The 126,330-nt window shown below is 46.0% G+C and overlaps 4 protein-coding genes, 1 long non-coding RNA gene and 4 pseudogenes across 18 annotated transcripts; 3 read left to right on the top strand and 6 right to left on the bottom strand.

Annotated features, from left to right (window-relative positions):
* Nucleotides 1–30,780: 30,780 nt before the first annotated feature.
* LOC100192732 (Retrotransposon protein Ty1-copia subclass) lies at nt 30,781–47,424 on the top strand. Of its 3 annotated transcripts, none has more exons than XM_035967675.1 (6): nt 30,781–31,250; nt 33,751–33,836; nt 33,930–34,235; nt 34,357–34,440; nt 46,457–46,521; nt 46,669–47,424. In XM_035967675.1, exons 1-6 carry the CDS (start codon nt 30,942–30,944, stop codon nt 47,010–47,012), a joined length of 1,194 nt encoding a protein of 397 aa, XP_035823568.1. In that variant the 5' UTR covers nt 30,781–30,941; the 3' UTR covers nt 47,013–47,424. The 3 variants fall into 3 exon arrangements, with proteins under 3 accessions (XP_035823568.1, XP_008681059.1, NP_001131404.1); XM_008682837.4 differs by having other exon boundaries at nt 46,457–46,599; nt 46,747–47,424; NM_001137932.1 differs by having other exon boundaries at nt 30,873–31,250; nt 46,457–47,365.
* A 746-nt stretch (nt 47,425–48,170) lies between these two features.
* On the bottom strand, nt 48,171–51,969 carry LOC124188260 (protein kinase pseudogene; annotated as a pseudogene). The gene is made up of 2 exons (NR_174707.1): nt 48,858–51,969; nt 48,171–48,735 (listed from the first exon to the last, which is right to left on the bottom strand). The product of NR_174707.1 is annotated as a protein kinase pseudogene (transcript).
* LOC124188261 (uncharacterized) lies at nt 48,183–61,252 on the bottom strand (annotated as a pseudogene). The gene is made up of 10 exons (NR_174708.1): nt 61,026–61,252; nt 60,508–60,622; nt 59,972–60,284; nt 59,771–59,883; nt 59,592–59,667; nt 59,435–59,463; nt 58,920–58,992; nt 58,616–58,705; nt 58,270–58,456; nt 48,183–48,735 (listed from the first exon to the last, which is right to left on the bottom strand). The product of NR_174708.1 is annotated as an uncharacterized protein (transcript).
* LOC100272378 (DUF4477 protein pseudogene) lies at nt 58,039–61,356 on the bottom strand (annotated as a pseudogene). The gene is made up of 9 exons (NR_174706.1): nt 61,026–61,356; nt 60,508–60,622; nt 59,972–60,284; nt 59,771–59,883; nt 59,592–59,667; nt 59,435–59,463; nt 58,920–58,992; nt 58,616–58,705; nt 58,039–58,456 (listed from the first exon to the last, which is right to left on the bottom strand). The product of NR_174706.1 is annotated as a DUF4477 protein pseudogene (transcript).
* Nucleotides 61,357–62,163: 807 nt separating this feature from the next.
* On the bottom strand, nt 62,164–70,113 carry LOC103627666 (25S rRNA (cytosine-C(5))-methyltransferase nop2). Of its 2 annotated transcripts, XR_553756.4 has the most exons (18): nt 69,642–70,112; nt 69,258–69,418; nt 69,100–69,163; nt 68,791–68,924; nt 68,519–68,602; nt 68,252–68,326; nt 68,103–68,174; nt 67,960–68,033; nt 67,695–67,747; nt 67,467–67,576; nt 67,100–67,168; nt 66,947–67,021; nt 64,262–64,354; nt 64,114–64,193; nt 63,940–64,039; nt 62,971–63,449; nt 62,742–62,885; nt 62,164–62,658 (listed from the first exon to the last, which is right to left on the bottom strand). XR_553756.4 is itself a non-coding variant. In XM_008647959.2 (17 exons), exons 1-17 carry the CDS (start codon nt 70,024–70,026, stop codon nt 62,846–62,848), a joined length of 2,148 nt encoding a protein of 715 aa, XP_008646181.1. In that variant the 5' UTR covers nt 70,027–70,113; the 3' UTR covers nt 62,168–62,845. The 2 variants fall into 2 exon arrangements, 1 of the variants encoding a protein (XP_008646181.1); XM_008647959.2 differs by having other exon boundaries at nt 62,168–62,885; nt 69,642–70,113.
* A 985-nt stretch (nt 70,114–71,098) lies between these two features.
* Nucleotides 71,099–72,252, top strand: LOC100274839 (porin protein superfamily pseudogene; annotated as a pseudogene). The gene has a single exon (NR_148506.1). The product of NR_148506.1 is annotated as a porin protein superfamily pseudogene (transcript).
* Nucleotides 72,253–74,976: 2,724 nt separating this feature from the next.
* Nucleotides 74,977–79,513, bottom strand: LOC100191213 (Nucleotide/sugar transporter family protein). 3 transcript variants are annotated; one of them, NR_152417.1, is made up of 7 exons: nt 79,156–79,513; nt 77,289–77,440; nt 76,978–77,186; nt 76,796–76,884; nt 76,390–76,556; nt 76,135–76,305; nt 74,977–75,543 (listed from the first exon to the last, which is right to left on the bottom strand). NR_152417.1 is itself a non-coding variant. In XM_008682725.4 (7 exons), the coding sequence occupies exons 2-7, from the start codon at nt 77,397–77,399 to the stop codon at nt 75,261–75,263; spliced, it is 1,035 nt and encodes a 344-aa protein (XP_008680947.1). In that variant the 5' UTR covers nt 77,400–77,440; nt 78,562–79,128; the 3' UTR covers nt 74,988–75,260. The 3 variants fall into 3 exon arrangements, 2 of the variants coding, with proteins under 2 accessions (XP_008680947.1, NP_001345361.1); XM_008682725.4 differs by lacking the exon at nt 79,156–79,513 and adding an exon at nt 78,562–79,128 and having other exon boundaries at nt 74,988–75,543; nt 76,796–76,889; NM_001358432.1 differs by having other exon boundaries at nt 75,126–75,543; nt 76,796–76,889.
* A 2,143-nt stretch (nt 79,514–81,656) lies between these two features.
* Nucleotides 81,657–86,580, bottom strand: LOC100304421 (uncharacterized). 4 transcript variants are annotated; one of them, XM_008645686.3, is made up of 5 exons: nt 86,209–86,580; nt 84,140–84,834; nt 83,413–83,610; nt 82,631–82,935; nt 81,657–82,465 (listed from the first exon to the last, which is right to left on the bottom strand). In XM_008645686.3, exons 2-5 carry the CDS (start codon nt 84,725–84,727, stop codon nt 82,336–82,338), a joined length of 1,221 nt encoding a protein of 406 aa, XP_008643908.1. In that variant the 5' UTR covers nt 84,728–84,834; nt 86,209–86,580; the 3' UTR covers nt 81,657–82,335. The 4 variants fall into 4 exon arrangements, with proteins under 4 accessions (XP_008643908.1, XP_035824018.1, XP_008643907.1 ...); XM_035968125.1 differs by lacking the exon at nt 86,209–86,580 and adding an exon at nt 85,133–85,341; XM_008645685.4 differs by lacking the exon at nt 86,209–86,580 and adding an exon at nt 85,133–85,327 and having other exon boundaries at nt 82,631–82,938.
* Nucleotides 86,581–87,408: 828 nt separating this feature from the next.
* LOC103627665 (uncharacterized) lies at nt 87,409–88,901 on the top strand. 2 transcript variants are annotated; one of them, XR_002262081.1, is made up of 4 exons: nt 87,409–87,539; nt 88,031–88,107; nt 88,239–88,271; nt 88,356–88,901. It is a non-coding gene; the product is annotated as an uncharacterized lncRNA (long non-coding RNA). The 2 variants fall into 2 exon arrangements; XR_002262080.1 differs by lacking the exon at nt 87,409–87,539 and adding an exon at nt 87,546–87,924.
* The last annotated feature ends 37,429 nt before the right edge of the window (nt 88,902–126,330 follow it).

Raw genomic sequence — 126,330 nt, 5'->3', positions numbered from 1 at the left:
GGAGTTTCCCGAAGCTGGCGAGTTCTTGAGGCCGACCTCCCTTGGCGCACCGGACACTGTCCGGTGTACACCGGACAGTCCAGTGAATTATAGCCGAGTCGCCTCTGGAAATTCCCGAAGGTGGCGAGTTCGAGTCTGAGTCCCCCTGGTGCACCGGACATGTCCGGTGGCACACCGGACAGTCCGGTGCGCCAGACTAGGGGTGCCTCCGGTTGCCCCTTTGCTCTTTTGTTGAATCCAAGACTTGGTCTTTTTATTGGCTGAGTGTGAACCTTTTACACCTGTATAATCTATACACTTGGGCAAACTAGTTAGTCCAATTGTTTGTGTTGGACAATTCAACCACCGAAATTAATTAGGGACTAGGTGTAAGCCTAATTCCCTTTCAATCTCCCCCTTTTTGGTGATTGATGCCAACACAAACCAAAGCAAATATAGAAGTGCATAATTGAACTAGTTTGCATAATGTAAGTGTAAAGGTTGCTTGGAATTGAGCCAATATAAATACTTACAAGATATGCATGGATTGTTTCTTTCTTATATAACATTTTGGACCACGTTTGCACCACATGTTTTGTTTTTGCAAACTCTTTTGTAAATCCTTTTCAAAGTTCTTTTGCAAATAGTCGAAGGTAAATGAATAAGATTTTGCAAAGCATTTTCAAGATTTGAAATTTTCTCCCCCTGTTTCAAATGCTTTTCCTTTGACTAAAACAAAACTCCCCCTAAATGAGATCCACCTCTTAGTGTTCAAGAGGGTTTTGATATACAATTTTTGAAATACTACCTCACCCCCTTTTGAACATAATAGGATACCAATTGAAAATATTCAACACTAAATTTTTGAAATTGGGTGGTGGTGCGGTCCTTTTGCTTTGGGCTCATTTCTCCCCCTTTTTGGCATGAATCGCCAAAAACGGAATCATTAGAGCCCGCGAAGTGCTTTCTTCCCCTTTGGTCATAAATAAATGAGTTAAGATTATACCAAAGACGAAGTCCGGTCCTTTTGCTTTGGGCTCTTACTTTCTCCCCCAAAGACAAAGTCCTTTTGCTTTTGAATTCTCCCCCTAAAGAAGGAGAGATGCTTGGAGTGACGGTGAAGTATGAGTTACGGAGTGGAAGCCTTTGTCTTCGCCGAAGACTCCAATTCCTTTTCAATATACCTATGACTTGGTTTGAAATAGAATTGAAAACACATTAGTCATAGCATATAAAAGAGATATGATCAAAGGTATATAAATGAGCTATGTGTGCAATTTAGCAAAAGAAATTGCGCGAATCAAGAATATTGAGTTCATGCCTAAGTTTGGTAAAAGTTTGTTCATCAAGAGGTTTGGTAAAGATATCAGCTAATTGATCTTTAGTGTTAATGTAAGAAATCTCGATATCTCCCTTTTGTTGGTGATCCCTAAGAAAGTGATACCGAATGGCTATGTGTTTAGTGCGGCTATGCTCGACGGGATTGTCGGCCATTTTGATTGCACTCTCATTATCACATAGCAAAGGGACCTTGGTTAATTTGTAACCGTAGTCCCGCAGGGTTTGCCTCATCCAAAGCAATTGCGCGCAACAGTGGCCTGCGGCAATATACTCGGCTTCGGCGGTGGAAAGAGCAACCGAATTTTGCTTCTTTGAAGCCCAAGACACCAAGGATCTTCCCAAGAACTGGCAAGTCCCCGATGTGCTCTTCCTATTGATTTTGCACCCCGCCCAATCGGCATCCGAATAGCCAATCAAATCAAATGTGGATCCCCGAGGGTACCAAAGGCCAAACTTAGGAGTATAAGCCAAATATCTCAAGATTCGCTTTACGGCCGTAAGGTGGGATTCCTTAGGGTCGGATTGGAATCTTGCACACATGCAAACGGAGAGCATAATGTCCGGTCGAGATGCACATAAATAGAGTAAAGAACCTATCATCGACCGGTATACCTTTTGATCCACGGACTTACCTCCCGTGTCAAGGTCGAGATGCCCATTAGTTCCCATGGGTGTCTTGATGGGCTTGGCATCCTTCATCCCAAACTTGGTTAGAATGTCTTGAGTGTACTTCGTTTGGCTGATGAAGGTGCCCTCTTGGAGTTGTTTGACTTGGAATCCTAGAAAATACTTCAATTCCCCCATCATTGACATCTCGAATTTCTGTGTCATGATCCTACTAAACTCTTCACATGTAGACTCGTTAGTAGACCCAAATATAATATCATCAACATAAATTTGGCATACAAACAAGTCATTTTCAAGAGTTTTAGTAAAGAGTGTAGGATCGGCCTTTCCGACTTTGAATCCATTTGCAATAAGGAAATCTCTAAGGCATTCATACCATGCTCTTGGAGCTTGCTTTAGCCCATAAAGCGCCTTAGAGAGCTTATAGACATGGTCAGGATACTCACTGTCTTCAAAGCCGGGAGGTTGCTCAACATAGACCTCTTCCTTGATTGGTCCATTGAGGAAGGCACTTTTCACGTCCATTTGATAAAGCTTAAAGCCATGGTAAGTAGCATAGGCCAATAATATACGAATTAACTCAAGCCTAGCTACGGGTGCATAGGTTTCACCGAAATCCAAACCTTCGACTTGGGAGTATCCTTTCGCCACAAGTCGAGCTTTGTTCCTTGTCACCACACCATGCTCATCTTGCTTGTTGCGGAAGACCCATTTGGTTCCTACAACATTTTGGTTAGGACGTGGAACTAAATGCCATACCTCATTTCTAGTGAAGTTGTTGAGCTCTTCTTGCATCGCCACCACCCAATCCGAATCTTGTAGTGCTTCCTCTACCCTGTGTGGCTCAATAGAGGAAACAAACGAGTAATGTTCACAAAAATGTGCAACCCGAGATCTGGTAGTTACCCCCTTATGAATATCGCCGAGGATGGTGTCGACGGGGTGATCTCGTTGGATTGCTTGGTGGACTCTTGGGTGTGGCGGCCTTGGTTCCTCATCCTCCTTGTCTTCATCATTTGCATCTCCCCCTTGATCAATGCCATCATCCTGAGGTGGCTCATTTGCTTGATCTTTTACTTCATTATCTTGAGCTTCATCCTCATTTTGAGTCGGTGGAGATGCTTGCATGGAGGAGGATGGTTGATCTTGTGCATTTGGAGGCTCTTCGGATTCCTTAGGACACACATCCCCAATGGACATGTTCCTTAGCGCGATGCATGGAGCCTCTTCAATACCTATCTCATCAAGATCAACTTGCTCTACTTGAGAGCCGTTAGTTTCATCAAACACAACGTCACATGAGACTTCAACTAGTCCAGTGGACTTGTTAAAGACCCTATATGCCCTTGTGTTTGAGTCATAACCAAGTAAAAAGCCTTCTACAGTCTTAGGAGCAAATTTAGATTTTCTACCTCTTTTAACAAGAATAAAACATTTGCTACCAAAGACTCTAAAATATGAAATGTTGGGCCTTTTACCGGTTAGGAGTTCGTATGATGTCTTCTTGAGGATTCGGTGTAGATACAATCGGTTGATGGCGTAGCAAGCGGTGTTGACCGCCTCGGCCCAAAACCGATCCGAAGTCTTGTATTCATCAAGCATGGTTCTTGCCATGTCCAATAGAGTTCGATTCTTCCTCTCTACTACACCATTTTGCTGTGGCGTGTAGGGAGAAGAGAACTCATGCTTGATGCCCTCCTCCTCAAGAAAGCCTTCAATTTGAGAGTTCTTGAACTCCGTTCCGTTGTCGCTTCTTATTCTCTTGATCCTTAAGCCGAACTCATTTTGAGCTCGTCTCAAGAATCCCTTTAGGGTCTCTTGGGTTTGAGATTTTTCCTGTAAAAAGAATACCCAAGTGAAGCGAGAATAATCATCCACAATAACTAGACAGTACTTACTCCCGCCGATGCTTATGTAAGCGATCGGGCCGAATAGATCCATGTGTAGGAGCTCCAGTGGCCTGTCGGTTGTCATTATGTTCTTATGCGGATGATGGGCGCCAACTTGCTTTCCTGCCTGGCATGCGCTACAAATCCTGTCTTTCTCAAAATGAACATTTGTTAATCCTAAAATGTGTTCTCCCTTTAGAAGCTTGTGAAGATTCTTCATCCCAACATGGGCTAGTCGGCGGTGCCAGAGCCAACCCATGTTAGTCTTAGCAATTAAGCAAGTGTCGAGTTCAGCTTTATCAAAATCTACCAAGTATAGCTGACCCTCTAACACTCCCTTAAATGCTATTGAATCATCACTTCTTCTAAAGACAGTGACACCAATATCAGTAAAAAGACAGTTGTAGCCCATTTGACATAATTGAGAAACAGAAAGCAAGTTATAATCTAGAGAATCTACAAGAAAAACATTGGAAATAGAATGGTCAGGAGATATAGCAATTTTACCAAGACCTTTGACCAAACCTTGATTTCCATCCCCGAATGTGATAGCTCGTTGGGGATCTTTGTTTTTCTCATAGGAGGAGAACATCCTTTTCTCCCCTGTCATGTGGTTTGTGCACCCGCTATCGAGTATCCAGCTTGAGCCCCCGGATGCATAAACCTACAAAACAATTTTAGTTCTTGACTTTAGGTACCCAAATGGTTTTGGGTCCTTTGGCATTAGACACAAGAACTTTGGGTACCCAAACACAAGTCTTGGAGCCCTTGTGCTTGCCCCCAACATATTTGGCAACTACCTTGCCGGATTTGTTAGTTAAAACATAGGATGCATCAAAAGTCTTAAATGAAATGTTATGTTCATTTGATGCACTAGGAGTTTTCTTAGGCAACTTAGCATGGGTTGGTTGCCTAGAACTAGATGTCTCACCCTTATACATAAAATCATGATTTGGGCCAGAGTGAGACTTCCTAGAATGAATTCTCCTAATTTTGCTCTCGGGATAACCGACAGGGTATAAAATGTAACCCTCGTTATCCTGAGGCATGGGAGCCTTGCCCTTAACAAAGTTGGACAATCTTTTAGGAGGGGCACTAATTTTGACATTGTCTCCCCTTTGGAAGCCAATGCCATCCTTAATGCCCGGGCGTCTCCCATTATAAAGCATGCTACGAGCAAATTTAAATTTCTCATTTTCTAAGTTGTGCTCGGCAATTTTAGCATCTAGTTTTGCTATATGATCATGAATAGCATTAACATCAACATCTCTACATCTAGTACAGATAGATACATGCTCAATAATAGATGTAGAGGGTTTGCAAGAATTAAGTTCAACAATCTTAGCATGAAGAATATCATTTTTATCTCTAAGATCGGAAATTGTAACTTTGCAAACATCTAGTTCTTTAGCCTTAGCAATTAAATTTTCATTTTCTACTCTAAGGCTAGCAAGAGAAATGTTTAATTCTTCAATCCTAGCAAGCAAATCATTATTATCTCTAGGATTGGGAATTGAAACATTACAAACATGTGAATCAACCTTAGCATTTAAACTAGCATTTTCATGTCTAAGGTTGTCAATCATCTCACGGCAAGTGCTTAGCTCACTAGATAATTTTTCACATTTCTCAATTTCTAGAGCATAAGCCTTTTTAACCTTAACATGTTTCTTGTTTTCTTTAATTAGACAATCCTCTTGGGAATCCAAAAGATCATCCTTTTCATGAATAGCACTGACTAATTCATTTAATTTTTCCTTTTGAGCTATGTTAAGGTTGGCAAAAAGGGAACGCAAACTATCCTCCTCATCACTAGCATTATCATCACTAGAAGATTCATATTTAGTGGAGGAGTTAGATTTAACCTTTTTCTTTTTGCCGTCCTTTGCCATGAGGCACTTGTGGCCGACGTTGGGGAAGAGAAGTCCCTTGGTGACGGCGATGTTGGCGGCGTCCTCGTCGTCGGAGGAGTCGCTTGAGCTTTCATCGAAATCCCATTCCCGACAAACATGGGCATCGCCGCCCTTCTTCTTGTAGTACCTTTTCTTCTCCTTTCTTCTCCCCTTCTTGTCGTCGCCTCGGTCACTGTCACTAGATATGGGACATTTAGCAATAAAATGACCGGGCTTACCACTGATAGTCGCCTAGAGGGGGGGGGTGAATAGGGCGAAACTGAAATTTACAAATATAAACACAACTACAAGCTGGGTTAGCGTTAGAAATATAAACGAGTCCGCGAGAGAGGGAGTAAAACAAATCTCAAGCAAATGAAGAGTGTGACACACGGATTTGTTTTACCGAGGTTCGGTTCTTGCAAACCTACTCCCCGTTGAGGAGGCCACAAAGGCCGGGTCTCTTTCAACCCTTCCCTCTCTCAAACGGTCCCTCGGACCGAGTGAGCTTCTTTTCTCAAATCAAAGTCGGGAACAAAACTTCCCCGCAAGGGCCACCACACAATTGGTGCATCTTGCCCCGATTACAATGGAGTTTTGATCACAAGAACAAGTGAGAAAGAAAAGAAGCAATCCAAGCGCAAGAGCTCAAAAGAACACGGCAAATCACTCTCACTAGTCGCTAGGGCTTTGTGTGGAATTGGAGAGGATTTGATCTCTTTGGTGTGTCTAGAATTGAATGCTAGAGCTCTTGTAGTAGTTGGGAAGTGGAAAACTTGGATGCAATGAATGGTGGGGTGGTTGGGGTATTTATAGCCCCAACCACCAAATGTGGCCGTTGGGAGTTCTGTCTGTTCGATGGCGCACCGGACAGTCCGGTGCACACCGGACAGTCCGGTGCCCCCTGCCACGTCATCACTGCCGTTGGATTCGACCGTTGAAGCTTCTGACTTGTGGGCCCGCCTGGGTGTCCGGTGCACACCGGACATCTACTGTTTCTTGTCCGGTGTGCCGGAGTGGGCGCGCCTGCCATCCGCGCGCGCAGAGCGCGCATTAAATGCGCGGCAGAGAGCCGTTGGCGCGGAGAAGACCGTTGCTCCGGAGTCGCACCGGACAGTCCGGTGCACACCGGACAGTCCGGTGAATTATAGCGGACTAGCCGTTGGAGTTTCCCGAAGCTGGCGAGTTCCTGAGGCCGACCACCTTTGGCGCACCGGACACTGTCCGGTGTACACCGGACAGTCCGGTGAATTATAGCGGAGTCGCCTCTGGAAATTCCCGAAGGTGGCGAGTTTGAGCTGGAGTCCTCTGGTGCACCGGACACTGTCCGGTGGCGCACCGGACACTGTCCGGTGTACACCGGACAGTCCGGTGCTCCCAGACCAGAGGGCCTTCGGTTCCCACTTTGCTCTTTTGTTGAATCCAAAACCTGGTCTTTTTATTGGCTGAGTGTGAACCTTTTACACCTGTGTAATCTATACACTTGGGCAAACTAGTTAGTCCAATTTGTTTGTGTTGGGCAATTCAACCACCAAAATTATATAGGAACTAGGTGTAAGCCTAATTCCCTTTCAATCTCCCCCTTTTTGGTGATTGATGCCAACACAAACCAAAGCAAATGTAGAAGTGCATAATTGAACTAGTTTGCATAATGTAAGTGTAAATGTTGCTTGGAATTTAGCCAATATAAATACTTACAAGATATGCATGGATTGTTTCTTTCTTATATAACATTTTGGACCACGCTTGCACCACGAGTTTTGTTTTTGCAAATTCTTTCGAAAATGTATTCTAAGTTCTTTTTGCAAATAGTCAAAGGTAAATGAATAAGAGTTTTGCAAAGCATTTTCAAGATTTGAAATTTTCTCCCCTTGTTTCAAATGCTTTTCCTTTGACTAAACAAAACTCCCCCTAAAAGAGATCCACCTCTTAGTGTTCAAGAGGATTTTGATATACTATTTTTGAAATACTACTTTCTCTTCCCTTTTTGAACACAATAAGATACCAATTGAAAATAAGATACTAATTGAAAAATATTCAACACTAAGTTTTTGAAATTGGTTGGTGGTGCGGTCCTTTTGCTTTGGGCTCATTTCTCCCCCTTTTTGGCATGAATCGCCAAAAATGGAACCATTAGAGCCCTCGAAGTGCTATCTTCCCCTTTGGTCATGAAGTAAATGAGTTAAGATTATACCAAAGACGAAGCACGGTCCTTTTGTTTGATGCTCATTTCTCCCCAAAGAATAGAGAATTGCTTGGAGTGATGGCGAAGTATGAGTTACGGAGTGGAAGCCTTTGTCTTCGCCGAAGACTCCAATTCCCTTTCAATATACCTATGACTTGGTTTGAAATAGACTTGAAAACACATTAGTCATAGCATATAAAAGAGACATGATCAAAGGTATATAAAAGAGCCATGTGTGCAATTTTAATCAAAAGAAGTTCCTAGAATCAAGAATATTGAGCTCATGCCTAAGTTTGTTAAAAGATTGTTCATCAAGGGGCTTGGTAAAGATATCGGCTAATTGATCTTTAGTGTTAATGTAAGAAATCTCGATATCTCCCTTTTGTTGGTGATCCCTAAGAAAATGATACCAGATGGCTATGTGTTTAGTGCGGCTATGTTCGACGGGATTGTCGGCCATTTTGATTGCACTCTCATTATCACATAGCAAGGGAACTTTGGTCAATTTGTAACCGTAGTCCCGCAGGGTTTGCCTCATCCAAAGCAATTGCGCGCAACAATGGCCTGCGGCAATGTACTCGGCTTCGGCGGTGGAAAGAGCGACCGAATTTTGCTTCTTTGAAGCCCAAGACACCAAGGATCTTCCCAAGAACTGGCAAGTCCCCGATGTGCTCTTCCTATTGATTTTGCACCCCGCCCAATCGGCATCCGAATAACCAATTAAATCAAATGTGGATCCCCTAGGATACCAAAGCCCAAACTTAGGAGTATAAGCCAAATATCTCAAGATTCGTTTTACGGTCGTAAGGTGAGCTTCCTTAGGGTCGGCTTGGAATCTTGCACACATGCATACGGAAAGCATAATATCCGGTCGAGATGCACATAAATAGAGTAAGGAACCTATCATCGACCGATATACCTTTTGATCCACGGACTTACCTCCCGTGTCGAGGTCGAGATGCCCATTAGTTCCCATGGGTGTCTTGATGGGCTTGGCATCCTTCATCCCAAACTTGCTTAGAATGTCTTGAGTATACTTCGTTTGGCTAATGAAGGTGCCCTCTTGGAGTTGCTTTACTTGGAATCCTAAGAAATACTTCAACTCCCCCATCATAGACATCTCGAATTTCTGTGTCATAATCCTACTAAATTCCTCACAAGTAGATTCGTTAGTAGACCCAAATATGATATCATCAACATAAATTTGGCATACAAACAAATCATTTTCAAGAGTTTTAGTGAATAGAGTAGGATCGGCTTTACCGACTTTGAAGCCATTTGCAATAAGAAAATCTCTAAGGCATTCATACCATGCTCTTGGGGCTTGCTTGAGCCCATAAAGCGCCTTAGAGAGCTTATAGACATGGTTAGGATACTCACTGTCTTCAAAGCCGGGAGGTTGCTCAACATAGACCTCTTCCTTGATCGGTCCATTGAGGAAGGCACTTTTCACGTCCATTTGATAAAGCTTAAAGCCATGGTAAGTAGCATAGGCTAATAATATGCGAATTGATTCAAGCCTAGCTACGGGTGCATAGGTTTCACCAAAATCCAAACCTTCGACTTGGGAGTATCCCTTGGCCACAAGTCGAGCTTTGTTCCTTGTCACCACACCATGCTCGTCTTGCTTGTTGCGGAAGACCCATTTGGTTCCTACAACATTTTGGTTAGGGCGTGGAACTAAATGCCATACCTCATTTCTCGTGAAGTTGTTGAGCTCCTCTTGCATCGCCACCACCCAATCCGAATCTTGAAGTGCTTCCTCTATCCTGTGTGGCTCAATAGAGGAAACAAACGAGTAATGTTCACAAAAATGTGCAACACGAGATCGAGTAGTTACCCCCTTATGAATGTCGCCGAGGATGGTGTCGACGGGGTGATCTCGTTGAATTGCTTGGTGGACTCTTGGGTGTGGCGGCCTTTGTTCCTCATCCACCTTGTCTTCCTCATTTGCATCTCCCCCTTGATCAATGCCATCATCTTGAGGTGGCTCATTGGCTTGATCTTCTACTTCATCAACTTGAGCTTCATCCTCATTTTGAGTCGGTGGAGATGCTTGCATGGAGGTGGATGGTTGATCTTGTGTATTTGGAGGCTCTTCGGATTCCTTAGGACACACATCCCCAATGGACATGTTCCTAAGCGCGATGCACGGAGCCTCTTCATCACCTATTTCATCAAGATCAACTTGCTCTACTTGAGAGCCGTTAGTTTCATCAAACACAACGTCACATGAGACTTCAACTAGTCCAGTGGACTTGTTAAAGACCCTATATGCCCTTGTGTTTGAGTCATATCCTAGTAAAAAGCCTTCTATAGTCTTAGGAGCAAATTTTGATTTTCTACCTCTTTTAACAAGAATAAAGCATTTGCTACCAAAGACTCTAAAATATGAAATGTTGGGCTTTTTACCGGTTAGGAGTTCATACGATGTCTTCTTGAGGATTCGGTGAAGATATAATCGGTTGATGGCGTAGCAAGCGGTGTTGACCGCCTCTGCCCAAAATCGATCCGAAGTCTTGTATTCATCAAGCATGGTTCTCGCCATGTCCAAAAGAGTTCTATTCTTCCTCTCCACTACACCATTTTGTTGAGGTGTGTAGGGAGAAGAAAACTCATGCTTGATGCCCTCTTCCTCAAGAAAACCTTCGATTTGAGAGTTCTTGAACTCCGTCCCGTTGTCGCTTCTTATTTTCTTGATCCTTAAGCCGAACTCATTTTGAGCTCGTCTCAAGAATCCCTTTAAGGTCTCTTGGGTTTGAGATTTTTCCTGTAAAAAGAATACCCAAGTGAAGCGAGAATAATCATCCACAATAACAAGACAGTACTTACTCCCGCCGATGCTTATGTAAGCGATCGGGCCGAATAGATCCATGTGCAGGAGCTCCAGTGGCCTGTCGGTCGTCATTATGTTCTTATGCGGATGATGAGTGCCAACTTGCTTTCCTGCTTGGCATGCGCTACAAATCCTGTCTTTCTCAAAATGAACATTTGTTAATCCTAAAATGTGTTCTCCCTTTAGAAGCTTGTGAAGATTCTTCATCCCAACATGGGCTAGTCGGCGGTGCCAGAGCCAACCCATGTTAGTTTTAGCAATTAAGCAAGTGTCAAGTTCAGCTCTATCAAAATCTACCAAGTATAGCTGACCCTCTAACACTCCCTTAAATGCTATTGAATCATCACTTCTTCTAAAGACAGTGACACCAATATCAGTAAAAAGACAGTTGTAGCCCATTTGACATAATTGGGAAACAGAAAGCAAGTTGTAATCTAAGGAATCAACAAGAAAAACATTGGAAATGGAATGGTCAGGAGATATAGCAACTTTACCCAAACCTTTGACCAAACCTTGATTTCCATCCCCGAATGTGATAGCTCTTTGGGGGTCTTGGTTTTTCTCATATGAGGAGAACATCTTTTTCTCCCCAGTCATGTGGTTTGTGCACCCGCTGTCGAGTATCCAACTTGAGCCCCCGGATGCATAAACCTACAAAACAATTTTAGTTCTTGACTTTAGGTACCCAAATGGTTTTGGGTCCTTTGGCATTAGACACAAGAACTTTGGGTACCCAAACACAAGTCTTGGAGCCCTTGTGCTTGCCCCCAACATACTTGGCAACTACCTTGCCGGATTTGTTAGTTAAAACATAAGATGCATCAAATGTTTTAAATGAAAGACTATGTTCATTTGATGCACTAGGAGTTTTCTTAGGCAACTTAGCACGGGTTGGTTGCCTAGAACTAGATGTCTCACCCTTATACATAAAAGCATGATTTGGGCCAGAGTGAGACTTCCTAGAATGAATTCTCCTAATTTTGTCCTCTGGATAACCGGCAGGGTATAAAATGTAACCCTCGTTATCCTGAGGCATGGGAGCCTTGCCCTTAACAAAATTTGACAATCTTTTAGGAGGGGCACTAATTTTGACATTGTCTCCCCTTTGGAAGCCAATGCCATCCTTAATGCCAGGGCGTCTCCCATTATAAAGCATGCTACGAGCAAATTTAAATTTCTCATTTTCTAAGTTGTGCTCGGCAATTTTAGCATCAAGTTTAGCTATATGATCATTTTGTTGCTTAATTAAGATCATGTGATCATGAATAGCATTAACATCAATATCTCTACATCTAGTACAAATAGATACATGCTCAACAATAGATGTAGAGGGTTTGCAAGATTTTAATTCTACAACCTTAGCATGCAACATATCATTTTTAGTTCTAAGGTCGGAAATTGTAACATTGCAAACGTCTAGTTCTTTAGCCTTAGTAATCAATTTTTCATTTTCTACTCTAAGGCTAGCAAGAGATATATTCAAATCATCAATCTTAGCAAGCAAATCAACATTATCATCTCTAAGATTGGGAATTGAAACATTACAAACATGAGAATCAACCTTAGCATTTAAACTAGCATTTTCATTCCTAAGGTTGTCAATAATCTCACGGCATGTGCTTAGCTCACTAGACAATTTTTCACATTTTTCTACTTCTAGAGCATAAGCCTTTTTAACCTTAACATGTTTCTTGTTTTCTTTAATTAGACAATCCTCTTGGAGTCCAAAAGGTCATCCTTTTCATGAATAGCACTAATCAATTCATTTAGTTTTTCTTTTTGCTCCATGTTAAGATTGGCAAAGAGAGTACGCAAATTATCCTCCTCATCACTAGTATTATCATCACTAGACGATTCATATTTAGTGGAGGAGTTGGATTTAACCTTCTTCTTTTTGCCGTCCTTTGCCATGAGGCACTTGTGGCCGACGTTGGGGAAGAGAAGTCCCTTGGTGACGGCGATGTTGGCGGCGTCCTCGTCGTCGGAGGAGTCGCTTGAGCTCTCGTCGGAGTCCCACTCGCGACAAACATGGGCATCGCCGCCCTTCTTCCTGTAGTACCTCTTCTTCTCCTTTCTTCTCCCCTTCTTGTCGTCGCCTCGGTCACTGTCACTAGATATAGGACATTTAGCAATAAAATGACCGGGCTTACCACACTTGTAGCAAACCTTCTTGGAGCGGGACTTGTAGTCCTTCCCCCTCCTTTGCTTGAGGATTTGGCGGAAGCTCTTGATGACGAGCGCCATTTCCTTATTGTCGAGCTTGGAGGCGTCTATTGGTTGTCTACTTGGTGTAGACTCCTCCTTCTTCTCCTCCGTTGCCTTGAATGCAACGGGTTGGGCTTCGGATGGGTCGCCAAGCTCGTTGATTTTCCTCGAGCCTTCTATCATGCACTCAAAACTTACAAAATGCCCGATAACTTCCTCGGGGGTCATTTTAGTATATCTAGGATTACCACGAATCAATTGAACTTGAGTGGGATTAAGAAAAATGAGAGATCTCAAAATAACATTTACCACTTCGTGGTCGTCCCACTTCTTGCTCCCGAGGTTGCGCACTTGGTTCACCAAAGTCTTGAGCCGGTTGTACATGTGTTGTGGCTCCTCTCCTTTGTGAAGCCGGAACCGACCGAGCTCCCCCTCGATCGTTTCCCGCTTGGTGATTTTGGTGAGCTCGTCTCCCTCGTGCGCGGTTTTGAGTACATCCCAAACCTCCTTGGCGTTCTTCAACCCTTGAACTTTGTTATATTCCTCTCTACTTAGTGAGGCGAGGAGTATTGTTGTGGCTTGTGAGTTGAAGTGCTCGATTTGGGCCACCTCATCCTCATCATAGTCTTGATCCCCTATTGACGGTACCTGCGCACCAAACTCAACAACATCCCATATACCTTTGTGGAGCGAGGTTAGATGAAATCGCATTAAATCGCTCCACCTAGCATAATCTTCACCATCAAAAGTTGGTGGTTTGCCTAATGGGACGGAAAGTAAAGGTGTATGCTTTGAAATGCGAGAGTAGCGTAGGGGGATCTTACTATACTTCTTGCGCTCTTGGCGCTTAGAAGTGACGGATGCCGCGTCGGAGCCGGAGGTGGATGGTGATGAAGTGTCGATCTCGTAGTAGACCACCTTCCTCATCCTCTTGTGCTTGTCACCGCTCCGATGCGGCTTGTGGGAAGAAGATTTTTCTTTCTTCTCTTTGTGATGAGAAGAAGATTTCTTCTCCTTCCCTTTGTTGGAGGAGATCTTCTTCTTCTCCTTCCTCTTGGTGCGGGACTCTTCCGATGAAGTGCTCCCTTGGCTTGTAGTGGGCTTTTCGCCGGTCTTCATCTCCTTCTTGGCGTGATCTCCCGACATCACTTCGAGCGGTTAGGCTCTAATGAAGCACCGGGCTCTGATACCAATTGATAGTCGCCTAGAGGGGGGGGGTGAATAGGGCGAAACTGAAATTTACAAATATAAACACAACTACAAGCTGGGTTAGCGTTAGAAATATAAACGAGTCCGCGAGAGAGGGAGTAAAACAAATCTCAAGCAAATGAAGAGTGTGACACACGGATTTGTTTTACCGAGGTTCGGTTCTTGCAAACCTACTCCCCGTTGAGGAGGCCACAAAGGCCGGGTCTCTTTCAACCCTTCCCTCTCTCAAACGGTCCCTCGGACCGAGTGAGCTTCTTTTCTCAAATCAAAGTCGGGAACAAAACTTCCCCGCAAGGGCCACCACACAATTGGTGCCTCTTGCCCCGATTACAATGGAGTTTTGATCACAAGAACAAGTGAGAAAGAAAAGAAGCAATCCAAGCGCAAGAGCTCAAAAGAACACGACAAATCACTCTCACTAGTCGCTAGGGCTTTGTGTGGAATTGGAGAGGATTTGATCTCTTTGGTGTGTCTAGAATTGAATGCTAGAGCTCTTGTAGTAGTTGGGAAGTGGAAAACTTGGATGCAATGAATGGTGGGGTGGTTGGGGTATTTATAGCCCCAACCACCAAATGTGGCCGTTGGGAGTTCTGTCTGTTCGATGGCGCACCGGACAGTCCGGTGCACACCGGACAGTCCGGTGCCCCCTGCCACGTCATCACTGCCGTTGGATTCGACCGTTGAAGCTTCTGACTTGTGGGCCCGCCTGGGTGTCCGGTGCACACCGGACATCTACTGTTTCTTGTCCGGTGTGCCGGAGTGGGCGCGCCTGCCATCCGCGCGCGCAGAGCGCGCATTAAATGCGCGGCAGAGAGCCGTTGGCGCGGAGAAGACCGTTGCTCCGGAGTCGCACCGGACAGTCCGGTGCACACCGGACAGTCCGGTGAATTATAGCGGACTAGCCGTTGGAGTTTCCCGAAGCTGGCGAGTTCCTGAGGCCGACCACCTTTGGCGCACCGGACACTGTCCGGTGTACACCGGACAGTCCGGTGAATTATAGCGGAGTCGCCTCTGGAAATTCCCGAAGGTGGCGAGTTTGAGCTGGAGTCCTCTGGTGCACCGGACACTGTCCGGTGGCGCACCGGACACTGTCCGGTGTACACCGGACAGTCCGGTGCTCCCAGACCAGAGGGCCTTCGGTTCCCACTTTGCTCTTTTGTTGAATCCAAAACCTGGTCTTTTTATTGGCTGAGTGTGAACCTTTTACACCTGTGTAATCTATACACTTGGGCAAACTAGTTAGTCCAATTTGTTTGTGTTGGGCAATTCAACCACCAAAATTATATAGGAACTAGGTGTAAGCCTAATTCCCTTTCAACCACACTTGTAGCAAACCTTCTTGGAGCGGGACTTGTAGTCTTTCCCCCTCCTTTGCTTGAGGATTTGGCGGAAGCTCTTGATGACGAGCGCCATTTCCTCATTGTCGAGTTTGGAGGCGTCGATTGGTTGTCTACTTGGTGTAGCCTCCTCCTTCTTTTCCTCCGTCGCCTTGAATGCGACGGGTTGAGCTTCGGATGTGGTGGGTTCGTCAAGCTCGTTGATCTTTCTTGAGCCTTCGATCATGCACTCAAAACTTACAAAATGCCCGATAACTTCCTCGGGGGTCATTTTAGTATATCTAGGATTACCACGAATTAATTGAACTTGAGTGGGGTTAAGGAAAATAAGAGATCTTAGAATAACCTTAACCACCTCGTGGTCGTCCCACTTTATGCTCCCGAGGTTGCGCACCTGGTTCACCAAGGTCTTGAGCCGGTTGTACATGTGTTGTGGCTCCTCTCCTTTGCGAAGCCGGAACCGACCGAGCTCCCCCTCGATCGTTTCCCGCTTGGTGATCTTGGTGAGCTCGTCTCCCTCGTGCGCGGTTTTGAGTACATCCCAAACCTCCTTGGCACTCTTCAACCCTTGTACTTTGTTATACTCCTCTCTACTTAGTGAGGCGAGGAGTATTGTTGTCGCTTGAGAGTTGAAGTGCTCGATTTGGGCCACCTCATCCTCATCATAATCCTTATCCCCTACAGACGGTACCTGTGCACCAAACTCAACAACATCCCATATACTTTTGTGGAGTGAGGTTAGATGAAATCGCATTAAATCACTCCACCTAGCATAATCTTCACCATCAAAAGTTGGTGGTTTGCCTAATGGGACGGAAAGTAAGGGTGCATGTTTAGAAATGCGAGGATAGTGTAGGGGGATCTTACTAAACTTCTTACGCTCTTGGCGTTTAGAAGTTACGGAGGGCGCGTCGGAGCCGGAGGTCGATGTTGATGAAGTGTCGGTCTCGTAGTAGACCACTTTCCTCATCCTCTTTTGTTTGTCCCCACTCCGATGCGGCTTGTGGGAAGAAGATTTTTCCTTCTTCTCTTTGTGGTGAGAAGAAGATTTCTTCTCCTTCCCTTTGTTGGAGGAGCTCTTCTTCTTCTCCCTCCGTTTGGTGCGGGACTCTTCCGATGAAGTGCTCCCGTTGCTTGTAGTGGGCTTTTCGCCGGTCTCCATCTCCTTCTTGGCGTGATCTCCCGACATCACTTCGAGCGGTTAGGCTCTAATGAAGCACCGGGCTCTGATACCAATTGAAAGTCGCCTAGAGGGGGGGTGAATAGGGCGAAACTGAAATTTACAAATATAAACACAACTACAAGCCGGGGTTAGCGTTAGTAATAAGAAACGAGTCCGCAAGAGAGGGCGCAAAACAAATCCCAAGCGAATAAGCAAGTGAGACACGGAGATTTGTTTTACCGAGGTTCGGTTCTTGCAAACCTACTCCCCGTTGAGGAGGCCACAAAGGCCGGGTCTCTTTCAACCCTTCCCTCTCTCAAACGATCCACGGATCGAGTGAGCTTTCTCTTCTCAATCACTTGGAACACAAAGTTCCCACAAGGACCACCACAAGATTGGTGTCTCTTGCCTCAATTACAAGTGAGTTTGTTCGCAATGAAATAATCAAGAGAGAAGAAAGCAATCCAAGCGCAAGAGCTCGAAAGAACACAAGCAAATCACTCTCTCTAATCACTATGGCGTTGTGTGGAGTTTGGAGAGGATTTGATCTCTTTGGTGTGTCTAGAATTGAATGCTAGAGCTCTTGTAGTAGTTGGGAAGTGGAAAACTTGGATGCGATGAATGGTGGGGTGGTTGGGGTATTTATAGCCCCAACCACCAAATGTGGCCGTTGGGAATTCTGTCTGTTTGATGGCGCACCGGACAGTCCGGTGCACACCGGACAGTCCGGTGCCCCCTGCCACGTCATCACTGCCGTTGGATTCGACCGTTGAAGCTTCTGACTTGTGGGCCTGCCTGGGTGTCCGGTGCACACCGGACATCTACTGTTCCTTGTCTGGTGTGCCGGAGTGGGCGTGCCTGCCATCTGCGCGCGCAGAGCGCGCATTAAATGCGCGGCAGAGAGCCGTTGGCGCGGAGAAGACCGTTGCTCCGGAGTCGCACCGGACAGTCCGGTGAATTATAGCGGACTAGTCGTTGGAGTTTCCCGAAGCTGGCGAGTTCTTGAGGCCGACCTCCCTTGGCGCACCGGACACTGTCCGGTGTACACCGGACAGTCCAGTGAATTATAGCCGAGTCGCCTCTGAAAATTCCCGAAGGTGGCGAGTTCGAGTCTGAGTCCCCCTGGTGCACCGGACATGTCCGGTGGCACACCGGACAGTCCGGTGCGCCAGACCAGGGGTGCCTCCGGTTGCCCCTTTGCTCTTTTGTTGAATCCAAGACTTGGTCTTTTTATTGGCTGAGTGTGAACCTTTTACACCTGTATAATCTATACACTTGGGCAAACTAGTTAGTCCAATTGTTTGTGTTGGACAATTCAACCACCGAAATTAATTAGGGACTAGGTGTAAGCCTAATTCCCTTTCAAAAAAAACTTAAGAAACTGATTCTCCTGTTTTGAGGTACATGGATAGGACAAACTGTTATAATCATATAAAAACATTTTTTTTGCATTGTTTCATTTAGCATTTAGTTTCTTTTGCAGCTTCTTTTGGTGTTGACAGATTGCTATTGTAGTTGCTATATTTGCATATATTCTCAACATAGATATTTTAGATGCGAGAACTTGAGTCTATTCTGACTCCACAAGCGTTCATTTAAGATGGAAACTTTCTTCCAAATCAATGTCTTGACACTAACAACATGAGGTTATATATGCATTTACTAATCGCTGTCTGACTGCCTTTACTAATCACTAATGCTAACTGCATTTACTAATCACTAATTCTAACTACTACTTTTTCTACATCTTGTGCTTGTAATTGCAATGATGGAGCATAAATTTTACTATCTTCGTACACATGGGTTTGTCTTTCTAGGTTTGTCCAATTGTCCTAAGTAAAACTTGCATCAGCCTACTCAGGCTGAGCGGATACAACCAATTTGGTTGCATGTGGGGGTGCTGCATCGCAGAGCCAAGCATCACAGGACTAACTGTTTGCAACAAAAAAAATACAGATGTCAACATGTGGTTACACATCTTGAACAGTGCCAGGTCACCCTGGATTTATTATAATTACTAGCTGTATGCCCGTACGTTGTTACGACGGCAACATATTATAATAAAATCCATTAATATGCAGAAACATTAATCATCATTCTACATATGTGCTCCCCAATGAACAAACGGATGTTAAGAAATAAAAAGGATGGGAAACAAAATCATCGACGAGCTAGTCATACAAGCGAGTAGCGCTTTTCCGGTCAGCATCCCACTTTTTTCTAATCAATATTCCACCTTGTAAAATTCAATTTGGTTTTACAAAAAAGTATATTCAAGAAACAATTGAGTGGGCTCATCATAAGTCGATGAAACACGATTTTTTGGTGGCATATAGACATATAGTCGAAGTAAAAGCAGAAAAATGTAGCATAATCGTAAACTTGAAAAAAAAATTCAATGCAAAAAGCATATGCATAAAGTCTTGTACCCGCGCGTTGCGACGGCATACGAATTATTTAATAAAATGTTAGTGTATAATAATTTAAAGTTACATACTTGAATATATCAACTCACCCCAGTGTTCCTTTCAGAAACCCTTTTCAGAACCTGATTATCGTCCCATAATTTTTGGAGCTCTAGCTCCCGCTGTACAGAATTCGCTCTCAACTCAAATGTTGTTTTCAGGAGATCCACAGTGTGCTTGTATTTTCCATCTTCTTGTTTTTCACCTAGCAAGAGCAAACAAGCCAAACTCAATTCTACTACTTTGTTCCTGACAATAAAACCAGGACTGATTGCCAGAGCCGAGTATCAAATATCAACAGACTGCTTCACTTTTTATCTTAAAAAAACAAATCAGATCAAAATTACGGGTATAACCAAGCAATGTTCTACTCTATACATGAAACTTCAGATATTCAGATTCTTTGAAATTGTTCAGACTTTAGACAAAAAAGTAACTCTAATATAGTAACTTCACACACCCATAGGTACATTGAAGCAGACAAGAAAAACATCAGAACAAAATTACTCTTCTTTTATAGTATAAGAACAGTTCCGTGCAACAAAACAAACACCAAAACCAATATGACATATGATGTTTATTATAACACTCTTATTGCTCAAATGGACAACAATATGAATATGCCGACAATGTACAAATGAACCTTAATTTAGGGGTGGCTACTTTCACAAACGATAGGGCAAGCTGTGCACATATACGACGGGCTGGATGTATCCGGAAACAATAGGAGAAGCCGAGCACCGGAGGAAGGTGACCATGTGACTTTACTGCACAGGGGTGGCTGTCTCAAGCATGGAGAGCTAGCTTTTTCACTATGGAGGCCATGTACTTGCCCTGGTGCTCTGCAAGGGCAAGTTCAGTCTCACTGGGTTGTCTGCTGCCATCGCCAGCAAATACCCTCGCGCTATAGGGGTTGCCTCCTCTGATACCATCCATGTCGAACATGCCTGAACCAAAGGTGTAGCCAATTGGGACGAAAAGCATTCCATGGTGAGCTAGCTGGGTGATGGTCGTCCAACTATAATAAATAAAGCATGGTCACTGATCAGGAATAGCTTAGGCATGGTGAAAACAGATACTTCAATTCAGCTACAGAGATTATATCGAGAAAAATTACAAGTTGCAAACAAGTAGGGAGAATAAAACCAAGGCATAAGGATTCCAATGCTTTTAGAATTTAGATTCTTACATGATCACTATTCTCAGCCTTGTACCAAAGAATTATGATTCTATAGGTATTATGTAACAACTTCGTACTAAAAGTAAGTGATGGTTATTATTTATGATTTAAGATTTGTGCATTTTCTTTGCATAGTTTTTCCTTAAGCAGGCTATAAAAGCAATTAACAAGGTATACTTTAGCTCATTCAAGTGAAGAAACTTAAAAGCATACAAACTGGAACAATGAGCATTTACCTACAAGCAAAAACATCCAAAATCCCTTGAGAGAACAAGGGATAATGTTTTCAGCAAGTAGTAGTTTTAGTTAGGCTTGGTTTGGAAGCAAGAATTTAAAAATTGGCAATTTTAATTTCTCACAGGAATTTCTCAACCATGCATCTGTTTTAGTTCGTCCTGATCTTAAAGATCTTGAATTTACTGCCCATGCTTAGGAATGTACCACACACTGCAGTTTGATCCTAACGAAAAACTGCATTTGCTTTACACAGCTAAGTGACTCATTTAATGGAAATAAGTTTCTCACTGGGATTTGACAGGAATGATCAATAGAAAGTGCAAAGCTTATGAACACATACAATGAAGAAGCAAACCTGAGCAGAATCAGATATTAGTAGCAAAACAGGATCACTGCTTGGTACAGTCTCCCATATATCACCCAAAGTTCAACTCTCTTTGGTGAATCCTGCTGCTTGGGCTTCATCAAAAGATTTAGAACCTTTCCGAAGACCAGTCTGAAATAAAAACAATAGAATCAGAGATGCAAAGGCTGCTTATTGCTTTAGTAACGTCGAGTCAACAATAAATGACGGAAAATATGATGGCCATTTGAAGTCATGATTTAGAACCGCCCTCCTGCCTATAACTCAGACGAACCGTCCTCCTAGCCCAAGTGCGGTTCGCGGCGGTCGCGCCTTGCGGTTGGCGGCGGGATGGCGGGCGGGGTTCACGGCGTACGGGTCGCGGCTTGCGGTTAGCGGCTGTCGGGGTTTGCGCGAATCGCTCGCGGGCGTGCGAGCGTTTGCGGCGAAGGTGGATTGGCGGGGGCAGTCTACACTGTCGTCTTAATAGTTAGTACAGATAACCTAGATTAGGGCATCACGAGGGATGTTGCTTATTGTAAGCTACTAAAAGAACTCAGAATACAAACACATAATATTAAGTATAAGAAAACACAATTACCATGCACATCAAGGCACTCATGCCATGGCTTGTCATATCTCACTCTTTGAATGCAGAGGAACCTCAAACAATATGGAGCAGCAAATACTCGTAGAAGGTTGAAAGAAGTTAAAAGTTGGTTAGAAGAGAAAATACACCAGCTAATTGCATAAGAGAAATCATTCCCAAGCATTAATTCTTTTAAAGACTGAACTACACTACATATAAGTGTTTGATTCTTTAAATCAAATATCTCATACTTGATTGTACGAATTTTACTTGTTACAGATATTATGACTGACCTAAAAATGTAATTAGTGATATAGCATATCATGTGTTTCCTGTATCTAAGAAAATGGCTCTCAACCAAAGAATTAAAAAACTTACTTATCAGGGCTCTCAATCCAAACATCTGGTCTCTCCTTTGAGTTATTTGTAACGTCATAAAATTTTGGTGGTTTATTGGGGTACTCATTTTTCTTGATTAAAAAATAGCACAATATGATAGGTTGAGAAGAGACTTTAGTTCCTTAAGTGTAATAAATAGGTTTTTAAGCTTCAAGGAAACATACTTAAACAAAATACTGAACCAATAAATATGAAACATAAGAATCAAAGTTGAATACCTGAAATAAGCCTTCAGTTTGGTCCATATTCTCCTTTGATTCTTTTGCCAGCAGCACTCCTTTGATCCTTTCACCAGCAGCACTCCTAGGTATGCCTTGAATATATCCACCATTACAGAAGGGTTGTAGAATTTTCAGAAACTACAAGCCAATTCTCATGTCACATTATCAGGGGCAGCAGTGCTTAAATGTCTTTGGTTGCCCAAGAGATGAATTTCAACCCTGTTAGAAGTTCAGTTCTCCTACTCCTCTAAGGTTTTGGTGTTGGATACACTAATGTCGCACCAGCTGAATTCACAAGAGAACAAAAAAACAATGAGATAATTAGGCATCATATCATGGGTATTACAATAGTAAGTATTAATCATCAATGGACAAAAATAGATAAGAGTCGATAGTCAGCTACGAGATTAACATTATAGGCTAACAAGAAGAAAATTGAATTATCTGAATGGTGATCAGATTATGTGAAGAACTAAATTTGTGAACTAAATATAAAACCCTCAAATTCCAAGAAACCCCCAAATTCCAAGAAAAAAGGATATTACAAACAACAACTATTCAAAAATCAACTGCAAAAATTCTCTAAACATCAGGGCTATGGAAAATAACATGCAACTTGCATTTCCTGTTGTCAGTTTGACACTATGCTCTAGTAGAAAAATGTATCATGCATATATACTTTTTTTTACTAATCCCTTTGCATACAAATTCAGAACTACAGAACCAAACCACAACTACGAGCTATTTTTTACTAATCCCTTCTCCAATTTAGACATCCAGAAGAGAGCTTGTTTTTGGTATGGCTTTAGAATAGAGACCAGGGTAGCGGAGGGGTTCGCGGCAGCGGGCGAGTGGGTCTGAGGGCGTGCGAGATGCGCGGCGGCGGATTTCGCGGCGGGCGACGGATTTCGCGGCGGGCGTGGGGTTGCGCGGGGGCTGGCAGGCGTGCGGCAGCGGGGGAGGGGGGCGTTGGGTAGCGGCGGGGGCGGTCTACACTAAGGGCTTAATAGTTGTAGAGAAGGGTTGCTAGGTAAGTATGATCTACCAGGATAATGTCTAGTTTTTCCCTCTGTATCATCCTTTCTATACCCAATATTGTACCGCAATAGGCCAGTAGGGTTCCCCTGTCAATTCCACCACTTAGTCGAAGGGTTTGCTCTGGGAAATGCTCTAACATATGCCAAGAGTCCCATTTTTTTCAAGAACGTGTCCGTTTGCACGTGTTTCATTAAGAGGAAAAAAGGCGACCATTACAAAGTGGCCAACTATATCGGAATAACAAGAGTAGCGTATGCCTAATACTTTGCTTGTACGTGGCAAGACACCATCCTGTGCGTTTGCCAGACTACATTTTGCAAACTTTACACGACGTCCCTTAGACCCAAGGCGCTCATCAATCTCAGAAGTGTTGCCAAGTCAGTGAACCCCTCTAGTGCACTACCTCGTCACAGATGGGTGCTGGCAACTGTCTGTGAACCAAACACCCTGCTGTTCCTCTCTTTCCACATGGTCCAGGACACCAGTAGGATGAGTGAGTCGAAGTCCTTGCACAGGTCACTTGGCAGCAGAGCACAAGCCTGTATCCACCACTCTGCCACTGATGGTGCACTTAATTCAAGCAAACCCTGAAGGCCGATAGGACAACAATCTAAACCAGACCTCCGTGGTGACCACACACTCCCGAAGAAGATCAAGGGTCCCATTGGTTGATGATGTTTTAAACAGCTCTCTCCTAGTAACTAAACTTTCCTGTTTGATTTATGACCATATATATTTGTCCTATGCTAGCTTATACTTGATTAGTTTAACTCTTTGAAGTAGACTTATATGTTCCTTTCCTTTGAACACTAAGGGCTTAATAGTTGTAGAACATAGTCCCGTTCAACTCCAATAAATTGTAAGAAGTGGTGTATTTTGCTGTGAAAGGTCTTTACCTGTTTCGTGCTACTTGTGGATGAACGCAGTTGCTCATCCTTGTCCTGTAAGCATTTCTGCAGATTGATTACTTCCTCTTCCATGCTCCTTGTTTTTGTCTCCGCAAGCTGCTAAATTTTTTCTTTGTCAGCACAAACCCCACCAACAACCCCGAAGGTACCAGTTACATACTAACCTTTCTAGTTTGAGATTCCCTTACAAACAGCTGCTCCTAGGAAGCAAGCTTGCTCCTCACACCCTTGAGGTCAGATGGCAATGACACCACGTTCCTCTTAAAGCTCAACTTCTTCTTTGTAAGATCCTTCAGCAACGGATCCAAATCTGACGACGAAGAAACTGATGATGATGGCACCACCTTCTCCGAGACAAATAGCAGACCACAAGACAACACGTTGAGGAAGCAAGGGAGGAGAATGGACTTGGCTTGACTCACGTCGGGTCATCGGTGTAGGTGCGACCGGACTTGGGTTGACTCATGTCGCGGCTCTGCCTTGGACTATGCGGTGCCGGTGGAGGCCACTGGCGAGGAGACAGCGAAGGCGACGGCAACCGTCTCCGGGTGTTGAGGAAGCAGTGGATCTGAGCCACGGAGGCCGCCTGCGAGGAGACGGGCAAGTGCGGCTGCGGCAGGAGGCGACGCGTGGGCGAGGGGCCCTTGGCCGCCATGCCAAGCAACCCCATCCCCTGGATCTGGGGAAGACGGCGTCCTAACTGGACGGCGTGTCCGCAATCCAACCTCCACCGCGACGAATCCACCCAGCGGCGAGTCTAGGCAGCGTGACTCCAGGTCTCCACGTGGTTCTCCCCTGCCCGAAGCAGAGCTCCAACCCGCTTGTCGCTGTTGCAAGGACCCGGACGAGTCAGCCGGACCTCCGTCGTCGTTGTCGCCTTCGGTGGATTCTTCTTCCAGAGGCCAGCAAGAACGGGTCGGTGTGGGTCCGCTGCGGGAATGGTCGATTGAGGGGGGGCGCCATATCAAGGGAAGAGAGAAGAACCCGACGTCGTAGCGGCGACCGAAGGGGAACCGATCGGGGGAGGAGGAGGGGGAGGGGGAGGGATCGCTATCGTAGGTGAGGGGGAGGGTAAGGGGCACCGCAAGCTCGCCGCATCTGCGGAATATCGGGCTCTTCTTCTTGTGCTTCGTGGAGTCCTCCGTGTCAACGTAGTGGCTCTCGTCGATGTGGTCGAACTCGTCGTCCAAGTCCTCCGTCGCCGCGTCCGCCACGGACTTGAGGTCGGCGATGTTGCTCAGCGACGCGAACGCCCGATCCCTGGGGTTCAGGTTCCCCATCCGCGCGGACCGCGAGAAGCCGGTCGCCAGCTTGCCCGGCTCGCCGATCGAGTACGTCCTCCGGCTGCTCGGCGTCCGTGGCTTGTCCGGCATCCACCGCTGCAACGCCGACCGCGGCGTTCCCTTCTTGCTGCTGCCATTCGGAAGGCGCTGTTCGAGGCCGTAGCCCGGCGCGGGGGCGGTCTTGGCGGACGTGGGGGTGCTGCACGCCGTCGTGGTGGCGGCGAGGAGGCTGTCGAGCTCCCTGAGGCTACCCTGCGCTGCGGCCTCGCTCGGAGGAGGGGTTGCGCGGCAGCTCGAGCGCCCTGCGACCCGCCGGCCTTCTGTCGATATCGTCGGTCTAGGTTGCGTCGGCGGCGAGATCGGAGCTAGGCAGTTAGGTGAGAGAGTAGGTGAGAGAGGGGGCGTGGGGAGGAGGGATGGCGGGTCATCGCCTTACGCCGCCGGATGTCGCGGGTCGCGGAGATGCGCGGCGGTGTAGCGGAGGGGTTCGCGGCAGCGGGCGAGTGGGTCTGAGGGCGTGCGAGATGCGCGGCGGCGGATTTCGCGGCGGGCGTGGGGTTGCGCGGGGGCTGGCAGGCGTGCGGCAGCGTGGGGGGGGGGCGTTGTGTAGCGGCGGGGGCGGTCTACACTTGGGTCTTAATAGTTGTAGAGATACAGTCCCGTGCGTAGTAGAAGGACAGGCCTGCACCTCGTGTAGGACTCCATGATTGAATTTCTGAGGTCAGTGGGGAGGAAATTTCAAGGTGGACGTTGAAAAAACTAAATAGCTAGTTTTTACTCTTTCTTAAAATAAAGAGGGTGGTCATACTGGTTTGGATAGCACGGAGCCAAGGGGACTTTGTGTCCATGTTTTGAGTGGCTTAATGCCCCTAACTCATTAGTGATCAATAATGTTAATGCTCTGTAGTGATTTGCTGGAGTGGCATTAGAAGTGTTTGCGAGCCGATGGTGCTTGTTACTCTTAGAGACAACCATCTCTTAGACGATTTGGTAAGGCTTACGGTCTCCATCGTGAATCCCGCGTGAAGATTATGCATGGCTCCTAAGAAGAATTTGTGGGGGACGATGTGCTTGCCTCATGGGATATCACAAAGAGCAACTCTAGTTGAGCGAGGTGTGAAGAACGCGAAGAACGCCAAATGGTTCGATCGGATTGAAGTGCTAGAGCTTTTGTATGAGCACTCCCTTTGGTGGTGAGTATTCCTTGTTCCTGTATTTACTTGTTCATATAATTTTGCTTGTGAGTATTTGTTCTTGTGTAACTATTTTACTCGTGTAGCAAAGAAGTTGCTCTCTTGTTAGCTTTGCTTGTGTAGCAAAGCAGTTGCGCGCGCGTTCATATCTGTCTTTCTAATCTTGACCTCCCATTTACGATCCAACGGCTGATATACTCGGCTACCCCTTTGCCGGTGTAGTTTATTTAAAGACCCCCTCGACTTTCCTGAAATTGGACCCGTCGTCCCTATGCATTTGATCCGGGTCCCTAGCATTTTGTAGAGGGGTCCTCGGACTTTAGTTTAATCAGAAAAGGGTGTTTAAAATATGGTTTTGAAACCCAAATCTTCCTAATTTCATAACTTTGCCATATGAACTCCAAATTGGGTGGTTCAAATTGCAAAATGTTCATAATGTTATTTTCTATTTGTTTAAATTGTATTTATTCATTGTCTCCATGTCTCAATTTTGTGCGGTAAAATAAAAGATGAAACCCTAGTGAATATTTATGTGCCTAAATTTGTAATCTACTGGGAAATGTTTAGTTAGGGAGCAATAGACCTTAGGCATAGTGATCTATCCCAGAACCTAGATTTCACCTGTGTGCCTGTACCTTTCTATTGAACCTGTGTTCACTCTGTTGCATATGGTTGGTGTACTGTTCTTTCGTTATTCCCCAAGTGTGTTGAATGAATGATTGCTTTGCGTAGACAACGAGCAGTCCGTGGTTTTCAAGTGTGTTGCAGGAGATTTCACTAAGCAGCAACCTGGTGAAGGCAAGTGTCCTCTAACACATTATGTCCTACTTACTTTATAATTCATTGTTCCGCATACCATGATCAAACTAAAGATTGACTAGTGTTTTTTCTATCCTTGGATATCCATTGAGAATTGGTTACAATGATTAGTATTATGCTACTGCTTTACTTTAAACAATGAACATGATGATAATATGTATGATACGATGATAATATCTTGATTATGATGATGAATTTGTGATACTTTAGGGGACTCAAACTGTTTCCCGAGTACCTCTCTGTAAGGACCTGTTCGTTGGATGACGACCTGGATAAAGAGTACAAGCATGAGATTGGTATGTGACGCCCTTAGATGATTAATTAGAGTAACTTGATGTGTAATTGGCTTCACCGTCGTGCCGTCAATGGGTCCGGGCACAGTACTTGCTCTGCCGAGACTGGGTGCTGAGGTTCTTTTGTGTCGCTTCTGTTAGCCACCCTTCCAGTGGTGAGAAGTACTGTGTTTATCAAACTAGAGAAATCTAACGGACGACTTTGACCTCTGGGGAATCTTTATAAAGGCTACATAGTGGATCCTTGGCCATTCACCTCGACACCTCGTTAGTGAAGATCGGGTCTGTACAACCCATCCTAGGAAGGGATCACGAGTCGTGAGTAAAGTGTGCAACCTTTACAGAGTGTTAGAAACTGGTATATCATTCGTGCTCACAGTTATGAGCAGCATTGGGAGCTCCTTTGATTAGAGTTACTCTGGATACCTTAATGATGATGATTATAACTATGGATTCTGGTATTTCCTCTTGGAGGAAGTACTTTTGGGTTAATAACTTGTGATTATTGCTAAAACTTGGCTTTCTACTAGTAATAAATACCTGACCAACTAAAAGCAACTGCTTTAAGCTTACCCCACATACAGCTAGTCCACTCTAGCCAAACAGGATATTTGCTGAGTACGTTGATGTGTACTCACCCTTACTTAAAAACACCAAAACCCAGGTTGTCCCCATTGCAACCAGTGCTCAGGAGAAGATGAAGACAACATGGAGAACTTTCAGAAGTTTCAGGACTTCGACGAGTTATAGAATAGTTTAGTGGCAAACCCCAGTCAGCTGCATATGATAGCCTTATCGTACTGCATTTCGTTCAACACTTTGATGATGATTTAACTTAATGACTATGTGGATGTTTTTGGACATCGTGATGTAATAAAGTACTTATTTCCGCTATTATTTTGATCAATGTGTGATGATGTTCAACTATGTAATCGATGTGCACGTGAATTTATGATCCTGACACGTACATGGTTCGCATTCAGTTTACCTTCTAAAATCGGATGTGACAGCAGCCCATAAGCAAGAGGCAAAACTCCACCCCGGTAGAATACTAGGCCTCATTGTAACGTCTACCCTTGGGCTATAAAGGGCAAGACAACCCCCATCCAAACTTAACCCCATGTCTCTACAACTTCACACAAGCACCCAACTGTAATACGTTCCAAGCAATACGATGATCAGCACTACACTGGACTGGTGTCTTAGCCTAGACTAGTATAACTGACTCGCCTCAGATCCACCCGCGAGCCCCTCGTAGCTCACCATTTAGAGTGAGTCTGTGCTAACATCCCTACCGGACACAAATCTTATTGTCCCTCGGTTCCCGAAAGGTCGAAACCATGACATTCCTAAAGCTAGCCCATTAGGATTTGTTTGGATACTCTAGTATTGACCCCAATCCACATGTGGGACTTAGGGGGTTGCACCCTCAACCATATAAACCACATTTGCCCATCCTCACCACACTAAGAATGAAAACGGTCGGTAATAGTCGGAAAAAACCTCTCACCGTTTTCACCAGCATAATTTTTTGTTCGATCGAAATCGATAAACGGAAACGTCGAAAACGGACCAGGACGATAAATTCCGGTATAACGAAAATGGATAAATCCGATCAAAATAGCTCGAAATTAATCAGGAAACAATAACGGTAATCGGAAAAGCTCAGAATAAACAAATCCTAACCACACAATTGGTCATACACTCATACATGTCCAATCATACATTTTAACACACAATACATAAGTTTTAAAACACAATTGTTCATTCACATCCACATACAAGTCTCAACCACACAAATACGTACACAATACATAGTCTTGACCACACATAAATGATCATACATGTTCACTGAAGTTTTAACCACACAATATATAAGTCTTAAACAAACGATACATAAACTATAAATCATGTAGCATGTCGTCTGGATCACTTGATATATCTTCTATGACATCTGAAGAAGTAGATATCGCATCTAAAACCTCCATGTCTATAGGAAGGGATGACACAGGCGTGGAAGCTAAAATGCAAATACAAGACAATGTTAATACAAGAAAAACTTCTATAGTTACAAATAAAAAGGTATTTTGTGCTGGACCGCTGGTCTCATAACAAATTAACAACACTACTAGTTTAGTGAATTGTCTGTGCTTTGTATTGGCTTTTTCATAGCATCAAGAAGTGGTATGTAGGCTACAGCTAGCACACGTATATGTATGAAGCAAATTAAAGCACCAAGAAGAGTAGCAAATATAACTGTTACCTTTGTTTGTTGCAGCTATCTAATCTTTGGTGCAAATTAACGCTCCCACCATCTCAGGATCAAGGTGACTACGGTATGGATCAATGACCCGCCCACCAGCACTAAAAGCAGACAATGAACCAACAGTTGACACTTGTATAGACATAACATCACGAGCCATCTGAGAAAGTATGGGATATTCTTCTTTTTTGTTCTTCCACCATGACAAAATATCAAACTCACTTTGCTTCATAAGTGGTTCTATCATATACTTATCCAAGTCATTACACTTACCGGTACTTGGGCAAAGATCATCATACAAGAAGGCATCAAGTTCAGCCTTGGAGACAACACCTCTAGGAGCAAGACCACTCATAGTACTCTTGCTTGAAGTTGATGTCGTAGGTATTGAGGTACATAGTACTCTTGCTTGAAGTTGATGTTATAGGTATTGAGGTAGCATAGTGTTGGAACATTTTTCTCAAAAGAGGCACAAACTCATCAACATAAATTTGGTATAAGTCACCATGGAACTTTCTCATATAGAACCCTATGAGCTTGTTCTTGTATCTAGGATCAAGAAATGAAGCCACAACAAGTGCACTATTGGACTTCTTCCAATATTTCTCAAACTTTTTACTCATAGCAAAGCCATTATCTTAATAGTCACATCATCAGAATATTTCCACCCGTCAAGAATGTCGTTTATGTCACAAAAATCTCTATAAAACAAGTTTGCTGCCAGATAGTAGTGTTGTAAGGTTATAAAATATCTCTAAGCATTGATTCATTGTTGTAGCCATGGTCCATTCATCGCCAGAAGGAAAAATCTTTTCATACCTTCGGCGATCTTTTAGACTTGAGCCTCACAATATATCATGGTAGTACAGTATATCATTTAGCATCATATAAGTTGAGTTCCATCTGTTGAAACATCTTTGCGCTGTTATATAGCTTCCCTCGCTTCTATCTTAACTCCCCAAGCAATTTCCATTTCCACCACAACCAGTCTCTTCCTCGCAGCTCGCACCAACCCGCCGCCGTCTACTTACTGCCACTCCGCCTCCTCATGGCCTCCCCTACGGCAGGTGATGCTCCCCTCGCGTCTCCTTCTCCGTCTCCAGCGGCTGACGCGACGGACGCAGCCCTTGCCGCCGCGGCCGCGGTGCCGGATCCAGACATATCTTTCGGGTTCCTGCGCCCGGAGCTCGGGAAGGAGAAGCTGGTCGGGACGGTGGGATTCCACGAGCGCCACGTGTTCCTCTGTTACAAGGGCCCGGAGGTGTGGCCGTCCCACGTTGAGGCCGCACACTCTGACCGACTCCCTCGCCTCCTCGCCGCCGCCATCAAGGCCCGCAAGCCCAATCTGAAGAAGACCGTGAGCATCCATATGTCCACCTCTGATATTTGTTCGGCTCCGAAATTAGCTGGTTCGGTATCGCGTTGTGGTTTTTGGTACGCTTTTTTTTGGGTTTTTTTCGTAGTTAATTTGCGGGAATTGCGAACTGGAAGCTGGTGATTTCGATTTTGGGCCTTTTTTACAGCAAGTACTCAACTAGCTCGAGGTATCACGTGATCTTGTATGGTTGGCTTGTCTGCATACGGGCGAGGTTAATTTACATGTGGGGTTTTACGATCGTTGTAGACAGAGTGCTTTGTTCTGTTCGGCTGTGATTATGGTTTTTGTTGCCGAACTCGCCACTAGAATCTAGGGGTGCTATTTTATGATTTGCGCCCGTTGTAACTACACCTTGTTCTCTGTGGCTGTTTATGAGGTCTTAGTTTGAACTGTGAAGATTTTGGCTGATACTACTTGATATTTTAGTAGTCTGTTGGATATCTGAACCTTGGTTTGGGGCTTGGACTTGACATAGGAAACACTTCGTACTATTGGACTCTGCGACTCTAGCGTAAGTTGCGGTTTGGCATTTATATTTTGAACTTATATGTTCTGGTTTTGTTTAACTATACATCTATTTGTCTGGAGCCCATCGTCATAATTTGGATTCTGCTTTTATTTTGTTTATCCATATTCCATGGTTCTATTCTGATGCTGAAGTTTAAGAGGTATACATAAACGAACTATATATGTCTCCTCTACTTGTTAGGGTTACGTTGATGTTATTCATGGTTCCATTCCAATCCCATCTGTTGATGTTATGGATCCTTAAGTCATGAATCATATTTTAGTAGCTTCGGTAGGACATCTGAATCATTCTTCGGGGATTTGCACATGGCTCAGGAATTCAGTGTGTACTATTGGGATCTGTGTAGCTTGTGTTCTGGTTTAGCTTTTATGCTTTGACTGTATATGTTCTGATTATTTTTAGGGTGTGTTTGGTTCAGCTTTCTGAACCAGATTCACTGTAAAAAATCTGGAGTCTCAACCAAATGGGTACAACAGCGGAATAGATTTATTTTCCAGATTCCTGTCATCCATGTCACAAGTTGTCATTCTCTTATAAAATCTATAGTTGACAGTTGTTTCAACCAAACAATTTTTAGTTTTTCTACAATCATCAACTCACAACAACTTTCTCACAGCTCACAGCTAGAATCAGATTTTCAGGATTCTATTGCTGAACGCCTGAACCAAACAAACCCTTAATCGGATAGAACCATGACACTCATGAATTTTTTTATTCTAAATTTAGTTGTTTATCTGAATCACTTACTTTTTGCTTGGCATCCATGATGCATTTCCAGTGGTCAAGTTTAAGAGACAGTTATATGAATATTATATGGTTTTGTTCCTTGTTTGGGTCCTTGACATGGTTATTTGCTAATGGTGCCACGAGTTGGTGTTAGTTTTGGTTAATGATTATTTGAAACTTGAGAAGTCATTTGCCCCATTTGATTTTTCCAATGTTACTTTAGGTTCTAGTCTCTGTTTTTTCCCTCAAGTGCCATCTAACTATCTAAGTAATAGCTTACAGTAGTTGGTTTAAATCCTTGCTCATTTTCTTTTGTGGGAATCATCGATATTCCTAATGTTCTTCGCATATACTGTTATGTGTATTTAGCTATGACTTGAATGGGTTTGACACATTGGTTAGCTCTAGGATCTACTTGTTCCTAATTGAATAATCTTAGTCAGGAACATAAAAATCATTGCCTCTATTATTTGTGAGTGTTGCCATTGATCATATGATTTACATTGTTGATGGTTTGGAGGAAATGCAAAAACATGTACTGCGTGTCTTTAGGTTTCTGGTCCCTTATTCAATGTATATGTTGAGCGAAAGTGCCTCTAGTGTAATGATTAAGGCTTCCGAGTAGCACCTCCAGGTCTCGGGTTCGATCCCCCTCGTGGACGAATTTCGGGCTTGGTTAAAAAATCCCGTCGTTGTGCCCTGCCCGCTCTCGGGGATCGATATCCTGCGCGCCACCTTCCGGTTGGGCCGTTGCAGAGTGGGCAGTGGACTCGACTCGTTAGTGATGGGAGGCAAGGGTTCAGGGGGTTTCTCGGCCGGGACCATGTTTCGGTCTATTCTTAATATAATAGCGGGAGGGCGGTCTTTCCCTCCCCGGCCGAGTTTTTTAATATAAGCACCAGGCTGATTTTTTTTTACCATTGTTGTGTCTCCCAAATAACAAATAAGCAATTAGTGCTTTCGTTATATAGGCTCCTTGAGAGGGTATTACCTATTGTTTTGAACTAGTCTATCATCTTTGGGATGCACGTTATTCTTGCACAATTGTAATTTTTGGGGTGATATTTTATATTATTAGAATGTTGCTTTGTTCACTCTGGTTTGTTGATGTTCTTTTCGAAAAGATATGCTTTCGAAAAAGATTGTAAGCTCGACAGTTTTTTTTTCTAATTCATTTTTCTTTACATACATATCCAATGCCTGCTATATTCTACCGTGTCACAGATCAAATTCACCATCTGTGAAGGAGAAGATGGCACTGAATCATCAAATGGAGATGTGTTGATCTTTCCAGATATGATCAGATACAAGTAAGTTGTGAGCGTCCTAAACTAATAAACATGTGGTTGTGAAGGATATTGACTGGCTGACCCATTTTAGTGTGTGACATAATATGTTTGCAGAGGGCTGACCCATTTTGACGTCGACAACTTTGTTGAAGAAGTGTTTGTGAAGGATATTGACTGGCTTCCTGGATCTCCTGAGCCTATAAGTGGTTCCTATGTTTTCGTTTGCTCCCATCAAAGAAGGGATATAAGGTGTGGTATTTGTGGACCTGCTTTGATTAAAAGGTTCAAGGAAGAGATAAATGGACTGGGACTTGATGGTCAGGTGGCTGTCAGTGCATGCTCACACGTGGGAGGTCATAAGTATGCAGGAAATGTCATCATTTTCAGTTCTGATGCCAAGGGAGAAGTGGTTGGTCATTGGTAAGGACTGTTAACATTAAATGTTCACTTTGTCTTGTGCAACTGTTTTTTTTTTACTTTTGCATATGCACACTATAGCCTTTTATAATCTAATTAGGGCTCAATACAATTGGAATTATAGGTATGGTTATGTTGTCCCCGACGATGTGCCTGTTTTGCTGCATAAACATATTGGACAAGGAGAAGTTGTGGACCGTCTATGGAGGTATCCTCCTTTTTGAACCCCTGTAGTCCTATCCGTACACCATGGGTTGAGAACTTAGAATTGTTTACTCATCATTTACATCTTATCATGATGTGAGTCATGAATGACTAGATGTCAATTCCAAGCAGATCATATTGCTCTTTCTTATCCTGCAAAGTACATGCTTATTTGAACATGTTTTACATATTCTATGACTAATCATACCAAAAAAAGTCTGCATAACGTTTTAGTCGAATTGCATTACTTAAAGTAGCACCGTTAATACATCCTTTTAACAATGCTTAAATTAGCTTCAATGGAGAATTGGAGACCATAATGTTCAAAACTATGTGCATTTCGTTAGTCTAATGTATAGTATGGGGGTCAAAGTCTTAATTTGATTTTTTTCTTGTGCATTAAAGTTGTTCAAAACAATGCACTATAAACATGCGTGAAACTATATTCTCGTGTAGTGCATTTTCTGTTCAGGCATGCTCATACACAGGAGATTTCCTATATCAACTCATTCATGTTTGAAACCCTTTTCAAATTATCCTCCCTTATTGGTGTGAGTTTATCCATAATCTCAGTGTTGGATTTGTCCGCAGTATGTCAAATCACTCACTTTGTATGTATTGACATGCTCACGAGGATAGCTGATCAAGAATGATATTTCATTAACGCTTCATTGGAATTCCCCAACTGCCTAATGTGGAATGTCGTAGCAAGTCTAGTTCCAGGTTGAATTTGATACTCATGTATATGTCCTTGTGCTTCTAGTTGCAACAACTTCAGAACTTAAAGAATGACCCTTACATGGCAAGTTGTTCAGTGTTCACATTTGCAGTTCTTTGTTGCAATAGTACAATGGTGTTTTCCGAATCTAATAATGCATGTGTCATGGGCTGAGTATCCCCGGACAGCAGGGCCTTGACTACGCAGTTCGTAGTCACGACCTGTCTTCTCCGGCGAGGTTTTGCCCCTCAGCCGCAGGCTCCTTGGTGATGTCGTCAACATCATCTTCCTCGATGCCCTCCAGGAGGAACAGCCGCTGGCAGACACGGTTGTGGCCCCGGGTGTACTTCTCGTCGCAGTTGTAGCAGAGGCCTTTGCGGCGCCGCTCCTCTTGCTCCGCCTGGGTGAGTCGCTTGATCTGGCAGCCCTCGACGGAGATCATCGCGGGTGCTGCTGCTCGGGGACCTGGCGGCGTCGACAGAGGCCGTGGCGGGCCCGGGATATCGGGGCGGCGTACTGCTCACGCGGCTGGAATTGCCTGGCCAGGCTCATGGTGGCTGCCAAGGACTGCGGGTTTTGGATGCGGACGCCGATGTCGAGCGGTGGCTGAAGGCCTCCGATGAAGAGTTGGACCCCCTGCGACTCCTCGAGTGTCCCGGCACGAGGTAGGAGCGCCTGGAACCGATCTTGATATCTGGCGACCGTGCCAGTGCGCCGACATGCCGCCAGTTAGGCGAACGAAGCAGAACGCAGCGGTGGCCTGAAAGGGAATTAGGCTTACACCTAGTCCCTAATTAATTTTGGTGGTTGAATCGCCCAACACAAACAATTGGCCTAACTAGTTTGCTTTAGATTATATGTTACACAGGTGCCAAAGGTTCATCTATAACTATACTAAATCGACTGTCCGGAATACCGTAGATTATTCCGGACAGGAGAAGCTTTTTGGAAAAACAGGCCAAGCGCGGACCGTCCGGGCCCTTGCGGCGGACCGTCCGCGACACGAGGATGTCACTCGGCCAGAACCAATGCAAAAATCCAAGTCTGTGCTATGGACTGTCCGGAGGAAAAGCAAAGACCGTCCGAGCCCTTGCGCGGACCGTCCGGCCTCTGGCACGGACCGTCCGGTAGGTGAGAAACCGAAAAACCCGAAGGTAACGGGTTCGGAGAAATGAATTATAGCGGCCTCGCGGACCGTCCGGACCAGGCGGGCGGACCGTCCGCGACTGGCTCTGTCTGACATCTGACGCCGCATTAAATGCAATATAGCCGTTGATATAGCCGTTACTGCTGACCGTTGCATTTTCAGCCGTTGATCTACAGGGGCGGACCGTCCGCACCAGGAGGGCGGACCGTCCGCGCTCAGCAGAATGGCCCAACGGCTAGGAAGTGGTTGGTGGCTATAAATACAACCCCAACCACCTCCATTCATATCATCCAAGCATTCCAACCTTCAACATTCAATACAAGAGCTAGCAATCCATTCCAAGACACATTCAAAGCCTCCATCTCTCCAAGTTTCACAATTGAGAAAAGAGATCATTAGTGATTAGTGGCTTGAGAGAGAAAGGGATCCGTGTGTTGTTTGTCGCTCTTGTCGCTTGGCTTTTTCAATCGTGCTTTCTTGATTCTTTCATTGCGATCAAATTCACTTGTAATTGAGGCAAGAGACACCAAACTTGTGGTGGTCCTTGTGGGAACTTTGTGTTCCAAGTGATTAAGAAGAGAAAGCTCACTCGGTCCGAGGGATCGTTTGAGAGAGGGAAGGGTTGAAAGAGACCCGGCCTTTGTGGCCTCCTCAACGGGGAGTAGGTTTGCAAGAACCGAACCTCGGTAAAACAAATCTCCGTGTCTCACTTGCTTATTGGCTTGGGATTTGTTTTGCGCCCTCTCTCGCGGACTCATTTCTTTATTACTAACGCTAACCCGGCTTGAAGTTGTGTTTATATTTGTAAATTTCAGTTTCGCCCTATTCACCCCCCCCTCTAGGCGACTTTCAATTGGTATCAGAGCCCGGTGCTTCATTAGAGCCTAACCGCTCGAAGTGATGTCGGGAGATCACGCCAAGAAGGAGATGGAGACCGGCGAAAAGCCCACTACAAGCTACGGGAGCACTTCATCGGAAGAGTCCCGCACCAAAAGGAGGGAGAAGAAGAAGAGCTCCTCCAACAAAGGGAAGGAGAAGAAATCTTCTTCTCATCACAAAGAGAAGAAAGGAAAATCTTCTTCCCACAAGCCGCATCGGAAAGGCGACAAGCACAAGAGGATGAGGAAGGTGGTCTACTACGAGACCGACACTTCATCAACATCGACCTCCGACTCCGATGCGCCCTCCGTCACTTCTAAGCGCCAAGAGCGCAAGAAGTATAGTAAGATCCCCCTACGCTACCCTCGCATTTCCAAACATACACCTTTACTTTCCGTCCCATTAGGCAAACCACCAACTTTTGATGGTGAAGATTACGCTAGGTGGAGCGATTTAATGCGATTTCATCTAATCTCGCTCCACAAAAGTATATGGGATATTGTTGAGTTTGGTGCACAGGTACCGTCGGTAGGGGATGAGAACTATGATGAGGATGAGGTGGCCCAAATCGAGCACTTCAACTCTCAAGCAACGACGATACTCCTCGCCTCTTTAAGCAAAGAGGAGTATAACAAAGTACAAGGGTTGAAGAGCGCCAAGGAGATTTGGGATGTACTCAAAACCGCGCACGAGGGAGACGAGCTCACCAAGATCACCAAGAGGGAAACGATCGAGGGGGAGCTCGGTCGGTTCCGGCTTCACAAAGGAGAAGAGCCGCAACACATGTACAACCGGCTCAAGACTTTGGTGAACCAAGTGCGTAACCTCGGGAGCAAGAAGTGGGATGACCACGAAGTGGTAAATGTTATTTTAAGATCTCTCATTTTTCTTAATCCCACTCAAGTTCAATTGATTCGTGGTAATCCTAGATATACTAAAATGACCCCCGAGGAAGTTATCGGGCATTTTGTAAGTTTTGAGTGCATGATAGAAGGCTCGAGGAAAATCAACGAGCTTGGCGACCCATCCGAAGCCCAACCCGTTGCATTCAAGGCAACGGAGGAGAAGAAGGAGGAGGCTACACCAAGTCGACAACCAATCGACGCCTCCAAGCTCGACAATGAGGAAATGGCGCTCGTCATCAAGAGCTTCCGCCAAATCCTCAAGCAAAGGAGGGGGAAAGACTACAAGTCCCGCTCCAAGAAGGTTTGCTACAAGTGTGGTAAGCCCGGTCATTTTATTGCTAAATGTCCTATATCTAGTGACAGTGACCGAGGCGACGACAAGAAGGGGAGAAGAAAGGAGAAGAAAAGGTACTACAAGAAGAAGGGCGGCGATGCCCATGTTTGTCGGGAATGGGATTCCGACGAAAGCTCTAGCGACTCCTCCGACGACGAGGACGCCGCCAACATCGCCGTCACCAAGGGACTCCTCTTCCCCAACGTCGGCCACAAGTGCCTCATGGCAAAGGACGGCAAAAAGAAGAAGGTTAAATCTAACTCCTCCACTAAATATGAATCTTCCAGTGATGATAATGCTAGTGATGAGGAGGATAATTTGCGTATTCTCTTTGCCAATCTTAACATGGAGCAAAAAGAAAAACTAAATGAATTGATTAGTGCTATTCATGAAAAGGATGATCTTTTGGACTCCCAAGAGGATTGTCTAATTAAAGAAAACAAGAAACATGTTAAGATTAAAAAGGCTTATGCTCTAGAAGTAGAAAAATGTGAAAAATTGTCTAGTGAGCTAAGCACATGCCGTGAGATGATTGACAACCTTAGAAATGAAAATGCTATTTTAAATGCTAAGGTTGATTCACATGTTTGTAATGTTTCAATTCCCAATCTTAGAGATGATAACATTGACTTGCTTGCTAAGATTGATGAATTGAATGCATCTCTTGCTAGCCTTAGATTAGAGAATGAAAATTTAATTGCTAAAGCTAAAGATTTTGATGTTTGCAATACTACCATTTCCGACCTTAGAACTAAGAATGAAATGTTGCATGCTAAGGTTGTAGAACTTAATTCTTGCAAACCATCTACATCTATTATTGAGCATGTATCTATTTGTACTAGATGTAGGAATGTTGATATTGATGCTATTCATGATCATATGGCTTTAATTAAACAACAAAATGATCATATAGCAAAACTAGATGCTAAAATTGCCGAGCATAACTTAGAAAATGAAAAATTTAAATTTGCTAGAAGTATGCTCTATAATGGGAGACGCCCTGGCATCAAGGATGGCATTGGCTTCCAAAGGGGAGACAATGTCAAACTTAATGCCCCTCCTAAAAATTTGTCTAACTTTGTTAAGGGCAAAGCTCCCATGCCTCAGGATAACGAGGGTTACATTTTGTACCCTGCCGGTTATCCTGAGAGCAAAATTAGGAGAATTCACTCTAGGAAGTCTCACTCTGGCCCCAATCATGCTTTCATGTATAAGGGTGAGACATCTAGTTCTAGGCAACCAACCCGTGCCAAGTTGCCTAAGAAGAAAATTCCTAATGCATCAAATGAACACAACATTTCATTTAAGACTTTTGATGCATCATATGTTTTGACTAACAAATCCGGCAAGGTCGTTGCCAAGATTGTTGGGGGCAAACACAAGGGCTCCAAAACTTGTGTTTGGGTACCCAAAGTTCTTGTTTCTAATGCCAAAGGACCCAAAACCGTTTGGGTACCTAAAGTCAAGAACTAAACTTGTTTTGTAGGTTTATGCATCCGGGGGCTCAAGTTGGATACTCGACAGCGGGTGCACAAACCACATGACAGGGGAGAAGAAGATGTTCTCCTCATATGAGAAAAACCAAGATCCCCAAAGAGCGATCACATTCGGGGATGGAAATCAAGGTTTGGTCAAAGGTTTGGGTAAAATTACTATATCTCCTGACCATTCTATTTCAAATGTTTTTCTTGTTGATTCTTTAGATTACAACTTGCTTTCTGTTTCTCAATTATGTCAAATGGGCTACAACTGTCTATTTACTGATATAGGTGTCACTGTCTTTAGAAGAAGTGATGATTCAATAGCATTTAAGGGAGTGTTAGAGGGTCAGCTATACTTGGTAGATTTTGATAGAGCTGAACTCGACACTTGCTTAATTGCTAAGACTAACATGGGTTGGCTCTGGCACCGCCGACTAGCCCATGTTGGAATGAAGAATCTTCATAAGCTTCTAAAGGGAGAGCACATTTTAGGACTAACCAATGTTCATTTTGAGAAAGACAGGATTTGTAGCGCATGCCAAGCAGGAAAGCAAGTTGGCTCTCATCATCCGCATAAGAACATAATGACGACCGACAGGCCGCTAGAGCTCCTGCACATGGATCTATTCGGCCCGATCGCTTACATAAGCATCGGCGGGAGTAAGTACTGTCTTGTTATTGTGGATGATTATTCTCGCTTCACTTGGGTGTTCTTTTTACAGGAAAAATCTCAAACCCAAGAGACCTTAAAGGGATTCCTGAGACGGGCTCAAAATGAGTTCGGCTTAAGGATCAAGAAAATAAGAAGCGACAACGGGACGGAGTTCAAGAACTCTGAAATTGAAGGCTTTCTTGAGGAGGAGGGCATCAAGCATGAGTTCTCTTCTCCCTACACACCTCAACAAAATGGTGTAGTGGAGAGGAAGAATAGAACTCTTTTGGACATGGCGAGAACCATGCTTGATGAATACAAGACTTCGGATCGGTTTTGGGCGGAGGCGGTCAACACCGCTTGCTACGCCATCAACCGGTTATATCTTCATCGAATCCTCAAGAAGACATCATATGAACTCCTAACCGGTAAAAAGCCCAACATTTCATACTTTAGAGTCTTTGGTAGCAAATGCTTTATACTTGTTAAAAGAGGTAGAAAATCTAAATTTGCTCCTAAGACTGTAGAAGGCTTTTTACTTGGTTATGACTCAAACACAAGGGCATATAGGGTCTTTAACAAGTCCACTGGACTAGTTGAAGTCTCATGTGACGTTGTGTTTGATGAGACTAATGGCTCTCAAATAGAGCAAGTTGATCTTGATGAGATAGGTGAAGAAGAGACTCCATGCATCGCGCTAAGGAACATGTCCATTGGGGATGTGTGTCCTAAGGAATCCGAAGAGCCTCCAATTGCACAAGATCAACCATCCTCCTCCACGCAAGCATCTCCACCAACTCAAAATGAGGATGAGACTCAAGTTGATGAAGGGCAAAATCAAGAAGATGAGCCACCTCAAGATGATGGCAATGATCAAGGGGGAGATGCAAATGATCAAGAAAAGGAGGATGAGGAAGAACCAAGGCCGCCACACCCAAGAGTCCACCAAGCAATCCAACGAGATCACCCCGTCGACACCATCCTCGGCGACATTCATAAGGGGGTAACCACCAGATCTCGTGTTGCTCATTTTTGTGAACATTACTCTTTTGTTTCCTCTATTGAGCCACACAGGGTAGAGGAAGCACTTCAAGATTCGGATTGGGTGGTGGCGATGCAAGAGGAGCTCAACAACTTCACGAGAAATGAGGTATGGCATTTAGTTCCACGTCCTAACCAAAATGTTGTAGGAACCAAATGGGTCTTCCGCAACAAGCAAGACGAGCATGGTGTGGTGACAAGGAACAAAGCTCGACTTGTGGCCAAGGGATACTCCCAAGTCGAAGGTTTGGATTTTGGTGAAACCTATGCACCCGTAGCTAGGCTTGAGTCAATTCGCATATTATTGGCCTATGCTACTTACCATGGCTTTAAGCTTTATCAAATGGACGTGAAAAGTGCCTTCCTCAATGGACCAATCAAGGAAGAGGTCTATGTTGAGCAACCTCCCGGCTTTGAAGACAGTGAGTACCCTAACCATGTCTATAAGCTCTCTAAGGCGCTTTATGGGCTCAAGCAAGCCCCAAGAGCATGGTATGAATGCCTTAGAGATTTCCTTATTGCTAATGGTTTCAAAGTCGGTAAAGCCGATCCTACACTCTTTACTAAAACTCTTGAAAATGACTTGTTTGTATGCCAAATTTATGTTGATGATATTATATTTGGGTCTACTAATGAGTCTACATGTGAAGAGTTTAGTAGGATCATGACACAGAAATTCGAGATGTCTATGATGGGGGAGTTGAAGTATTTTCTAGGATTCCAAGTCAAACAACTCCAAGAGGGCACCTTCATTAGCCAAACAAAGTACACTCAAGACATTCTAAACAAGTTTGGGATGAAGGATGCCAAGCCCATCAAGACACCCATGGGAACCAATGGGCATCTCGACCTCGACACGGGAGGTAAGTCCGTGGATCAAAAGGTATACCGGTCGATGATAGGTTCATTACTCTATTTATGTGCATCTCGACCGGACATTATGCTTTCCGTTTGCATGTGTGCAAGATTCCAATCCGACCCTAAGGAATCTCACCTTACGGCCGTAAAACGAATCTTGAGATATTTGGCTTATACTCCTAAGTTTGGGCTTTGGTACCCTCGGGGATCCACATTTGATTTGCTTGGTTATTCGGATGCCGATTGGGCGGGGTGCAAAATCAATAGGAAGAGCACATCGGGGACTTGCCAGTTCTTGGGAAGATCCTTGGTGTCTTGGGCTTCAAAGAAGCAAAATTCGGTCGCTCTTTCCACCGCCGAAGCTGAGTATATTGCGGCAGGTCACTGTTGCGCGCAATTGCTTTGGATGAGGCAAACCCTGCGGGACTACGGTTACAAATTAACCAAAGTCCCTTTGCTATGTGATAATGAGAGTGCAATCAAAATGGCCGACAATCCCGTCGAGCATAGCCGCACTAAGCACATAGCCATTCGGTATCATTTTCTTAGGGATCACCAACAAAAGGGGGATATCGAGATTTCTTACATTAACACTAAAGATCAATTAGCCGATATCTTTACCAAGCCACTTGATGAACAATCTTTTAATAAACTTAGGCATGAGCTAAATATTCTTGATTCTAGGAATTTCTTTTGTTAACTTGCACTCATAGCTCATTTGTATACCTTTGATCATATCTCTTTCCTATGCTATGACTAATGTGTTTTCAAGTCTATTTCAAACCAAGTCATAGGTGTATTGAAAGGGAATTGGAGTCTTCGGCAAAGACAAAGGCTTCCACTACGTAACTCATCCTTCGCCGTCGCTCCAAGCAACTCTCCGTTCTAAGGGGGAGAAAACATGAGCACCAAGGACTTCTTCTTTGGTATAATCTTAACTCATTTATTTATGACCAAAGAGGAAGATAGCACTTCAAGGGCTCTAATGACTCCGTTTTTGGCGATTCATGCCAAAGGGGGAGAGAGTAAGAGCCCAAAGCAAAAGGACCGCACCACCACCAATTTCAAAATCTCAAGTGTTGAATTTTCAATTGGTATCCTATTGTGTTCAAAAGGGGGAGAGTATTTCAAAATGATATATCAAAACCCTCTTGAACACTAAGAGGAGGATCTCATTAGGGGGAGTTTTGTTTAGTTAAAGGAAAAGCATTTGAAACAGGGGGAGAAAATTTCAAATCTTGAAAATGCTTCTCAAAATCTTATTCATTTGCCTTTGACTATTTGCAAAAGAACTTTGAAAAGTATTTACAAAAGAGTTTGCAAAAACAAAACATGTGGTGCAAGCGTGGTCCAAAATGTTATAAGTAAGAAACAATCCATGCATATCTTGTAAGTATTTATATTGGCTCAATTCCAAGCAACCTTTGCACGTACATTATGCAAACTAGTTCAATTATGCACTTCCATATTTGCTTTGGTTTGTGTTGGCATCAATCACCAAAAAGGGGGAGATTGAAAGGGAATTAGGCTTACACCTAGTCCCTAATTAATTTTGGTGGTTGAATCGCCCAACACAAACAATTGGCCTAACTAGTTTGCTTTAGATTATATGTTACACAGGTGCCAAAGGTTCATCTATAACTATACTAAATCGACTGTCCGGAATACCGTAGATTATTCCGGACAGGAGAAGCTTTTTGGAAAAACAGGCCAAGCGCGGACCGTCCGGGCCCTTGCGGCGGACCGTCCGCGACACGAGGATGTCACTCGGCCAGAACCAATGCAAAAATCCAAGTCTGTGCTATGGACTGTCCGGAGGAAAAGCAAAGACCGTCCGAGCCCTTGCGCGGACCGTCCGGCCTCTGGCACGGACCGTCCGGTAGGTGAGAAACCGAAAAACCCGAAGGTAACGGGTTCGGAGAAATGAATTATAGCGGCCTCGCGGACCGTCCGGACCAGGCGGGCGGACCGTCCGCGACTGGCTCTGTCTGACATCTGACGCCGCATTAAATGCAATATAGCCGTTGATATAGCCGTTACTGCTGACCGTTGCATTTTCAGCCGTTGATCTACAGGGGCGGACCGTCCGCACCAGGAGGGCGGACCGTCCGCGCTCAGCAGAATGGCCCAACGGCTAGGAAGTGGTTGGTGGCTATAAATACAACCCCAACCACCTCCATTCATATCATCCAAGCATTCCAACCTTCAACATTCAATACAAGAGCTAGCAATCCATTCCAAGACACATTCAAAGCCTCCATCTCTCCAAGTTTCACAATTGAGAAAAGAGATCATTAGTGATTAGTGGCTTGAGAGAGAAAGGGATCCGTGTGTTGTTTGTCGCTCTTGTCGCTTGGCTTTTTCAATCGTGCTTTCTTGATTCTTTCATTGCGATCAAATTCACTTGTAATTGAGGCAAGAGACACCAAACTTGTGGTGGTCCTTGTGGGAACTTTGTGTTCCAAGTGATTAAGAAGAGAAAGCTCACTCGGTCCGAGGGATCGTTTGAGAGAGGGAAGGGTTGAAAGAGACCCGGCCTTTGTGGCCTCCTCAACGGGGAGTAGGTTTGCAAGAACCGAACCTCGGTAAAACAAATCTCCGTGTCTCACTTGCTTATTGGCTTGGGATTTGTTTTGCGCCCTCTCTCGCGGACTCATTTCTTTATTACTAACGCTAACCCGGCTTGAAGTTGTGTTTATATTTGTAAATTTCAGTTTCGCCCTATTCACCCCCCCCCTCTAGGCGACTTTCATGGCCCATAGTGTAGGTTCAGCAGCTCCTTGAATCGACGCCATGATGGGGTACCTTCGTCCGTCTGGATCTGGATGTACCACATCTACGCGCCGCCTTCCAAATTGTAGGAGGCCATCCAGGCCTTCTCCTCCATGATCCGCTGCTGATGGAAATACGATTCGCAGCGGTTGATGAAGATCAATGGATCGGTTGATGAAGATCAATGGATCGGACGTACCGTCCTAGCGAGGGAAATATAGTTTCTGGAACCGCGGAGGACGATCGTTGTGGTGTTGGCAGTCGTTGCCCCTGTAGGTAGTCAACGAAGAGGATGACTTCTCCTTCTGCAACGCGACCACGGTCGTATGCAGGACCGTCACCGTGTTGGCCAAGGCCTCGATCGTCTTGGCCAGATCAACAGTAGTTGGTGCCGACATGGCTGAAGGAGCTGAAGTGGCGTCGGTTGGTGGTGGTGATGTTGGTGGGCGGGGTAAGGGCGCAACGGCTACGGTGGGTTGGGGAAGCTGTCGGTTTAGGGGCGCAGCGGCGGCGGTGGGTTGTGGAGGTGGCGCGGAGGAAGACGAGGAACACCTGGAACCGGATACCAGGTTGTCATGGGCTGAGTATCCCCAGACAGCTGGGTCTCGACTACGCAGTTCGTAGTCGTGACCCGTCTTCTCCAGCGAGGTTTTGCCCCTCAGCCGTAGGCTTTGTTGGTGAGTAGAGATGAGAGAAGAGATTAGAGAGAATAAACTTTGCTTAATCCTTCCAGCCGGCTGGTTACACACACGCGCGCACACACACACACAGCGCACGCACGCACGCCCGCCCGCCCGCCCGCCCGCCCGCCTATATAGCCCTAACAAATTGGAGATAATTACTCCTTAATCCTAGGGATAGCTATCTTATCTTTCCTAACAACCAGCCCCCCATCTTCTCCTTCATTCTAGGAACTTGAAACAGATAGTAATCCAATCTATCTGTAACAAACCAGCGCGTGTGCGCCTAACCGCTCGCGCGTATCGCGCGCTCTTCTGCCCGGCGCACGTTGCAGGCGCGTCTGCGCCTGGTGTAGGTGCGTCCGCGCATGACAGCATGTTCCAACTCCCTTTTGACTTTTTGTACTTGAGTCTCAAGGCACTCGGGCCCGCCACATTAATGTTTTCTGCCTCCATTGCTATATTCAAGTGATTCTACAATATATGGTTGATTGATAGCTGAGTGTTTCTTTGCCCTGGGGTTCTTATGTGTGCTATATATGGTGTCTTGCAGGGGGCAGATGGGTTTATCTGAGGAGCAGCAGAAGCAAGCTCTCGAGCTTCGGAGCATGACAAATGGTGGCAAAGAATCCCTTGAAGAAACCGAAACAGACGGTGCTTCTTGTAACCCTGCAGCAACTGGTGGATGCTGCCAAGGCAATGGTGGCTTCACTCGAGCTTTGGAGCAGCAGAAGCAAGCTCTCGAGCTTCGGAGCATGACAAATGGTGGCAAAGAATCCCTTGAAGAAACCGAAACAGACGGTGCTTCTTGTAACCCTGCAGCAACTGGTGGATGCTGCCAAGGCAATGGTAGCTTCACTTGCTGCCATCCTGACCTGCCAAAGGAAAAACGGGACAAGAGCATCGCAATTGAGCAGAACCCTAAGAGCTGTGAGGAGAATGGCAAGGAGGGGGGTGGTGCTGGCAGCAAGAAGGGGAATTCAAAGACTTGCCCGATGCCCACCTGGTTTGAGACCTGGGAGAGAGCTGACACCTATGCTGCTCTTGCTGTTGTCGCAGCTGCCGCAGCTGTGTTTATCTCTTTCAGAATCTACAAGAACCTCAACTGAAGAGCTTGAGAGATCTTTGAAGAGGTGCCCGAAACAAGTCTAGGTGAATCAGCGTACTGGTGGTAAAACAATCCGGGACGAGAATAATCTTTACCTGTGTATAGTAATGTGAGGTTTAGAACCTCAAAGTAGCTTATCTGGAGATGGTGATAAAAAGGTGTTGTGGCTACGGTGTTTTCGCGTGTGAACGTCCACTGCTATCGAAGTTTGGATGCCTTAGCTGCTGGTAATCGTAAGGCATCAAGTAAGCAACATTCACTGTGATGATGTTGTCTTTTGTTTGGGTTTTGGATGTTCTGGAGATTCTAGGTTTTGAAACAATATCAGGTTGATTGAAAAACATAAACATCTGGAAAAGGTTAACGCCTTTCTTGTGACATTTGAAAATTTGAACTTCCTCGTTTATCTGCAACCTGCGCGCGCATGTTTCTATGGTGAACCCGGCGAGACGCCAATGGACTTCGCGTGAAGCCATAGAGACAGTGATTGCTCCTGAAGATCGCAGATACAACGATAGCGCGGGCGCCAATGAACGGCAATTGCGGCGGCTGAAGGTCGCTGATGCATGTGGACTGATGCTATTGCCTATCGGTCGGAGGAGCTTTCCGTTAACCTTTTGATGTCATTCAGCGATTGCTGTGTCTGTGTGATCGGCCAATCAAATCTAGTAGAGCGAGCAGGTGACTCTCAAGATTACCAGTGACATGGCATCAAAAAGAATAGATACAAACTGTGCCAAAGAGTGAAGAAGACTCCATCGGTCATAATAACTACTTTTCCTTTTCCAGACCGTCGGTTAGTTTCTTCGTCCCAAGTCATTTTTCTTGTCTAACTTTAACCAGGTTCCTAGAAGAAGAAAAAAACACACAAGTGTCTGAAACAAAAAACAAGATTTACTTGGTACACTATGAAATATATTTGTTGTTAGTACATTTAGTTGATATTACAAAAAAAAACTATGCCGTTTTTCGTTAAAATAGGTACCCAAATTTAACTCGAAGACTAAAACCATGATGGTTAGATGCATGACCACATGTTTTGACTTGGAACAAACTAAAACGACTTCCAATTTGGATTTTTTTTTACAAAGTTGGTTAAAGTAAGACATGTTTTGACTTGGAACAAACTAAAACGACTTCCAATTTGGAACTGATGGAATACAAAAAAAATGACAATGTTTTGCAAAGGCATTGCAGGAGATCAGTACAATCAGGACTTGCTGAATTACAGATGTGAACTTTAAGAAAGTGTAAAAGTACCCCTCAAAAAAATCTACCAACGGAAAAACAATATAGCACACAAACGACATCGACCGTGCATCGCTGGGCTCCGCTATGAGCTCAGGCCAAGGGCTGATCGGGGTGGCAACTTCTGGTTTTGGTTACCGGTCTCTCTTGGTCTTGGACTTGGAGGAGAACAGGCGTGGGCCGAAGCAGGTGGTTGGGGCTGCACACGACGGTTGAGTGATGCAGGACGGCTCAACACAGGCTGGCTCAACACAGTAGCCTTGGCTGCTCTTCCTGAGCGCTTCTGCAGTTCTGCGTCAGGGTTTGAGGACCTGATCAGTGTTGGACTGACAGCACAACGAAGAGAGAGGTCGAAGTCCGAGAGCATGATGTGCCCGTCCTCCCGGACAAGGACATTTTCAGGCTTGAGATCGCGGTATATGATACCGAGCGTGTGCAAGTACTCCAGTGCCAGGAGGACTTCCGCTATGTAGAATCTGCATCATGAGAACGTTTCATCAGTGAATCACCTCAGAAGGTGGAAAACAAGGCAGCAAGCCAGCAAGCAATATTTCTTTCAGCAAGCAATACTTCAAACCAATGAACTCAGAACCTTAACTCTGTTAGGCACATCTGGGCAGTGAAATGCAATACACACAGACGGTAAATTGCAGATAAGGCATACTTGACGGCTTGCTCCGAAAAATGTTTGCCAGGCTGCCTCTGTCGAAGGGTGTGAAGGTCTCCACCGGGGCAGAACTCCATGACTAGGCAGGAGAACTTGTCGGTCTCCAAGTGAGTGTAAAGTGTAGGGAGGAAAGGATGGTCCAGGCATTGCAAAATCTCCTTCTCTGTTTGAGCCCGAAGCAGCTTTTTCCGACCTGCAAGTGATGCCTTGTCCATAACCTTCATCGCGAAATAGCTCGCGGTCCCACTCAGTTCCGAGAGATACACGCTGCCAATATCGCCGGAGCCTAGTCTCTTCAGCAGCCTGAAATGACTCGGTCCAAGGATCCCGTCTCTAGCTCTGGCCGTCTGGATCGCCTCCCACCGCGAATCGTTCGCCTTGTGAGGCTTCGTGCTGCTCATGCTACTGCATGAGCTCTCGTCGCTGATGTCACTGCTTGTGCTAGGCCTGCATCTTCCACTGTTACCCCTGTCACCAACCTCGGATGGGTCAGTGAACTTAGCACTTGCACTAACCTTTGCTTGACTGGTCCCTTCACATGTCTGAAACGAAGTGGGGTTTCTATTCATACTCTCACGCTCCACCGCTTTCTGCTCCTTCGGCTCAGGTTTATGACTCAATTTGCTCAGGTTGGTTGTTCCTGGTAACACTATCAGTGCTGAAGCACAAGAATTGTTTGTCTGGGGAATCTCCAAAGGGGAAGCACTCTTAGGATGTGTTTGGTTGCCTGGCCCAACCCACAACCCGGCCTTCTCTTTCTTTTTCCTGCGACCTCGATCGGCTCTCATCTGCGAGTGAACACTTTCCCCTGTCCCAAATCAGCTCACTGCACCAACAATCGCATCTTCTCAGGTTTGTCCCCCCATCTAGATCTGTTGTTCTTTAACAACGTGTTTGGTTTGCCGGACATCGGCGTCCGGAATCATCCGGTCCTATATCTGAAACTAATATATTTGTTTGGTTTACATCACAGATCTGTGTCGTCCGACATCAGATGCTCCATGTAGCGTTCGTTAGAAGTGCAATTATGCAGCACCGGTTCACTCCCAGAAAAACAACGGACGACCTCATGCAGGAGCAGCTCATGCCGGATCAACTGAATTCGCAAACCAAACACGTCCTAACATTTTCTTGTATTTTTTTGCTTCGATTATACTAATCCTTCGGTCTTGTTGCAAGGTCATCTCCCCCTGACCTAGATCTGCTGCCTGACCTAGATTCGCTAATACCTCATACACAGGCCAGTCTTTACCTCATACTCCTCTATTTCTAAGTACATATCTGCTTATTTGTACAGTCTTGATTTCCTGTTGTGTTTAGTTGTTGGCCTGATCGTGTGTAGTTAAGTACATATCTGTTTATTTTTTTCTGTTTCCTGATTATGTTTAGTTGTAAAATAGTGTGTTTTTTCTGTTTGCATCCAGATATCTTGTTTTTTTGTTCAATTACTTCGTGCAGCACCCTTGTTTTGCATTGGAACCTCCAATCAAATAATTGACGATACTCACTGATGTCAAAATTCACTAGCTTTCACTGTAAGATAACTACTATTCATAAGTAGTCAGTTATATATGTTTGTTTTTTTACAACTATTCATATGTGCATCCATGAGAATCATAAGGCCAGATGGATGAAAAAAATCGACAAGACAACTAAGCTACATAATAACATGTTCAGTCATATAAAAGATTTTTTTTGCTTAACACAATTATATAAAAAATGTATATGTTACATCCATCTACCTGAATCCTCCCATGTCAGGTTCCCTTGATCCTAGCTAAGTATTGGTAATCTCTATGAATTGTACTAGTATGACCAGAAACATATTGCCAAGTGTGCACTGAATGTACATAAGATATTTTCGGTAAGTAGGAATCTGGAACTGGCATTTTGAAGTCTGTAAGTCTCAAATGCAAAGTTCCCTTGGTCCTAGACAATCTCTACATCTCAATCAGACAAATAATAATGTCTGGAGTCTGGACAAATTGTACTCCTATAGCTACAACCATGAGGGTACTCAGAAGTCCATGATTTTATGCTTGTTAAATATATATCTGCTTGTTAAGTAAATGCTTAACTGAACCTTGCCATCTTTCAATATTAGTATAGATTAATATATATATTAGTGTATATCTGCATGTTAACTGACTTAACTGAACTTTGCCATCTTTCAATATTTGTGATGTGCTTATTTGTCTATTATATTAAGTATATATCTCATATCTGCTTGTTTAGTTAAGTACATGCTTATTTGTGATGCTTGTTAACTGAACTTTGCCATCTTTCAATATTAGTGATGTGCTTATTTGTCTATTATATTATGTATATATCTGCTTGTTTAGTATATATTAGTATATATCTGCTTGTTAACTGACTTAACTGAATTTTTCAGTGGTGTGCTTAACTGAACTTTAACATGTTTTGCCATGTTTCTGCTTGTTTAATATAATGGATTATGCAACTAGCATAATCTATCTATTATATTAAGTAGCTAGTTGTTCCTCTTTTCTTCTCCCCTCTTACCTTCATCTGTTCCTGTTTTCCTCTTACCTTACAACAATCTTACCTTTTGTTCCTCTTTTCTTCTCTCCCTCTTTAGCCTCTTGTCTTGTTTAATTTAATGGATTAATGCATTATATTATGCAGTTACCTCCATAACTATCTTCTTTTTATACTATGCAGGTAGTTAATGTATTATATTATGCTGCTACCTCCATAACTCTCATCTTTTTATTCTGACCATTTTTCAGTGATGAAATTATGTAAAGTCTAAGCTTAGGACCAGTTTTCAGTGATGTTTTCTGTAAATTTGAGCAGACCACAATTTTTCAGTGATGTTTTTTTTTCAATCTGAGCAGACCACAATTTTTCAGTGATGTTTTTTGGTTCAATCTGAGCAGAGTACAATTTTTCTGTGATGTTACCAAGCCAGTTTGGAGGAACATCATTAGATGTAGCAACCCTGGCTTGTTTTTTTTCAATCTGAGCAGAGTACAATTTTTTTCTCATTCAACAATTCCCTTATCTTATTTATTCAGATATGTTGGGTCCAAATCGTCATTTGCTGAAGTTGAGAGCATCGGCATTGGTTGTTGCTATATCTGAAATTGGTCACAAAATAGGGCCATGGAATTCAAAAGAATGCCTTGAAATTAAAAACCATAGAATCATAAAAATAGAACCAGTCATGTTCTACATAATAAAAAAATGATGCTGAAAACCATTTGTTTCATTCTCTAAAGCAACAACTGACTTTCAAATTAACCAACTTATAAGTTATATAAATAACTAATCAAATGTTGCTCCATGTATACCTGTAGTAACATGCAAAACCTGGTGCGTGTCAGTCAGAACCATGTTAGCTTATCATTCAAGTAGGTTGTGAGGTTAGCATTAGAACACGCGTCTGCCAAATCACCATAAATCATGCCATCATGTGTGAATTGTAACTGTTTAGTATACACTCTAATGTGACATAGTTCCAAAGATTGATGGACTAACGTCAAAAGTGATACTCTCGCCTTGGTAGTTCGTAGCTAGCTTGGGAACCATGGGTATAGAAAAACAATTCAAAATATCTTGATATCAATCTGCTGATTTATTGAGTCCCTCACTGGTAGTCGTTTTTTTTCATCCCCTATGGATCCTTCAAAAATTCTAATTTGGAATGCGCGAGGCCTTAATGGGTCTGCTAGACAGGATGATGTACACACTTTGGTGGATTCTGCTCGAGTTGATGTGGTTTGTCTTCAAGAAACTAAAATGGTGGATGTTTCTCGGTTTCTTTTATTGCGGATGCTAGGACCAGCTTTTGACAATTTTGTATTCCTACCTTATGTTGGTGCTAGTGGTGGCATCTTGGTGGCTTGGAAAAATAGCATCGGTGTTTGTGCTGGCAGTAGGGTGGATGAACATAGCGTCTCTGTGAACTTTCATTCTAGCACCAGCTCACCATGGTGGCTTACATGTGTGTATGGTCCGCAAGGGAACCATGAGAAGATTCAGTTTTTGCAATCTCTTAGAGAAATTAGAGCTCTCTGTACTGGGCCGTGGCTTGTGCTCGGGGATTTCAATCTGATATTAAGGGAGGAAGAGAAGAATAACAATAACTTAGACCGTGCCATGATGGGCAGGTTCAGGAAATGGGCAAATGACTTGGCTCTTAATGAAATTCCATTGATTGGCCGGAAATATACATGGTCGAATGGACACTCTAATCCTACACTGGTCAAATTGGATAGGGTTTTCTGCACAACAGATTGGGAGGAACAATTTTCAGATTCTCTTCTCCAGAGCTCAGCCACGGATGACTCCGACCATTGCCCTTTGCTGCTTGGGTTTCATGATTTCAGCAGAGGAAAAGGGAAGTTTCACTTCCAAGCATTTTGGCCTAGGATGGAGGGTACTCATGATGTGGTAGCTCAATCTTGGGCCGTGCCATGATGGGCAGGTTCAGGAAATGGACAAATGACTTGGCTCTTAATGAAATTCCGTTGATTGGCCGGAAATATACATGGTCGAATGGACACTCTAATCCTACCCTGGTCAAATTGGATAGGGTTTTCTGCACAACAGATTGGGAGGAACAATTTTCAGATTCTCTTCCCCAGAGCTCAGCCACGGATGACTCCGACCATTGCCCTTTGCTGCTTGGGTTTCATGATTTCAGAGGAAAAGGGAGGTTTCACTTCCAAGCATTTTGGCCTAGGATGGAGGGATTTCATGATGTGGTAGCTCAATCTTGGGCGCCTGTTCCAGCAGGGCCTTGCCCACTCATCACTTTGGCCAAGAAATTAAAGACAACGGCTAGGAGTCTGCAGAGCTGGAATGACAAAAAAGTTGGGAGGATTAAGCTGTAGCTTGAGATGGCTAGGGAGCTCCTACATCAATTAGAGGTCGCGCAGGACAATCGTTCCTCATCTCCTGGTGAATTGTGGCTCCGAAACATGCTCAAGAAGCACTCCATTGCCCTGTCTTCTATCTCTCGTACCATGGCAAGGTTGAAATCGCGGATTGGGTGGTTCAAAGAAGGTGATGCCAATACCTCTCTTTTTCTTGCACAAACAAGGTTCAGGAAGAAAAAGAATTTCATTGCCGCAATACACTCAGAGGATGGGCAAATCTGGACTGCCCATGAAGGAAAGGCAGCAGCCTTCTTTAACTTTTATCAAGGGCTACTTGGAACTGCAGAAGTAAGGGATGTTACCGTTGATCTGGAAGCTCTAGGGATGCCATCTTATGACCTTGATGCCCTTGATGCGCCTGTCTCGGAGGAGGAAGTCTGGGATACAATTAAGGCCCTTCCTTCGGACAAATCCCCAGGTCCCGACGGGTTCACTGGTAGATTTTACAAAAGTTGTTGGTCGGTAATCATGGCTGATTTCATGGCGGCAGTTCACTGCATTTGGGCTAGAAATTTCAGAAACTTGGGTCCGCTGAATTCAGCTTTTATTACACTTCTGCCCAAGGTGGAGGGGGCCACTAGTGTGAGAGAATTCCGCCCAATCAGTCTGGTTCATAGTTTCGCGAAGTTGGTGACTAAATTGTTGGCTAACAGGTTAGCAGGCCGGCTGCAAAATATGGTTTCCCCCAATCAAACCGCTTTTATTAAGAAACGGTTTATTCTTGACAACTTTATGCTAGTCCAGCAGACGACCAGATTCTTACATTGTCAGAAGCAGGCTCGTATCCTTCTCAAGCTAGACATTTCAAAGGCTTTTGACTCGGTATCGTGGGCCTTCCTTCTCAAGGTCTTGAAAAAACTTGGTTTTGGACAGATCTGGTGTGATATAATAAGCGGGTTGTTAGCTACCTCTTCTACCAAGATTTTACTGAATGGTCTGCCCAGGGAATGTATTGGGCATCAACGCGGGCTGAGGCAGGGTGATCCTCTATCACCTATGTTGTTTATTCTTGTAATGGATGTCTTGAATCTGCTCGTGCAGCGAGCCTCTGGGGAAGGGTTTTTTCAACCTCTCTCTTCAAGGAATATGCAGCACCGTATCTCACTGTACGCGGATGACACAGTGTTATTTCTAAGTCCTACTGCCCCGGACATCAGTGTGGTTATGGATATTCTTCATCTATTTGGCTCAGCTTCAGGTCTAAGGACTAATATCCAGAAGAGTAGTGTGTTCCCAATCTGCTGTGGAGAAGAAGAGGTGAATTGTTTATAGGACTTGCTGCCATGTAATATTTCAGATTTTCCCTGTAAGTACCTCGGTTTGCCTGTCTCCCAAGAAACTCTCAAGGGATCAGGTTCAGGCCATTGTTGATAGAGTGGCCAGCCTTCTGCCAGGATGGAAAGCTGAGCTTATGACCAGGGCTGGTAGAGCTATTCATGTGCAGTTCGTCATGACGGCAAAGATGATTTATGCAGCTTTGGCACTTGACCTTCCTGTATGGGCCATCAAAGCAATCGATAAACTGAGGAAGGGCTTCCTCTGGAGGGGCAGGAAAGAGTTCTGTGGTGGTCATTGCCTCTTGGCTTGGCCTAAGGTTACCCGTCCCAAGGAGCTGGGTGGTCTTGGGATTAGTGAGTTAAAGAGCCTCTGTTGGGCTCTGAGAGCTCGTTGGCCATGGCTGCAGAAAACAGATCCCAGTAGGCCTTGGACGGACTTCCCCACTCATGTTTGTAAGGTGGTACAAAATCTGATTGCTGCAGCCGTTATTACTAAGCTCGGTGATGGAGCCAATACCCTTTTTTGGAAGGACAGATGGTTGGATGGGAGATGTATTAAGGACATAGCTCCTGCAATGTTTGATATGGTGCCCTTGCGTCTTGCCAACAAACGGTTGGTCAAAGATGCTCTCCCTAATTTCCATTGGATCTCCGATGTGAATGGGGCAATTTCAGTCAGAGTCATTGCTGAATTCCTGGAACTTTGTGAAGTGCTTGATGCAGTTGTGCTTCAGCCTGGAATAAGGGATCGACATATATGGAAATTCAGTGCTTCAGGGGATTATACAACTAGTTCTGCTTATAAAGCTCTCTTCCTTGGTTCAGTTCAATTCGAACCAGCAGAGCGTGTGTGGAAATCTTGGGCTCCTGGGAAGTGCAAGTTCTTTATCTGGCTTGTGGAACATAATAGGTGCTGGACTGCTGACAGCATGGTTTAAAAGGCGGCTAGGCGGAACTAGGCGCCCAGCCACCGCCTGACCGCCTAGGCGACTTAGGCGGGCGCCTAGGCAACGCCTTAGTAGATGTTACAAACAGCTGTGAGCTGTTACAAAATACCAAGCAACCAAACAGCTGTTACAGCTCATAAACTAGAAATCATCACAAATTCACAATAGCATAATAATGGATATGAAATAGCCACAAAGTAGTTTCTAAAGGAACAACAACAAGTCACAAAATTTAAAACAACACAATACCAAATGTCCAAATCTGAAATAGCCACATAGATAGTTTGTAATGGCATAATTAATAGTAACTAGCTGCAGTTAGTAATGCAGCAAATATGCTAAATTGCTAATGCAATCTAGCAATAGCTACTCTCCCTGTCTCTCGTCGCTCAAAAATCATCATCAAACTCTCCTGGGATATTGGGTGCCTCCCCTTCTTCACCATCATTGCCACCATTAGATTCATCTTCACAATCTGTGATTTCTGCATCGTCATGTGGAACATCTTCATCTTCATCTTCATCTTCCTCTTCAGCCTCTGACATGTTTTGTGCAGCAACAGAATTTCTTCTTGAATACACATTATGGGCCCTTCTTGGTAAGTTTCGGCCACGAAGTGCTTGCGATGCTCCAATGGCATTATCCACAAGGTCCCATGTAAGGTCACACTCACACCCACGCCCACCTTCAGGGACTACATGCAAAGAATCAGCCCACTCATTGTCCCAGTTGAAGTCCTCATGAACCAATGGATCAAAGTTTTTCCCCTTCTTCTGGCGTAGTTTGTCCCCTTATCCCAGTTGAAGTCCTCGTTGCGCAGTCTGAAACCAGGGGAAGCAGGGGAGGAGGGGATGAGAAACATCATTTTGAGGAGGGGAGGAGTAAGCAGGGAGTAGGACTTACCAGCAGCAGCAGCTAGCACTGCGGCAAGGAGCAGGGAGCCGCAACCACGCGCAGAGAGCAGCAGCCGCGCGCTGGTAGCAGGGAGCCGCGCGCTGGGAGCACGCAGCAGCCGCGCGCGCGCAGGGAGAACGCAGCAGCCGCCGCGCGCAGAGCAGCCGCCGCGCGCAGGGAGAGAGGAGCAGCCGCCGCGCGCAGGGAGAGAGGAGCAGCAGGGAGAGAGCGCAGAGAGATTTGCGCGCGAAGGAGCAGCCGCGGCGCCGCGCACGCACAAAGTATTTTTGCCGCGCGCGCACAGTGGAACAGGCCCAAAACAAAACGCGCGCCTAGCCGCCAAAACCCTAAAGCCCAAAACGAGAAACCCTAGAGGATAAGGCGTCGCCCAGGGAGGAAAAGGCGTCGCCCAGACGCCTACGACGCCAAGGCGGACGCCTACCTCGCCAAGGCGGACGCCATACACGGTTTCCTCTGGGCGGCGCCGACGCCTAGAAGATTTCCCCGCCTGGACGCCTAGGCGTCGCCTAGGCGACGCCTAGGCGACGACTTTTAAACCATGGCTGACAGGCTCAGAAAAAGAGGACTAGATCGACCAGAGCAGTGCCCCTTGTGCGACCAAGAGGCTGAAACCATAAATCATTTGCTGGTCAAATGTGTTTTTGCCAAGCAGTTCTAGTTTGATTTCCTTAGTTCAGTGGGGCTGCAGGAGCTGTGTCCAGCTCACGAGGATTCCTTTGAGTCGTGGTGGAAGTCTAACAGCTCTCGGGCATCTGATCTTATGAGAAAGGGTTTTAATTCTTTAGTAATCCTAGGTGCTTGGACCATATGGAAGCATAGGAATAGATGTGTCTTTGATGGATGTAATCCTAGCTTGGTCACAGCCCTTAGGGTGGCTAGGGAAGAGGCGGTGCTCTGGTCCTTGACTGGAGCCAAGGCTCTGTCTTTCCTCCAAGTAGATGAGTTGCTGGCTTAAAACAGCGCTGTGGGTCGTGTTTTTCCATGTTAGTCGGTGCTCCTTAGTTAGTCTCTAGTGTTGGGGTGTGTGTGCTGTAATGGGGTTCTCTCCCCCTTTCTTATTCTTCTATTAATACAAAGATGCGCAGCTCTCCTGCGTATTCCATAAAAAAAAATTGAGCTATGCTCTTAACAATGCAATACACTACAAAGTGCTTGTTTTTCAAACCAAATCAGCAACAAAGCACCAAGGATTCTCATGATTCATGAGCATGTCAGCTAATTCTGACAAAGCAACAAAAAAATCAAGATCAATAGATCATCATGCATTTATTGTGACAAATAGAAGATAAAGCATTTTAACCTTCACTAATCAGTGCAATTGTTTCATACTGGACTGTAGATTCAGGACCGCAGCACTTCTGATTCTCAACTTGGGTTTCCTGAGAGATATCTTTAACCTTTTCATGCAAAACGAATTTATCTTTTATCCATACACACTCCAGAACTGTACATGCATCATTCATAGAGGGGTAGTACTCTCTGAAAGCCTGTAGAATAAGAGAGAAAAGAGGCAAAATTATTAAGCAAAATCATTACATTGACTAGCAAGATAAGTTTGTGTGAAAAGTGAAAACATGGTCTCAGGAAATACGACTTCTCCAAGATATACAAAATGACATCATTGCTAGTGTGGAAGTAAAATACACCTGCACTCCACTGATGCTAATCTTAACAGCCTGCTTCCTTTCAGTAAGATCAGTGACCTTATTGTATATAGACACAACATCAAGTAACATCTGTGAAATAAGTACCAGAGGGTCAGTGCCTACAGCAGAAGCTATGTATGAAAAACAGAAAGAATATAACAATATTAGCTAGCATGTGATTCCAAGGAGACTTTCCTAACCTGTTAGGAGAGCGCATGTCAGCAATTTCAAACCGAATTAGATTGATATAATATTAGCCATGCTTATAGATTAAAAGCCTCACCTGTTGGATCAGGACCCTTACTCGTGCAAGCAAAGAAAGCACAGCCGTGCAAAGATCAACGAAGAATGATCTAGCAAGTAAAAATGTTATCTGACTGTAATCTAGGTTAAGAAACTTTGGACAGCTTTCAATTGCAAGAGAAATTTATATTTGTTTCCTTATGAAGTTATGATGATAATGATGTAATGATTAAGGCCAAGGCAAGACATGTAGGGTGTGTTTGGTTTGAGGAATAGGGTGGTTCATCTTGTTCTCACTCTTCATTTTTTTTTGGTCTGGTCTGTGGAATGGATTGATCCATCACTATCTCATTCCTCATAAACTAATAATTAGCACATGCTCAAGGAATGGGATGATTACTTGATTCCACAAAAATCCATGGGATGCACTCATGAAGCATGGGATGATTCCGCAAACCAAACACACCGGTATAGTTTAATGCAAGCCAAGTGCAAGTGCACAAGCACAACTAGTCCTATTTGTTACCTAAGAAAATAAACAGAACCATGATGTAGCAAGCATAAGAAAAAGGATACATTGCTGCCTTCATAACAGGTTCAGACATCTGCAAGGGACCGAGAAATTTGACTAAGGTTTTATACGATATTAAGCTGGGCAAAGTATGAAATCTCACTTCAGGCCTATACATAAGTCAAGATTCCAATCACATTGCTCAACAAACAGAAAACACACCTGGGATAACAAGCGGGCTACACCCAAAAGCCTCTGGTGATGGCTGTGGTTTGCAACAGGTTTCTTCTTAGACTGCCTATACCAGAATTCAAAAAAATTGTAAAAAACCAAACATTCAAGTAATCACTAATCAGAGCAAGTGAAATTCGTAAGAGGCGTAAATAAAATAACAGACTGACTTGTTGGGGACGAGGATCGTGTTGGCCGGCTTGCGGCATGCGAGAACTGGGAACACGGCGTTGAGAACCTCAGCGAGGCCGGCGCCGAGCAGAAGCTTCAGGTCCCTCCTCACCTGCGCGCTTAGAAACTCGTCACTCGCTCAGCGGGATGGGAGGTTTCATCAGGAGGTGTAGAGCAGTAGAGGAGCGGCCGTGCCTCACCTTGAGGAGGTATTGGAAATAGGCGGCGCCGCGGTGCTGGTTCCGGTGCTTGTATACCAGGCGCTCCAGCACCCCCGCCTCCGCCTGCAGGTGACGCAGAGCAGCCCGCAGCCGCTGCTCCTCGTCGCCCTCCCCAGCAGTGCCCGCCTCCGACCTCTGCGGCATGGCCGACGGCGTGTGGCGGCGGATGGCCTCGTTCGTAGCGCGGCGCGGAAGTACTCTGGGCCAAGATGGGTGCGATGGTCCAGGTAGAATTGAACTCTGAGGACTCGACGTACGTATATGGGTTGTATCGTCTGACCCGGTCAGATGTCTGTTTGAAACACAAAAACTTTATTACAGTTATATATTACAGAAACTTTATTACAGTTATATATCCTCAAATATTTTATACAGATATTTATTTTTTTGTTTAATCTACTGTCCAGAGTATAAAAATAAATAAAGAAGATAAAAGAGGACTTTTATATAGAGATGATGAAGAAATGTTCTCTTTATTTTAAAAACGCTTTAGAGAACATTGTTGCAATACCTACCTGGGTTTTTTTTTCCAGACGAGATAACCAGAGGCTAAAACAAGCGCAATGTGGTCAGTCGGGAAGCAACCTTAGCATTGTGATGGACTATTCCTTTGCAGGTTTCATTCACAATCTGCAATGGGGGGAAAAAGCGACGATCAGATCATGAACTAGGGTTGCCCAGTGACTGAACTCAAAACAAATACTTACTCCCCAAAAAAAGAACAGAGGAAAATGAAGTGCCTCAAGAAAATAGAACACGTCATCTGGCTGTGACATGTTTTTTTTTGTGCCGCAGGGTGCGACATACTATTCAAGTAAACAATAAACCGATATTTTTTATCAGAAGAAATATCAAAAGGAATCAATTGTCGCGAAAAGAAGGGACGAACTTTTCTCATCTTTCGGCGAAATGCAGAACAGCAGATCTATCTATACGACCAAAGCACAGTACAACGAAAGGCGGCCGAATCAGGAACGGACCGGGGGAAACAGAACCGGAGGGAGATGTAAATGTGCTGCAGACGGAGTCTCACCAGATCGCGCTGCGCAGAGCCTGCAAGTCCTGAAAGACCTGAGCCTTTGTGCTTCCCAAGAAGCAAAAAAAAAAAAAGCGAGAGGACGCCGCGGCGGAGACAGGAGCCCGAAGCCTGCGCTGCGCGCTCCTTTCCAGTTTATCGCCTAGCTCTGGCGCGTGCAGGACGTGCCTTGCAGAGCAACGGCGGAGGGTAGGGAAAAAAGAAGAAGAACAAGAAGAGGGCAGGAAACGGGAGGTGCCCTTCTGCTCCCCGGCCCGTCAAATCACTTTCTTTTTCTACCGGGTTTTTTTTGGTAATTCATTTCGCAGGTGCAGTGATCCTGTCCCGTAGTTTTGGGGGGTCCCTGGAGAGGCGGCGCCCAGTCTATCGATAAATGATAAAATAAATCATAAAAATATAAATGATAACTCATTATTTTTTGAATAAAGGGGATGGTTAAAGTTTTTTTAAAAAAATAATGGTGTCATATATTTATAAATGGATGAATATATAAACGGATGGAGTATAAAACAGGCTACAGATCAACTGATGCTTGATGCCCCCACATACATACACACACATGCCGCTCGGCTCTGCTCATGGCATCTCAGACCGAATCCATAGCGTCCGTGCATCGATACGTGATTATTTCAACGCTCCAAGCTGTCCATTGGATAGGTTTTGCCACGCCGAGAATATGATAGGTTTTGCATTGGATAGGTTTTGCCAACGCTCCAAGCTGTCCATTTCAACACACATGTGCCCTCGCCGCTGCTCGTCAGGAAGCATCCGCGGAGCAGCAAAGATGTGTCGCTGCCTCGCTGCTGCTTTCAGGACCAACAAATCTCACGTGCGCATTGGTTCGCATTCGCAGAAGCAGGAGCACTGACGAAGGAGGGAAAGCGAACCTGGAGGACGTCCACCACGGAGGGCGCTTCCGGATTTTGTTCTTCCAGCCGACCGGAACTCTCTATGGGTCTCCGGGTTTTTGAGGCCTTGGACCTCAGCTAATTATCGTGGAAGCCCTTACACCACTTCAGATCTTTGAGGCCCTTGTTCGGTATATCAAGGCTGAAATCGACGGAGCATGTTTTGTTGCAATAACAACAGGGCAAGGCAGAACATACTCTCAGATAAGATTATTTGATTCAAGATCAAGATTAAAATAAGACTATCTTAGCTATCCCTTAAAATTGGAGGGACACGGCTGTTCAAGCACCAAACGCACCCTCTATTGGAAAAGTGAACAATAATTACTGAAAACAAACAACCATGCATTCTCTCCGCCTCCATCACTCCTATCAAACACAAACATCGATCAGCTAAAGGACATGTCTGATCTGAAAACAAACAACCATGCATTCTCTCCACCTCCATCACTCCTATCAAACACAAACATCGATCAGCTAAAGGACATGTCTGATCTCACCTTGTCTCCAAGACTCCAAACCAAACGTGAACTTCAGAATCAGTTGCCACTGCGCCTTCATGATCTAGATCTCCAAACAAGCCACATGATGAAACTATTCAGAACCCACAGTATCTAGAAGTCAGGTTCTTGCAGCTAGTATCTCAGATATGATTTTTTTTTATAACACGTACAGCAGGATTCACATAGCATTCAGCAAGATAATAATATGCTTCAGTTTCCCTGCCAGATATGTCACTCATTAAAGATAAAACTTGAGACGTACACTGAATAAAAAATAATAAACTACAATCGCTATTTCATACATCAAAATTTTCGGTGGCTGCAAACTCGTGCTTGCTCAAAATTCTCGGTTGCCCTTACACACCCATCAAATTTCATTGGGGCCTGTGGACATCTGAATACTCCTTCATACCTTCCTCCTCTTGTCACCTTTCTTTTCAGCTTCCCTGTTAGAAAAAATACCAACACTTTATGAGAATACGATGAAACTAGACAAATACCGAGGAAGTGAAAACGTACAATAATTCTTACCAGTCACGCCTCAGCTTGAATTGCCATTTCTTTTTCCGCTTCTTGTCACTGACCTGTCTCTTCTCTTTGACACCCGAGAAGCTCTCGGGGCCAGATTTTTTGGATCTATCAGAAGCAAACTTCCTCTTGTGACTCATTTTCTTGGTTTGTACGCGATGCTCTTCTTTCCCATCTCTATTTGTTTCACTGCTCTCAGGGCCATCAATTTCTTTTGTAGCATTATTCTTATTTATCTTGAGATGCTTTCCTGGCTTATTGGATTCACGTTTATGGCTTCCAGTCTCTTTGGTGACACTTGTTCTTTTATTAGTCACATTTTTATGATTTTTTATCTCAACAGTTTTCTCATCTTTATCAGGAACACCAGTCTCTTGTTCATTAGAAATAGCTTTCTCATCTTCACCATCAGCCTTAGCTGCTTCTTCAGATGCTTTAGACGGCTCAGACGTCACCGGAATTGTATTGCTTAACTTTTTCAGCTGTATAAATAGCACAAAAGGCATTGCATGTCAATAGATACTCTAAAATACTGCTTTCTGTCCTGTGTGTTTTTTTTTTGTTACAATGCTTAACTTTTTCACCTATGTAATTTTTTTAAATCACTCACCAAATATTATAAATTAACATTAATGAAATTACAATACTGTCAAATTATATTTTGATTTTCATTTAAAAATATAAATATTTCCTGTACACTAGCAGTCAAACTTTAAAAACTGACTGCTTGCATTCATTTCTAGGATGCCGATTATTTTGGACCAAATGTTACAATTAGAGTTCATGTAAGAGACTTGAGATTCAATACGGTATAACCAATCCAACTTGCAAGTGCTCAGTTGAATTATTTGCCAACACGATACAACAAAACCTTCAAGGGGTTAACATGCAACTTTATGTGTAAAAAAATACTATGCTTTGTCCTTCGAAATTACTACAGCATGAACTGGAAAACAGTCAAATGGAAAGTACCTTAGCTACAAAAAATCCATCCATGTTATTGACATGAGGATAAAATCTTCTTGTTTTTTCTAAAGAAGTATGAAACCGATGCTCCCGGTACCGGATGAATCTGAAATAAGTACAGAAGAAACATAAGAAAACAACCAAACATTCTTTGCCTCGTAAAAAGTAACATTGTCATACCCTGGACGCCCAAAATCCAACCCGCAAGGCACAAGCTTTACATTTCTCTTTTTAAGTGCATAGTCAATTACTGCCTCGTTCTGCAAGAGGAGTGTTATTCAGAAATGGGGTGGAAGCAACTTTGACCAAACAGGAAAACTTTGCATACCTCTGGAATCATTATCGAACAAGTTGAGTAAACAATGTAACCACCAGTTTTGGAGTTGGCATCAACCAAATCAATAGCAGCTAGCAGCAATTGCTGCAAAACAAGTCAATTTATTACTAAACAGTAAACAGTACAGCAATAAGTAGGAACGATCAAGGATCTTATTGATTCTGGGAACAGAAGTTTCTACCATCTCTCAAATAATGTGGTGATCACAAAATTTAATGTCAAAACCATATTATACGTAAGCAGCCCAGCAGCGATATGGATTTGGCACCAAGTAGAAGAGGATTAATTATCACTCCTTTTTTCAATATGAAATTATTAGGTCAAGGTTCAAATAGATGAAAATTTGCTCTCATTTATAGTACGTAGTTTCTGGTAATCTTGTTGCCCCTAATTTGAACTTTAACTATTGATTCACCCTCTTTTTTTTAGTTTGCTTATTTGCCCATCTTTTCCAAATGGAATCTGCTCTGATCTTCGCCCCTCCTTATTACACCTGTGCGGTGGACCGATTTTAAAGAAAAATAAAAGAAATTTATACCAGCATGTCCCTCATGCCAGTTCCAATCCCCATTTTTTCCTTCCAATCCTATAACTGTGTAAGTGGCAGAGCCAGGAGTTTTGGGAGTTGGGTATTCCATTCAAGTCTTCTTTTTCTTAACCCAATATATGAGAAAGAACATTTAACCAAAATGTTCAGACTAAACAAATCTCGGTAGTTTATGCAGGTCTTTCCCACGTGGGCTTCAAATCAATCAGTTTCTTCCTCCATTTTGCAAAGCTATACAATCCAGTCAATGAAAGAATTCTCACACCAATTAACAAAGTGACTAGTGATGTAACAGCTTAAGACAACACCTCCTAGGCTATTTAGAAAGGTGGAATAACACTAGTTTATGCTGCTGGGACATGGTCAGCGGTTAGTGGGTACTACTCGATGGACACCGGGGTTATTTGGCTCTATTTAGAGGATCAGGACTAGAGAGGAGACAAAGCCCCTGTTTGGTTCAGCTTCTGGACGGCTTCTGGCCGCCAGAAGTTGAAGCTGTAACCAAACGGCCAGCTTCTCGGGCAGCTTTTCCTCGCAGCGCTTCGAATAGAAGCGAGCCGCCTACGGTGCCTGAGAAGCGGCCATCAGTTGGCTTCTTGCGAACGCTTCGGTTCCGTCGCTAGGGTTCTCGCGCACCCACCGCGCCGCCGTCGCTCCCTCTCCTCCCCACACCGGCGGCTTCGCAGGTACGGGCGAACACCGCCGCGATCTCCTCATCCGTGATACTCCCTCAGATTCTTACCAAAACAGAGGAGCCCGTCGGCCGTCGCAAAAAAACAAGGACCACCGCACCATGGAATCGCTGACGCTTCGTGCTTCGACGGCCGCCTCGCCGCTGCAGCGACGCCGGCTGCTTCCCGGGCGGCAGCACGCGACGTACGTCCGCGCCACGGCCTCCGCCGGCGAGCCGGACCTCTCCGTGCGCGTGAACGGGCTGCAGATGCCCAACCCGACTGGTTAAGCAACTGATCTCTGCATGTCATAAGAGGATTGGCTACAGTGGAGATATTTGTTCATTTTGACCGCACTGTACTACTAAAGTTGATCACTTGTCCTAGTGGTTAAGTTCTTTTTTCTGTTTGACCATTTTCTACATTATTGGCAAGATTAGTCAATTGGTTGACATCCTGAGTAGAAGGTGCCCTACATCCTTTTGTCCCTAACTCCTGATCACTCTTCCCTCCATCCTTTTGTCCTAGCTCCTGATAACGTGGAGGACACCCTAACAGTCATCACTTCAACCCCAGTAGGTTATTTTGCCCCCTTAACATTGTGGCTAATTACTGTTGCATTGCCATGATGTTTAGGTGTCATTGGATGCTGAAAAAGTTATCAACGTTACTCCTCGTTATGCAAAGCTTCGGGCAGAACCAAATGGGGCTGCCATGGGGCGCATCATTGGCTGGCAGAACATTGAACTCATCAGTGACAGGCCTCTGGAGACCATGCTGAATGAGTTCAAGCAGTTGAAGAAAGAGTATCCTGACAGGATACTTATCGGTTCAAATATGGAGGAGTACAACAAAGCTAATGCAAGATAATTATATGTAATGAGTTAAACATGAGTGTATTTCGAGATGCAATTGCTAATGCTTTACTGCCGTAGTTAAATATATAAATGTAACGGTAGTTATGTTGTAATGAACTCCACTAATTATATGTAATGACCTTTTGTTGCTTCGGTGTCATTGTGTATAGTTTATTCAAACAGAATCTGCAATCTGAGAATCTATGTATCCAAACACCTAGATTCTAACGAACAGCTTTTCTGCACAGCTGGCGAACCAAACACCTAAATTCTAACCACCAGCTTTTCCCAACAGCCAGCTTTTCCCCACAGCCAGCTTTTCAGAAAAGCTATTCAGAAAAAAGCCGAACCAAACACGCCCAAAGCACAGAGCGAGAACAATAGCATCGAATCACGATAAAGTGGACCGAGTTGCACGGGCAAAAGAGGGTGAATTGGGAAAGTGGGTGAGTCGCAATATGGCATCAGGTTAAGTTAGAACTCAGAAGTCAGAAGATGAAGAATATGATATCAAATGTTATATAAATGACATAAACTCAATTTTGTGAAACTAAAGGCAGTATGACTTCAAACAAGATTCCATAGAGTAAAAGAAATGAACCTTTTGGACAAAGGCGCAGCTCCTGATGTCTTCAATGTCCTTTGATGTTTTAATTTGTAGATCCTTCCAAATGGTCTGCAAAAGTCTTAAGTTCAAGCCATACCAAGAGAAACATAATAGCCAAGCAGCTTATATAAATTTGATTATACTAACCCCAGTTCCTGTGCAGGGAGCATCAAGCAATACTCTGTCAACCGAATTCATCCCAAGAACTTTGGGTAGCTGAAATAACAACGATGTTACATGGAACATTTCTACTGGTAACACAATGTGCCCAAGCGTAAAGAGATGCTAAAGAACTGATGAAATTGTAACTTGTAAGTTATGCTTCCACGCATAAACAGAAGTGTTTAACAACAGATTATAACCTTGGTTCAAGGTATGCCTATCTTGGTTAAAGCAAACTTGAAAAAGTCCCACAAACAATGACACCAAAGATCCGACTGCACTATTTTGGCCCAATCAATACCAATAGGAAGGCTTTAAGCACCAGAGGATAGTAGGCATGTTATATTCTTACCTCTTTACCATCATAGTTACAAACTATGGTATTTGTCACACCCATGCGATGGATATTTCCCAAAAGTCCATGCAACCTTTTCTCATTGAACTCATTTGCATAGATGATTCCTGTATGTGGCAAATGAACCCAATACATTTATTTAATTTAATGAAGGTACACAACAAAAACAAATAGACAAATTACTCTATTAAAGGGATCACGGCAAGTCAAGTTCAATGAACTAACCGGTATTCTTCATAAGAGCGCCAATGTAAGTAGTCTTACCACCTGGAGCAGCCCTGTAAACAAGAAAATAATCTATTCTAATATTGTTCATTGCATATGATAGCATAGCCCTAATGAATAGATCAATTGAAGATTAACAATCAAAATTCTGAAACAAGTACATAATATCTTAATATTGTAGCATGATAAGGCCTACAGTTACATTGCTAACTTTGATGTCGTAATAGAAATTAACTCTTGCCCAAGGGAAAGGAGAACAACTTACGCCATATCAACAATTCGTTCCTTCTCCTGTGGAGCAAGTGCCATCACTGGTAAAAACGAACTTGCACCTTGTTTCTATAGGAGAATATTATTAGTCAAAGTAATGGACAGAAAACAAATAATGAAAAGGTAGAGACAGGATACCATGTAATGACCAGCCATATATTCAGTAGTAGCACCAGCTGAAATGGTGGAGTCATAGACAACTAATCCTACCTGCCATTTTCAACAGGAAAGGGAGGGAGTAAGTTTGCTGTGGTTTACCATGTATATGCAACAATATTAAAGCGTACCTTTGACCATTTTCCTATCGGGTCCAAATTAAATCCTCTTGGTATAAGAGCAGCAGCAAGATCCCTCCTCCGGGTCTGCAAAGTGCAAAATTCACCAATAACTTACATGCAATAACAACGAAGTCTTTGGATCCAAGGAAGTTATGATAAGTTGCCAACGTAACTAAATAAATAAGGTAAATAAAGTTATTGAATAGAGCAGAGTCTAAGCTGAAATAAAGCAAATAGATCACTTATACACTTTCAGATTGATCACAGGTAGTATACCTTTAGTGTATTCGTCCGCAAGCACTCGGGCGGCCTTTTCTCAAAGGCTTCCAGTAACTCAACAAGCTCAACAGCTGGGAACATCTGTGCAGTTACAGCATGAAGTATGTTATCTACTAGAACAGGCAAAACTGTGCTCAATTTCTGAGGAACATGTCAAACAAATAAATTGCACCTGCTATATCAAACAGTTGGAAAATCTTTCTGCATCAGCTATATAAAATGAAGTGACAACTATATCCAACAGTTTATGAATAAAATGAAGAGCTGACCTCAATTAATGCTTCAACTAGAAAATCATTATATCCATAGTATGAAATGATATCAGTTTTCAGTTGTTCGATATAATCTTTTCGTGGAACATCTTTCTGCCTCAGCTTGCTGAAGTTTGAGAGCACTCGAACAACTAGATAAGAAAATCAGAATCAGTATATGTGAAAGCAGTCAGTACAAAATATCTGCTCAATGCTCATAATAAAATAGCACAATATAACCTGTATTTTACAAATCCGATAGGGGGTAATAATAGTAGAAATCCATGAAGCATGGTAAATAGGAACGGTATTATTAGATGTGCGTACTTTCTGAAATCCTCCTTTTGAGATTTGGTAGGTTAGGTGGTCTGTGTGCCTCTTCCTCCAGCTCCTGCAGCATGTAATGCAATGGAGTAAGTTATCAAGGCTACTAACACTGAACAGAGAGAGAACAGGAAGTCAGGAACCAACGGCAGATGAGCAACCTCTGCCGTGGGTAATCTGAACTCATCAGATTCTGATCTTATGTTGGTTTGAAGTTCCTCCTCTGCATCTTCTTCCGCCTTGATTTTCTGCTCATCAATTGCTCGTGATTTTGCCTCGAGGTCATCAGACTCGTCTGACTCCAGTCCAGAGTCACCACCCTCTGCAGAACCAGCACATTGCAATCATCAGAGACTAAGCAAGGTGCAAATTCCAGCACCAGATACGTATAATTGTATAAAAGCACAATATCGTATGTAAATGTCAGCTCACATGAATGAATTCTAAGCAATGGCTTGGGGAAAACTGAAACTGGTAGAGCCATTGAGCCAATTCAAGTCAATAGTCAATACATATCGAGTAGCCTAGTGACCAGAGCTAATTACCGCTTCCTTCGTCGCTACCAGCGAGGAAGTCGTCCGCCAGGGGGTCATCATCACTTCCATCACCTTCCTCCTCCTCCTCCTCATCCTCCACGTCGTCGCCGCTGCTCGAGCTTCCGTCGGAATCGGCATCCGAGCCCGAGAGCTCGTCAGCCTCAGCGTCCGACCCAGAGAGCTCTTCGGCGTCGGAATCAGAGGGGACGTCGAGGTGGGAGGCCTCCTCCAGGAGCTGCTGCTCCGTATCAGAATCGTCGGAGGACTCGAGAAGCTCCTGCTTCTTGGGCGCTCTCTTCGCAGCCTTCGGTGGGGGCACAGCCTTGCTCCCCTTCTTCGCGGTGGGAGCCGCCGGCGGCGGCTGCTGCTTTCTCTTCGCCCCTTTCTTGGCCATAGAGACCGTCTGTAGCTGTGCTGGGTGCGAATGGGGGCCGGGGGAGCGGAGAAGAAAATCCTTAAACCCTAGCCGCGGATGTTTTAACTCTGGGCCTGGCAGAGAAGCGGCCTTTCTTTATTGACAAGGACGAGATCACGAGAAGCGACAATTGAGCTGATGCTTCAACTGGGCCGGTACAAGCGAAATAGGAACTTTATGGGCTGACGCGCAAATCGGCCGGGCCCGCGGCTGAATGAGGTGGATTCAACCCAAAACGAATTCTACTGTACTGTGTTTTGTCTCAATAGTCCGAATAGCTAGTTTTAATCCGAAATGAATAGGTTGATAGCTTAGTACTAGTTTCATTTTTATTTTGTCTATATCTATATCACTAAATCATCACCACACTTATAACTTCCACTAAATCCACTAAACAAATTAGACTATACTACCATATAATCCACTAGTTTGAATTTTGTAAAATCCATCCAACCAAATCACCTCCACACCCACACACATAACCTACACGAAATCTATCAAATAAATTGCACCCAAACTTAACACATTATCAAAGGTTTAGATCGTTGAACAACACCCCCTTTCATCCTCGTGACCCTGCCATCCGAGCCTCCCTCCCATGTCCCCGTGACACCGCCGCTCCCTTCCTTACTCACGTCATCGTCGTCAACCCGCTGTTGTCACCGTTGTCCCCTTCTCAGGAGCGTTAACATGGACTACGTACTAGTCTACTATCTACTATCTACTACTACTTTATAAGACTGTAAAGAGAGCGTCCACCACATATATGGTGTAGCATGGCTCCGCTCCCGCGATTCTCGCCACCGCCCCGCTCTATCTACCCCCGACGGACGCCATTCCAGGGATGACAGCCTTATACACATCTGTGACCTGCCATCCCCATCCACGCGTCGTGCCCCCATCCGCACTCAGCATCCCCCATTCCATCGTCGCCCCACGAGCCACTGTAGCACGTCGCCCTCCTCGGGGCTCCACGGGCCCGTGATCCTGTTGAGCTCCGCCTCGGCTCCCATCTCCTGTTTGGTTCGGTACCTCGACGGATGAAGAAGACAAAAACACAACGCGCACCAGCTGCATCCCATGGTGGCCACTGCAGTCATGGCGTGGCCTCCCTATCTCCACGTCGTAGCTACTGCTAACACAGCCACCACATGACTTCCAGAAGGTGAAGGCGGATCTCGACCTTGCTCACCTGTTAGAAAGCCACTCGCCTAGCTCCACTTGTCCCAGCTGCTAGGACCGGCGACCTGCTAGGTACTCCCTCGAGCCGATGGTGAGGGCCCTGCTCTACCCCTTTTCCCGTTAGATCTAAATTTTCATGGAGGTGAGCGCGGACGAGGTCAGGTATGTCGCCTCCTTCTCTTCCTCCACCGGCTTCTACACGCTCTAGGCCCGCGCTGGTGTTGTCGGCCATTCCTTGTGCTCGACCTCGCGTCTACGTTGGACTCCGCCCCTCTACCACCGTCTCCAACGCCGCCATTGAAGCCTGTTGTCCCTGCTCACCCCGGCGAGCAGGCTACACGCCAGGTCGCCGCCTCTGGCGCACTCCGTTGGCTCTATCCTGACGCTCGCCATCGCCGTTGAGTAACTCGTCACCCTCAATGTTCGCCTCACGCTCGCCAGGTGTTTGAGGGAATGGTGGTACCAGGAGCAGTGATCGTCTTGCCTATTGTATTTATACGGAAACATTTGCACGGTTTTGTCTATGTTTGCATACACCTATTGTATTTATACTTCTAACTGTTGGTATGGAGGTGACCTGCAACTTCTCAACCAAGGCGAGCACAGTCACCTTTGGGCCACAGCATGCCCTGGACTCTACCACCACCGTGAAGGCACGCTACAACAGCAATGGAATCGTCGATGCCCTCATCCAGCACGAGTGGAGACCCAAGTCAATCTTCACCCTTTCCACCGGGGTCGAAGTCAAAATGTTCAACGTGTTTGCTATCTTGAAGCCCCCCAAGATTGGGTTGTCACTGCCTCACTGGTCCTCAAGCCCTGATGATAATGTCGATCCCCTTTAGTCCTAGCATAGTCAGGTTTTCGTATCAATACTTGAGGTCGAGTGAAATAATTCTGAACCTTGGGTCTCTTTCTGTCATCCTGAAAGTTCAGTCTTCCTAGCTGGTTTTAGATGTTGAGAACTGAATCTACAAATGACATTGTGATCAAATACATCACTTCGTTGACATCTTGTCTAAAGCTTGGAATCTTAACCTTCATAATTATATTTTCAATGTTTTAAAGTTTGGTTCCTCCAATATATCATTTATTCATACGGTTGCATGCTATGAATATAGAATCACCTCAAGTCATGTTATGGGTGGTAAAATACATCTCTTGAGCAATGATGATGATTCAAATTTTATTTCACACATAAATAGAGTTGTGCATGACATTACATGGCTCCAAAATAGTGGACGAAGCTAAATAAATGGCCAATGTGCCTGCAAATGATGGGTGGTTCTGAATATATTAAATGCTCAATGGTACTCCCTCCGTTTCTTTTTATTTGTCGCTGGATAGTGTAAAATTGCACTATCCAGCGACAAATAAAAAGAAACGGAGGGAGTACTCCTATTAGATAATCCTAATCCTATCAGCACGACAAGTGCTTCCATAGCTTATGATGTTGAATTTTGCAGCTCCATGGCAGCAGCAGCAGCCCCTACCAGTTGACCATTCTGACGCGCCATCTCCTAGCATTATGCTTTCTTGTAGCTTCATTTGGAAAAGACAGATTGCTCAAGGAATTTCAAATTTAGTTCAAATGTGAACTAGATCCTAGGGAATAACATTTCATGTTTAGCTGCACCACACCAGGGTGTCATCAATCATTCAACCCCATTCTACGGATGTAAATTGTGTAAATCCTTTTTCTTCGAGACTTTTGAGAATGGTCTATTTTGTTACAAGCTTCTCTTAGATAGCTAAAAGATGGATTTGAATATGGCCGAATTTTGCTGCTCCATGGCAGCAGCAGCCCCTGCCAGTTGACCATTCTGACGCGCCATCTCCTAGCATTATGCTTTCTTGTAGCTTCATTTGGAAAAGGCAGATTGCTGGAATTTCAAATTTAGTTCAAATGTGAACTAGATCCTAGGGAATAACATTTCATGTTTAGCTGCACCACACCAGGGTGTCATCAATCATTCAGCCCCATTCTACAGATGTAAATTGTGCAAATCCTTTTTCTTCGAGACTTTTGAGAATGGTCTGTTTTGTTACAAGCTTCTCTTAGATAGCTGAAAGATGGATTTGAATATGGTCGTGGATAGTAAAATTCTGTAACAACATTTTTGAAAATTGTTTTAAAACTTCACATAAATCCAGTTTGATCCCTTAAATGTTAGGCTACACTTTTAACAGAGTTGTCGCTCATTTCTAGAAGAAAAAAAGGATAGATTTAGTTTCTAGATAATCTCACATGATTTATGGAGTTAGAGTTTTCTTCTATGATGATTTGAGTTATCCATGTCTCGCATTGGGATCTCGTGGCGGATGATGATGGAGCTGTGATGGTCTCTGCGTGGTTTGTGTTGTTGGAGATAGCAATATAGCATCAAGGGGGCTACGACAGAGGGCGTGGTCATCACGGAGGTGCTCGGGTCAGTTGGGCGCGTGCTCGACGGGCCTCCCGAGCTGGTGCTACAGCCGCTCCGCCTTGCCGTCGAGATCAAATCAGAGTAAGAATTATGTACAGCTTCTATTGAAAATATCCTTATGTAATTCCAAGCTCTTGCTGAGATTATTGTTTTGCTTTCCTATTGTAAAACAGGAAAGGTGGTCTGGCTCCTAGGTACGCTCATCCATATGATCAAACCTTCTACACTGTGTAGGTAGAGGTATTAGATTTGGGATGGTTTGACCCATTTATTTTAGAGGATCTTCACTCCAATTTTGAGCTTGATATGTCACTATTTGTAAAAAAGCCACAGTTGCTCTTCTACTCAAGGGTTCTACTTGATCTGTGGGTGGCTAGAGTAGCAGTGCTTCGAGTGTGTTCTCTAAATTGGTTGAATCACTAGCAGAAGATTTGTTGTGTTTTTCCTCCGTTCTATTTCTGCAATTTTGCATGAAAATGATATGTCATGGACATTTTTGTCACGACGATGTCATCTAATTTACCTAGCATTGGAATTGGCAAGTTGATATTCCATAAAGCGATGAAACTGCATACTGGAGTGTTTCTCCATCTTGACCTTAGTGATCTCGATTGAGCCTTACCTGTTACCACATTATTGGAGGTATGGTGTATTATGGACAAAGGTATGGTGGTGACGGGAGCTCCTTGAGGCCAGCAAATGGTTTCAAGGAAGCAGCCAAGTAGCCAACTCGGTGGAGTTCCTAGGTAGGAAGATGCTAGGAATGCAACTGAGGGCTGCCAAGCCCGATACCGATGATGAAAGGGTAGGTTTCTACCACTCTTTGATTAGCATATGGTTGAAATTAGTGTGAATGTTTTGGTTTCTTCATTACCACTTTCAGTGAAATACATATACATGTCCTATCTTTTCCCATATGTGCGGTTCTTTAATGTAACATTGCATATTAGTGGACACAAAAAGTTGCAATCTCATGCCTTGCATATTGGTAATGTAATTTATATCCTGGAAAGACATTGTTACATGTTATTGCATATTGGCACTTTGTTTTGTTATCACTCATGGAAAGACATCGTTACATGTTATTGCATATTGGCACATTGAATGCTTTGTATGCCGTCGCAACGCACGGACACCTAACTAGTAACATATTAAGGCTAGTTTGGGAGCTCTATTTTCCCAAGGAAATTTTATTTTCCAAAGGGAAAATAAACTAATTTTCAAAGGGAAAATAATTTTTTTTATAATAATGGAGTTTCAAACTAGTCTTTAATGGTAGTTCTGCGTCTTTTTTAAAGTATACTATCGATGGTCGGTTGTAGAGTTGCATGATTTTCATTGTAAATAACTGATGATCGACATAAAAAAACAGATGACTTGGGTTCCCCGTTCCTGCGTACATCGCTAATCGAATCTCACAGGCTATAAATTAGGGGCAATACCTCTCGAACTACTTGTCACTACGCAATAGACAATCCGTAAGGCTTAAAGGTAGCATCTATGTACAAAAATGGACTCGGTCACCGACAGATTACAACCAACCGAGAATTAACTGAGCTCAGATTGATCTTTGCATTAAGTGGCCTAGATGACAGTTTCGCCAACCTATACAGTATCATCTTGCTCTGAATCCGCGTCGTCACTGTCGTCAGCAGCGACCTTAGGTCTCGCCATGAAGGAGTTCTGTCTCGATGGTGCTTTTTTGCCGCTGGTCGCGGGGTCTTTCTTCAGACCCAGGTAGGTGTAGAAGGACATGCCGCCGAGTGCGAGCACGGCACCGCAGACGCTGGTGATCCCAGGGTCGGAGCCGAAGATCAGGTAGCCGGAGAGCATGATGACGATCGTTTTGAATTGGCCCAGCACAACATGAGACAAAGCTGACGTCGCGCTGAAGCAACACAGAAGGAATTATTATTAGTTACTTAACAAGCTACTACTACCTACTTGATGCATCAGGGCCGCATGATTACGTTTCATCAATTTTTCTTTTCTCCTGACGCAAAAGGTTGTAAGTTAATTAATCCTAAGGTGGTGAATCTATGATGGCACAATTTTTCCCATGCGGTTGACAATTAGCAGACAGTGGGAAACAATCTTATAGAAAGTTTGTACTTTTGCAGCCAATTAGAGAACAGTGGAAAAAATCTTATAGAAAGTTTGTATTTTTGCTGGTTGTTGATTTCAACTTTAAGAAAGAAATGCGTGTTGTTCAAGTTCTTTTCTTTCATGAATTATGTATGAATGAAGCAAATAAATGGAAGATTGCAAATCTTATTAAGTTCTTCTGATGAGACGTCTCATCTATCCAGCCAATTTGCCAAAACTAGTAGGTACATTTTGCTTAGAGCAAACAAGAAGCCACGCATATTACTTGCCCACTTTTATGTTGTTTTATGTTGTGCATCAGCAATTATATTTCGTCAGGGAATGACTTGTCAAAACTTGGGTAGAGAAATGGCAAAGCAATGATGTATCTCACCCGAGTGCCAAAGCACCAGACCACTGAAGAAGGAAACCGAACAATGCAGAGATGATAACAGCGCAGCTGTTTCTGAAGTTCCAATTGAACAACAAGAGGCCAGGGGGGTCCAGCAAAGGCATCAATGTCAACAAGAAAAATATCGTAATCGGAGTTGTCTTCCACATCAGCCTGGTTTAATAATGGATAATCTGAGTTAATAAGGGAATAAAGTTATGAATAATCTGAATCAAAGAAAGGAAAAACAGAACATACGCAAGGGCGGTCCAGTTTCCACTCTGTTGCAAACTTGACCAAAGGATTTTGTTCACGGCACTAGGAACAATCCATGCTAATGCAACACAAGCACCAAAAAAGTTGAACTCCAGATCGGTAACAGTCGCTACAGCGACTCCAAATGACACAACTGCCAGTGTGACAGCCTGAAATGTTAAAATGATTTTTTTAAACAAAAAGACAGCGACCTGATATGATAAAGTAATACACCATACAGATGGTGTGAACTGTAGTCTGGTAGAAGGACAAAAAAGCATGCACACTTTTTTTTTCTTGCTTACTTATTTCATATGATTGAATAAGCTCCAGAACCATGTTATAATAGTTGGCCTCAGCAATAAAACATTGTGGAAACCCATTTTGTTGCAGCAACCAGCAAACCTACCTTTTTAGAGGAAACTTTCTTCTGGAAAAGCATGAATTCTGCTACGACAATTGTTGGGGTTACAGCAATCTTAGCCATTTGATAGAAACCTACACTGAATAGCAAAAATACTGAGAATATATGAAGGCGATACTACAAAATTTAGGTAAGCACACATCACATTCAAATGTATTCTGGTTTACCTGTTATGTTTCAAACTCACGTTGGCTAGCCCAGTGGACAGGGACATTACAGCACCCAAAGCAAATATAGATGAGAAAGGAGTGGATTTCGATGGCGGGGCAACTGGTAACAAGGATAATGTCTTAAGGGTGGCCATTAGAACAAATGCAACTGCATAATGAATTAATGAGAGTGCAATTGGAAATTTAAATCCAACAGTCCCCATCACCTGCAAGTCAATAGATTACATATAAAATTACTTGAAAAACTAAAATGGGAAGTACATGTACAATCAATAACTCTACATTATTGTGCAAAAGTCATACTGTACCATTTTGTTTGCCATGATAATCCCAACAGCAACAGCAAAATTGAATGTCAATGCAACACTTGGTCCACAGAATCGCTGCTGCTGGCGCTTAGCACCTTCTGCGCTATGCATTTCATTGTACAACGAGCTTCGCAACTCCTCCAGTGCCCGACCTGGTAAGTTCAGCAGCACATAGGGGGGAGAGACTCAATTTTCTTCATTAATTATGAGCTAACCACACATGAGAGAATTTTCCGTTCTCCTTGCTTAATCATCACATGTTGTATTGTCAAAGCAGCTCAAGACTAAACATGGTATATAAGTGCATATGTTCTTAAAGTTAGCTTCGCTTCTCTAACCAATTCACCTTACAGCATTTTTTCCTTTAGACCTTTCGTTAGGAACTTAGGACAAATCTAACAATTCAGTCCCACATTACACCATGAGCACCCATATCAAACAAAGAAGAAATAAAAAAATTCGATATAAACGACGAGCTTTGGCCTGATTAACAGAAAGCTACTCCATCTATTTCAAATCATAAGATGTTTTGACTTTTCTAGATACATATAATAGAAATAATGTATCTACAAAAGTTAAAATACCTTATAATTTAGAACTTCATATCCATAAATATATAATTTAACTTATCATGTGCAGCTAGGCTTCACATGCCTAGCCTAGCAGGAACATTCAAAATGGCAGGCTCGACATACACTAGTTTGAGACCCTTGTGTGAGTAAAGTTTAAATGCAAGTGAAAATACTGGTTCAGTATTGTCCCAAACCATTACAAACAAGCAACGAGGTCACAGTTTCATTCAGATCATCAAGTGTGTCATGTGTGTGTTTGTGTGTCACATTCGAAAGTTCACATGCCAAACAGAACTCATATTGATTATGATATTCTCTTTGGTCTGTCCTTCCTCACAGGAAACCATTCATAGTGTTGCGGACTTTAGGGCAGTAGCAGAACTACAGCAGGGCACTGATTAGTGAACAGGTAGCAGTAGAAGCTGGAAGCAGCAAACGACAGACTAACAGATGTGAATCAGACATAGCACGTCCTAGTCCCGATCCTTGTCCTGTCGATGACATCCATGGATGGTGATGAAGGATGCTGGATTCGATGAGGGGGACCAGACAAGAAAAACACACAGCTACAGCTACCACCCAATTCCCACTTCCTAGCACGCATGCGAGATGTGGCAAGATGGGAGGATCGGAAACAAGAAAGGAAAATCGCATATTCTGCCTGTAAATAAAAATGCTGAAAACAGGCAGCAACCTAATACCTATATGATGTGCACGAACCCGGCGTTGGGAAAGATCGAAGAATCCAAACAGAACGTTTCAAGCAACAACTGCTCCGTTCGTGGGAAAAGCGAATGGCTTCCATGCCATCTTTCTCCGCACAAAATTCCTCCGAGAGGCCGCAACAGCTACGACGAGGAGAAGGTCGGTGACGACTGACTCGGTTATTCCCAACTCATATGGATTGGATGGGATTAGAAATAATTGGGAAGAATTTTGACTTGCTTGGGATTAAATCCAACTCAATCCACTCCAATCCACATGGATTGGGTGCAAAACGAACGGACCCTAAGGTGGTACTTAGTAACTGCAAGCGCGAAAAAGGTGGGTGCAGTTTCCACACGGCGGCATTTTCTTCACCGAAAAATCGCACCAAAACTGACCTAAAAGATTTCTTCAAATGCAGAGAAGAGAAGGAACGGGAAACCGAATTGGCACCCACGCCACGAACAACAACCGCGCAAAGCCAAAGAAGAGCTCTTCTTTCGCCATCAACCCCAACAGACAGCCGGCGGAAAGATTTTTTTTTAAAAAAAAAATGTTCAGGATCAACACAGGGCGGTGGGGATGCGAACCGGTCTCGCCGGCGTCGCTGTCCTTCCGCTTGATGAATCTCCTGCCGCCCCCGGCGAGCACGGCCTCCCACACTCCCATCGCCGTCACGGCCACCAGCTCCGACGCGTCGGCGCGCCACCACGGAAGCTTCGTCATCTCGCTAGCCTTTGCCCCCTGCCGCCTGTCGGTCGCGGTCGCGGTCGCCGCAGCTGGAGAGAGGAGACAGCGGCGGCGGCACCACGGTGAAAACACAAACAGGAGGAGGCCGCAGGAGAGCGGGTGGTGCCTGCGCGGCGCGGGGCGGGCGGGTGGTGGTGGGTACGCGCCGTGCCGGGCTATTTTAAGCGCGCGCCCTGCCTCGTTTTAGCCGGGCCGTTGTACCGCGGGCGAGTTGTGGCGACAACGGGCGGAGAGTGGGCAATCAAGGTGGCGTATTTCCACCAGAGCTGATCATGAGTCATGACCATGAGGTAATTTCAGCTTTCTTCTAGTCACGGAAGTTCAGAGGCGTCAGTCCCGATGGTTTAGTTTCTTTTAAGAATGTCTTTCAGTTTTCCAGATACCAGAAGGAAGCAGATAAACTTATTGAAACAATAAGCAATGACTACCTGTCGTTTCTGTTTGTAATATAACTGTACTTGATTACCAAAAAAAACTTCGAGAGCATGCACGTACTGGTTTCACCAAAGACTCCGTAGGCAGGCCACTGGCTACTAGTCCATGGGTGCACCGTGCACAACTACGTAGTAAAAGCAACGCATTCAGTTGGGCGTACCCAGTCCCTGGCCGGAGAAAAGGGAAAGGGATCGCGGACCTTTTCGAACCCACGATCATAATTCATTCGTCGTGCACGATAACTTGCTCTGTCGTAACTGGCATTTAGTGTGTGGTCGTAAATCGTAGCATGGAAGTGTAGATCTGAAGTTTGTAGAACTGGGCTGCCTACGCCTCGAGATCGCGGCTGGCTTTCGTAAAGCGTGACGTCGAGTACAAGACGAGTTGGTCTGTGAACATTCGGGAATTTGAATGTGAACATTCAGGAGGATCACTGCCTCGTGGGCCGGAATGCACGCTGAGACTGTTTTCGTGTTGTGGTGACACAGGGACGGTCCATCCCAGTGTTTAGATACAGTTAGAGATGTCAATGGGGACCCGATACCCGCTAACCCGTGGGGAATTCCCCTATTAGGGTACGGGTATGAGACAAAAATTGTACCCATGGGTATGGATATGGGACAAAATCTCCACCCATTGGGTAAACGAGTATGGGTTTGGAAAGCAATAATCCGAACCCGATTACCCATGGGTATTTCATACTTGTACACCTGTCGTGTTTGTATGAATGAGTTGAGGCCGAGCCGGCCACCAAGCCTAGCACGACAACACACCAGGCCTCAGGTTTTAGCCCAACAAGGCAAAACGACAAGGCAACTAGCAGACTAGCAAAAAACAAAACCCTAAAATAACCAGCCACATGCTACGCCCTGCCCAGACGACGGTGACGACCATGAATTCTCAGGCACCAACAAACTCAGATGGTGACCAAGGAAGGTGAGCAAACTCCATTTCTCCATTTCTTCTATCATTCTCGAAGTACTTATTTCTTTTCTGATGGATGGATGAATGGATCATGGTTCATGGATGAGTGCTTGCCGATGTGGTGATGTCTGAAATCTAGAAAGTTTGTGCTACCAGTTAATACCTAGTTATCCCTTAATTGGGGATGGGGACCCATTGGGGACCCGAAACCCGAATGGGTATGGGTATGAGATGAGTTTTGCACCCATGATGGGTATGAGGATGGGTATGGGGACGGATCGAACATGATGGGGATGGGTATGGTATGCTATAACCCGGTGGGGAATTCCCCATTGACATCTCTAGATACAGTGTTAGATATTTCTAGCTAATTTTAGTCGTTAATATTAGCTCTATTGTATTCGTATCAGAGTCGACCATCGCGGTTTCGCGGGCGTATGTAGGCTAGAGGGTTCGAGTGTATGGCACATGACGTATGTGGGTCCGGAGTGGTCACATGGCATGACGTATGACGACACTAGACATACAGACGTGGCCAAGAGTGGAAGTTACTGGATTGAGTTGACCGACGAGAACGTTGGTCTTCTAAGAGGGGTGGATTGTGATATCCTAACTCCTGGGATGAGATATCCTAACTCAAAGTTTAATAGAATTAATATAGTATTCATATCAATAAGGTATCTTCTTTTTCGAAAGTCTATCTCGAAAGAACCTTCAAGTTAAGTGTACTTGGCTTAGAGCAATTTAGGATGGATGATCGACCGGAAAGTTTTTTCGGGTGCGCACGAGTGAGGACAAAGTGCGCACAAAAATTGCGTGTTGATCTATAGAGACAATATATGATCTTAGAGAGTTGTCAGGAATAAATACCGCCGGTTCAGGGATTGAACGAGGTGTTATAAGACATTACTCAGTTAATCATGAGTTCACGACGCAGACGCAGCGCAAGGAAAGGAGCATAAATCGTAGTATCTCAGACGAGTAAACGACAAGGCACAAGAAGGTTATTCTGGCGCAAAAATAGTTACAAGGGTTCAGACGTTCAGTGTCCAGATACGTGTGATTCTCCTGCTCATCGCCAACGCTATATGCGACCTAACAAGAATACAAATTTACATTCACGACGGCTACTTTTTTTTTTACCAATGTTGCAACCATCTACAAACATACACACGGCCGAAGAACAGTCTCCTGGCAAGCGCAAATAATACGTACGTATTACAGAACGAAAACCGAGAGGTATAAGCATACCCTGTTAGGCTGTTACCCAGACTGTACAACCTGGCAGCTCACTGCCGAACAGCCGTATATAGCCGACGCAGGTCCTAGCGCACAGCGGTACAGCTGGAGGACGACGAGCGCCCATCCATCACTGCATCTGTTCGACGCGCAGATGGCACAGTGCGATCCAAGCCACTCATCCGCAGAGAAACTGAATAATGGATATGAGTCCGGCAAGTCTGCATCTTTCTTTTTTGTATTTTTTTTTCATTCATCCTAACACTTGGTATCTCTTCTTAACGTTTTTCAGTTGCAGGCTCTGATGCAATGCGATCGTTGTGCTCTCCAGTGATCTTGCCTGTAGCGCAGCCTGCAACCGACGAGCGGCTGGAGATTGCGAGGCTGACACTGGACGACAACAACAGTCACACTCCCAAGGCTCAGTAGCTTCTAGTCTGGCTTAGCGGATCATAGTCGTACGCTTCACCGGCCTTTATGAACCGTCCCTTGACCCGCTTCCTCACGTCCGCCCTAGCCTTGCGAGAAGCATATCTGATCTTCTTGTCAAACCTGTCGGCCAAATTCGTGGAAAAGAAAAGAAAAGGTCAATACAGTATTGGAACTAGAAACGAGAGACCCAGAAGGTGGGAGGCATTTGCTTAAAAAGATAGCCATGGTCTATATGAATGTTAGGCGCAGAAAAATAACCACAAAAAGACATTTAGCCGTGCTTACTTTCTCCTCTTCTTCTTCTCCTTGTACCGTGTGAGAGCGCTATCTCTGCTGCCTCCAGCGACTGAGCCTTCTGGACCACCAGGAGAATGCCAGGGTGGCTCACCCATGAGGAGCATCGGTGACACCCCACAGTCGTGGTGATCTCCAGCGCTGCTCTCACCAGTCAGACCAGATAAGGAGTGGGATATACTAGATCTGACCTGCCTGACGGGAATACAAAGGCTGGAATCAGCCCTTGCCCCTGGGTTTGACATCGCACAATCAGCTGATACCACGTTGCCACATTCTATCTGCATAGCTTTGGGCTGCTGAAAACATTAAAAAGAAGTCCCAAAAGTTTAGTAAAACAAGAACACTTGACCCCTTTGTGTATATAATAGCATTCGCCGAGTTTTTTTTAAAAAAAATAGAGTATTCTATGGATGGAAAATAAACACAAATTGTCCTCAACTCAGACTTGATGAGTGAAATTAACAGAAACCATAAATAACAACTGAGGACAGAAAATAAACTGACGCTGGCTAACTAGAAGTAAGCACAGAAGCTCTCTTTGCCACAGGAAAAATTCAAATGAAAATATACGCTTTGGCCATCCAGATATAACAGTCGTGTGCATTGACAGTGTAAGATAACCTGAAGTAGTTTCATAACATTTAGTTATCTTTGTTTGAAATACCATATTTTCATAGAAATTCCTTGCCGAATTGTCACTTTCTAGACTATGTTCATGTCCTAAATGTCATATATTTAGAATTACAGAGTCATACAAGAGAAGTACATACCTCGTTGAAATAAAAAGGTGGTGTCTCTTTCAATTCGAAGTAACCGTCAATTCCAGCGTCATCAAAGAGTTCCTCTGTTCGAATGTGAGAGGTACCAAATAGCTCTTCATAATCCTCGAATGTAAGGTCAGCATCATCTACACACAAGTCTTCGTACATGCCATCATTGAACTTATCATCATCTCTGGCATTAGGTACCTGAGAGATGTAACCAGCATCAGATAAGAATACAACGATAACCGATTGTATTTCTCTCAAAAAAGGAGAGTACAACAATAACCGTTCGTATTTTTCTTAAGAAAGGACTGATGATAAACAAGATCTGAAATTCTGAACGATGCAACTTGCGACTGTTCACTGACGCAAATATATCTAATAACTTGTTACAAAAATGGAATATTCATTGTAGAGTGAAGCTACTAGAGCACTGAGAGCCCAGCAGGGGAAAACTAGTCAGACAGTGTTAAATAGAGACAAATGGATCATCACTAAGGTATAATTTCTGTTTAATATTTCCTGGACATAAACAGTAAATGAATTGTGCTGCTGCAAGACTTAAACAGTAACAAAGCTACATGACTATTATTATGCAAATTCATATGAGAACATTCTTTATTTATATGTTTAAGTAACTTGCATGCCATAAGCAACAAGTCTTTTGACATGCAAAAACAGAGCACAATGTTGAGAAACATTCTTGGAGGAAAATATGAAAGCCAAGTAGCACCTTAGGCGTTGCTGAAACTGGTCCAGCAGGCTGATCTGTGGCTAGAGTCATAACATCAAACCCATCTCCAGAAGAAGAGCCTGTCGGAGATTTAAGCTTGTCGGCTGAAGGTGGATCGCTCATGAGTGTTGTGTTAGCTATTTCCAACAATCTTTTATCATCTGAAGTATCGTGACGATTAGTAACATCACTGCCATCAATTGTCATCATGCTTAGTCCATCCTCATAGTCGGGCTCAGCTGCTACAGTCGGGATATCAGTAATAAATGACCAGATTCTCGAAAGCTCTGCAGATGATGGGCACCCTGAGTAGCAGTTTATGGCTTGCCTTTTATGTCCAGAAGCCCCTGATTCTGCATCATGCCCATTCCAGTCACAGTTTTGGCAAAGTGATGCGTTGTCCTCAAGACATCGGACTGATGCAGGCTGTGAACCACAACGATCACAAAGAAGGGTCCTTGTATGACGTCGAGACAGTGCATTAGCTGAATGAACATTACGGTCGCATGATAAGCACAATGATGCCGCATCTGATCTGCAGTAGATCATTGACCTTTGTTTCCCACAGAAATCACAGAGAGAAGCCATGATCCTGGACAGTATTTGAGAAATTCTACTGGCTGTTCAGAGCTAGTATCAAATCCACCTTCCAGTACCCTGCTCAGCAGCTGAATCCAGTGGAATCCTATGCGATACTGGCATATAGAAGTGAAACAGTCAGTAACAATACAGCAACAATCTTAGGATAACACAGAACCACTCCCTCACAGAAAACTTGAGATTCAGATATCCTTCCTAGATCTGCCGACCAGGGCATTATAGATAACAAAATAAGTTTCAAAATAGAAGTACAGACGTGTAATCTAAGGCAGACTTCTAACCAGAACGAACTGCAAATATTTTTCCTAAGAAACAGAACAAACTGTAATATGAGACTATACTTTTGCCAAAGCATATAATCGCTGTAAAGCATAGCCAGTAAGTTCAAAAGACCTTCGAATAGAGCGACAACAATTCATCTGATCTGGTACCACCAAAAGATAGAGTGAATAGTCAACTTGGAGCCAGAAACGCTTATTGCAATTGGCATCAATGCTTTGAAGAAGCCAAAGAGTCCTATCATGCCAGCTTAGCACAGCATATCAGCACATAGGCGTGAGAGACAAATAGGATGAAGTGCAGCCAAACTTTAGCGACCTCTAGTGCAAATGGCTCCCTGGTTATCATTTTAAGTGTCATGTTCATATTTTGGCATATCTAACCGACACTTTCCATGCACATGGCCGGTAATAGCTTGTACTAGCATAGCATAAGTTGTCACTTGCCAAACTTCCGTTAGAACAGATACAGGTCGTTAAGCACCACTAAGGCACTAACACTCACTTTTTTTCCTCTGACTAGTCGCTTGCACACATATGCCAGCTATGCGTGGAAGCCAACGGACTTGCGCCACTCAAAATATGCACGACATACTTCGCTCAAAAACAGCCAAGTTCACGCTGAAAAAGGATCTCTGTTCGACACCGATGAATAGTTGCGGCTAAGAACAGAAAAGAATACCACGTGCAAGCAAAGCGCGAATATACGATCACTATTCAAAAGCAACCTTAAAAAAACAGATAAAAAAACCTTTCCAGACGAACTGGCTGCAGATACAAGCAAAGCCACTGTGCTCCGGTGATTAGATGGGGGCAATCAAGACTTGAGCAACTGAGTCCGCCTGCTCAAGGGCAAAATCAAACAAACCAAGACCACTCACGTACGCTCTACGCAACACAGAATAAAAACGTGAAGTATCCGCAAAGAGGAGGAAAAAAATATACAGTTCAGACTTGTCAGTCCAAGACCAACACACACATACACGCCGAACTCCCTGGAACACCGGCGGACCAGACCAAGCAAGCGGACTCGAAATCGAACACTCAATCCCCGATCGACGAAGCAACAGAGTCCTCATCCAAATCCAAGCTACCCCTTCCAGGGACGGTACCGATTGTCCGAATCCAAGCAAGCTAGCATACAGAGAACGAACAGGTCCCGGTGAAGCAACAAGCAGAAAGAGCGCTCACCGTATCGCGGCGGAGCTGCTGCACGGAGCTCGGATCCAACCCGCGCGGCCAAGGCGCGGAACCACCCAAACGGCGGAGCAGCGGTGGGAGAGATCGACCGAGAAGCTTTCGCTGTTGCCGCACCGATGAAGGAAAGAACACAGCCTCCTTCTGCGAGAGGACTAGGAGGAGGTTTTGCCAGCACGTCGTCGAGCAGGGGTCGGGTCTCGGGGGGGGATAAGCGAGGCGTGGTGTGGTGGTGGTGGGAGGAGAATGCGATGGAACAGGTGGAGACAGGAGACGGGGGAGAGAGAGAAGAGGAGGCGAAGTGGAAGGGGATGAGGGCGGGCGGAAGAGGGGCCCACCCACCTCGTCGCCTATGTGGTGGGGCCGTGCGGGACCCTCGGAGAAAAAGGCCGCGCTGCCCTTTTTGCGCTTTCCAGGGGCAGGCCCGTCATTAAAGCCGCGCTGCACAGGATAAGGCAGACGGGCGACACATGCATGACAGGGGTGCTGGAATCTGGATAGACGTGAAAAAGGCAGCGATGCCGTATTTTTTTATTCTTCTTCCCCTTTTCCACCCCTGCAACTATTTTAGAACAAGAATATGAGTGAATATTGGAGCGGCATCGCAAGATGCTGAAACGGAGATGAGAATACTGCGGCATCGATTCAGTCAGCACTCAGGACAGGAGGCACCGCAGAAGATTCTTCCTATCCTAAAAACGAACTGTGGATAGCGTGGGACTCTCCAGGACGTCGCGTTCGTCAATCCCACCCAGCACTCTACAATTTCGCTTGCAAGTTACAAATCTGCCCCCCGACGAGCTATAGTATGCATGCAGGGCCAGGAGGAATCAACACGGGCGTGGAAACAAGAGGCCCTTTGTCCGGGCCCAGTGTAGCGACGGCGGAGGAGCCTTGCCTGGTCGTGTCACGGCGTTCCATCCGACGGCACCCAACCAAAGTCAACAGTTAGTACTGGACCAGTACCGGGCTACCGGCGGCAGCAACCACCAACTACATTACTACACCGAGCCTGAGCGGATCGTCGTACGGTCGTGGAGCCCCTTCGATCCCGTGAGCCGACAACGCACCGCTCACACGAGTGTTGATGTGAAACGGCAAAACAATGTGGGGGGTGGGGGTGGGGGTGGGGGTGGTGGCATGTCATGCATGCCGTGCGTGCCTCGTCTCGTCTCGGCGGGGGGATATGTTTGCGGTTTGCCGACGAGACGACGCCACGAATACCAGTCACCGACCTCTCTACGCTTTTTCTACGCCCGTGGCTGCTCGTGTTTTCCGTTAAGACGAAGGGGCAGCAGGCGCAGAAACGGCATGTGAGATCGCAGGTGTTTCTCCAACCCTGTCTGGCTTCTACTTCACTACAGCAAGTCTTTTTTTTTCCTCTAGCAAGTAGCAGCAAATCACTTCACCACCAAGTCTAGTAGTACCTTCACCTCCATGGCCCGCCGTGTTTCCCGTCGCGTTCAGCCAGCTGCCAGCCGGAGTGAATCGTAGCAGCGTGGACGCCGTGTCGTGCGAGGCAGGACTCCCATTCCATCCTGGGGGCGAAAAGGGCAGGAAGGCGGCAAGGCGCACACACGGTAGGATCAGAGCGGACGTGTGGTTTGCGACGTAGACCCCATCGATCGGAATCGGATAGCCCGACGAAGCTGCTGGCGCATCGGTGGCGAATCTAGACGAAAAATTTTATCGTTGTCAACTTCATCATAGGTTTCCTGTTTATGATCTTTTTTTACTCCTATTGTCTGCTTGACGTTGAAGTCTAAAAACTGTATGTCATATTGTTAACTCTTCTTCTTTTTTTTTTCTTCTGCAGGTCATTTGACAGAGATTCCAGCATGCGGAAGATGGGGATCATTTCACCGCTGCAAGCTCTGTGAAACAAGCACTTGAGTATCCTAATCATTTACGTATTTTTTACTATAGAAAAAAATAGAACTTGCGTCTTATTTGAGAATAATAGTGTTTTATTAAACGAACATCTTATCAGTACAGTTCTTTAACTGGTTGTTGGTTTGATACAGACGTCTTAAAAATGCAGGGTCACTCATGGCGAGGTTCGCTACCCGTTTATTTCTTCCTTTCCTTTCTGTGCAGCACTAACCTCATCTCACTCTACCATTGTGGTGTGCGTACAACAGATATGCATGGTACCAAACATTTGGGCTTGAGATCTCAAAGGGTTTATGCACTAGCGCCACCTCTCAAGGTCAGCCTGTTTCTGGGCGCTTCGGTATTTTGGTGTTTTAAATGTGACATTGTTGTCGTGTGTCACTGAGGTTCTTGCTGCCCTCTCAAACATATAATACCTGCTAAGTGAATCTCCAATGGAAATAATAGTAGTAACACTCGTGTTGCGGATATTTGAATAAACACATGTATCATGTTTTATATCATTCATGTTTCCGTTCATTGCGTCCATAATCGGAGGCAACTGTCTTGCTGATCGAGGAGCGCAGAATCTGCAAAGTGGCCCTTTGGTGTTCTGGACGTACTGTGTAAACATGTTATGTTGTGTATATAGAAAACGTAACATGTGCTGCATAGGATGTCTAACTGCTGGAGTGCAGATTCAGCTGAGTGGTTGAACTAATCTACTCGAACTGATAAGTGATGTCTGCACTTGTCGCTACTGCTTGAACCATGAAGCTGATGTCTTGTTGCCATATGTTGAATTGTACCTGTCTTAAATTTTAACTCATCTGTTCTACTTCTGGCTTTGTGAGTAGTTCTCTTCTTTAGGCTAGTTTGAGAGTCTAAGAACGGGAGAAAATTGGAGGACTAAAATCTCTTTCTTATTCAAAATTAAAAAAATAAGGAATTCTAACCCCTCTAATCCTTTTTCGCCTTTTTCGGTTTTGTGGCTCCTAAATTAGTCTTACCGGGTATTCGATCATGGCGGTGCCACCCCGTGAAGTGCGTCACGAACGGCGATGCTACCCGTGCGCGGCCAGCCAGCCCTGCCACCGGGTACGAGCATCACTGTCGAACGAGAAACTTCGCAGCCCAGGAAATACACAGCACACTAGCACAGAACCGTGCGTCCTTGTAATTTGTGAATGGTCTTTTTTGACAGGCCTTGTAAATGCCTAAATGGTCTTGCCAAGGCGAGAAGGGAGCGTCATTGCAATTGCCGGCTTTGCTGCCTGCTGCTACGAGGCTTCGTCCGTGGAGTCATTTGATGCAGGTCTACATCTTGGTTGCCTTTGGGCCGCCACCCAACTACGGCATCTAATTCCATCAACCCAGCAGGCCCGTTTAGACTAGAATAGATGGGAATCCAGTGGTCAAGCGACCTTCGGATTCGGAAGCTCCGGTTCTATTACATGGAATCACACACAACTTCATATTCATCTCTAATAAGATCTTGTGTTGTATAGATAAAATGATTTACCTTTATTGAAATTAAGCAAAAGATCTATACCTTGGTGAAGTTCAAAGGATGGTAACATTTAACTCTTAAGTGCATGTTGCTCCCTATTTGTATATTCATTTGTGTCTTGTGTAACCACGTAGGAAAAATGAAGCACTTAAGAATGGACTTAATGAATTCTACCTTGCCTTGGAAAAGATCAAATTATATGGTAGATTGCAAGTCCATATTTTCATATTATGACAATCTTGTCGGCGTTTCGACCTCGGGGGTCCCTGGACCGACGAGTAAATTGTCGCCGCGTGTCCCAGCCCAGATGGGTCGGCGCGAGACGGAGCACGAAGGGGGGAGAAAAGGAGACAGGCGAAAGGGGAAACCCGCGGCCTTCGTGTTGTCCTGCGCCCAGGTCGGGTGCGCTTGCAGTAGGGGTTACAAGCGTCCGCGTGGGAGAGAGAGAGCGAGAGGCTTATACGCGCCGGCCCGTTCTCCTGCGCGGCCAAACTTCTCGTACGGGAGCCCTGGACCTTCCTTTTATAGGCGTAAGGAGAGGGCCCAGGTGTACAATGGGGGATGTAGCAGTGTGCTAACGTGTCTAGCAGAGAGGAGCTAGAACCCTAAGTACATGTCGTCGTGGCAGCCGGAGAGGTTTTGGCACCCTGTTCATGTGATGTCGTGGCCGTCGGAGGAGCGCTGGAGCCTTGCGGAAGGACAGCTGTCGGGGCTGTCGAGTCCTTGCTGACGTCTCCTTGCTTCCGTAAGGGGCTGAGAGCCGTCGTCGTCATGGAGCACGCGGGGCGCCATCATTATTTGTTTACCGGGGCGAGTCAGATGGGACACCGGTCTTGTTCCCCGTAGCCTGAGCTAGCTAGGGGTAGGGTAATGATGCCCCCCCTGTGACGTGGTCGGTCCGAGCCCTGGGTCGGGCGAGGCGGAGGCTCCTCCGAGGTCGAGGTCGAGTCTGTCTTCCGAGGTCGAGGTCAAGTCCGAGCCCTGGGTCGGGCGAAGCGGAGACCGTCGTCCGAGGCCAAGGCTGAGTCCGAGCCCTGGGCTCGGGCGAGGCGGAGTTCGTCGTCTTCCGGAGCCGAGGCTGAGTCCGAGCCCTGGGGTCGGGCGAGGCGGAGTTCGTCGTCTTCCGGAGCCGAGGCTGAGTCCGAGCCCTGGGATCGGGCGAGGCGGAGTTCATCGTCGGGCGAGGCGGAGTTCGTCGTCTTCCGGAGCAGAGGCTGAGTCCGAGCACTGGGGTCAGGCGAGGCGGAGTTCGTCGTCTTCCGGAGCCGAGGCTGAGTCCAAGCCCTGGGGTCGGGCGAGGCGGAGTTCGTCGTCTTCCGGAGCCGAGGCTGAGTCCGAGCCCTAGGGTCGGGCGAGGCGAAGTTCGTCGTCTTTCGGAGCCGAGGCTGAGTCCAAGCCATGGGGTCGGGCGACGCGGAGTCCATCGTCCGAGGCCGAGACAGGGGCCGAGCCCTAGGGTCGGGCGAGGCGGAGCTTCTTATGGCGCCCGAGGCCGGACTTGGCTGTTGTCAGCCTCACTCTGTCGAGTGGCACAGCAGTCGGAGCGACGCAGGCGGCGCTGTCTTCTTGTCAGGTCGGTCAGTGGAGCGGCGAAGTGACTGTGGTCACTTCGGCTCTGTCGACTGAAGAGCGCTCGTCAGGATAAGGTGTCAGGCGATCCTTGCATTAAATGCTCCTGCGACACGGTCGGTCGGCGTGGCGGTCTGGCCAAGGTTGCTTCTCGGCGAAGACTGGGCCTCGGGCGAGCCGAAGGTGTGTCCGTTGCTTGAGGGGGCCCTCGGGCGAGACGTGAATCCTTCAGGGTCGGCTGCCCTTGCCCGAGGCTGGGCTCGCGCGAGGCGAGATCGTGTCCCTTGAGTGGACTGGGCCTTGACTTAATCGCACCCATCAGGCCTTTGCAGCTTTGTGCTGATGGGGGTTACCAGCTGAGATCAGGAGTCTTGGGGTACCCCTAATTATGGTCCCCGACAGTAGTCCCCGAGCCTCGAAGGGAGTGTTGATACTCGCTTGGAGGCTTTTGTCGCACTTTTTTGCAAGGGGACCGGACTTTCTCAGTTGCGTTTCGTTCCGGTGGGTGCGCGCGAGCGCACCCGCCGGGTGTAGCCCCCGAGGCCTCAGAGGAGTGGTTTGACTCCTTCGAGGTCTTAGTGCGTTTCGTGATGCTTCGGCCGGTCTGGTTGTTCCCTCATGCGAACTGGTCGTAGCCCGGGTGCACAGTCGAGTCCCAAGTTCTCGGGCTGGTATGTTGACGCTGTCAACGGTTCGGTCGGAGCTGGGTTTGCGAGAGCAGCCCCCGAGCCTCCGCACAGAGCGAGAGGACGGTCAAGGACAGACTCGGCTTTTTACATACGCCTCTGCGTCGCCTTTCCGCAAGGAGGAGGGGGGAAAGCGCCATGTTGCCCTCGGAGGGCGCCGAACATGGTGTCTCCAGTGAGTTGCTAACGGGTAATCCGAGTGGACGCCCGTGTCCCATTCGTTAGGGGTCGGCTAGTGGCCCGGAGGCGCGCTCCAAAAGTACCTGCGGGTGATTTGCCGGACCCGGTCCCCTTTTGACGGGGTTCGAGGGCTCGATGCCTCCCTCTGGTGGGATTCCGTTACAAAATCGTTCCCATCGGTCTCGGAAATGTCCTAGGGTACCTCGAGAGCGTAGCCCGAGCCTTGGTTATGTATCGAACGTACCCAGGGTCATCCCTCGCTCTGCGTCTGAGGCGGCTGTCGAACACTTCGGGGGCCAGCCTACGAACCCCCGATCATGGGCGCGGAGCCCGAGTGGCCTGAGACGACCGTTGAACCCTTCCGAGGGGCCAACCTTCGAACCTCTGACCAGTAGTGGGCGCGGAGCCCGAGTGCTCTGAGGCGGCTGTTGAACCCTTCCGAGGGGCCAGCCTTCGAACCTCTGATCAGTAGGGGGGCTCGGGGCCCGCTTCCTTCGCGGAGAAGGATCCCTTTCGGAGTGTCCCCTTTCTCGGTCCTGAGAGCACCTAGAGGGGGGTGAATAGGTGATCCTGTAAAACTTGAACTTAATGCCACAAAAACTTGGTTAAACGTTAGCACAGTATTGCCAAGTGGCTAGAGAGGAGTCTTAGCGAAACACAATAACCACAAGAGGATCAACACAGGTAGACACAGTGATTTATCCCGTGGTTCGGCCAAGTACAACACTTGCCTACTTCCACGTTGTGGCGTCCCAACGGACGAGGGTTGCAATCAACCCCTCTCAAGCGGTCCAAAGACCCACTTGAATACCACGGTGTTTGCTTTTCTTTTCTATATCCCGTTCGCGAGGAATCTCCACAACTTGGAGTCTATCGCCCTTACAAAGATGTTCACAAAGAAGCACGGAGTAAGAGAGGGATTAGCAACTCACACAAGACACAAAGATCACAGCAAGTACGCACACACAAGACCCAGACTTAAGCTCAAAAGACTAGCACACTAGAACGAAGCTCAAATCACTAGAATGTCGAACAAGTGCGCAAGAATGGAGTGTGAGTGATCAAGAGTGCTCAAGGAATGCTTGGTGTGTTCCTCCATGCGCCTAGGGGTCCCTTTTATAGCCCCAAGGCAGCTAGGAACCGTTGAGAGCAATCTGGGAAGGCAATTCTTGCCTTCTGTCGCCTGGCGCACCGGACAGTCCGGTGCACCACCGGACACTGTCGGGTGCGGATTTCCTTCCTTATTTGGTGAAGCCGACCGTTGGCAGCCTTGGAGCCGTTGGCGCACCGGACACAGTCCGGTGCACACCGGACAGTCCGGTGCCCCCTCCCGACCGTTGGCTCGGCCACGTGTCTCGCGCGGATCGCGCAGCCGACCGTTGGCCCGGCCGACCGTTGGCCCACCGGACAGTCCGATGCACACCGGACAGTCCGGTGAATTATAGCTGTACGCAGTTAATTCCTTCCCGAGAGCAGCTAGTTTGCCTGAGCCAGCCTGGCGCACCGGACACTGTCCGGTGCACCACCGGACAGTCCGGTGCACCCAGACAGAGCTGGCTTTGGCTGAAACAAGGCTATCTCTCTCCAATTTGTTTTCTCCTGTTTCCAACACTTAGACACAATACGTTAGTCTCTAAAACAATGTACTAAGTCTGAGAAACATACCTTTATACTTGATTTGTACTTTGTCCACCATTTGACACTTAGGCACTTGTGTTGGACACTAAATCACCAAAACACTTAGAAATGGCCCAAGGGCACATTTCCCTTTCAGGTCCCTGTAGCAAGAGAGAGAAAGAGTAAGTGGAAAAGGATATGAAATCGAACGACGTGGCACACCTTTTTTGACGCGGTCATTATGGCGGAGGTGAAGCGTCGCCTGCTTCGCCTGCCAAAGGTGCTGCCTGCCCTGCTGCAGAGTTAATGCGACGGGACGAGTGGTTCGCGGGGCGGCCGTTGTGCGTGCGTGAGCCGTTCGAGGAACGGAACACGGGCACGTCGTCTTCACACCATGGGAGAGGTCTCTCCCGCTGTCCCAGGAGGGGACGTGAGCTTGCTGATGACTTGACCGCTGCTTCCGCTCGCCTGCCACCGCCATTACTGTCGGCCCATTTCTGGTCGTATCGACCGCCGTGCCTTCTCCCGCGGCTGACTGACCCGCGACCGATGTGTTCGGCTGGCACTGTCGGGTCATGCGCTGGGTCGCCTCGAGTCACAGTACCGGTTCCGCGGTCGAGGAGGCACGGTACTAGCGCGGGTGGCGGTGCAGTTTCTTGCACGTAGTAACCGGCGCGCCGATTACATGACGAGTGGGCCTGGGCCTCCATGCTGGACATGTCAAAGTTGAAAAGGGTGCGCCCCCTTGGTGCGGTTGCATGCCGCCTGCATGGCGGTCCGCCCTTTCACCCGCTGGTTTGGGCGAAAGTGGAGAAGCGCTTGTAACCGCTGGGCGGTTACGCGCACCGCGCGTGGCGGTTTGGCTTCTTCCGCCTTGGGCCAGCTTGCATGACGCGTGGGGCCCAGCCCCCGTGTCGTAGGGGGAGGACCTTGGAGCGTGTTGGAGAAGACTCGGTCCGCGACGGCTGAGAACGCAAGTGGGGAGAGTCGCCTTTAAAAGGAGGGTGGCCCCTTGGATGGCAACCATGTCTTCGCACTCCCTTCATGCATCGCATCCTTCCACCTTCCGAGCCCCCGGATGGGGAACACTCGCGTCGCTTTCGTCTTGTCGTCGTTGGAGGAACGCAACTTCGCGGAAGTTGGTACCTTTCAGCCATCGTTCGGCTTCAAGGATTTTCATCAGGCAGCCCGGCCGCATCCCCTCGCCGATGGTCACCCAAGACGGTGACCACTAGTTCGATGGTGGGGAGAAGCGAGCCGGGTTGCGGCCTCTGCCCCGCCCTCAGCTTCAAGGATCTTCATCATCCTGGCTGGGGCGGAGGCCGAACTGAGCCAGAGCTCTACCTCCCGCGCGGGTTCGTGGGTCACCTTCTCCCTCAGCATTCAGGGGAGAGGGCGCTCACCGGCCTAGCAGGAGGGTCGGACTTCAACAACGCGGGGCTGGTCGGCGGCGAGCGTCGTCAGCTTCAGCGCGTTGAGCTCGCTGGCTCAGCTGGCTCTGGCTCGGCTCCCAGTGCCCCTCCCGCCGCGAGAGCGGTCGTCGCACCGCGCGCTCCGGAGGACCACCCAAGACGTCGCGCGCTGCTAGGGCGGCGTTCGTGTTCTTGGGCTGTCCTGCCTTTGCCCCGGTACGACGCCTCTGCGCGGAGGTCGGTGTTCGCCCGTCCAGGAGGATCCGAGTGGGGATCTACCGGTGGGTAGATGGCTTCCGTCGTCGGCGCGGAGGTGGTGGCGGCTGAAGAAGTCCTCGTCGCCGACGGGATCACCGCCATCATCTGGGCTCCAGGCCTCCGGCTCTTTGGCTTTGATAGCTTGTCCTCGCCCCTCGAGTGGGGACGTGGGCGAGGGGCTCGTTGCATGAAGCGTCCCTAATCCTCTAGGACTCAAATGTGATACAATTACTAGTCCCACGAGGCTAGTAAACACATTTATACATCAGATGATTTCAGATCTGCTTAAACGAGACAAACCTATAAAGGTGGCGATCAACTTTAAGAGTTGGTCCACAACTCGGGACATATCATCAGAGTGGGGCTGAATGTAGCATCCCAAAAATTCAAATCTTGGAATTTTCTCAAACTCAATCTAAATTCAAAATGAATTTCAAATTTCATTTCAAAATGTTTGTTTGCAAGTTGATATCAACAAATAAATTACAGTGGTCTATATTCTCTCCAAAATCCTCCTCAAAATATCCTACAAATATTTCCCTAGTGACCCCCTCAAATTCTTCCAGAAATACCGCCCAGATATTTCCCGAGTGATCCCCTTCAAGTTCTTTCCAGAAATACTGTCCAAATATTCCACCGATATATCTCCAAGTATTTTCTTCCTGAGAAATACCTTCAGAATCATTTTTCAAGTCCCTACAAATATTTTCTTCATAACTTTTCTCATGCTCATACGTATACATATGCCTCCAGTGTCATACGGTGAGCTCTACAAGCTAATCTCACTTATACAAGACAAATACATGCTAATCTCCCACTAATCCTCTCATCCTCCCACTAATCCTCTCATCCCTCCCCCTAATCCCCCACCATGGCTATAAATAGAGGGGCAAGGGCCTCCTCTCATCCCACCCCAAGCCATTTCATGGCAACTCTCTCCCCCCCCCCACACCCACTCCATGTTCCACACAAGCACACACTAGCACAAGGATCGTTCAATCGTTCTTCGATCGTTCGTCCCCTGTTCTTAGTTTGTTCGTTCGTTCGTCCGATCGTTCATGGTTCGTTCGTCCGTTCGTCCGATCGTTCGTCCGTTCGTTCGTCCAAATAATCTTTTTCCTACCGTTATGCTGCCGAAATTCCGATCGTTCGTTCGTTCGATCGTTCATCGTTCGTTCATAGTTCCTATTCATCGTTCATCGTTCGTTCATAGTCCCTATTCATCGTTCTTCCAGATAATCTTTGTCCTCTCGATCGTTCGTCCGTTCGTTCATCCAAATAATCTTTGTCCTGCCGTTATGCTGCCGAAATTCCGATCGTTCGTTCGTTCGATCATTCGATCGTTCATTGTTCGTTCATAGTTCCTATTCATCGTTCATCGTTCGTTCATAGTCCCTATTCATCGTTCTTCCAGATAATCTTTGTCCTGCCGTTATGCTGTCGAAATTCTGATCGTTCGTTCGTCCGATCATTCGATCGTTCGTCCGTTCGTTCATAGTTCCTATTCATCGTTCATCGTTCGTTCATAGTTCCTATTCATCGTTCATCATTCGTTCATACGACTATTCACCGTTACTATTCATTGTCACTATTCACTGACAATTTTTACCATCGTTACTATTCAGTGTTACTATTTATCATCGCTACTATTCATCATCGTTACTACTCATCGATGATATCTAGTAACTTTTTCGTCGCCACTATTCATCGTTACTATTCATCATTACTATTCATCGATTAGCCGATCACCCCAAATTTCAACTACTCATACATCATGCTGTCCAGTCCACCTAAGACCAGCCACACCCATATTCCAGTCATACGAACTCCGGTGACTATGATTTTCCTTCCAGTAGGGAACTTCCCATCTGGTCACCCATCCCAGGTTTCTCCAAGTTGAGCACGCTTAACCTTAAGATTCCTTCGAACCAGGCTTCCAAACTCAGATTCCAATAATCCTCGTTTCTAAATTCTTATCAAACTATTCCCTATCCAACCATGTCATCCCTTAAGCGTGGTCCATATTCCAGAAAACTCCCAAAATACTCTTGTCCCATATTCTGCCTATAACTCTCCTGTTCATACTAAGTCAGACGATTCATTCGTCACTATTCTCACCAACAGTGAACTTCACTGTGCTACACCACCTACACTCAGCTATAAATACACCCAGCTACCCTCTCCCTCTCCACACACACTCAACACCCTCAGCCAAGGCAAACACCCCACCCACTCAGTTACTCCGCTCTGTCGGCTACACGCATAGTGTCGCTTCGCCTCCAGTCCACTCTACTGGTAAGCACCTCCACTCCACCACCAGTAATATCACAACACCACATGACACATATTCTACTCAAGACTCTACCCATCCATATATCGCTATTCTGACCACTATACTAAATATTTGTTGGTATACTTGCTGGTTTGTATGTTTGCTTGTTCATGTTGCATAGTTATCGGAGCGTCCGTGTCGTCTCGTGGAGGCCAGATCTGCAAGTCTACACCAGGCGCTGGAGCCAGAAGCCAGTTCCGCGAGCTCCCCTTCCCCCTTCGCCGAATAAGCACGACAAGCTCACTGAATCCCTTTGATGCATAAATTACCTATGATGTTTCAACCACAACCCTCAGCCTGTTATTTTATGCATGATATGATTTTGAGACAAGTTATTATGGCCACCCAGCCGCTTGCCGCAATCAATCCCTGATATATATGTTCCAAATGATTTGAGAACAGGTGTGAGTTTTCAAAAGAAAATGCTTTTCAAAATGTGTATGATGAAGGGTTTTCACCCTTATCACCTTGTGAGTGGGATAATCAGGGACTCCCTGGTTTAGGGGAGGGCCTAAGGTGATGGCTCAGCTGGTTTAGGCGTGAGCAGAAGGATTGTCCCCTCATATAAGGACCGGTTTGTCATCTTCACTACCTGTACTCTTTAATAGTACAACCACTCGAGACTGTGTGGGCAGTCACTCAATCTGAACTCGTACGGTCCAACCCCAGGGTTATGAAGGTTGGGGAGCACCGGGAAAATAAGGAGGGGGAAAGTTTTGTTCGGTTTGGACATGGTGGTGGCCTGACTCCTTCCGAATAACCGTTAAGGTTAGGACGTGCGGGGAAAGAAGGAGAGTCGGATTCGGGTCTCATTGGCCATGGGATCGCAGAGCCGAACTAGTGGGTAAAGTGTACCCCTCTGCGCAGAGTTAAAACCTATTCGAATAGTCTGTGTCCACGGGAATGGACGAGTCTGGTATGGTATGGCAATTAATGTTTTGTTTTCCAAAAAAAGAGATGCTTTTGAAAAGTGGTTTTTAAAAAGGTTCGGCGGTTGAGCCGTGAGCTATGGTGGACGGGAAGTCCAGTAGCTGTTTTTGAAAATGAAAACCAGTGGGAACTGCTGAGATACCTGGATGGTTTAGTCTAGGGGATTTTGTTATAATACTAAAAAACTTCCTGCTCCGTTTGGAGAGGATGCGCTTTGCAAAAATACAAAATGTTTTTCAAAACAACTCTGCATAAAATATTGATGTTTCTGCAAAATATCCTAAGCTCCACATATTCCATGCATTATATCTGATTTCCCCATTCTGCGGGTGAAGGTGGGCTGCTGAGTACGTTTGTACTCACCCTTGCTTATTTGTTGTTTTTCAGAAAAAGGAGATCGGGTAAGAGCTACGACTGTTCCCAACCTTGCCTGTGGCTGTTGGACCGCTGAATTGCTTCACTGCGTATATCGGGCTGCTTCAGCCCCACTCTGATGATATATCCCGAGTTGTGGACCAACTCTTAAAGTTGTTCGCCACCTTTATAGGTTTGTCTCGTTTAAGCAGATCTGGAATCATCTGATGTATAAATGTGTTTACTAGCCTCCTGGGACTAGTAATTGTATCACATTTGAGTCCCAGAGGATCGGGACGCTTCAGGTGGTATCAGAGCTGTTAGGTTGGCCGCAGGACGTAACCCTTAGCCTGATCAAAAGTTTTTGAGTCCAAACTATTTTCTTAAAAAAATCTTGCTCTCATCCCTTCATTTCAAAAATGCTTTCCCCCTTTCCTTCTCTCGGAAGTTAGATGGAGGTTCGTTGCCAAACCAGCTTTTGCCAGAAGGAAGATGGTTTCCCCAAGTTGCTGAGAGCATGCACAGTTCGCCTCGGAATCAGGAGTCAGCCAGAGTATGATGGTCGTGAATTCGTCGAGCATGGCACAGAGAAGTGTGTCGTGACTGTATACATTGGATCCAGTCCGCACCATGTGGAATGGAGTGTCACTGCTGGTGGGCACAGATTCAAAGACACCTGCCAAGTCGTCGCTTGCAAGGCATTGAGGGCCCTGTGTCAGATCTATGAAGAAGAAGTGGCCGACACCCCACTCAGAATCTTTCCGCCCTTTCAGAGAGACAATCCCGCTTGGATGGCCAGGATGTGTGCATTGGAGGAGCAGCAACTGCTTGAGGACGACCCCATAGTCGTGTACCTCACTGCATACCTGCTCACCCTTGATACACATTATGATTTCTTGGCTCGGCACCACTGTCAGATGATTGCCCAAGCAGAAGATGCAGAGAAGCGCAACCGTCAGCTGCATGTGGATCTCACCACAGCTCAAGCCCGTGCAACTGCCTTGGAGAGTCGTGAAGTCATTGCTGTTGAAGCCCTGAAGCAAGCCAAGGATGAGCACGTCCAGAAGTTGATGGAGGCCTACTTGGTAACCCATAACCAACGTAGAGCCCTGCGGATCCAAGAGCCCGCTTCATCCAACCCAGTTCAACCCAGGAGAGTAGAAGACCCCCAGATTCTTGAAGGTCACCTGGTCTCTATCAGAGGAGAGAAGAAGGCTTGGGAACTACCGGAAGGAGCCATAGTCTTGGAAGTAATTCCAGTCTTCCCTCAGGCTATGGATAAGCAAGAGCACCCCGAGTCCTCCCAAGATCCCCCGCCGGAGTTGTGTGAGCCCCTCACCATGAAGAAGATTCCAACACCATCCCTTGAAGTCAAGGAAGAAGCTGCAAGCACCCCGCCAGCACCGCCGCCCTCTGAGGAGCTACAAGAGCCAGCCCCGCTTGAAGAAGAGTTCGACCCCGTCTTGCCATCTCAATCACCGCCAGAAGAAGTCATCAACATCAGCTCCCTGTTGACCCATCCAGGAGATATCTCAGATTGAAGTTGTGCGTCAGCCTTGCTAGAAGAGAAGCTGCCAGATCTGAGTTAGTTATACTCAGTCCTCTGTGTGCATTGGGTAGTGAAGTTTTTCTTCACTTTGGCCAGAGCCCTGCATGTATGAGAGGTGATCGTGTAGACTCGTGTTTTGAAAAACTCTAATTGTGTGGCCCCCTAGGGCATTTCAAAATGAATTTCACTTGATGTTTTCTTCCCTTTGAGTGCATATGTGATGCTTTTAAACGTTAGTGCTCATAAGTTGCATTTAGCATAGTTCTCAATTCAGGAGCCAAGCAATAGTAGTTATGCTTAGCCCCCAAATCTGAGTAGTTCGTGCTTTGGAAAAACTCTATTCTTCCCCTATTCAAAATATTTGATTTGTTTGTGCTTATCATTGCTGAACTTATGTGTTTCTTTCTTTTTAAGAAAGGTTTTCTCTAAAAACATAAATCACAAATTAGATCTAATCCTCACCTTATGTTTCCATTATCATCTTAACCCATCTCAAGAGAAAAGTGCCTTACCCAAGAAGATACCGGGAAACTTACCCTTGAAGCCTGGAACAAGCTACAAAAGAAACCAGTCCAGACGCTCAGTCAAAAGGACCGACCATGGGAATCAAAGCACTGCCCCTGAGTCAAAGTAAACAGGAAAAGAGGACAGAAGGAGTTATTACCATACAGAGAGGCAAAGATTCTTGGAACCAGAGACCACAAACATCAGGGTCATCGACCCCACCACTCACCCGTGCCCCCGCACGCGTGCCCGCCTCCATGCGCACTAGCACCACCACCCACGCCCCGTTTGCAGCGCACTACCGCCACCCATGCCCCCTTTTGCAGCGCACCCACGCCATCGTCGCCGGCAACCGGCCCCCCTTCCCCTTGTCACACCTGCTGCCTCGTGTCACCTACTCCATCACCACCACTCCGCACCCAAGCACCACCTCGCATACCGCTCGCCTATAAAACTTCTGCACCAGCTCCCTCAGTTCCCATCCCAAGCAAAACACTCCCGATAAAATACCCTCTGCCAAATAGCAAGCAACTCCATTTTCCACTCCCTCGCCCCTAAGATCACAATGCTTGGTGATTCTTGGGTTGAAGACTGTTGTACATGGTTCATAGTCTTTGGTTTCCTCCTCTGTATGATGGTAATACTCTTTGATAGAATCCTCCAGTGGGAAGAGCAAAGAGAAAGAAAGAGGCAGTGAAAAGTGAGAAGAGAAAAGAAGATAGTGAAGAGAAGATGAGAAGAAGGTTCTACCAAAATCAACCCTATGTCAGTCATCTCTTCGCAGCCTGCTCAAGCAGCAACAGCGGAAGAAGGCCCCGTAACACCCTTGTTATGAGGTACTTCAAGGAGTTCAAATCCCCAAGATTCAAGAGATCTACCCTCATTCATTTTAAGTGGGGTAGTGTTCTAGCCAAGTTCCTGCTATGGAGAAAAAGAAGAAGGCCTGTAGCAAGCTTGTGGAGGACCAGATCATCAAAGCATATAAGTTTCTGGATGAGAAGTGGTCACCTAAGTTTTGTTGATGAAGCACCAGAAGACCAATCAAGGAAGGAATCCATGTGGGAGTTCGCAAGAGAAAGGTTTGCGCGTTGGCATCGATGCTTCCTCAATAAGCTAGCTGCCAAGCGAAAGCCAGAAGTCTGAAGATGATCTTTGAGTAGCCAGAATCAGCGTTTGCAATCAGCAACCGGATGCTCCTCAAAGGCCAGATTTTGTTGAAGCTCCATCTCCTCGAAGAGTCGCAAAGTGAAGATATGTAGCTGAAGTAAAACTATACCCATAACCCTTCTAAGCCGAATCTCGAGGACGAGATTCCTTTTAAGTGGGGTAGATTAGTAGCATCCCAAAAATTCAAATCTTGGAATTTTCTCAAACTCAATCTAAATTCAAAATGAATTTCAAATTTCATTTCAAAATGTTTGTTTGCAAGTTGATATCAACAAATAAATTACAGTGGTCTATATTCTCTCCAAAATCCTCCTCAAAATATCCTACAAATATTTCCCGAGTGATCCCCCTAAAAAATTCTTCCAGAAATACCGCCCAGATATTTCCCGAGTGATCCCCTTCAAGTTCTTTCCAGAAATACTGTCCAAATATTCCACCGATATATCTCCAAGTATTTTCTTCCTGAGAAATACCTTCAGAATCATTTTTCAAGTCCCTACAAATATTTTCTTCATAACTTTTCTCATGCTCATACGTATACGTATGCCTCCAGTGTCATACGGTGACCTCTACAAGCTAATCTCACTTATACAAGACAAATACATGCTAATCTCCCACTAATCCTCTCATCCTCCCACTAATCCTCTCATCCCTCCCCCTAATCCCCCACCATGGCTATAAATAGAGGGGCAAGGGCCTCCTCTCATCCCACCCCAAGCCATTTCATGGCAACTCTCTCCCCCCCCCCACACACACCCACTCCATGTTCCACACAAGCACACACTAGCACAAGGATCGTTCGATCGTTCTTCGATCGTTCGTCCCCTGTTCTTAGTTTGTTCGTTCGTTCGTCCGATCGTTCATGGTTCGTTCGTCCGTTCGTCCGATCGTTCGATCGTTCGTCCAAATAATCTTTTTCCTACCGTTATGCTGCCGAAATTCCGATCGTTCGTTCGTTCCATCATTCGATCGTTCATCGTTCGTTCATAGTTCCTATTCATCGTTCATCGTTCGTTCATGGTCCCTATTCATCATTCTTCCATATAATCTTTGTCCTGCCGTTATGCTGCCGAAATTCCGATCGTTCGTTCGTCCGATCATTCGATCGTTCGTCCATTCGTTCATAGTTCCTATTCATCGTTCATTGTTCGTTCATAGTTCCTATTCATCGTTCATCGGTCGTTCATACGACTATTCACCATCAGTATTCACCGTTACTATTCATCATTACTATTCACTGAATAGTAACGATGGTGAATAGTGTCAGTGAATAGTAATGATGAATAGTAACGTTGAATAGTGATGATGAATAGTCGTATGAACGAACGATGAATAGGAACTATGAACGAACAATGAACGATGAATAGGAACTATGAACGAACGGACGAACGATCGAATGATCGGACGAACGAACGATCGGAATTTCGGCAGCATAACAACAGGACAAAGATTATCTAGAAGAACGATGAATAGGGACCATGAACGAACAATGAATAGGAACTATGAACGAACGATGAACGATCGAATGATCGAACGAACGAACGATCGGAATTTCGGCAGCATAACGGCAGGACAAAGATTATTTGGATGAACGAACGGACGAACGATCGAATGATCGAACGAACGAACGATCGGAATTTCGGCAGCATAACGGCAGGACAAAGATTATCTGGAAGAACGATGAATAGGGACTATGAACGAACGATGAACGATGAATAGGAACTATGAACGAACGATGAACGATCGAATGATCGAATGAACGAACGATCAGAATTTCGGCAGCATAACGGTAGGAAAAAGATTATTTGGACGAACGAACAGACGAACGATCGAACGATCGGACGAACGAACCATGAACGATCGAACGATCGGACGAACGAACGAACAAACTAAGAACAGGGGACGAACGATCGAAGAACGATCGAACGATCCTTGTGCTAGTGTGTGCTTGTGTGGAACATGGAGTGGGTGTGTGGGGGGGGGAGAGAGAGTTGCCATGAAATGGCTTGGGGTGGGATGAGAGGAGGCCCTTGCCCCTCTATTTATAGCCATGGTGGGGGGATTAGGGGGAGGGATGAGAGGATTAGTGGGAGGATGAGAGGATTAGTGGGAGATTAGCATGTATTTGTCTTGTATATGTGAGATTAGCTTGTAGAGCTCACCGTATGACACTGGAGGCATACGTATACGTATGAGCATGAGGAAAGTTACGAAGAAAATATTTATAGGGACTTGAAAAATGATTCTGAAGGTATTCCTCAAGAGGAAAATACTTGGAGATATATCGGTGGAATATTTGCACAGTATTTCTGGAAAGAACTTGAAGGGGATCACTAGAGAAATATCTGGGCAGTATTTCTGGAAAGAATTTGAAGGGGATCACTGGGAAAATATTTGTAGGATATTTTGAGGAGGATTTTAGAGAGAATATAGACCACTATACTTTATTTGTTGATATCAACTCGCAAACAAACATTTTGAGAATGAAATTTGAAATTCATTTTGAATTTAGAGCAAGTTTGAGAAAATTTTAGGATTTGAATTTTTGGGATGCTACATTGCAGCAGCGTCTGCCCTGAGGCCATCGATGCTGCTGTTTGGCCACCTGGAGCGGAGGTCGTTGTCGCTGCTGCCGGAGCGGGCGTCGGCGAGCCACCAGGGGTTTCGTCGCCCCGCAGGCCCTCCAATGTGGGGGGTTGTTCGTACCTGCGGGGGCGGAACCGGAGTTCAGTTTGTGATGGCACCTTGAGTGCCGGTGTCTGTTCATTGTGGCTATCGGGGCCTGAACATGTATGTATTTTTGGCACGAAGCCGTGTTTTTTCCTCATTTCGAGCACTAGGACTCGCCTGTTGGCTGACTGAACCGCTTAACCAAGTGTGAGTTGCCTCGTGCGAAGGTGACGAGTGAGGTATCCGTATCCCGGAGGTGTAGGAGTCCCTCGGTTCGATCGGCCTTGTCGCTCGAGGCTTCTCTTGCTTAGTTAAAGGAACCCTCGGCCGCTCTGCGGTGAGCCGGAGCCGAGGGCAGCGGTGTTAGCGTGGATAGAGGCAGAGTTGGCTCGAAAAGAAGACTTCGTCGGCCGGAGCCTGGCCGGGCCGTCCACTGGCGGGACCGACGCCGGAGTCGAGTTGCCGAGGCCATGAGCCGGGTTGATGTCCTCAGGGGACAGCTGGCTGAGGGTTGAGGCTTCGGGGCGGCCGGCCGAGGCGTCTACTCGGGCCGGATTCCTGGAGGAGACCCTGGCGGCGATGGCCCGGGCGCGGTGCTGACGTCGCCCTTCGGAGCGGAGATCCTCCGACCGTGTTGCCGTCTGAGGCTCGGTCGGGCCTCGCCGAAGGTGGAGTTGACGCCGAGGGTGCTGCTGCTCCCCCTCCATCGATGTCTGAGCCTGCAGGATCGGTTCATCTTGTAGTGTGCGTATGTTTTCTGCGACCGCCGAGGCCCAAACATACTGTCGTTGTGTTGTAAAGCTGCGTTTCTTTTCCTCTTGTTTCGAATATCAAGACTTATTTGTCGGTAACAGAATTGTTTGTCCGAGCGAGAGTTACTTTTCACGGAAGGTGATGAGTGAGGTATCCGTATCCCAGAGGCATAGGAGTCCCTCGGCTCGGTCGGCCTTGCCGCTTACGTGTACTCTTACTCGTCCGTAGGATTCTGCTATCGATATAGTCGAGAAGGCTCGAAAAATTGTTTCGGCAGAAAGGTTCCCGAGCATTAAGACTTGTTCGGTCAGCGGAATCGCTTATCCGAGCGTGAGTTACTTATCGCAGAAGGTGATGAGTGAGGTATCCGTATCCCGGAGGCGTAGGAGTCCCTCGGCTTGGTCGGCCTTGGCTGCTTACGTGTACTCCGTCGTTTTCAGGATCCCACTTTCGAAGTAGTCAAAAAGCACGAAAGACATTCTGGCAGAAAGACTTTTTTCGAGGAAAATTTTGACACAGAGGGGGTTCCCCCTTCTAGCCCCCGAGGGAGGGTCGGGCTTTGCCGAGGCAAGGCTGACCCTTCCTTGATGGTTAGACTTTGTATGTGAACGAGGTGTACGAACAACTTGAAAGCATCTTAAGGGTAGAAGCGACGTAGCTGTCGGATGTTCCAAGCGTTGCTGTAGACCTCGCCTTGACTGTTGGCCAGCTTGTACGTCCCGGGCTTCAGAACCTTGGCGATGACGAACGACCCTTCCCAGGGAGGCGTGAGCTTGTGCCGCCCTCGGGCGTCTTGTCGCAGCCGAAGCACCAAGTCGCCCAACTGGAGATCTCGGGACCGAACCCCTCGGGCGTGGTAGCGTCGCAGGGACTGCTGATACCGTGCCGAGTGTAGTAAGGCCATGTCCTGAGCCTCTTCCAGCTAGTCCAGTGAATCTTCTCGGTTGGTCCGATTGCTTTGGTCGTCGTAGGCCCTCGCCCTTGGGGAACCGTATTCTAAGTCTGTGGGCAAGATGGCCTCGGCCCCATAGACTAGAAAGAACGGTGTGAAGCCCGTGGCTCGACTCGGTGTTGTCCTCAGACTCCAGACCACCGAGGGGAGTTCCTTCATCCATCGCTTGTCGAACTTGTTGAGGTCGTTGTAGATCCTCGGCTTGAGTCCTTGCAGAATCATGCCGTTGGCACGTTCTACCTGCCCATTCATCATGGGGTGAGCCACGACGGCCCAGTCCACCCGGATGTGGTGATCCTCGCAGAAGTCCAGGAACTTTCTACCGGTGAACTGGGTGCCGTTGTCGGTGATGATGGAGTTTGGGACCCCAAAGCGATGGATGATGTTGGTGAAGAACGCCACCGCCTGTTCGGACCTGATGCTGTTTAGGGGTCGGACCTCGAACCACTTGGAGAATTTGTCGATGGCGACCAGCAGGTGCGTGTAGCCCCCGGGTGCCTTCTGCAAGGGACCAACGAGGTCCAGACCCCACACAACAAACGACCAGGTGATGGGTATTGTCTGTAGAGCCTGAGCGGGCAGGTGGGTCTGCCTCGCGTAGAATCGACACCCTTGGCAGGTGCGGACAATTCTAGTGGCGTCGGCCACCGCGGTCGGCCAGTAGAAACCTTGTCGGAAAGCGTTTCCGACAAGGGCTCGAGGCGCTACGTGATGACCGCAAGCCCCCGAGTGTATTTCTTGTAAGAGCTCCTGGCCTTCGGCGATGGATATGCATCGCTGGAGGATGCCGGAGGGGCTGCGATGGTAGAGCTCCTTCTCGTCCCCCAGCAAGACAAATGACTTGGTGCGCCGCGCCAATCGCCGGGCTTCGGCTCGGTCGAGGGGCAGCTCTCCTCGGTGGAGATATTGCAGGTACGGGGTCTGCCAGTCTCGATTAGGCGGGACCCCATTCCGCTCTTCCTCGACGCGCAGTGCCTCACCCTCGGGGGCCGAGGGTGCCTCTGGCTGAGCCGAGGGTGCCTTGGGCAGGGCCGAGGCCTTCTCGGGCTCGGGCGTGTCGTCGGTCTTGACTGAGGGTTGATGTAGGTCTCGGGAGAAGACGTCGGGAGGAACCGTTGTCCGTCCCGAGGCTATCTTAGCCAGCTCGTCCGCAGTCTCGTTGTATCGTCGGGCGATGTGGTTGAGCTCGAGCCCGTAGAACTTGTCCTCCAGGCGCCGAACTTCATCGCAGTAGGCTTCCATCTTAGGGTCGCGGCAGTGGGAGTTCTTCATGACTTGGTCGATGACAAGCTACGAGTCACCGCGAGCGTCGAGGCGTCGGACCCCTAGCTCGATGGTGATGCGCAACCCGTTGACCAGAGCCTCGTACTCAGCCACGTTGTTGGACGCCGGGAAATGGAGGCGCAACACGTAGCGGAGGTGCTTCCCGAGGGGCGAGATGAAGAGCAGGCCCGCGCCTGCCCCTGTTTTCATCAGCGACCCGTCGAAAAACATGGTCCAGAGTTCCGGTTGGATCGAAGCTGCTGGAAGCTGGCTGTCGACCCATTCAGCCACAAAGTCCGCCAAGACTTGGGACTTGATGGCCTTCCGAGGGGCGAACGAGATCGTTTCGCCCATGATCTCCACTGCCCACTTTGCAATCCTACCCGAGGCCTCTCGGCACTGGATGATCACCCCCAGGGGGAAGGATGACACCACAGTCACCGGATGAGACTCGAAGTAGTGTCGCAACTTTCGTCGCGTCAGAATCACCGCGTACAACAACTTCTGAATTTGGGGGGTAGCGGATCTTGGTCTCGGACAGTACCTCACTGATGAAGTAGATCGGCCTCTAGACGGGCAATGCATGCCCTTCTTCTTGTCTCTCAACCACGATCGCGGCGCTGACCACCTGAGTGGTAGCGGCGACGTAGATCAAGAGGGCTTCTCCGGCAGCGGCGGGCACCAAGATGGGCGCGTTCGTGAGGAGCGCCTTTAGGTTCCCGAGGGCTTCCTCGGCCTCGGGGGTCCAAGTGAAGCGCTCGGTCTTCCTTAAGAGGCGGTACAGAGGTAGGCCTCTTTCGCCGAGGCGCGAGATGAAGCGGCTCAGAGCCGCAAGGCATCCCATGATCCTCTGTACGCCTTTCAAGTCCTTGATGGGCCCCATGTTGGTGATGGACGCAATTTTCTTCGGGTTGGCCTCGATGCCCCGCTCGGAGACGATGAACCCCAAGAGCATGCCTCGGGGGACTCCGAAGACGCACTTCTCGGGATTGAGTTTTACGCCTTTCGCCTTGAGACACCGGAATGTCGTTCCAAGGTCAGAAAGGAGGTCGGAGGTTTTCTTCGTCTTGACTACGATGTCATCGACGTAAGCCTCGACCGTTCGACCAATGTGCTCGCCAAACACGTGGTTCACGCACCTTTGGTATGTCGCACCCGCATTCCTCAAACCAAATGGCATAGTAACGTAGCAGTACATGCCAAAAGGTGTGATGAAAGAAGTCGCGAGCTGGTCGGACTCCTTCATCCTGATTTGGTGATACCCTGAGTAGGCATCAAGGAAAGACAGGGTTTCGCACCCAGCAGTGGAATCCACGATTTGATCGATGCGAGGCAAAGGGTAGGGAACCTTCAGACATGCTTTATTTAGACTAGTGTAGTCTACACACATTCGCCATTTCCCTCCTTTCTTTCTCACAAGCACAGGGTTGGCAAGCCATTCGGGGTGGAATACCTCTTTGATGAACCCTACGGCCATCAGCTTGTGGATCTCCTCGCCTATGGCTCTGCGCTTTTCTTCGTCGAATCGGTGCAGAGGCTGCTTCACGGGTCGGGCTCCAGCTCGGATATCCAGCGAGTGCTCGGCGACATCCCTCGATATGCCAGGCATGTCCGAGGGACTCCACGCAAAGACTTTGGCGTTTACACGGAGAAAGTCGACGAGCACTACTTACTATTTGGGGTCGAGCTTGGAGCCGATCTGTATCTGCTTGGAGGCGTTGTTGCTGGGGTCGAGAGGGACGGACTTAACCGTCTCTGCTGGCTCGAAGTTGCCGGCATGGCGCTTCACGTCTGGCGCCTCCTTGGAGAGGCTCTCCAGGTCGGCGAGGAGGGCCTCGGATTCGGCGAGGGCCTCGGCGTACTCCACGCACTCCACGTCGCATTCGTACGCGTGTCGGTACGTGGGGCCGATGGTGATGACCCCGTTGGGGCCCAACATCTTGAGCTTGAAGTAGGTGTAGTTGGGGACGGCCATGAACTTGGCGTAGCACGGCCTCCCCAACACCGCGTGGTAGGTTCCTCGGAACCCGACCACCTCGAACGTGAGGGTTTCCCTTCGGAAGTTGGAGGGAGTCCCGAAGCAGACAGGCAGATCGAGTTGTTCGAGGGGTTGGACGTGTTTTCCGGGGATGATCCCGTGAAAAGGCGTCGCGCCTGCCCTGACCGAGGACAGATCGATCTACAGGAGCCCGTGGGTCTCTGCGTAGATGATGTTGAGGTTGCTGCCTCCGTCCATGAGGACCTTGGTGAGCTTGACGTTGCCGATGACGGGGTCGACAACGAGCGGATACTTCCCTGGGCTCGGCACACGGTCGGGGTGGTCGCCTTGGTCGAAGGTGATGGGCTTGTCGGACCAGTCTAGGTAGACTGGCACCGCCACCTTTACCGAGCAGACCTCCCGACGCTCTTGCTTGCAGTGCCGAGCCGAGGCGTTCGCCACTGGCCCGCCGTAGATCATGAAGCAGTTGTGGACCTCGGGGAACTCCTCTGCCTTGTGATCCTCCTTCTTGTCGTTGTTGTGGGCCCTGCCACCTTCCGCAGGTGGCCTGCCTTATGACAGTGGCGCCGAAGCATGACGCACTCCTCCAGGGTGTGCTTGACGGGCCCCTGGTGATAGGGGCACAACTCCTTGAGCATCTTGTCGAAGAGATTGGCACCTCCGGGAGGTTTCCGAGGGTTCTTGTACTCAGCAGCGGCGACAAGGTCCGCGTCGGCGGCGTCGCATTTCGCTTGCGACTTCTTCTTGCCTTTCTTCTTGGTGTCGCGCTGAGTGGACGCCTCGGGGACATCTTCCGGCTGGCGGCCCTGGGGCTGCTTGTCCTTCCGGAAGATGGCCTCAACCGCCTCCTGCCTAGAGGCGAACTTGGTGGCGATGTCCATTGATAGTCGCCTAGAGGGGGGGTGAATAGGGCGAAACTGAAATTTACAAATATAAACACAACTACAAGCCGGGTTAGTGTTAGAAATAAAACGAGTCCGCGAGAGAGGGTGCAAAACAAATCTCGAGCAAATAAGGAGTGTGACACAAGGATTTGTTTTACCGAGGTTCGGTTCTCGCAAACCTACTCCCCGTTGAGGTGGTCACAAAGACCGGGTCTCTTTCAACCCTTTCCCTCTCTCAAACGGTCCCTCGGACCGAGTGAGCTTCTCTTCTCAAATCACTTGGGAATCAAACTTCCCGCAAGGACCACCACACAATTGGTGTCTCTTGCCTCAATTACAAGTGAGTGTTTGATCACAAGAAAGAATGCCAAAGAAAAGAAGCGATCCAAGCGCAAGAGCTCAAATGAACACTACAAATCACTCTCTCTAGTCACTAAGGCTTTGTGTGGAGTTGGGAGAGGATTTGATCTCTTTTGGTGTGCTTTGCAATGAATGCTAGCTCTTGTATAGTGGTTGGAAGCTGAAAAACTTGGATGCAATGAATGGTGGGGTGGTTGGGGTATTTATAGCCCCAACCACCAAACTAGCCGTTTGGTGGAGGCTGACTGTCGTATGGTGCACCGGACAGTCCGGTGCACACCGGACATGTCCGGTGCGCCAGCCACGTCACCAAACCCGTTGCAATTCGACCGTTGGAGTTCTGACTTCTGGGCCCGTCTGGATGTCCGGTGGCGCACCGGACATGTACTGTAGAGTGTCCGGTGCGCCAGCATGGGCGTGCCTGACGCCTGCGCGCTCTGGCGCGCATTAATTGCTGTTGCAGGCGACCGTTGGCGCGGAATAGCCGTTGCCCCGTAGTTGCACCGGACAGTCCGGTGTACACCGGACATGTCCGGTGAATTATAGCGGAGCAGCCGTTATGATTTTCCCGAGGCTGCCAAGTTCCAGAGCCACGACCTCTTGGAGCACCGGACACTGTCCGGTGAATTATAGCGCGCCGGCTCCGAAAATTCCCGAGGCTGAGGAGTTCTGCGCGAGGTCCCCTGGTGCATCGGACACTGTCCGGTGCGCCACCGGACAGTCCGGTGCGCCAGACCAGGGAGCCTTTCGGGATGCCTTTAGCTCTTTATTTTGAACCCAACTTTGGTCTTTTTAATTGGCTTGTTGTGAACCTTTGACACCTGTATAACTTATACACTAGAACAAACTAGTTAGTCCAATTGTTTGTGTTGGGCAATTCAACCACCAAAATTAATTAGGGACTAGGTGTGAGCCTAATTCCCTTTCAATCTCCCCCTTTTTGGTGATTGATGCCAACACAAACCAAAGCAAATATAGAAGTGCATAATTGAACTAGTTTGCATAGTGCAAAGGTTGCTTGGAATTGAGCCAATATAAATACTTACAAGATATGCATGGATTGTTTCTTTGTATTTAACATTTTGGACCACGCTTGCACCACATGTTTTGTTTTTGCAAAAAAAAAATTGTAAGTCCTTTTCAAGGTTCTTTTGCAAATAGTCAAAGATAAGTGAATAAGATTTTGCAAAGCATTTTCAAGATTTGAAATTTTCTCCCCCTGTTTCAAATGCTTTTCCTTTGACTAAACAAAACTCCCCCTAAATGAGATCCTCATCTTAGTGTTCAAGAGGGTTTTGATATATCATTTTTGAAATACTACTTTCTCCCTCTTTTGAACACAATAAGATACCAATTGAAAATACTCTTTGAAAAACTAAGTTTTTGAAATTGGTGGTGGTGCGATCCTTTTGCTTTGGGCTCATACTCTCTCCCCCTTTGGCATGAATCGCCAAAAACGGAGTCATTAGAGCCCTCGAAGTACTTTCTTCTCCTTTGGTCATAAATAAAAGAGTGAAGATTATACCAAAGATGGAGACCTTTTGCTTTGGACTCAAGTTCTCTCCCCCCCAAAGATGGAGAGATGCGCGGAGCGACAACGAAGGATGAGTTACGGAGTGGAAGCCTTTGTCTTCGCCGAAGACTCCAATTCCCTTTCAATATTTCTATGACTTGGTTTGAGATTCACTTGAAAACACATTAGTCATAGCACATGAAAGAGACATGATCAAAGGTATATAAAAGAGCTATGTGTGCATATCAACAAAAGAAGTTCCTAGAATCAAGAATATTTAGCTCATGCCTAAGTTTGTTCATCAAGAGGCTTGGTAAAGATATCGGCTAATTGATCTTTAGTGTTAATGTAAGAAATCTCGATATCTCCCTTTTGTTGGTGATCCCTAAGAAAATGATACCGAATGACTATGTGTTTAGTGCGGCTATGCTCGACGGGATTGTCGGCCATTTTGATTGCACTCTCATTATCACATAGCAAAGGGACTTTGGTTAATTTGTAACCGTAGTCCCGCAGGGTTTGCCTCATCCAAAGCAATTGCGCGCAACAATGGCCTGCGACAATGTACTCGGCTTCGGCGGTGGAAAGAGCGACCGAATTTTGCTTCTTTGAAGCCCAAGACACTAAGGATCTTCCCAAGAACTGGCAAGTCCCCGATGTGCTCTTTCTATTGGTTTTACACCCCGCCCAATCGACATCCGAATAACCAATCAAATCAAATGTGGATCCTCTAGGATACCAAAGCCCAAACTTAGGAGTGTAAGCCAAATATCTCAAGATTCATTTTACGGCCGTAAGGTGAGCTTCCTTAGGGTCGGCTTGGAATCTTGCACACATGCATACGGAAAGCATAATATCCGGTCGAGATGCACATAAATAGAGTAAAGAGCCTATCATCGACTGGTATACCTTTTGATCCACGGACTTACCTCCCGTGTCGAGGTCGAGATGCCCATTAGTTCCCATGGGTGTCTTGATGGGCTTGGCGTCCTTCATCCCAAACTTGTTTAGAATGTCTTGAGTATACTTCGTTTGGCTAATGAAGGTGCCCTCTTGGAGTTGCTTCACTTGAAATCCCAAGAAGTACTTCAACTCCCCCATCATAGACATCTCAAACTTTTGTGTCATGATCCTACTAAATTCTTCACATGTAGACTCGTTAGTAGACCCAAATATAATATCATCAACATAAATTTGGCATACGAACAAATCATTTTCAAGAGTTTTAGTGAATAAAGTAGGATCGGCCTTTCCGACTTTGAAGCCATTAGCGATAAGGAAATCTCTAAGGCATTCATACCATGCTCTTGGGGCTTGCTTGAGCCCATAAAGCGCCTTAGAGAGTTTATAGACATTGTTAGGGTACTCACTATCTTCAAAGCCGGGAGGTTGCTCAACATAGACCTCTTTCTTGATCGGTCCATTTAGGAAGGCACTTTTCACGTCCATTTGATAAAGCTTAAAGCCATGGTAAGTAGCATAGGCCAATAATATGCGAATTGACTCGAGCCTAGCTACGGGTGCATAGGTGTCACCGAAATCCAAACCTTCAACTTGGGAGTATCCCTTGGCCACAAGTCGAGCTTTGTTCCTTGTCACCACACCATGCTCATCTTGCTTGTTGCGGAAGACCCATTTGGTTCCTACAACATTTTGATTAGGACGTGGAACTAAATGCCATACCTCATTCCTAGTGAAGTTGTTGAGCTCCTCTTGCATCGCCACCACCCAATCCGAATCTTGAAGTGCTTCCTCTATCCTGTGTCGCTCAATAGAGGAAACAAAAGAGTAATGCTCACAAAAATGTGCAACACAAGATCTTGTAGTTACCCCCTTATGAATGTCGCCGAGGATGGTGTCAACGGGGTGATCTCGTTGGATTGCTTGGTGGACTCTTGGGTGTGGCGGTCTTTGCTCTTCATCCTCCTTGTCTTGATCATTTGTACCTCCCCCTTGATCATTGCTGTCATCTTGAGGTGGCTCATTTGCTTGATCTTCTACTTCATCAACTTGAGCTTCATCCTCATTTTGAGTTGGTGGAGATGCTTGCGTGGAGGAGGACGGTTTATCTTGTGCATTTGGAGGCTCTTCGGATTCCTTAGGACACACATCCCCAATGGACATGTTCCTTAGCGCGATGCATGGAGCCTCTTCATTACTTATCTCATCAAGATCAACTTGCTCTACTTGAGAGCCGTTAGTCTCATCAAACACAACGTCACAAGAAACTTCAACTTGTCCAGTGGACTTGTTAAAGACTCTATATGCCCTTGTGTTTGAATCATATCCTAGTAAAAAGCCTTCTACAGTCTTAGGAGCAAATTTAGATTTTCTACCTCTTTAAACAAGAATAAAACATTTGCTACCAAAGACTCTAAAATATGAAATGTTGGGCTTTTTACCGGTTAGGAGTTCATAGGATGTCTTCTTGAGGATTCGGTGTAGATACAACCGGTTGATGGCGTAGCAAGCGGTGTTGACCGCCTCGGCCCAAAACCGATCCGAAGTCTTGTACTCATCAAGCATGGTCCTTGCCATGTCCAATAGAGTTCGATTTTTCCTCTCCACTACACCATTTTGTTGTGGCGTGTAGGGAGAAGAGAACTCATGCTTGATGCCCTCCTCCTCAAGGAAGCCTTCGATTTGAGAGTTCTTGAACTCCGTCCCGTTGTCGCTTCTAACTTTCTTGATCCTTAATCCGAACTCGTTTTGAGCTTGTCTCAAGAATCCCTTTAAGGTTTTTTGGGTTTGAGATTTTTCCTACAAAAAGAACACCCAAGTGAAGCGAGAATAATCATCCACTATTACAAGACAATACTTACTCCCGCCGATGCTTATGTAAGCAATCGGGCCGAATAGATCCATGTGAAGTAGCTCAAGCGGCCTGTCGGTCGTCATGATGTTCTTGTGTGGATGATGGGCACCAACTTGCTTTCCTGCTTGGCATGCGCTACAAACCCTGTCTTTCTCAAAATGAACATTTGTTAGTCCCAAAATGTGTTCTCCCTTTAGAAGTTTGTGTAGATTCTTCATCCCAACATGTGCTAGTCGGTGATGCCAGAGCCAGCCCATGTTAGTCTTAGCGATTAAGCAAGTGTCGAGTTCAGCTCTATCAAAATCTACCAAGTATAGCTGACCCTCTAACACTCCCTTAAATGCTATTGAATCATCACTTCTTCTAAAGACAATGACACCTATATCAGTGAAAAGACAGTTGTAGCCCATTTTGCATAATTGAGATACAGAAAGCAAATTGTAATCTAATGAATCTACAAGAAAAACATTGGAAATAGAATGGTCAGGAGATATAGCTATTTTACCAAGACTTTTGACCAAACCTTGATTTCCATCCCCGAATGTGATAGCTCGTTGGGGATCTTGGTTTTTCTCGTAGGAGGAGAACATCTTCTTCTCCCCTGTCATGTGGTTTGTGCACCCGCTATCGATGATCCAACTTGAGCCCCCGGATGCATAAACCTACAAAACAATTTTAGTTCTTGACTTTAGGTACCCAAACAGTTTTGGGTCCTTTGGCATTAGAAACAAGAACTTTGGGAACCCAAACACAAGTTTTGGAGCTCTTGTGTTTGCCCCCAACATACTTGGCAACGACATTGCCGGATTTGTTAGTCAAAACATATGATGCATCAAAAGTTTTAAAAGAAATGTCATGCTCATTTGATGCACTAGTGGTTTTCTTTTTAGGCAACTTAGCACGGGTTGGTTGTCTAGAGCTAGATATCTCACTGAGAGCACCTAGAGGGGGGGTGAATAGGTGATCCTGTGAAACTTGAAAACTTAAGCCACAAAAACTTGGTTAATCGTTAGCACAATAATTGCCAAGTGGCTAGAGAGGAGTCAAAACACAATAACCACAAGAAATCAAACACAGAGATGGCACGGTGGTTATCCGTGGTTCGGCCAAGTACAAAACTTGCCTACTCCACGTTGTGGCGTCCCAATGGACGAGAGTTGCACTCAACTCCTCTCAAGTGATCCAATGATCAACTTGAATACCACGGTGTTCTTCTTTACTTTGATCTTTTCCCGTTTGCGAGGAATCTCCACAACTTGGAGTCTCTCGCCCTTACAATTGAATTTCACAAAGAAGTACGGAGTAAGGGAGGGAAGCAACACACACAAATCCACAACAAAATGCGCACACACACGGCCAAGAATCGAGCTCAAAAGACTATCTCAAAGTTCTCACTAGAACAGAGCTCGAATCACTGAGAATGACAAACGAATGCGCAAAGACTGAGTGTGGATGATCAAGAATGCTCTAAGGTTGCTTGGTGTTCTCCTCCATGCGCCTAGGGGTCCCTTTTATAGCCCCAAGGCAGCTAGGAGCCGTTGGGAGCAAATCTGGAAGGCCATTCTTGCCTTCTGTCGTCGGGTGCACCGGACAGTCCGGTGCACACCGGACACTGTCCGGTGCCCGATTTCCTTCCTTAAACAGCGCAGCCGACCGTTGCAGATCTGGGAGCCGTTGGCGCACCGGACATGTCCGGTGCACACCGGACAGTCCAGTGCCCCCTTCCGACCGTTGGCTCGGCCACGTGTCCCGCGCAGATCGCGCGGCCGACCGTTGGCCCGGCCGACCGTTGGCTCACCGGACAGTCCGGTGCACACCGGACAGTCCGGTGAATTTTAGCCGTACGCCGTCGGTGAATTCCCGAGAGCGGCTTCTTCGCCCGAGGCATCCTGGCGCACCGGACACTGTCCGGTGCACCACCGGACAGTCCGGTGCCCCAGACCGAAACAGCCTTTTGGCTGTACACAGCCAACTCTTCTCTGACTCGTTTTCTCCTGTTTTCTAACACTTAGACAAATACATTAGTACACAAAACCAATGTACTAAAGCTTAGAAACATACCTTTACTCATGATTTGCACTTTGTTCATCCATGGGCATAAACTCACATTTAAGCACTTGTGTTGGCACTCAATCACCAAAATACTTAGAAATGGCCCAAGGGCACATTTCCCTTTCAATCTCCCCCTTTTTGGTGATTTATGCCAACACAACATAAAGCAACTAGAACAAGTGCAAAATCACTTCAAATAAAATTTAGATTCATTTTGATTCAATTTGGCATATATGGATCATCCTTTGCCACCACTTGTTTAGTTTTTGCAAATCAAACTCAAATCTCTATCTCTAAGTCAAACACACATGTTGAAGCATAAAGAGAGTCATTCAAAAAGAGATTGATTAAAGATTTCAAAAACTCCCCCTTTTTCCCATAATCAACATTTCTCCCCACAAGAAACCAGCTTTTGACATAAGAGACAATGAAAGAGTTTTGACAAATCAAAAGCTCTACTCTACTATTTTCAAATCTCTCAAGTGGTAGCTGATCCATTTATTGCTTTGGCCTTTATTTTCTCCCCCTTTGGCATCAAGCACCAAAACGGGATCAATCTTGGCCCTTTTAACCCCATTGCCTCACCAAGATCTTCAATTAAGAGCAAATGGCAATAAGAGTTCATGAGATGGACTTGGAATAAGTTACCCTCTCATCGGAGTGCAGTGGAAGTCTTTCATGGTCCAAGTCCACCTTTTCCCTTTCAATTTTCCTTTGAGACTAAATCATGCAAACTCAAGCATATGGTTAGTCTCAAAGGGTCAAGTTGTAACACAACTCCCCCTAAACATGTGCATCACTTTGCAACGGACTTGTGAGGTCCAGGGAGTGTTTGTACAACTTGAGCACCACAATAAGCAACAAAATGCAGAATGAACATGATCAAAGGCATAAACACATGTATGCTACAGTTCAATCCAAGTTCCGCGAATCTAAGACATTTAGCTCACTACGCAGCCTGCAAAAGGTCTTCTCATCTAGAGGCTTGGTAAAGATATCGGCTAGCTGGTTCTCGGTGCTAACATGAAACACTTCGATATCCCCCTTTTGCTGGTGGTCTCTCAGAAAGTGATGCCGGATGTCTATGTGCTTTGTGCGGCTGTGCTCAACAGGATTTTCCGCCATGCGGATAGCACTCTCATTATCACATAGGAGTGGGACTTTGCTCAGATTGTAGCCAAAGTCCCTGAGGGTTTGCCTCATCCAAAGTAGTTGCGCGCAACACTGTCCTGCGGCAACATACTCGGCCTCAGCGGTGGATAGGGCAATGGAGGTTTGTTTCTTAGAGTTCCATGACACCAGGGACCTTCCTAAGAATTGGCACGTCCCCGATGTACTCTTCCTATCGACCTTACATCCAGCATAGTCGGAATCTGAATATCCAATTAAGTCAAAGGTAGACCCCTTTGGATACCAGAGCCCGAAGCAAGGCGTAGCAACTAAATATCTAAGGATTCGCTTCACTGCCACTAGGTGACACTCCTTAGGATCGGATTGAAATCTAGCACACATGCATACGCTAAGCATAATATCCGGTCTACTAGCACATAAGTAAAGTAATGACCCTATCATTGACCGGTATGCTTTTTGATCAACGGACTTACCTCCTTTGTTGAGGTCGGTGTGTCCGTCGGTTCCCATCGGAGTCTTTGCGGGCTTGGCGTCCTTCATCCCGAACCGCTTTAGCAAGTCTTGCGTGTACTTCGTTTGGGAGATGAAGGTGCCGTCCTTGAGTTGCTTCACTTGGAACCCAAGGAAGTAGTTCAACTCGCCCATCATTGACATCTCGAATTTCTGCGTCATCACCCTGCTAAACTCTTCACAAGACTTTTTATTAGTAGAACCAAATATTATGTCATCGACATAAATTTGGCACACAAACAAATCACCATCACATGTCTTAGTGAAAAGAGTTGGATCGGCTTTCCCAACCTTGAAAGCATTAGCAATTAAGAAATCTCTAAGGCATTCATACCATGCTCTTGGGGCTTGCTTAAGTCCATAGAGCGCCTTAGAGAGCTTACACACGTGGTCGGGGTACCGTTCATCCTCGAAGCCAGGGGGTTGCTCCACGTACACCTCCTCCTTTATTGGCCCGTTGAGGAAAGCGCTCTTCACATCCATTTGGAACAACCTGAAAGAATGGTGAGCGGCATATGCTAGCAAGATACGAATGGACTCTAGCCTAGCCACAGGAGCAAACGTCTCCTCAAAGTCCAAACCTGCGACTTGGGCATAACCTTTTGCCACAAGTCGAGCCTTATTCCTTGTCACCACTCCGTGCTCGTCTTGTTTGTTGCGGAACACCCACTTGGTTCCCACAACATTTTGCTTAGGACGAGGCACCAGCGTCCAAACTTCATTCCTCTTGAAGTTATTGAGTTCCTCTTGCATGGCCAACACCCGGTCCGGATCTAGCAAGGCCTCTTCTACCCTGAAAGGCTCAATAGAAGAGACAAAAGAGTAATGCTCATAAAAATTAACTAATCGAGACCGAGTAGTTACTCCCTTGCTAATGTCACCCAGAATTTGGTCGGCGGGATGATCCCTTTGAATCACCGCTCGAACTTGGTTTGGAGGTGTCGGTTGCGCTTCTTCCTCTATCACATGATCATCTTGTGCTCCCCCTTGATCATACGCCTCCTGTTGATGAACCTGTTCATCGTCTTGAGTTGGGGGATGCACCATAGTTGAGGAAGAAGGTTGATCTCGTTCATCTTGTTCCTGTGGCCGCACTTCTCCAATCGCCATGGTTCGTATAGCGACCGTCGGAACATCTTCTTCATCTACATCATCACAATCAACAACTTGCTCTCTTGGAGAGCCATTAGTCTCATCAAATACAACGTCGCTAGAGACTTCAACCAAATCCGATGATTTGTTGAAGACTCTATACACCTTTGTATTTGAGTCATAACCTAACAAAAACCCTTCTACAGCTTTGGGAGCAAACTTAGAATTTCTACCCTTCTTCACTAGAATGTAGCACTTGCTCCCAAATACACGAAAGTAAGATACATTGGGTTTGTTACCGGTTAGAAGCTCATACGACGTCTTCTTGAGGAGGCGGTGAAGGTAGACCCTGTTGATGGCGTGGCAAGCCGTGTTCACAGCTTCTGACCAAAACCGCTCGGGGGTCTTGAATTCTCCAAGCATCGTCCTCGCCATATCGATTAGCGTCCTGTTCTTTCTCTCTACCACACCATTTTGCTGAGGTGTGTAGGGAGCGGAGAACTCGTGCTTGATCCCTTCCTCCTCAAGGAACTCCTCCACTTGAAGGTTCTTGAACTCGGACCCGTTGTCGCTCCTTATCTTCTTCACCTTGAGCTCAAACTCATTTTGAGCTCTCCTGAGGAAGCGCTTGAGGGTCCCTTGGGTTTCAGACTTATCCTGCAAAAAGAACACCCAAGTGAAGCGGGAAAAGTCATCAACAATAACTAAACCATACTTACTTCCTTCTATGCTTAGATAGGCGACGGGTCCGAAGAGATCCATATGTAGCAGCTCCAGGGGTCTTGAGGTGGTCATCACATTCTTGCTGTGATGTGCTCCTCCCACTTGTTTACCTACTTGACAAGCTGCACAAGGTCTATCCTTTTCGAATTGCACGTTAGTCAAACCTATCACGTGTTCTCCCTTTAGAAGCTTGTGAAGGTTCTTCATCCCCACATGTGCTAAGCGGCGATGCCACAGCCAGCCCATGCTAGTCTTAGCTATTAAGCATGCATCTAGACCGACCTCTTCTTTTGCAAAATCAACTAAATAGAGTTTGCCGTCTAATACACCCTTAAAAGCTAGTGAACCATCACTTCTTCTAAAGACAGACACATCTACATTTGTAAATAGACAGTTATATCCCATATTGCATAATTGACTAACAGATAGTAAATTATATCCTAGAGACTCAACTAAAAACACATTAGAAATTGAGTGCTCATTTGAGATTGCAATTTTACCTAACCCTTTTACCTTGCCTTGATTCCCATCACCGAAAATAATTGAATCTTGGGAATCCTTATTCTTGACGTAGGAGGTGAACATCTTCTTCTCCCCCGTCATATGGTTTGTGCATCCGCTGTCAATAATCCAGCTTGAACCCCCGGATGCATAAACCTGCAAGGCAAATTTAGGCTTGGGTCTTAGGTACCCAACTTATGTTGGGTCCTACAAGGTTAGTGCAAATATCCTTAGGGACCCAAATGCAAGTTTTATCACCCTTGCATTTTGCCCCTAACTTCCTAGCAATTACCTTTCTATCCTTTCTATAAATTGCAAAGGAAGCATTCAAAGCATGATATATTGTAGAAGGCTCATTAACTTTCCTAGGAATATTAACAACATTTCTCCTAGGCATAGTATGAACAACATCCCTTCTACCAACATTTCTATCATGCACATATGAAGAACTAGAAGCAAACATAGCATGAGAAAATTCATCGTACGCATTATAACTCCTATAAGCATTTCTAGTTTGTCTCCTATCATGATACAAAAAGGCATGGTTCTTTTTAGCACTAGTAGCCATAGGGGCCTTCCCTTTCTCCTTAGCGGGAATGGGAGCCTTATGGCTTGTTAAGTTCTTGGCTTCCCTCTTGAAGCCAAGTCCATCCTTAATTGAGGGGTGTCTACCGACCGTGTAGGCATCCCTTGCAAATTTTAGTTTATCAAATTCATTCTTGCTAGTCTTAAGTTGGGCATTAAGACTAGCCAATTCCTCAGTTAATTTGGAAATTGAAACTAAATGATCACTACAAGCATCAACATCGAAATCTTTACACCTAGTGCAAATCTCAACATGTTCTACACAAGAATTAGATTTACTAGCTACTTCTAGTTCAGCAGTTAAGTCATCATTAACACTCTTTAAAGTAGCAATGGTTTCATGACAAGAAGATAGTTCACTAGAAAGTACTTCATTTCTTTTAACTTCTAAAGCATAAGATTTTTGTGCCTCTACAAATTTATCATGCTTTTCATACAAAAGGTCCTCTTGTTTTTCTAAGAGTCTATCTTTTTCATTCAAGGCATCAATCAATTCATTAATTTTATCTATTTTAGTTCTATCCAATCCTTTGAACAAACTAGAGTAATCTATTTCATCATCACTAGACTCATCATCACTGGAAGAATCATAAGTGACATTGTTTTGATTACTTACCTTCTTCTCCCTTGCCATTAGGCATGTGTGACGCTCGTTGGGGAAGAGGGATGACTTGTTGAAGGCAGTGGCGGCGAGTCCTTCATTGTCAGAGTCGGAGGAGGAGCAATCCGAATCCCACTCTTTTCCGATATGTGCCTCGCCCTTGGCCTTCTTGTAATGCTTCTTCTTTTCCCTCTTGCTCCCGTGTTCCTGGTCACTATCATTGTCGGGACAGTTAGCAATAAAATGACCAAGCTTACCGCATTTGAAGCATGATCGCTTTCCCTTGGTCTTAGTCTTGCTTGGCTGTCCCTTGCGACCCTTTAGTGCCGTCTTGAATCTTTTGATGATGAGGGTCATCTCTTCATCATTAAGACCAGCCGCCTCAATTTGCGCCACCTTGCTGGGTAGCGCTTCCTTGCTCCTTGTTGCCTTGAGAGCAATGGGTTGAGGCTCATGGATTGGGCCATTCAACGCGTCGTCCACGTACCTCGCTTCCTTGATCATCATTCGCCCGCTTACAAATTTTCCAAGAATTTCTTCGGGCGACATCTTGATGTACCTAGGATTTTCACGAATATTGTTTACCAAGTGAGGATCAAGAACGGTAAATGACCTTAGCATTAGGCGGACGACGTCGTGATCCGTCCACCGCGTGCTTCCGTAGCTCCTTATTTTGTTGATAAGGATCTTGAGCCGGTTGTATGTTTGCGTTGGCTCCTCGCCCCTTATCATCGTGAATCGTCCGAGCTCGCCCTCCACCAACTCCATCTTGGTGAGTAAGGTGACGTCATTCCCCTCATGAGAGATCTTGAGGGTGTCCCAAATCTGCTTGGCATTGTCCAAGCCGCTCACCTTGTGATACTCGTCCCTGCACAAAGAGGCTAGCAACACAGTAGTAGCTTGTGCATTTTTATGGATCTGTTCATTAATAAACGAAGGGCTATCCGAGCTATCAAATTTCATTCCACTTTCCACAATCTCCCAAATGCTTGGATGGAGAGAAAATAGGTGAGTACGCATTTTGTGACTCCAAAATCCGTAGTCCTCTCCATCAAAGTGAGGAGGCTTGCCAAGTGGAATGGGGAGCAAATGAGCATTTGAGCTATGCGGAATGCGCGAATAATCAAAAGAAAAGTTTGAGTTAACCGTCTTTTGTTTGTCATAGTCGCTGTCGTTGTTGTCCTTTTGGGAAGAGGAAGATTCGTCGCTGTCGTCGTAGTAGACGATCTCCTTGATGCGCCTTGTCTTCTTCTTCTTCCCTTCCTTCCGTCTATGGCCCGAGCCGGAGTCGGTAGGCTTGTCATCTTTGGGCTCGCTGACGAAGGACTCCTTCTCCTTATCGTTGATCACGATTCCCTTCCCCTTAGGATCCATCTCTTCGGGCGGTTAGTCCCTTTCTTGAAGAGAACGGCTCCGATACCAATTGAGAGCACCTAGAGGGGGGGGTGAATAGGTGATCCTGTGAAACTTGAAAACTTAAGCCACAAAAACTTGGTTAATCGTTAGCACAATAATTGCCAAGTGGCTAGAGAGGAGTCAAAACACAATAACCACAAGAAATCAAACACAGAGATGGCACAGTGGTTATCCCGTGGTTCGGCCAAGTACAAAACTTGCCTACTCCACGTTGTGGCGTCCCAATGGACGAGAGTTGCACTCAACTCCTCTCAAGTGATCCAATGATCAACTTGAATACCACGGTGTTCTTCTTTACTTTGATCTTTTCCCGTTTGCGAGGAATCTCCACAACTTGGAGTCTCTCGCCCTTACAATTGAATTTCACAAAGAAGTACGGAGTAAGGGAGGGAAGCAACACACACAAATCCACAACAAAATGCGCACACACACGGCCAAGAATCGAGCTCAAAAGACTATCTCAAAGTTCTCACTAGAACAGAGCTCGAATCACTGAGAATGACAAACGAATGCGCAAAGACTGAGTGTGGATGATCAAGAATGCTCTAAGGTTGCTTGGTGTTCTCCTCCATGCGCCTAGGGGTCCCTTTTATAGCCCCAAGGCAGCTAGGAGCCGTTGGGAGCAAATCTGGAAGGCCATTCTTGCCTTCTGTCGTCGGGTGCACCGGACAGTCCGGTGCACACCGGACACTGTCCGGTGCCCGATTTCCTTCCTTAAACAGCGCAGCCGACCGTTGCAGATCTGGGAGCCGTTGGCGCACCGGACATGTCCGGTGCACACCGGACAGTCCGGTGCCCCCTTCCGACCGTTGGCTCGGCCACGTGTCCCGCGCAGATCGCGCGGCCGACCGTTGGCCCGGCCGACCGTTGGCTCACCGGACAGTCCGGTGCACACCGGACAGTCCGGTGAATTTTAGCCGTACGCCGTCGGCGAATTCCCGAGAGCGGCTTCTTCGCCCGAGGCATCCTGGCGCACCGGGCACTGTCCGGTGCACCACCGGACAGTCCGGTGCCCCAGACCGAAACAGCCTTTTGGCTGTACACAACCAACTCTTCTCTGACTCGTTTTCTCCTGTTTTCTAACACTTAGACAAATACATTAGTACACAAAACCAATGTACTAAAGCTTAGAAACATACCTTTACTCATGATTTGCACTTTGTTCATCCATGGGCATAAACTCACATTTAAGCACTTGTGTTGGCACTCAATCACCAAAATACTTAGAAATGGCCCAAGGGCACATTTCCCTTTCACTCACCCTTATACATAAATGCATGATTAGGGCCAGAGTAAGACTTGCTAGAATGAATTCTCCTAATTTTGCTCTCCGGATAACCGGCAGGGTATAAAATGTAACCCTCGTTATCCTGAGGCATGGGAGCCTTGCCCTTAACAAAATTAGACAATCTTTTAGACGGGGCATTAGGTTTGACATTGTCTCCCCTTTTGAAGCCAATGCCATCCTTGATGCCAGGGCGTCTCCCGCTGTAGAGCATACTTCTAGCAAATTTAAATTTTTCATTTTCTAAGTTATGCTCGGCAATTTTAGCATCTAATATTGCTATATGATCATTTTGTTGTTTAATTAAAGCCATGTGATCATGAATAGCATTAATATCAATATCTCTACATCTAGCACAAATAGATACAAGCTCAACGATAGATGTAGAGGGTTTGCAAGATTTTAATTCTACAACCTTAGCATGTAACATGTCATTCTTAGTTCTAAGGTCGGAAATAGTAGCATTGCAAACATCAAAATCTTTAGCCTTAGCAAGCAATTTTTCATTTTCAATCCTAAGGCTAGCAAGAGAAATGTTCAATTCTTCAATCCTAGCAAGTAAATCATTATTATTATTTCTAGAATTGGTAATTGAAACATTACAAGCATGAGAATCAACCTTAGCTAACAAATTAGCATTTTCATTTCTAAGGTTGTTTATTGTCTCATGGCAAGTGCTTAGCTCACTAGATAATTTTTCACATTTCTCAATTTCTAGAGCATAAGCATTTTTAACCTTAACATGTTTCTTATTTTCCTTAATTAGGAAGTCCTCTTGAGAATTCAAAAGGTCATCCTTTTCATGAATAGCACTAAATAATTCATTTAATTTTTCCTTTTGTTCCATGTTAAGGTTGGTACGCAAATTATCTTCCTCATCACTAGTATTATCATCACTAGAGGACTCATATCTAGTGGAGGATTTAGATTTAACCTTCTTCTTTTTGCCGTCCTTCGCCATGAGGCACTTGTGGCCGACGTTGGGGAAGAGGAGTCCCTTGGTGACGGCGATGTTGGCGGCGTCCTCGTCGTCGGAGGAGTCGGTGGAGCTCTCGTCGGAGTCCCACTCGC

This window comes from Zea mays, chromosome 5 (assembly GCF_902167145.1).
Source record: "Zea mays cultivar B73 chromosome 5, Zm-B73-REFERENCE-NAM-5.0, whole genome shotgun sequence".
NCBI lineage: Eukaryota > Viridiplantae > Streptophyta > Magnoliopsida > Poales > Poaceae > Zea > Zea mays.
This window is presented reverse-complemented; position numbering and strand designations above follow the sequence as displayed.

Excerpts from the sequence above, each read along its gene's own strand:
- LOC100192732 (NM_001137932.1), top strand. The coding sequence starts at position 30,942 with ATGGCCTCCCCTACGGCAGGTGATGCTCCCCTCGCGTCTCCTTCTCCG. Across the intron at positions 33,837-33,929 it reads CCAGATATGATCAGATACAA|AGGGCTGACCCATTTTGACG; the intron begins GTAAGTTGTGAG and ends ATATGTTTGCAG. Across the intron at positions 34,236-34,356 it reads GGAGAAGTGGTTGGTCATTG|GTATGGTTATGTTGTCCCCG; the intron begins GTAAGGACTGTT and ends TTGGAATTATAG.
- LOC103627666 (XM_008647959.2), bottom strand. The coding sequence starts at position 70,026 with ATGGCCAAGAAAGGGGCGAAGAGAAAGCAGCAGCCGCCGCCGGCGGCT. Across the intron at positions 67,169-67,466 it reads GTAACTATGATGGTAAAGAG|CTACCCAAAGTTCTTGGGAT; the intron begins GTAAGAATATAA and ends TTGTTATTTCAG. Across the intron at positions 67,022-67,099 it reads CTCCCTGCACAGGAACTGGG|ACCATTTGGAAGGATCTACA; the intron begins GTTAGTATAATC and ends AGACTTTTGCAG.
- LOC100191213 (NM_001358432.1), bottom strand. The coding sequence starts at position 79,291 with ATGACGAAGCTTCCGTGGTGGCGCGCCGACGCGTCGGAGCTGGTGGCC. Across the intron at positions 76,557-76,795 it reads AGAAAGTTTCCTCTAAAAAG|GCTGTCACACTGGCAGTTGT; the intron begins GTAGGTTTGCTG and ends TTAACATTTCAG. Across the intron at positions 75,544-76,134 it reads TCTGGTGCTTTGGCACTCGG|CGCGACGTCAGCTTTGTCTC; the intron begins GTGAGATACATC and ends GTGTTGCTTCAG.
- LOC100304421 (NM_001165856.1), bottom strand. The coding sequence starts at position 84,727 with ATGGCTTCTCTCTGTGATTTCTGTGGGAAACAAAGGTCAATGATCTAC. Across the intron at positions 83,611-84,139 it reads CAGTTTCAGCAACGCCTAAG|GTACCTAATGCCAGAGATGA; the intron begins GTGCTACTTGGC and ends TACATCTCTCAG. Across the intron at positions 82,939-83,412 it reads CACCTTTTTATTTCAACGAG|CAGCCCAAAGCTATGCAGAT; the intron begins GTATGTACTTCT and ends TAATGTTTTCAG.